Raw genomic sequence first — 144,179 nt, 5'->3', positions numbered from 1 at the left:
AAATGAACAAAGGGGAAAAAAAAGAGAGAGAGGAAAACCAAGAAACAGACTTTTAACCAAAAACAACAAACTGATGGTGGCCAGAAGGGAGGTGGGTGGGGATGTGTTAAACATATGATGTAGATTAAGGAGTACATGTGTTGTGACAAGCACTAAGTGTTGTATGCAAGTGTTGAATCATACCTGAAACTAATACTATACTCTATGTTAACTAACTGGAATTTGAATAAAACTTAAAAAAAAAAGGGAATTACCATATAATACACTGATTCCACCAATGGGTATTTACTTGAAGATTATGAAAACACTAATTCAAAAAGTTATACGTACACCTCTATCTATTGTAGCATTACTTACAATAGCCAAAATATGGAAACAAGCCAAGTATGCATCAGTAGAAGAATGAATAAAGAAAAGGTGGCATGTACACATACATATGCAATGGAATATTACTTAGACATAAAGATAAAATCTTGCCATTTGCAACAATATAGATGGATCTAGACAATATAATGCTAAGTGAAATAAGTCAGAAAAAGGCAAATACCATTTGATTTTACTCATGTGTGAATTTAAGAAACAAAACAAATGAACAAAGGAAAAAGTGAGACAACCCAGAAAACAGACTCAAATATAGAGAATTGATGGTTACTAGAGGAGAAATAGGTGGGGGTAGAAGTGAAACAGGTCATAAGATTAAGAGTATACTTATCATGATGAGCAGTGAATAATGTATAGAAATGCAAAAATCACTACATTATACACCTGAAAACTAATACAATACTCTGTTAACTATACTAGAAATAAAAAATATATTTTTAAAAACTCTTCAATTGCCCATTTTGATTATGTCAGTGAACAATTTTTATATTATGTTAGGTTTGAACAATTAGAAAAAAAGAATAAAGAATGATGAAAGATGCAAAATATGAGGAAAATGTAAAGATATGGATATAAAATGCATCAAATATGTGTCTTATCAATGTTATAGAAGGAGATCACAGAATGCCTAGGAAAAACCATAGCAGAAGAGATCTTAGCTGAGAATTTTTCAGAACTGATCAAAGATCTCCACCCACCCATCCAGAATCAAAAAAATTGCTATGGTCTCAATGTTTGTGTTCCTCAAAATTCATATGTTGAAACCTAACCCCCAAGGTGATAGTATTGAGAGGTTGGAGTCACAGGGAGGCGATTAAGTCGTGAACGTGGAGCCCTCTGAATGGAATTAGTGAGTTATAATTGAGGCATGAGAAAGTTCCCTTGTCCCTTCCACCTTGTGAAATTTCACAGAAAAGTACTCTGAGAAATAAGTGTTGCTTATAAGTCATCTAGTTTATGGTACTTCTGATAGAGGTGCCCAAATAGACTAAGACAACAGGAAGCTCAAGCATGATAGATGCAAGGAAATTTATATCCAGACACTTCACCGTACAACTTCAAACCATAAAAGACAAAATGATCATCTTAGAAGTAGACAGACTATCTTCAAAACAACGTTCAGATTGAGAAGCACTTCCCAAGAGTGACAGCTCGAAGTGGAAGACAGAGAAATGCTTTTTCCTTCTGTGCTGAAATAAGTTAATTACCACTCAATAAATTAATTCCTGGAGAAGATGTGTTTCAAGAGTATGGCCAAGATAAAACTATTTTCAGAAAACAAAATATAAACATAGCTAGAGGATTTCTGAAGGCTGCATTTCCACCCCAGCTCGAAGATTGAAGGGACAGCAAGAATAGGTACCAAGTAAGTAGGAAAATGGTAAGATATATAATTAAATATTGACTACTTAAAAACATAATAATATAGGAGTCCAATTTCTAAAAGTAGAATTAACAAGTATTCCAACAACATAAGTCACAAGGGACTGAAGGTGATACAATTAAATTTTCATATTGTAATTTCTTGGGTAAGAAGTAAAAATTAGAAACAAGTTGTACTAATAGTACAGAAGGGGCATCTGGGTGACTCAGTGGTTGAGCATCTACCTTCAGCTCAGGTCCTGATCCCGGGGTCCTGGGATCGAGTCCCACATTGGGCTCCCCATAGGGAGCCTACTTCTCCCTCTGCCTGTGTCTCTGTCTCTCTCTGTAAATAGTACAGAAGAAGAAAACATGGCTAAGTTAAAAGAAACTCTTATCCAATAAATATAAGAAATCAATGGGGGGGGGACATCAGTCAGATGTGACATAAAGAAAACAGGAATCATGTGATGTGGAATTCATGTAGGATAATTTCTACAGGACAAAACAATAATATCAGAACTTTAGGGGCTACGACTATTAAAAAATAAACTTTCTGAGAGAAACCTGTATAAAAGTGTAGAAAATATGAAAAAAATAATGGTAGAAGGAAGTATTCCTTGTGGAAACATAGTAATCATTGTGGAAGATGTTTCTTCCTCCACTCAGACAATGCAACTGCCAGAAAATAATGAAATGAAATGGAGCTAGAGGTAGTCTGTGTTCTGGGAGGTAAGCTACCTGACATAGAGCGCTGTAGATGAAGTTAGAACAGAGTGCTTCTAGTATGACATTTGGGTGATAGGAACTTACCAGCAAACCAACAGGGAAGGACTAGAGGAGGGAACATAGGAAACTTGTCCCTCAGGGTCACACTCCATCAGGCTGCTATACACAATACCGTGAATAGTAGCTTATAAATAACAGAAATTTATTTCCCACAGTACCAGAGGCTAGAAGTCCAAGGTCAAGATGCTGGCATGGTTGGGGGAGGCCTAGCATCCTAAGTGGCAGACTTCTTATATCTTCACGTAGCAGAAGGCAGGAGCTTCCTCTCTGGAGCCTCTTTTACAAAGGCACTAATCTCATACATAAGGGTTCTCATGACCTAATCACATCCCAAAAGTCTCAAAACCTTGGGGCATTAGGTTTTCAATATATTAATTTGGAAGGGAGTGGGTCACATGCCCATACATTCAAACCATAGCACTCTGTTAACTAGAATTACTGCAATGGTTTCAAATAGGATAAATGGGCAGGAAATATATGGTCATGGGTTTTGATTTAATATAAAGAATTTTAATATTGCCCAAATCTGACTATGGGGCAGAACTCTTTGCGAATACATTAGGCCACCCTAATGAATGGTTTTGTTTTCCATACTTTCCATTTTTCACAGTTAATAGCAGTTTCAAAGCAGTTGATCCTCCTTCTGACCTTCATCAAAAAGTCAGTAGCACTATGTCCTAGGGCCTTCATCAGTCACCTCATTTCATTTCATCACGGAGGCACTGTGTTATCTGATATCAACATAAGAAGGGCGAGTGCAGTACATTAAGATATTTTAAGTGGTGCCTGTGTGGCACAGTCAGTTGAGCTTAGGTCTGATCTCAGGGTCCTGAGATGGAGCCCTCCATCAGGCTCCACACTCAGTGCATTGTCTTCTTGTGTTTCTCTCTGCTTCTTCCTCCAGCCCTCATGCTCTCTCACTCTCTCTCTAAAATAAGTAAACTAAGATTTAGTAAACTAAGTCTTAAAAAAAAAAAAAGATATTTTGAGAGTAAGGTAAGTGGAGACCACATTCACACAATTTTTACTGTGGTATACTCTTATGACTGTTCTACTTTATTATTAGTTACTGTTGTTAATCTCTTACTGTGCCTAATTTGTAAATTAAACTTTATTCTAAGTATGCATGTTTAGAAAAAAAACACAGTATACATAGTTTGGTGCTATACAGGTTTCAGGCATCCACAGGGAACTAGAGGTCTTGGAACATATTCCCTGCAGATAAGAAGGGACTATTGTAATGAGTTCCTCTTTATAATAGGAGTCTTATTTAGGGTAAAAATTTGGAAGAAGACTCAAAGATGATTTTATATAGTGGCAACTATGTGCACAATCAAGCTGAGGTTTGTGTACTCAGCTGGCTAACAAGTTAGCAAACCAGTGAAATAGAACTGATGGCAGACCCCACTGATGGCAGACCCCACAGTAAGCACACACCTGGATTTTAATTTTTTTTAAAGTTACACGTGTGCATGCACACACAGAGACATTTTGTATACAGAGAAGGAGAGGAAATGGGGGAGAAGGTGAGGGAGGGAGAGAGAGAACAAATACAATATGGGTTCAATGAGAAAAAGATTCAGAGGAAGATAACTTTGGGGGCAAAATTATAAATTGCATGCTCATGAAGAGTGTTTTTAAAATTTATTTGCTTTTTCGGTTAGCTTGAAAAAAGTTGAAGAACTTCCCGGCATTATTTTACTTTTGTGTAGTATATTACACATATGAGACAATGACATTCATAAATATCACTGGAGATAATTTCCATATTACCCATACAAAATAGGACTTCTTGGTTTTCTGGAGAACCATAATGGATGTGTGTATTTTTCTGCTTTCCTATCTATACATCTTCCTATCTCTCCATCTGTCTACATTATTCACTACACATGGCTACTATTCCTTCATCCTAATGCAGGGCACCTCCTGTATTTTATACAATCAATATAGCATCAATACTGATAAAAGAGTCCTATAGCACTTGAGTGTAAATTTTCCTTTGAATAAGGGAAACATCAAGAGAGTATGATTCAAATGTTTCTCAGAATTTCAATCCCTAAATTTCTAAGGATGGGAAAATGCATGATGAGATCTGTATTAGTAATTGCAGATCCAATTACACTGTGGCACTAGGATAATGAATAAGCAAATTGGAAATGTGCAAACCTGTGCGCTCCTCAACAGTGTCTAGAAGAGAAAATTATGTATTATTGGCTAAGTGCAAAAGAAAATTTAGAACTGGGCCTAAATTGCAGAATCCACAGAAATCACTATTGAAGCAAGGTTATGGTAATTTTATAATTATATTTCACATAATATCAGGTTTATCACGTTAGACTAATACATTTGTAAAAGATTTTTAAATTAGTATGTATGTATGTATGTATTTATTTGAGAGGGGACAGGGTTGGGGGAGAAGGACAAGCAGATTCTGCACAGAGCCTGATACAGGGCTCGATCCCACGATCCCTGAGATCATGACCTGAGTCGAAATCAAGAGTAGGATGGGTAATCGACAGAACCACCCAGGTGCTCCAGATTAATACATTTTAACCTCAGTAAAGAAGTATTCAAAAAAATCTACAATTTTAGGAAGTATCTAGCAACCTTGTAGGATTTTATTTTCACTATCTAAGAAATAAATTTGGAGAGGGTAAACAACAGAACTCTGAGGGATGAGTTAGCCTGCTTGTTTGACCTCCTGTTTTTTAATAGAAAAAATCTTTTAAAGAGAGACAGTTCCTACCACTTGTTCAGATTAGATATTCTTTTTAAAAGGCAAACAAACCCCAAAATAACCATAGCATATTCCCAGGAAAGAAGTTGTTTCAAGTTGAGGACAGTCTCCAATCTATAAATTTCTTAGTTTCTAAATTTCTCCACAAACATCAGCCGTCATTATAATTTCATTCTCTAATATCCTCTAATAGCTAAGTAATAACCAACAATCTTGGTTGTCCTCTCCAAAGCATCATCTCCTCATTATATATCCAGTAAGGACTAACAAGGAAAATATTTTCTCAGAAGGAGCACCATGGACTGAGGGTACTGAGATCAACAGCACTGGCTTTCAAATGGTGCTTCTACTTCAAAGGGAAGGGGAAATGAAAAATGCACTATTCTTCCAAAGAACAATTGTGCTCACTTTCCCCCATCTTTGTCTTACAGCTCACATCACCCCATCTCAGGTCAAACATGGAGAATGTGGGAGCCACAGTATCAATGAAAACAACTCCCTTCTAGGACCTAGAACTCTCAGAGCTGCCTTATTAATTCTTGAGTTCTGACTTTCAGTTGCATTAAACTCAGTCCTTAAGGACAGTATATATATATATATATATTTTAAGATTTTATGTATTTATTCATGAGAGACACACAGAGAGAGGCAGAGACATAGACAGAGGGAAACACAGGATCCCTGTGGGAAGCCTGATGTGGGACTTGATTCCAGGACACTGGGATCATGCCCTGAGCGGAAGGCAGACACTCAACCACTGAGCCACCCAGGTGCCCCTGGACAGTATATTTTTTATCTCAGAGTTTCTAGCACCTGAAAAATGATGTCCAGAGCCATGGATGGAAACATCACTGATTTGAGGTTGCAAATCCTTTAAAAAATACAGAATAAAAGATAGATGAACAACTAAGCAATCTGTTTATGTAGCACTGGTTTTTAATGTATTACCCTAGTGTGTTTTGCAAACTCTCAGTTTGGTGCATTTGAAGGACTATGCATGCATGGAGAAACAATCTGCTCAACAATCTTATACCCAACAATCTGTCTCATAGACATTTGGCAGATCCATTTGCCTTCCAAATAGAAAAAAGAAACACCAGAAATCCTAGTTTTGTATTCGGTGTTCTCATGTTTTAATGTGGATGACATCTGAAAAATGCTTTCACTTGGCTTCTGCAGTACATCAAGAAATCAGATGCAAGAAGTGAAAAGGCATAAGATGATAAGCTTCCTAAGGGTTCAACTGAGGCTCCAAGTAATTTCAAATTATCCCATCTGCACATCAACATTGGAGACATGCTGGCATGCTGGAGAAGATCACAACGTTATAGTCCTTCTCATGGGATAGTCATTGCCTGGATATAAGCAATGCTTATGGCTATTACCAATTTTATTATATCAATGAAGTCTATCTGGATCAGGTAGTTGTCTATTCTTTCTGTAGTGTGCTAAGGCAAAAAAAGAATAGTTTATATGATGAGAGTTCAAACTGCTGAGGGAGGGACATTAAAGTGTATAATTCATCATATGTGAAAAAAATATCTTTTTTTTTTTTTTTTTGAGCCACCTGAGTGGCTCAGCCAGTTAATGTCTGCCTTCAGTTCAGGTCATGATTCTCAGGGTCCTGGGATCAAACCCTTGCTCATCAGGGAGTCTGCTTCTCGGTCACCCTCTGCCTCTGTCCTTGCTCATGCTTGGGGTCTCTCTTGTATTCACACACTCTCTCTCAAATAAATAAATAAATAAAATCTTCAAAATATATATCTTCATAGGGATAATTTTCCAGGATAATATTTCCTGACTAAATACCTCCTATGTAATTCCTTTATTTGCCTTCTAGTATTGCAGACGGGAATGAGAAAAGTATTTAGGTGAGGTAATAATATTTAAATAATTACAGGTAGAATAAAAAAGTGATAATAAGGAATATTGAAAAATATATCATTGCAAAAGTTAAAAGCATACCTTTTAACAGGATTGACCTTTTACACTAAGGTAGGATATCACCCAAATTAAAGCAACACAAAAGATTGCAAGACCACTGACAACCAAATAAAACTGACCCTGTACTAGATTGCTCTGAAACATAAAATTCCAGTGTTGGTATTCCTTTCCTTTCTTATACTGTCTTCCTCACAGCTTTTATTGCAAATTTTATACAGGACAGATAACTCATAAAACCCTCATTTAATTTTTGTGATGACACTCATAAAGTAACAGACACAAGGATCCACAAAATAGGTGGCAGAAGAAAAACTAATTCATTGCAACCAAATTCGCTTACTTGAAATTTTATCTAGAGTTTTTAGATCAGAATAGTCAGGAGAAAGTTAGCCTGTCACAGACAACTCCAACACTTTTGAACAAATATTTTTACATTAAATTTTCATTCTTTACCCTCACCTATAGGCATGGATGTGTTGCCAAAGGAAAAATGGAAAGGTCAAGAAGAGACTAGTCTTGTAACTAACTGATATGTTCATAATGGCAGGTAGGCGGACAAGGTTGGAAAATGTCAAGGTTGGGTTTCCAGGAAAGGTGACTTGATAGGTTGATTGCCTTTGAGAAAGTTTACTGGGGAGTATTTTGGAATCAACATCAAAGGAAGGGAGAAAAAAGATACAGGATTCTGCAGAGAATGAAGCTGGACAGCAACCCAGTCCCAGCCAAGCCTTAGTTAGCCCTGCAGTGACGACCCATCTCAGTTGGCAGTTTCTGTGTTTGGGACCTGGGTCTTTAGGCTGCCATATCAAAAAGTTATTAAATATAGGCCATCTCTGAAGAAGATTCTGACCATGGGGTAGGATCTCTTTAGCTGAGTTAGCTTTCTATAGAGGTTCAAAACTGAGAACTGTTAATCAAAAACCATTTCCATCTTTGGAGAGATACATTTCCCAGTTCTAAGAGCTGATCTGGGTAGCCTACAAAAAGATCAACAACAAAGATGTACTACTTTCTGCAAATTTTGCCAAGTCACCCACTATGGCCCTTTGATAGAAATGTTAATTATCTTTTTTTACATTTTTCAACAAAATCTATACTTAAAGATTTACTCTTTTTTAAATTGTTTCCTTTTTAGGAACTCATCTTCTGACATCCTTAATGTGTTTATTCAATGTCATGTTGAGAGCTAAATACTTAAGTAAACCACTTAAATATATACACAGGGAAGATGAAATTATTCTACTTTAAAACACCCACACTGTGATGCCTGGGTGGCTCAGTGGTTCAGCGTCTGCCTTTGGCCCAGGGCAAGATCCTGGAGTCCCGGGTTTGAGTCCCATTTCAGGGTCCCTGCATGGAGCCTGCTTCTCTCTCTGCCTATGTCTCTGCCTCTCTCTCTGTGTCTCTCATGAATAAATAAATAAAATTTAAAAATATTAAAAAACACCCACACTACCCAAAACCATCCACATATTCAGTACAATTCCCATCAAAATACCAGTGTCATTTTATAGAGAATAAGAACAAAGAATTCTAAAATTGGTTCATACCAATTTAGACCATGAATATCAAAATCAAACTTGAAAGGTATCACATTCCCTGATTTCAAACTATGCTATAAAGCTGTAGTAATCAAAATAGTCTGGTACTGACATAAAAACAGATACAAAGATCAGTAGACTAAAATGGAGAGCCCAGAAATAAAACTATAAATGTGTGGTCAATTAATCTATGACAAAGAGGACAAGAATATACAATGGGGAAAAGATGGTCTTTTCCAAAAGGGATGCTGGGAAAACAGGACAGCTATGCACAACTCAATGAAACTAGACCACTTCCTTACATCATATACAAAGATAAACTCAAAATGGACTGAAGACCTAAATGTGAGATGTGAAACCATAAAACTCATAGAAGAAAACATAGGCAGTGATCTTTTTGAAACTGACCCTACCAGCAATTTTCTAGATATTCCTTTGAGCAAGGGGAGAAAGCAAAAATCAACGAGTGACTACACCAAAATAAAAAGATTTTCCATAGAGAGGAACAACATCAACAAAATGAAAAGGCAACTTACTGAATGGGACAAGATATTCACAATTAATATATCTAATAAGGAGTTAATGTGCAAAATATATGAAGAACTTATACCACTCAACACAAAACCCACAAATAATCCAATTAGGAAATGCACAGAGGACTAGAATAGACATTTTTCCAAAGAAAACATAGAGATGGCCAAGAGACGCATGAAAGGATGTCCACATCACTCACCATCAGGGAAACACAAACCAAAACCACAATGAGATATCCGCTTACAGCAGTCAGAATGGCTAGTAGGAAATGATAAAAAAATAACAAGTATTGGCAAGGATGTGGACAAAAAGGAAGCCTTCCTCACTATTAGCTGGAATTATCAATTGGTGCAGCCACTGTGGAAAATAGTATGAAGGATCCTCATATAATTAAAAACAGAAATAACATGCAATGTAGTAATTCCATCTTTGGGTGCCTACCCGAGGAAAACAAAAACACTAAAGTGAAATATGCATCCCTATATATATTGCAGAATTATTTATAATAGCCAAGACATGGAAGTAACCTAAGTATCCAGTGATAAAAATGTGATGGATAAAGAGGATGTATTATATATACACAATGTAATATTATTCAGCTATTAAACAAAAGGAACAAGAGCTTGTCATTTCCAAGAACATAGATGGACTTAGAAGATGTAAATGAAAAGCATCAAATGGAAAAAGACAAATACTATATTATTTCACTTGTATGTAGAATCTAAGAAAGCAGAACAAATAAAGCAGAAAGAGACTCATAAATACAGACAAGAAATAGGTTGTCTGTGGGGGAAATGGAGGAGGAGGAGATGGGAGAAATGGGTGAAGGGGAGTGGGAAGTATAGACTTCCAGTTATGGATGAAGAGTCACAGGAATAAAAGGTAGACCATCAGGAATATAATCAATGATCGTCTAATAGTGCTGTGTGGTGGTGATAGATGGTAGCTACAGTTGTAGTGAGCACAACATAAAGCACAGAGTTGTTGAATCTGTATCCTGTACATGTAAAATTAATGTAATACTGTATGTCAACTCAACTTCAATAAAAAAGGCGGGTATGTGTCTGGTACATGTTTTCTATTTTTTTGTGGTTTCCACAATGTGCTTTTTTGTGTATTCTATTATGTAATGAGTCACTGCCTCCCTTGTATTCACTTGACTGTTTATTTTCATTTACATGCAGAAAAATATGCCATAATTCTGCCACAATATAGTAGATGAATTGTAAGTTTTAAAGTAGCTACTCTTTATGGGAGAACAGGGACAGTTTATTTTGTTATGTGGTCTTAGCCATAAATATGCACTGTCTACTCATTAGCCAACAATAAACAAGGCAAGCGAGCTTTCTTTCCCCAAACTCATACCTTGGATTGTCAGAAAAAATGTAGTATGTAGAGTATAATCTAACAACTATTTACTTAACATATGATTTATTTACTGATCCTCTAAAAATGATATTTTCATGGTGGAAAGTTATAAAGCATAAGTCTGTAAAAACATCATCTAATATCTCATTTTATGTATTGTGTACAAGGTTTCTAGAAATGTGTGATTAAACAGAGTCAATTCTAATCCTTCTCATAGATTCCATGGTTGGCTATGGCTATCTATAATACACTTATTAGAAACTAAATGTATTTCAAATACCATCACATGATGAATTTTGCCTGGTGGAACACTGATTTTGACAAGTTCTTGATTTATATTCCCAAATCCCTGTTTACCAACTTCCCTTGGCATCATCATTTTTATAAGAATGACTCAACCTTGTTATTCAGAACTTATTCTTACTTGACTTCATCAGTCTCAGATGTAAACTATGTCATCACTCTATTATATTACAATTTAGACCCTACATATCCTTCATATCAAATATGTCAGGTGAATATTAAGCATACGAGGCATTTATTGGCATAACCGTTTGTTGTCTGTTTTGTTCAATGAGCTGTAAACTACACCAGAAACTCTACATGTTGCTCAGCACTGTATCCTCAGAGCCTACGACAGGGACGGGTAAATAGGAGGCAATTTCTAACTAGCTACAGAATAAACCCATGACCATCAGTGAAGTCCTTAATGTATGGTTGATCAAATCCATTTTCACTGAAATTTTGAAAATAGACTATAGCTCCTGTTTTTATCAACAAAAAGGTGGTAATAATATTCATATAATACCTGTACTTTCTTTAATCAACTGATTTTCCCTTCATTCATTTATTTAACAACTGCTTATTGGACCTTATTATTTACCAAACTCTAGGTAGTCAATAGTAAGTAAAACATACTTTATCCTTGATCTCAAGACTACTGCCCATATGGAAAACCCTAATCCAGAGTATTATGAGTACTACACAAACACACCAATAAAAATTATATGAAGCTATGAGTCTGTAAATGATATGAGGGAGGGGAATTTAGGAAGACTCCTGAAAAAGAAGTATGTAACTGAGATCTGAAGAGTGAAAGGAATTAACAAGATGAGAGGTTAATCTTCCCATGCACCATTTTGCATGAAAGTCTTGGGGCAATGACCTGGTAATGAAGGAAGAAGTCAGAAGGATCAAGTGAAGCATGGTCACCCAGTAGCTCTGAAACTTACAGAATGACACAATGGGGTACAGAGTGGCATATGGACTGGGAGGACCTTGCTCCTTCTCTGTGCTTCCATGTTACAGAGTTAGCATCAGAGTGGTTTATGACTGGAAGAAAAATAAACTACTTGAGTGCCAAACAGCTGGGCTTATGTACAAGTGTAGAAGGGCTGGAAATGCTGTGTGCTCATCACCTTGGGGCCCCAGTCCTGCAGAACACTGAATTTAGATGAAGTCACTCCAGAAAGAATTGCTTTCTTTCCAACATAGCTTGTCTCCAGGAAACACCATAAATCACTAAGGTCAATCGGTAAACAATTCTGCTTTTCTCACAAAGAGGCAGATAGGTAACAAGGGCCATAAACTAGGAAAAAGAACAGACACCTGAGGACATGAAGAAAATCTGGTATAGCTGGAGCAGAGATCATGGGAGATTTATCCTTAATTATGGTTTATGCATAAGGCCAGGTTCATTTTAATCACAGTCTATTCACATATTCATGGTTTTATTATAAAGATTCTGTAGGCACCTCAAGATTTGGCTCAGCATGAAGTGGACATTTGAAATAAGATAGTTTTTTGTTTCTTTTTGGTTTAAGCATCTGGCAATAAAAAAGCACACTGTCACAGGGGATTTTTATTAAAGTTCAGTATTTGATGCAATGATTAATTTTGTTCATCCTCTTACTTCTGTTCTTCCAAAAACAGTGATACTGTTTAACATGACTTAAACATGACTTGCTGGTTCTCATGAGAGCTTACTGTCACCACCTCTGCTACCTGGCTGGATCTATTCCTTGTGGAACAGTTACCATATTCTCGTATGCAGGTTTTGAAGTAGACTAACGTAGCCTATGTATTTTTTTTAAAAGGTTCTAAGAATACAACAAACAAAAACAAAACCCAGAGTTCTTATATAAGGTATAGATAAGATTAATAGGTGTTATCTGAGCCAGAGGCAATGCATGATACAAACACCCATCCTGCAAGGCACATATTAATTAATAGTACACTGATGACAAATGTCTTTTAATATATACCAGTCTACAGATAAAGCTTCCTGTTAGAGCTGCAGGACATATTCTGAGCCAAGCTTGTACCTGCAGAGAGCTAAACCAGGCATTCCTGGATCACTTTTACACCATGAGCTATTTTCTTAAATGCATTCTTGATTGAGAGTTGATGTGATGTATTATAAATACTGACCAATACATAAGGGAAAATAGTGCCAGATATCCCTAACTTAAGTGTTTCTATTTCTTTTGACTCAGTTACAGTTTTCACTGTGCCTTGCCCCTGACTCAGACCTCACCCATTCCTAGACACATCCTGAACCTTTTCCCCAGTATTTTAATTCTATCTCTAATGCTCAGTCTACACTGACAATCATACTGCTCCTGGTAGACAGTACTGTATAACTAAGAATAACAAACACAATTCATTCTGAATGCTAAACGGCATAGATCAACAGGGCTTCTTGAAATATTAAAGCACCATTTATTGGTGTTGTAAGCTACAGTGGGATTGATCGGTAGCAGAACGTGCTGGACATTCATCATGAAGTCAGCCATACACATCAGACATGGTAGGGAAGGAATGACAATTTGTACTGGGTAATTTCCATCTCGCGTAGAAAAGGGTTAACACAGACTTTGGCGTTTGACAGACATAAAATTCTGCTTCAGGAGAAGGTATATGGAGAAATGTATATAAAACTTAGGCTGTAGAAACCTAAAAAAATATTTTATTACGTATAAATATTTCTAAAAGCATCCTGTCTGCAAAGACAACAATGAGGAATGATGCTAAGAATTAGCTGCTTCCAAAGAGGCAGTGTGAGGTTCAGCATCTCTGGGGACAACATCTCAGAGAGACACCATTTCAAGCCCCTGTCCTGCCTAGACTGGTACGAATTTAGATTTTACCCAGTATCAAGTTTTAATGAATAAAGGAAGATAGGCCTGGAGTAGAGCCTGATGTAGTCGAGATCACTGAGAGAACCTCCTAGGTCCTTCCTTTCCTTATCATATGTCCTTTGTCTAAGTCAGGTTAATTAATATCTGAGGTCTTCAGGTCATGTATGTGATCACAACATTTGCACAGAAGGGAGATGTCTTAGTAGCCACTGTATGTCATTGTTTTATACTCTGACAGTATAAATAACAAAGTGTTTTTCATGGCCCACAGCTATATAGACTTCATATTCTTCATATTTATTTGCCATAAATAATCGAGACAGACCAATTACACACTGCTATAGCACACTAGAGATAAGGACCGTCTGTACCATAGAAATACCATTAGTGTAGTCACCAGGTCTGCCATTCGTGTTCTTTCAAGATTTGTCCAAGTCACTTAGCTTCTTTCATTCTTGAGGGCAACCCCTTGGGAAAAGTAATAACTAGATTTAAAGACAGCTGCTGACCATTTCCTTCACATATTCTTATATTTCTCAAAGGCTGTGACATAACTAGAAAGTTTTCTTTCCTCCAAGATAATAAAATATTTTCTGATTTCTTTTTTGACGCATAAGACATGTACTCCATCTGAAAGTTTTTATATAAGAAGTGAAGATCTACTCATAATAGTGAAAGGGAATATAAGGGAAGGGGGAAGAAATGTGTGGGAAATATCAGAAAGGGAGACAGAACGTAAAGACTGCTAACTCTGGGAAACGAACTAGGGGTGTTGGAAGGGGAGGAGGGCAGGGGGTGGGAGTGAATGGGTGACGGGCACTGAGGGTTATTCTGTATGTTAGTAAATTGAACACCAATAAAAAAAAAAAAAAAAAAGAAGTGAAGATCTAAATCCATCATGCTTGTATGCTACTTAATTATCCTAATATTAGTTGCATACCAATTTTCAATTAAGCTTTATCATCTACTTTATGAAAATACATAACAGGTAGTATATATCCAGGATCATATTATTCTTCTACTTATATAAAAACTTCAATATCTGAATTTATTAAACACTTAATTTACATTAGTAAATAATATCCTTTTATTTTGATGATATATCGTGGTTTTGTGGTTTTTACAATTTAATAAGATATTATATTTTCTTAATAAAGTATGCTTGCTAGGATTTTTAATATTGTTCCAAACAATAATCCTTCTAATAGAGTAATTGTAATAATGCAAGCCATTATATCTTCTTTTCCAGTGTGCAGTTGTTATATTAATTTTTCCCTTTTAGCTAGCTTCAAATCTGTATTTTATTTGATTTTACCTCTGGGTTATGTTGTATATTTTTTCCCTCTTTGATACAATTGACTTTTCCCTAAGGCTCTTACCCTGTCTCAATTATATTTAATCTATTTTGCACAAACAGAAGACCTTATGAGATCAAATAGCCAGGGTAGGGGTGATAATCAGAGATCTTCATCTTATCCCATGCATTTTGAACTCATGAGTTTAATGGTTTTGCTTGACACAGTATGGGTGAACTAAATGGCAATTTGAGAGGACTTGATTAAGTCATTAAGTTGACTTTATATTTAATTCAATTTAGTGAAAATCTCCATACCTATACACACTACAAAGTATTTTCTTAATGATCAAAACACATTAATTATACTGGTTATAATCTAATTTCTTATACTGATATTATTCATTCAATTCCTCTCTATCCTCTAAGAGAATAAAATCATAGAGAAAGGAGAAAGGGATTAGGAAAAAGAAAGAAGTTCATAGAGGCACCTGAGTGGCTCAGGGGTTGAGTGTCTACCTGTGGCTCAGGTCATGATCCTAGGGTCCTGAGATAAAGTCCCCACAAGGAGTCTGCTTCTTTCTCTGCCTGTGTGTGGGGGTGTGTGTGTGTGTGTGTGTGCCTCTCATGAATAAATAAATAAAATCTTTTAAAAAATAAAGAAAGAGGTTCATATTTGCTGCAAAAACGGTAGGGTTGTCAAAAAAAAGTAAAAAGTTTTAAAAAGTATTTATTTGAGGGATGTGCACCTGGGTGGTTCAGTCAGTTAAGCATCTGACTCTTGATTTCAGCTTAGGTCATCCTCTCAGAGTCATGAAATCCAGCCCCTTGAGGGGCTCCATGCTCAGCAGGGAGCCTACATGAGATTCTCTTCCTTTCCCTCTGCATCCCTGTCTGCTCCAAGCATTCCCTCTCTCTAAAATAAAGAAAATACATCTTTAAGAAATAAATGTTTTTTTTTTTTTTAATATTGGAGTATCTTTAAGGAAACATACAGGTACTGGTTTTATAGATTCGATAAAAATTTCAAACTTTAACAATTCTCAGCTATTTAAATATTCATTTTCCAAGATAGCTGCTGATCCCTCGCCTCTGAAAATATGACAAAAAGTTAAATATCCTTGTATCTATGATAACATATTTTTACTTTTCAGTTATTAAAGACATGTCCTTCTCTCTCTTTTTTGTTAAGGTTTTATTTATTTATTCATGAGAGACACAGAGAGAGAGAAAGAGACAGAGACACAAGCAGAGGGAGAAGCAGGTTCCATGCAGGGACCCAGATGTGGGACTCAATCCCAGGATTCCTGGATCACACCCTGGGCCGAAGGCAGGCGCCAAACCACTGAGCCACCCAGGGATCCCCCTGTCTTTGTCTTCAAACAATCATAAAAGCCAGTTTAAATTTAATTTTTTTTCCTTAAAGTAGTCATCGACATGTCTGAGTTCTAATAACTGTCTCTGTGAAGGAGTTCAGGTTCCTCCCATCCAGAGTTCCCATGGAAGGGTGAAGAAAGATATAAGAAGCAGTAAGAACTCCAACGAATCTTTTTGCTTGTTTTTCCTTTCAATTACAGAAATGTTTTAAATAAATACCACATGCAGAATAAAATGAAAAGTTAAATACATATTACCTTTAAGAATCAAAAACTTATTTGCTTCAACTCTATTTTTAAAAAGTATTTTAAAATGCATTGTAGGCATCATTGCATTTCAACAATGAATACTTTTCTGTGAATCTCTTAAAAATAAGATCTCCTTTGCATAACCAAGACATGGTTATCAGACCTAACATAAGTGGCAATTATTCTCTAATTTTATCTAATATCCAATCCATATTCATATGTTCTCAATTTTCCCCGATATCACAACTGCTTGAATAGATAATTATCCATTAACCTAATCCTTAGGTTGCCTTTTTAACCTGGAGGTATCTTCCCCTTGACATGGCAATGCTTTGTTTTGTAGATGTTTCCCAGTTTCTGCATTGATCTGATTGTTCCCCATGGTGAAATTCAAGAATCCAACCTTCTCTTACTACTGGCGGAATAGATGTTTTATCTAAAAATTCAAACGTATTCAGGTTAAAATGATTTCGGTGTGATTACTTTAAGAGATGATATGTATAATTTAGACTGCTTCACAACAGGAGGCCTGCCATGTTCTGTTCTCCCACCATTAGCGATGATGAGATGAAGCTCCGACCTAAAAAATCGTGATAATTATTGCTCTTCATTCAAACTGAGGTTTGCTCTTTATACAACAAGTCATCTGAGGAATGAGAATTTGGACAACCGAAGTTTGCCATTAACATTTTACCTCATGGATTTAGTGTACACTGATAATCCTTCCCAAATGAGTATTTTAGAAATAAAAAAAATATATTGGGAAGTTATATATATATATATAGTTTATATATATGTTTATATATCTATATATGTTGTTATCATTGTTCTTCAGCAAAGAAGCAATTTTTCTCAGCTGCTATTGCATAATTTTTACCATGAAAATGTTTTCCACAGGAAAGTCAGGATTAATTTTCAGAGGGCAAGGGAGTGGGTCATTTCTAATGGTAACAAATAAGTATTTGTTGTCATTGTCTGTTTGCTGTTCACTTTCTATTTTTGAACATAATTACAGACATGTATTTTTCATAAATTTAGTGTGTTTCAAGCAAGTACTTCTTTGATGTTTTAATAGTTGACCAATAGGGAGGAGCTCAAGCTGGCTCTTACGGGTTTTTTAGCAGTACATTTTTATTTGCTTGTCTTTTGCTTTTCTCAGAGAATGTTATAGGCCCTTCTTACTATTCCCTGTCAAAATTTGAAGTCTGTCAGTGCTCCAAGAAGTGCTAGTTCTTCTTAGTAAGGAGGAGAATTTATTGGTAGAGACTGGAGTTTCTTGTCAATCAGTATCACTGTTTTTAAACATTTTTGTTAGTCAGATTAGGAACTTACTTCCAGCTCAAATTTAGCATTTCAGGGTTTTAACTATTGTTTTTATTGTCTTTCAGGTGGAAATTTGATTCTGAAAAACATAAATACTTGTTCATGCAACATACATGAGAGAGTTTCAAAATGACCATACAAATTTTAAAAGCAAGACTGAGATAAACATAACCTATTTTAGCATTTCTGTGCCTTTAAGCATCACATTTACTTTTATTATTGTCTGTTGAGCATGACATAAGATATAGAGAAGTTGAACCACTATTTTGTACACCTAAAACTAATGCAACACTGTGTATCAGCTATTCTCAAAAAATTAGAAAGTGACCTGAACAGAGAAAAACAAGCTGGAGATTAAGGCAGATATTACTAAAGCATATATATCCAAAAATGTTCTTGTATAAAACAGCAATTAAAAGTTAAATAATTTAATTAAGCTATTTCTAAAATGTATCATATTTATAGCTCTACTCTGAATCACTTTTTAACTCAGGGTCATCAAACTTTGTGTTGCTTCATCCTACACTGTTCTTTTGCAACACGTATTGTCCTACTATCAAAAGCAACATTTCTTTACATGGGGGCACATTACTATCTTTGGGTTTTAAATCCAAGGCGCTGGAATTCACTTGTGTATATTGCTGTTTAACAAAACTTACAACTTCCACTCAAGTTTACCAGAAACTTTTTATAGGTTGATGCACACTATCTCAGAGATGATTCTGAATAATGTGTGAATCAGTCACACTAGTCTATTATTGCTTTAAAGTTCTCAATTATAATGATAAATTTGGCAATTTCTTTTGCCTTCAGTTGCGTTGCTTGGTGTACAACTCCAACCATGTACACTATTAACTCTGCACATAACTAGATTTAGATGATGAAAAATAACTATTAAAATGTCAATATGCCACAATAGCAACTTCTTTCGAGATATGCCTTCTGAGCCAAGGGATACAAAAGCAAAAATAAAGCATTGAGACTACATCAAAATAAAAAGCTCCTTCACTGGGGAAAGTAAACAATCAACAAAGTAAAAGGCAACCTATAGAATAAGAAAAGATATTTTCAAATGACATATTTGGTAAAGGGGCATATCCAAAAAAATATAAAGAACTTCTAAAACTCAACACCAGAAAACCAAATAACCAAATAATTTAAAAAATGGGCAGAAGACATGAATACGCATTTTTCCAAAAAGACAGACAGATGGCTAGACACATGGAAAGAGTTCAACATCATCAGGGAAATGCAAATGAAAAATACAATGAGCTATCAACTCACACCTGTCAGACTAGGTAAAATCAAAAACCATGAAACAAGTGTTGGCAAAAATGTGGATATACACTGTTGGTAGGAATGGAAACTCATGCAGCCTCCGTGGAAAAAAGTATAGAGGTTCCTCAAAAAGTTAAAAATAGAGTCACTCTCTGACCTAGCAATTGTACTACTAGATGTTTACCCAAAGAATGAAAAAATACTAATGCAAAGGATACATGGCACCTGATGTTTAAAGCAGCCTTATTATCTATAATAGCCAAATACAGAAACAGCTTGTGTCCATGAATGAGTAAAGAAGTGATATATGTATACAATGGGGTATTGCTTAACCATAAATAAGAACAAAATTTTGCCATTTGCAACAATATAGAGCTAGAGTATTATGTAAGTGAAATAAGTCAATCAGATAAAGACAAAGAACATATGACTTTACTGGTATGTGGTATTTAAGAAATAAAACAAATAAGCAAAGGAAAAAAAAAGAGAGTGAGAAAGAGACAAATCAAGAAACAGTCTCTCAACTATGGCGAATAAACTGAAGGTTACCAGAGAGGAGGTAAGGGAGGGGGAGGGGCGAAATAAGTGATGGGGGTAAGGAGAGCACTTTTGATAAACACTGGGTGTTGTATGGAAATGCTGAATTACTATATTGTACACTTGAAACTAATATTACACTCTATGTTAACTGGAATTAAAATAAAACTTAAAGTCACTATATAGTATGATACATGGTCATCAATTACACTAATGATAATGAAGACGTGACCAACCTTCTACCCAACAGAAAGATGTTATCACATGCAAAATACAATCTGATGTTAGAGTTGTAAAAGAAAATGCTTGCTTTGAAGTGTTAGATATTGTTAAATATCATCCATATAGTGATAAATAAAATGAACTCTTTTTGCCTAATATTTTGGTGTCAAAGTGTCTGATTTTCACCACCTTCAGAGATGAGAAAACAATGATTTGAAACACCGTCCATATTGCATACCAAATTTCCTATGTACTGGGCTCTTTCTCTAGATTCTAGATTCTTTGATACTAATCTGTCCATATACCTATGCCATCTGCAGTGATTATATTTTTGAGGATTCATCTTAGCTTTTAATATCTTAGGTTTTTTAGTAGGTGTTACTTGGTCATTCCAGCATTGCTGAGGTCCACTACTGTTTTTTAGGATCTACTTTTCACTTGCTTCCTGTAAGTTTAATATGTTTCTTACTACTGTATTTCATATTTTTATACTGAAAATGGGATCTTATCTTTTCACTAGTCATCTAGTTGATAGTATTTTTATAATTAAAGAGCGGTAGATTTAAATTTATACTCTGCTCTGCTTTATTGAATTCATTCTTTGAATGAATTTTCTCATGGTTATAGTAGCTCTTCCATTGATTTTTTGTTTTCCAGATAATTAAAAAAGTTACCTCTTAAAAGAGTTACATTCACTTTTTTCTTCATATTTGTTATACATCAAACTTTCTCCTAATTTCTTTGTTTTAGAATCTTTAGTGCATGTTTATTTTTTTATATTTGAAATATTGCATAGACATAGGAGTCTATATTAAACAAACATACAGAACAGGTTATCATGAAACATCCTTCTATGTGACCTAGTTGATGTGAATATTCCACACTAGCCTTCCATGGAGTAGTGTTTGCATGATCTCTTCTATCACATGTATTTGTTGTTATTGTGACCTAGTAAAAATTTCCTTTTCAATATTGTCTACTTCAGGTCCAGGGTTTCCACTGGATTCTTTTTCTTGGATCATCTATTTGTCTCTTCATTATGTTTAATTCCTTTTGAAACCTGAGAGTATAAAATGTATGTACAATAATCGATTTAAAATTCATGTCCACAAATGCCAATGTCTCTGTGATTATCGCTTCTGCTCCTTATTGAGTGATTTTCTTGAAAGTTCTAATAGATAAATGCTGTTGTTGGTGACAGTTGTTTCTACTGTATTTTTTAAAGACTTTATTTAATCAAGAGAAAGAGAGAGAGAGAACACAAGCAAGTGGAGGGCCAGGAGGAGAGGGAGCGCTAAGCAGAATTCCTGCTAAGGACAGAGCCCAACTTGGGGGATTTCCCAGAACGCTGAGATCATGACCTGAGCTGAAGGCACACACATAACTAACTGAGCCATCTGGGAGTCCCTCTACTGTATTATTTTTCTTTAGGATTTTTTTTTTTTTTTTTTTATTCTTGAAAGACAAAAAGAGAGGCTGAGACATAGGCAGAGGGAGAAGCAGACTCCCTGCAGGGAGCCCAATGTGGCACTCAATTCCAGGATCCTGGAATCATGACCTGAGCTGAAGGCAGATGCTCAACTGCTGAGCCTCCCAGGAGGCCCTGTATTTTAAGTTCTTAGCCTTAGCTGTTTTATTCCATTTCTTTAATATCTGCTGCTTCTCCCAAGAAAAGCCACTGGGTCACAGATTTTCCTTTTAATTTGCCCACTGTGATGACTCTGGACTGTGCCTTGTCAGAGATGGGCACAAGAGTTCTGATGCTGAACAGAAACAAACCTTTGCTGAAGTTTTCTGGCTGCTTCTACCAATAAGGCCTCACTGTTCCCATTATTCCGTGCATCTACCATCAAACTCACAGCCCCTTTGGAGGGAGTAACTCTGATTCTGTTGATCCCAGGTTTTCATTTTTTTTTTTCCATTTATAAGCTGAGGTTTATAGTTTATCATCTACTCCATAGAGATAGGTTATCTATATTTTCTATCCATGTTGCACAGTATCATTTTTGGAAAAGGTGCAGGGATAATTTCTTCTAGGCATATGTCTTTATCCTAGAGCAAGTCAGAAGATCCACCCCATAGAATCTAATGTGGTCACAAAAACTTGGCCTAAAATAGATACAAAAGACTCAACAGAGCATGTAGATATGACCCCTCCTTCAATTTGCCTGGATGGTTGAGATAAAGAAGAAAAGTGGTTAGGGAAGACCAACAGACTTCCCTGTGGAAATGCAGTGGTAGAGAATATAGGATAGCTACATTATAACCTTGGGTCATACAAGTCCTTATAGTTGGTACTTAACAGGAATATGGTGTTAGATACAAGGTGGAAGCTATAGAAAGTAATTGCACTAGGTTCCTTGGAAGTATAGGCCCTGATGACTAATGGAGAAGTTTAGTTCTATTAAATAAATCATGATAGAAAACTGAAAATATGGAAAGGTTATTTAATGTCTTACACATGCTTGGTACTATACCAAAAGAAGGGTGGGATAGGGCATAATTTTAGAGTATTCTTTGACACCCTTGATAATGCTTTTGCTTAACAAAGCATCTTAATCTGAGAACATTTAACAGTAAGACTAAAGATTATCATATTATGGATCTCCTATTTATGCCTCTGAAATTTAGGCATTCCTGGTCTGCCAAAGCAAAATACTAGTACAGCTATTAATGTAAAGCAATTAATTACTAAATATTTACATTTCTATGTCTATGAAGTTGTAATCATATTAATATTACCTTTATTCACACATGAATAAAATAAGTTTCACAAAATTCATTTACTCAGTATCAAACCACTGGTAAAAATTCCAATGTGTGCAACTTCAAAGCTAATATCCTTAATTTCTGCATTTCAATGCCACTGGGCAGAAATTGTATTGTAGTTCTAAGAGCTAATAGTATGAAATTATCAAGGTAAAATAAATCCTCTAAGAGTGATGAGGCATATTCTTTAAAAAATAAAATAAAAAGAAAATTTTTTTCGTAAGTGGTTAGGGACCATAATGTCCACCGTAGAGAATAGTTGAAGCCTGTGGGAAAATAAGCTAGCCCAGGAAAAGAGCTTGGGAAAGATATGATTACCAAGAAAGTAGAAATCTAAATTGGATAGTTGAACTATGAATTGTTCTTTCTTTAAAGTAGAAGTAAATGCAACAGAAATATTTTCCAATTTTGTGTATCAATTGTCCTTACAACTTCTAGTTTTACAAACAAATAGTCTGTATTTCAACATTTGTTTCAATATACTAAAGGATCAACTATGCCTCTTTCACTTCCAACCATTTCTGGAGTTCGAAATCTGGCACCATGTAGGTTCATAGGTAGTGCCCTCACTGAAGCACACATGTTTTCCTAAGGCGTTGCTGTTAAGTAATCCTAATTTTTTGGGAGGCATGCATTGATGTTTAATATGGTCCTCTTTAATAGGATCCACATTCTTTAATTCCAGTTCAACTAAGCTAAGGAAAAGTTGGAGCAGTGACCACATTAAATTTAAGTGTGAAGAAAGGTAAAATTATAGATCCAACTATACATATGGCTAGCAATGTAAAGCTACTAATTTTTGAGTGTTTACATCTATAATTTCTTTATATAATACATGCTTAGAAATCTATAACAAAATTAAATACAACTTGCGACTAACATGTTTTATAAAAATTAAAGAAACCTATGTTAAATTTTAAAAAATAAGTACATGTAAATAAGGCAATTTTATCTTTTCCAAAGTGATCATCTCAAACATCTACTGTGGGACATAATAGACTCCTTTAGTTAATAGCAGTATAATGAAGGTTTAATGGATGTCATTTCTCAGACATTTGGATTTTTAATTGCTTTTCTTTCAGCTTCATTAGCACAATGGCAACTGTTCAGTCACTCCAATTTTAAGGAGAAAACATCCCTGTAACATCCCCAATTTTTTTTTTTTTTTGGTTTCAAGGAAAAGTGCTTTTAAGTAAAAATGTCACATAAACTCAAGCTTTCAGATGTAGTACCGAATACCAGAGTTGCTAAGATGTCTAATGTTCAGTTTTTCCAGCATATATTCCGTTATATTCTAGTAACATGTTAATATTAACATGGTATTCCCCTCCCCTCCCTACCTCTACTAAAGGTATTGTGAGGGTTGTGAGTTGAAGAAAAAAATTTAAAAAGTCCACCCTCTTAACCCATGAACTTTAAGGACCATTTATATTTAAACTCGCTGGTGACTATTTTCTTTAACCATGTGTAAGAAGTTCTCTCTACACAGTTGAAGGCTGAGAGGGATTTTTCGAAATTGGGCTATGAGCAAATTTTTGGTACTTTATATCTGCCACACTTTAAGCCAAGTTAAATTCTCTCCTTCCCAGGTTATGAGAGTCATTATAGCCCCGATTTTGCTTTTACTAAGTAGCTCAAGTTAGTTTTCAGAATAGGAACTCAAAAGACTGCTCACGGACCCAGTGAATTCAGTAAAGTATGTCAGCTCAAGAAATCATAGTACACAGTAATGGTATCACCACAAGCCGTTTTCGATGTTAAAAAAAAAAGCTCTGTTGACCAAGGGAAATCGCTTTACAAGCTGCTTCTGTAGCTTTCAACTGGGAAAGTTACTGTCATAAAAAGGCAAATGTGACTTTCCAGAAGAGCTACGTTATTACACAGAGTAAGCATCAATCAATCAGCTCTGGTCTATGTGTGAAGACCACAGAGAAAAAGAAAGAATGCAACTTAAAGTTAGGAGGTGTAGATTCACTCAATCTTACAGAAGATAGAAAATCATTTAACAACTAACGTTAACCCATTGTATATTATCACCAACAACTGAAATCTTCCTGAGGTGGTCCTAATAAAGTGTAAGAAGAGAAGCAATTGTTCAAAAATGAGCTATTGATCAGTAACCCAGTATGAAACTTAATCATTTAAAATTGTTTCCTAACATTTACAATCCTGTATGTGATACAGTTTACTTCCTTAATAGTGAATTTAATTATTTATATATATTTCTAAATGGAAATAGAAACATGAGAAAGTTTTAAGAATAGGTTAGAATTTATCTTTGGAAGAATAAACAGAGGTTATCCTTTATGTTTATGTTCTGTTGGGTGTTCCTCTGTGGTGCCTCCCCAGTGAGAGAGCACTGACCAGGGGAATCTCCACTGAATGTGCGGATAACAACCATGGAGAGAATAAAGAGATTTTGCCTTGTATTTGACTTTGTGACAAATAGTCACAAAGAAAAGAAACTTTGTAAATCTGTCAGGTTATTTTTAAGCAGAAACTTTACAGGCCAGAAGGAAGTAGCAGAGCCATCTAAATGCTGAAAGGGACAGACTTAAAATGAAGAATACTCTATCCAAGAAGGTTATCATTTAGAATGAAGGAGAGAGGGAGTTTCCCAGACTAGCAAAGATTAAGGTGTTCACCACCCCTAACCTGGCCTTCTAAGAAATATTAAAGCTTCTTTTTCAAGTGGAAAAAAAAGGCCTTTAACTATATCTAAGAAAATATATGAAAGAAAAAAAATTTCCCCAGTAAGGTCACATATATAGCAAAGGCAAAGGAGAAGCCATTTAGAAAACTAATATGAAGGTTTAAAGACAAAAATGTTCTATCAAATACAAGTAGGTAAGGGATACACAAAATGAAAAGGATATAAAACATGATGTCAAAACGTAAAACATGAGGTGTAGTAAAAAGGGAGTGTTTTTAGGATGCCTTTGAGGTTAAGTGACTACCGGCTTAAAATAAACTGCTGTATGTATAGGTCAATAAGTATGAACCCAAACCCTGCAAAAGATACTAAAAAATAAAGAGAAAGGAACCCTAACATAGCACTAAGGAAAACCATTAAACTATAAAGTGAAGAGACCAAGAGAAGAAAAAAGGAACAGAGAAAATTAACAAAATGGCCATAAGTATATACCTACCAATAATTCCTTTATATGTAAATGAAGTAAATGTTCCAATCAAAATACAGGGTGGCTGAATGAACAGGAGACTCACATTAGATCTAAAGACATACACAGACTGAGAGTAAAGGAATGAAAAAAAATATTCCATGCAAACAGAAATAGAAAGAAAGCTGGAGTAGCATTTTTTTCTGACACACATATCAGAAAAAAATACTTTAATGAAAGACAAAGAAGGGTATGACATAGTGATAAAGGAGTCAAAGGAAGGATATAATGTGTAAATCTGTACATAATAAATATATAATAAACACCTAAATATATAAAAACTTAGGAACAGATGTAAAGGAAGAAATTAATAGCAATACAGTAATAGTAGAGGTCTTTAAAACACTACTGACAGCAATGGATGGAACATCCAGAAAGAAAATCAGTAAGTAAATATTTACTTTAACATGTTAGACCAGGGGGGAGGAGCAAGATGGCGGAAGAGTAGGGTCCCCAAATCACCTGTCTCCACCAAATTACCTAGAAAACCTTCAAATTATCCTGAAAATCTATGAATTCGGCCTGAGATTTAAAGAGAGAACACCTGGAATGCTAAAGTGAGAAGAGTTCGCGCTTCTATCAAGGTAGGAAGACGGGGAAAAAGAAGTAAAGAAACAAAGGCCTCCAAGGGAGAGGGGCCCGCGAGGAGCCGGGCTGGGGCCGGGGCGAGTGTCCCCAGGACAGGAGAGCCCCGTCCCGGAGGAGCAGGAGCTGCACCGACCTTCCCGGGCGGAAAGGGGCTCGCGGGGAGTTGGAGCAGGACCCAGGAGGGCGGGGATGCCCTCGGGCTCCCGGGGACACTGACAGACACCTGCGCCCCGGGAGAGTGTGCCGAGCTCCCTAAGGGCTGCAGCGCGCACGGCGGGACCCGGAGCAGCTGGAGGGGCTCGGGGGCGGCTCCGCGGAGGGGGCTGCGCTGCCCCAGGAGCAGCTGGGGGTGGGGCTCGGGCAGAGGAAGAGGCTCCGTGCGGAGGGGCCTGCGCGGTTCCTGGAGCAGCTCGGGTGCTCGGGTGGCGGCTCCGCGGAGGGGGCTGCGGGGCCCGGGAGCGCGAATCCAACAGCGCAGGCTCCGGAGCACAGGGCGCCGGGACACAGCCCAGGATCCGGCCTCCCCCCGGGACAGGCAGAGGCCGGGAGGGCCCAGGACAGCAAGGACGCTCCTGCCCCAGCTGAGCAGATCAGCGGCCCCGCCCGGAGCCTCCAGGCCCTGCAGAAGGAGAGCTCCGGAGTTCCTGCGGGGACTGAATCCAGGTTTCCAGACCTGGCCCCGCCACTAGGGCTGTTGCTCCTGGGGCCTCACGGGGTAAACAACCCCCACTGAGCCTGGCACCAGGCAGGGGCACAGCAGCTCCCCCAACTGCTAACACCTGAAAATCAGCACAACAGGTGCCACCCCCAGAAGACCAGCTAGACTGACAACTTCCAAGAGAAGCCAAGGGACTTAAAGTACACAGAATCAGAAGATACTCCCCCGTGGTTCTTTTTTTTGTTTTGTTTTGTTTTGCTTTTTGATTTATTTCCTTCCCCCACCCCCTTTTTTTCTCCTTTCTTTTTCTTTCTCTTTTTCTTCTTTTTTTTTTTTTTCGTTTTTTTTTCTTCCCTTTTTTCTCTTTCTCTTTTCTTTCCTTCTTTCTCTCCTCTCTTTTTCTCCTTATCCCAATACAACTTGCTTTTGGCCACTCTGCACTGAGCAAAATGACTAGAAGGAAAACCTCACCTCAAAAGAAAGAATCAGAAACAGTCCTCTCTCCACAGAGTTACAAAATCTGGATTACAATTCAATGTCAGAAAGCCAATTCAGAAGCACTATTATACAGCTACTGGTGGCTCTAGAAAAAAGTATAAAGGACTCAGGAGACTTCATGACTGCAGAATTTAGAGCTAATCAGGCAGAAATTAAAAATCAATTGAATGAGATTCAATCCAAACTAGAAGTCCTAACGACGAGGGTTAACGAGGTGGAAGAACGAGTGAGTGGCATAGAAGACAAGTTGATAGCAAAGAGGGAAACTGAGGAAAAAAGAGACAAACAATTAAAAGACCATGAAGATAGATTAAGGGAAATAAACGACAGCCTGAGAAAGAAAAACCTACGTTTAATTGGGGTTCCCGAGGGCGCCGAAAGGGCCAGAGGGCCAGAATATGTATTTGAACAAATTCTAGCTGAAAACTTTCCTAATCTGGGAAGGGAAACAGGCATTCAGATCCAGGAAATAGAAAGATCCCCCCCTAAAATCAATAAAAACCGCTCAACACCTCGACATTTAATAGTGAAGCTTGCAAATTCCAAAGATAAAGAGAAGATCCTTAAAGCAGCAAGAGACAAGAAATCCCTGACTTTTATGGGGAGGAGTATTAGGGTAACAGCAGACCTCTCCACAGAGACCTGGCAGGCCAGAAAGGGCTGGCAGGATATATTCAGGGTCCTAAATGAGAAGAACATGCAACCAAGAATACTTTATCCAGCAAGGCTCTCATTCAAAATGGAAGGAGAGATAAAGAGCTTCCAAGACAGGCAGCAACTAAAAGAATATGTGACCTCCAAACCAGCTCTGCAAGAAATTTTAAGGGGGACTCTTAAAATTCCCCTTTAAGAAGAAGTTCAGTGGAACAGTCCACAAAAACAAGGACTGAATAGATATCATATCTGTCAATAGTAACTCTGAACGTAAACGGGCTTAATAACCCCATCAAAAGGCGCAGGGTTTCAGACTGGATAAAAAAGCAGGACCCATCTATTTGCTGTCTACAAGAGACTCATTTTAGACAGAAGGACACCTACAGCCTGAAAATAAAAGGTTGGAGAACCATTTACCATTCGAATGGTCCTCAAAAGAAAGCAGGGGTAGCCATCCTTATATCAGATAAACTAAAATTTACCCCGAAGACTGTAGTGAGAGATGAAGAGGGACACTATATCATACTTAAAGGATCTATTCAACAAGAGGACTTAACAATCCTCAATATATATGCCCCGAATGTGGGAGCTGCCAAATATATAAATCAATTATTAACCAAAGTGAAGAAATACTTAGATAATAATACACTTATACTTGGTGACTTCAATCTAGCTCTTTCTATACTCAATAGGTCTTCCAAGCACAACATCTCCAAAGAAACAAGAGCTTTAAATGATACACTGGACCAGATGGATTTCACAGATATCTACAGAACTTTACATCCAAACTCAACTGAATACACATTCTTCTCAAGCGCACATGGAACTTTCTCCAGAATAGACCACATACTGGGTCACAAATCGGGTCTGAACCGATACCAAAAGATTGGGATTGTCCCCTGCATATTCTCAGACCATAATGCCTTGAAATTAGAACTAAATCACAACAAGAAGTTTGGAAGGACCTCAAACACGTGGAGGTTAAGGACCATCCTGCTAAAAGAGGAAAGGGTCAACCAGGAAATTAAGGAAAAATTAAAAAGATTCATGGAAACTAATGAGAATGAAGATACAACCGTTCAAAATCTTTGGGATGCAGCAAAAGCAGTCCTAAGGGGGAAATACATCACAATACAAGCATCCATTCAAAAACTGGAAAGAACTCAAATACAAAAGCTAACTTTACACATAAAGGAGCTAGAGAAAAAACAGCAAATAGATCCTACACCCAAGAGAAGAAGGGAGTTAATAAAGATTCGAGCAGAACTCAACGAAATCGAGACCAGAACAACTGTGGAACAGAACAACAGAACCAGGAGTTGGTTCTTTGAAAGAATTAATAAGATAGATAAACCATTAGCCAGCCTTATTAAAAAGAAGAGAGAGAAGACTCAAATTAATTAAATCATGAATGAGAAAGGAGAGATCACTACCAACACCAAGGAAATACAAACGATTTTAAAAACATATTATGAACAGCTATACGCCAATAAATTAGGCAATCTAGAAGAAATGGACGCATTCCTGGAAAGCCACAAACTACCAAAACTGGAACAGGAAGAAATAGAAAACCTTAACAGGCCAATAACCAGGGAGGAAATTGAAGCAGTCATCAAAAACCTCCCAAGACACAAGCGTCCAGGGCCAGATGGCTTCCCAGGGGAATTTTATCAAACGTTTAAAGAAGAACCATACCTATTCTCCTAAAGCTGTTTGGAAAGATAGAAAGAGATGGAGTACTTTCAAATTCGTTCTATGAGGCCAGCATCACCTTAATTCCAAAACCAGACAAAGACCCCACCAAAAAGGAGAATTACAGACCAATATCCCTGATGAACATGGATGCAAAAATTCTCAACAAGATACTAGCCAATAGGATCCAACAGTACATTAAGAAAATTATTCACCATGACCAAGTAGGATTTATCCCTGGGACACAAGGCTGGTTTAACACCCGTAAAACAATCAATGTGATTCATCATATCAGCAAGAGAAAAACCAAGAACCATATGATCCTCTCATTAGATGCAGAGAAAGCATTTGACAAAATACAGCATCCATTCCTGATCAAAACTCTTCAGAGTGTAGGGATAGAGGGAACATTCCTCGACATCTTAAAAGCCATCTACGAAAAGCCCACAGCAAATATCATTCTCAATGGGGAAGCACTGGGAGCCTTTACCCTAAGATCAGGAACAAGACAGGGATATCCACTCTCACCACTGCTATTCAACATAGTACTGGAAGTCCTAGCCTCAGCAATCAGACAACAAAAAGACATTAAAGGCATTCAAATTGGCAAAGAAGAAGTCAAACTCTCCCTCTTCGCCGATGACATGATACTCTACATAGAAAACCCAAAAGTCTCCACCCCAAGATTGCTAGAACTCATACAGCAATTCGGTAGCGTGGCAGGATACAAAATCAATGCCCAGAAATCAGTGGCATTTCTATACACTAACAATGAGACTGAAGAAAGAGAAATTAAGGAGTCAATCCCATTTACAATTGCACCCAAAAGCATAAGATACCTAGGAATAAACCTAACCAAAGATGTAAAGGATCTATACCCTCAAAACTATAGAACACTTCTGAAAGAAATTGAGGAAGACACAAAGAGATGGAAAAATATTCCATGCTCATGGATTGGCAGAATTAATATTGTGAAAATGTCAATGTTACCCAGGGCAATATACATGTTTAATGCAATCCCTATCAAAATACCATGGACTTTCTTCAGAGAGTTAGAACAAATTATTTTAAGATTTGTGTGGAATCAGAAAAGACCCCGAATAGCCAGGGGAATTTTAAAAAAGAAAACCATATCTGGGGGCATCACAATGCCAGATTTCAGGTTGTACTACAAAGCTGTGGTCATCAAGACAGTGTGGTACTGGCACAAAAACAGACACATAGATCAGTGGAACAGAATAGAAAATCCAGAAGTGGACCCTGAACTTTATGGTCAACTAATATTCGATAAAGGAGGAAAGACTATCCATTGGAAGAAAGACAGTCTCTTCAATAAATGGTGCTGGGAAAATTGGACATCCACATGCAGAAGAATGAAACTAGACCACTCTCTTGCACCATACACAAAGATAAACTCAAAATGGATGAAAGATCTAAATGTGAGACAAGATTCCATCAAAATCCTAGAGAAGAACACAGGCAACACCCTTTTTGAACTCGGCCATAGTAACTTCTTGCAAGATTCATCCACGAAGGCAAAAGAAACAAAAGCAAAAATGAACTATTGGGACTTCATCAAGATAAGAAGCTTTTGCACAGCAAAGGATACAGTCAACAATACTCAAAGACAACCTACAGAATGGGAGAAGATATTTGCAAATAACATATCAGATAAAGGGCTAGTTTCCAAGATTTATAAAGAACTTATTAAACTCAACACCAAAGAAACAAACAATCCAATCATAAAATGGGCAAAAGACATGAAGAGAAATCTCACAGAGGAAGACATAGACATGGCCAACATGCATATGAGAAAATGCTCTGCATCACTTGCCATCAGGGAAATACAAATCAAAACCACAATGAGATACCACCTCACACCGGTGAGAATGGGGCAAATTAACAAGGCAGGAAACAACAAATGTTGGAGGGGATGCAGAGAAAAGGGAACCCTCTTACACTGTTGGTGGGAATGTGAACTGGTGCAGCCACTCTGGAAAACTGTGTGGAGGTTCCTCAAAGAGTTAAAAATAGACCTGCCCTACGACCCAGCAATTGCACTATTGGGGATTTACCCCAAAGATACAAATGCAATGAAACGCCGGGACACCTGCACCCCGATGTTTCTAGCAGCAATGGCCACGATAGCCAAACTGTGGAAGGAGCCTCGGTGTCCAACGAAAGATGAATGGATAAAGAAGATGTGGTTTATGTATACAATGGAATATTACTCAGCTATTAGAAATGACAAATACCCACCATTTGCTTCAACGTGGATGGAACTGGAGGGTATTATGCTGAGTGAAGTAAGTCAGTCGGAGAAGGACAAACATTATATGTTCTCATTCATTTGGGGAATATAAATAATAGTGAAAGGGAATATAAGGGAAGGGAGAAGAAATGTGTGGGAAATATCAGAAAGGGAGACAGAACGTAAAGACTGCTAACTCTGGGAAACGAACTAGGGGTGGTAGAAGGGGAGGAGGGCGGGGGGTGGGAGTGAATGGGTGATGGGCACTGGGGGTTATTCTGTATGTTAGTAAATTGAACACCAATAAAAAATAAATTAAAAAAACAAAAACAAAAAACATGTTAGACCAGATAGATTTACTCAATATATACAGAACATCTCATCCCCAAACTGCAGGATATACATATTTTTAAGTGTACAGGAAACATTCTCCAGGATATATTGAATTATGGTCCACAAAACAAATCTTAATAAATTTCAAAAGACTGAAGTCATACTAAGCATCTATTCAAACAAGGGCAGGAAATGAAAAATCAGTTACAAGAAGAAAAAATGGAAAAAACACAAACACATGGAGGCTAAGCAACATGCTACTAAACAACCAATGGGTCAATGAAGAAATCAAAAAATTTTTGACACAAATATGAAAATACAACTTTCCAAAACTTACAGGATGTAACAAAAGCAGTTTCAAGAACAAAGTTGTAGTGATAAAGAAACAAGAAACAAGAAAAAACTTCAATCTAACCTTACATCTAAAAGGACTAGAGAAAGACCAACAAACAAAATCATGAATTAGAAGAAAACAAATAATAAATACCAGAGTAGAATATTAATAGAGACTAAAACCCACAAGACAGAAGATCAATGAAACTAAAAGGTGGTTTTTTAAAAAGATACATTGATAAATCTCTAGGGAGAGTCATCAAGAAAAAAAGAGGCCCAAATAAATAAAATGAGAAATGAAAGAAGCAACAACTGACACTAGGGAAATACAAAGGATCATGAGACCACTATAAAAAAATTACAAAGCAACAAATTATAAAACCTAGAAGAAATTGGGATCCCTGGGTGGCGCAGCGGTTTAGCGCCTGCCTTTGGCCCAGGGCGTGATCCTGGAGATCCGGGATCGAATCCCACGTCAGGCTCCCGGTGCATGGAGCCTGCTTCTCCCTCTGCCTATGTCTCTGCCTCTCTCTCTCTCTCACTGTGTGCCTATCATAAATAAATAAAAATTAAAAAAAAAAAAAAAACCTAGAAGAAATAGATTAATTCCTCGAAACATGCAACCTCCAAGACTGAGACAGGAAGGAATATAAAATCTGAATAGACTGAATAGACAAGTAATGAAAATTGAATTAGCAATTTTAAAACCCTCCAAAAACCAAAATTCAGGACCCATAGGCTTCTTCATAGGTAAATTCTACCAAAGATCTAAAGAAGAGTTTCTACTTACACTTATTTTTTAAAAAAACTGAAGAGGAAAGAATGATTCCAAAATCCTTTTAGAAGGTCAGCCTTACCCTGATACCAAAGCCAGACAGACCCCAAAAAGAAAAAAATTATAGGCTAATATCCCTGATGAACAGAGATTTAAAAATTCTCAACAGAATACTCCCAAAAAGAATTAACAAAAGACTTGTAAGGAGCACCAGATAATGTGCAGAATGAGGAATCACTAAGCTGTACACCTGAAACTAATATTACACTACATGTTAACTAAGTGGATTTTAAAAAAATTTAAAATACAAGGAGCACCTGGGTGGCTCAGTGGTTGAGCGTCTGCCTTTGGCTCAGGTCTTGATCCCAGGGTCTTAGAATCGAGTCCCGCATCGGGCTCCCCATGGGGAGCCTGCTTCTCCCTCTGCCTGTGTCTCTGCCTCTCTCTTTCATTCTGTGTCTCTCATGAATAAATAAATAAAATATTTTTAAAAATAAAATAAGATAAAAAACAAATAATAAATAATAAAAATACATCGAAAGTATCATACAATCAGTGGGAATTGCTCCTGAAATAGGGTGGTCAATATCAGCAAATCCATCAATAAGATACACTACATTAACAAAACAAAGGATAAAAATCTTATCAAAGCAAAACAAAAAAGCAACCTACTCAATGCAAGAAGTTGTTTGGGAATAATATATTTGATAAGGAGTTAATATTCAAATACATAAAGAAGTTACACAACTTAGTATTTTTTAAAAAGGATTAAAAATGGGCAGAAGTCTTGAATACACTTTTCTAAAGAAGACACAAAGACAGCCAACAAGTACATGAAAAACAGCTCAAAATCACTAGTCATTAGGGAAATGCAAATCCAAACCACAATGAGATATCACCCCACAGCAGTCAGACTATGATGAAAAAGTCAAAAAATAAACAAAACAAAACAAACCATGGTAAGAATATACAATAAAGGGAGCCCTTATATACTGTTCATGGGAATATAAATAACCACTATGTAAAACACTGGTTCCTCAAAAAACTAAAAATAGAAATACCATACAGGAATTCCACTTCTGGGCATTTATCTGAAGAAAATGAAAACATATTCAAAGAAACATATGCACCCCCATATTTATTGTAATATTACCTATAATAGTCAAGATATGTGAGAAACCTAAGCGTCCAATGATAGATGGATAAAGAATGTCACACACACACACATACATAAATATTACTCAGATATAAAAAAATTACAAAAGAATGAAACCTTGTCACATGTAGCAAAATAGATGGACCTAGAAAGTATTATACTAAATGAAATTAAGTCAGGGAGAGAAAGACAAATACCATATGCTTTTACCTATAGGTAGAATCTAAAATCAAAACAAGTGAACAAAGAGAAGCAGACTTATAGGTGTAGAAAACAAACTGGTGATTGGCAGAAGGCAGAGGGGAAGGGGAAAGGGTACAGATGAGGGGGATTAAGATTTATAAATTTAGAGTTATAAAATAAGTCATGGGGATAAAATGCACAGGATAGGGAATACAGTGAATAATATTGTAATAGCTGTATGATGAGGGATGGTAACTCCTCATTTCCTAATGTATAAAAATACTGACTATAATGTATACCTGAAACTAACAGAATATTGCATGTCGATTATATTTCCGCAAACAGAACCCCAATAATGTTTTTAAAATGACAGTGCCTCTAGAAAAATGAATAGTTAGCTATTAACAAACTTGATGAACTTTAATTGAGAAAATACTTGTAATTCATTGTTAAATGACAAAGCTGAATCTACATGAGCCTGGGTAGCTCAGCCTGTTGAGCATGCCACTCTTGGTTTTGGCTCAGGGCATGATCTCATGCATAGTGAGATCAGCCCTATATGGCTCAGGGCAGAATCTGCTTGAGGATTCCCCCCACTTCTGGGTGTGTGTTCTCTCAAAAATCAATAAATAAATCTTAAGGGGAAAAAAAGACAGAATCTAAAAGAATATCTGAATAATCTTTAACCTAAATTTTTTATAAATCAATAGAAAAATGTGGAAAAACAACATAAACTATGGTATTAAAACTATGTATGTCATTTGTACTACTTTCTTACTTGGCAATACTTTTCTAATTTTTTATACATTGTTTTGGATTTTTTTTTTTATTTTTTTTTATTTTTATTTATTCATGATAGGCACACAGTGAGAGAGAGAGAGGCAGAGACACAGGCAGAGGGAGAAGCAGGCTCCATGCACCGGGAGCCTGACGTGGGATTTGATCCCGGATCTCCAGGATCACGCCCTGGGCCAAAGGCAGGCGCCAAACCGCTGCGCCACCCAGGGATCCCTGTTTTGGATTTTTTTTTTGTGATACTCACAAGTACCATACAAATTAACAGAAAATGTCTTATAAAATAATCGTCTTTATTGCACATTAGACTATTTTAATCCAGGAGAATTAAAAGATCAACACTTAGAACATATGATTTAAGATAGAAAGAAGGGTGTAAGTGAAGTTGCACACACATTATAAAGCTCACATAAAAGGCAGTGAGAGTGTAGCAGGAGATCTCTTCTATAAGGAATAGAAACTCTGAGAAGGAGAGTCATCACTGGTAAAGTACAAATGATGTTCATTCTGGTTGTATTTATAAAGTCATTTTTCCTAGTGTCACTTTTTAATTAATAATTTGCCTGCTAGTTAGATAGTAATACAAATGTGTTTTTTTTTTTTTTTAAAGATCGTAAGTAATCTCTACACACAATGTGGGGCCTGAACTCATGACCTTGAGATCAAGAGTCATAGGCTCCTACTAACTCAGCCAGTCAAGCGCTATGCATCTGGTTTCTATTTAAACTATAAATAATAATAAAGGTATATAATCAAGTATTAGTTTCTGTGTTCATTGTCCTCATTTTTGACAGGGAGATGCACTTAGATGTAAACACTTTTTTTTTTTCTGTAATTACATTAAGTTTATGCATAGGTTTATTGATTAAATTTAGTTTGAATAAATTAGTTCCTGAAACATGAAAACTTAATCCTTTGAAAGGCATACCCATATCCATATTCTGACTTATTTTTAGGTATTTTAGGAAGCTTCAGTTGGATTGTTTCTCTTTCAGGCTGAAATCTTTATTTTCATGTTCATAAACATGCATCCTGTTAGGACAGATACACATAAAAATAAGACTTAATTCTATTCTAAAGGGAATTTTTCCCATTTCCTTTTACTTAGAATGTTTTGGAAAACATAGTTTCAAGTACTTTCCTTTTTGACTGTATAAAATTAAATAGGCCTTTTGTCAGTTCTAAAATGCAGAAATGTTTTTCTCAGAGACCAGGACACCATCTCTGAAATGCAAACATCAAGGGACAATAAACCTATTGTCCAGTTTCTGTGAGTGAATACGAGCCTAGAGCCTAATCGTCACTCCTAATTCCAAAACTTCTTTCCATCATCAAGATATGTGAAGTTTCTCTCTGGAGAAACCCAGTAAGCCAAAATAGGTGATCATTCCAAGTACTAGGTAAACTCAGAATAATTTATGTGTGACAAATGGGACTGTCAAATCCCCTTATGTGAGAACCAGAAGTCCATTTTGAAAAGATGTATTTAATGGTTTATCTCTGCTTGGCTGTATGAGGATGTGGGATTAATTTTTACCTTTGCAGTTACTTGAATGCCTGTCATATGTCTTACATTGTTGTTTAATGTTTATATAAAAATACAAATGTTTTCTTTTAAAGATTTCTTTGAGGGACCCCTGCGTATCTCAGCAGTTAAATGTCTGCCTTCAGCTCAGGGTGTGATACTGGAATCTTGGGATGGAGTCCCACATTGGGCTCCCTGCATGGAGCTTGCTTCTCCCTCTGCCTATGTCTCTACTTCTGTGTATGTGTGTATGTCTTATGAATAAATAAAAAAATCTTAAAAAAAAAAAAGATTTGAGAGAGAGAGAGAATGAGCCTTAGTGAGAAGGAGGGAGAGGAAGAAGCAGACACCCTCCTGAGCACAGAGCTGGACTCAGGGCTGGATTCCAGGACCCTGAGATCATGACCTGAGCCAAAGTCAGCCACTTAACCAATGAAGCCACCCAGGACCCCTAAAATACAAATGTTTTCTATCTCTACTATCTTTGTGGAGGATTTTTGGGTGGGAGAAGAGCTTTTCTATTTTTCCCAGTAACGTACATGTGTGCATGCAGACACATACACACATGCATACTTTCTATTTAATGTGCTTTAAAATTTGCCTTACATATCTCATTATTCATACCCTTAATATGGGCAAGTCCATTCTTTTTTTTTTTTTTAAGAGAGAGAGGTGAGAAGGAGAGACAGAGAGAGTGGGTGAGAAAGGAAGGAGAGGCAGAGGGAGAGGGAGACAGAGAGGTATTAGCAGGCTCCACATCTAGTGCAATGCTTGATACAGGACTTGACTTTCCAACCTTGAGATCATCACCTGAGCCCAAATTAAGAGTCAGAAACTTATTTGACTAAGCCATCAAGATGTCCCAACTCCATTCATCTCTATATGTTCTGCTATAAATGGGGGAAATTCCCTTTGATATTTTCCTAGCTAAGGCAATTATCACATATCCATCCAGACTATAGGAACTGGGTATAACACTACCTTTCAAGAGTACATAGCATATGTCTTATCATACAAGTGCAAATTACACAGTGGCCCCATATGCAGGCTTTACTTCCTCTCAGAATCTTCTCCCCCAAACTAACTCCTGTACTTCTTTTCCAATGTACGATAGAATCATCTGTTACAACCTTTCTCAGTTGTTCACTTTTTTATGATTGTGTACTTTTTAAAAAATGGTATTGTGTTGCCACTTGTAAATTATTCATTTACTTTTAGTATTTTTAAACATTTTGATGAGGTGATAAGAGATAGATTTTAGTGATACTACCTCATTTTCTTGTCATTATTCACATCTCAGTGTAATTCTCATGTATTCTTTTTTCTTTTTTTCTGTATGAACATCAAGGAAAACACAATATTTGATTGTTTGTTTTGTTTTGTTTTGTTTTTTCCTGGATGGCACTAACCTTTTCCTTACTGCATTTTTTTTAATTTATTTTTTATTGGTGTTCAATTTACCAACATACAGAATAACCCCCAGTGCCCGTCACCCATTCACTACCACCCCCCGCCCTCCTCCCCTTCTACCACCCCTAGTTCGTTTCCCAGAGTTAGCAGTCTTTACGTTCTGTCTCCCTTTCTGATATTTCCCACACATTTCTTCTCCCTTCCCTTATATTCCCTTTCACTATTATTTAAATTCCCCAAATGAATGAGAACATAAAAGGTTTGTCCTTCTCCGATTGACTGACTTCACTCAGCATAATACCCTCCAGTTCCATCCACGTTGAAGCAAATGGTGGGTATTTGTCATTTCTAATAGCTGAGTAATATTCCATTGTATACATAAACCACATCTTCTTTACCCATTCATCTTTCGATGGACACCGAGGCTCCTTCCACAGCTTGGCTATTGTGGCCATTGCTGCTATAAACATCGGGGTGCAGGTGTCCCGGCATTTCATTGCATCTGTATCTTTGGGGTAAATCCCCAACAGTGCAATTGCTGGGTCGTAGGGCAGGTATATTTTTAACTCTTTGAGGAACCTCCACACAGTTTTCCAGAGTGGCTGTACCAGTTCACATTCCCACCAACAGTGTAAGAGGGTTCCCTTTTCTCCGCATCCCCTCCAACATTTGTTGTTTCCTGCCTTGTTAATTTTCCCCATTCTCACTGGTGTGAGGTGGTGTGAATTTACTCTGACATGCTTTGTTTTTGTCTTGCTGTGGTAGCTGACATACTCACTCTCCCTGCGTCTGGAAGAAGATGTCCACTCCCCCAATCCCTAGAGCCTCTGAATATGTTATTTTAAGTGTAAAAAGAGCCTTCACAGAAGGGAGTAAGTTAAGGATTTTGAGAGAGAAATATTCTGGATTGCCTGTGTGGGGCTGATATAATAAAAAGAATCCTTAGCAGAGGGGAGTAAGAGAAAAATTGAATAGCGATGTGCGATGGAAACGGTTGTTGAAGTGATGTGTTTGAAGATGAAGGAAGGGAACAAGAGCCAAGGAATGCAGGCAGCCTCGAAAGCCTGGAAAAGAAAAGAGAACAGATTCTCCCCAGGAGCCTCTGGGTGGAACCAGTCCCACTAACACTTGATTTCAGGCTGTGAGATCCCTATCAGACTTCTGACCTCTGGAACTGTATGTGAGATAAATTTTTATTTTAAGTCACTAATTTCTTCTATTTTACTGTAGCAGACATAGGGAATTAACACTGTAAAGGGTGTTTAGAACAATTCTTCCTTAAATCTGGACATAATCTGAGCCATTTTACTTTTGGGTAGAATTCTTTCTCTTTTTTTTTTTTTTCTTTCAAAAAGTATTCACTCTTAATTTCATGAATCTCCTTAGTCACTAGTCTGGTCAAGGAAATATTTGTGGTTATTTCATTGATTATGTTTTGTTTTGTTTTTGTTTTTGTTTTTGTTTTTGTTATCTCTGATTGCCAGTTCCTTCCTGGTGCTCTGCTCTGTAGGCATGTATTTTAAGGGGCTTGACTTCTATCCCTGGCAATGAATTCTGTCATATGTCCCTACCACACTTTGCTTACCCATTCCTCTGAAGTTGGAAACTAAACTAACATGACAGCCCCCTGCTAGTATAAATAATGGTATTAGTATCAGCCTTGCAATGGTCGCTTTAAAGAATGAGATTATAGGATCATGGCTTATATGCTTATTTAATTTTATAATATGTTGACTAATTGTTCTTCAGCATGGCTGCAGAAGACATTTTAGATCATGAAGATTTGTTTTTTTTAAATCCATATCCTTATAATCATGTGTATAGTTTGACCTAACTTTTACCAATGTGATACATGTAATATAGTATCTAATTTTTGTTTTTACTTTTTCTGATCAGTAAAAAGGCTAAGCATTCTTGATGAATGTGCCTGCCATTCAGTGACTCTAAGAGGCTGAGCCCCTATTAAGTGATGGGAATGTACAGAGGCAGCACCCACTGGGGCCAGAGAAGACTGAAGGAGGCTCGAGACCATGGCCTGGTTCTAGTGTAACTGATAAATAAAGGTAAATACAGATTGTCCCTGAGGGAGGAGGGTGTATGCAGTGGTGGATGGGGGGTGGGATGGAGCTAACCACAGAGTTTGGACTCTGTACAGAGCCCAGCTGTTTCCAGAGGACATAGACTGGGGCCTGGAACAGATGCCTGGAGAATGAGACTTCTAGGCTTGACCAGAATAGGATTCATTATGAGGGCCAGGGAATGTAAATCTAGGGGTTTTCTCTTTCTCCAAACCTCTTGGGAAATAATTAGGAAAAGAATAGCAAAAGAGACAGTGGCTTGTTGTAAAAATACACGAGCCTATTCCCAGTGGTGGGGGAAAATTCAAAATATTTTAGCGTTGTATAGAATTATGAAATGCCCTCAAATCCACACCTATACACTCACATATACCAAAGCTATAACTGTTTCACATAAGTTAAATAATATTACTAATAAGATCTAATGTGAATTGTTTTCTATCATTCAGGCATGGTTAAACCCTAGTTGTCTCAGGTATTGCCTTCTCTTTGGGGAGATTCAATGATGTGGTTACTGTAGACACAAGAAAGAATGTTCTTTAGTTAATCCAAGTCCTCTTTTCTCTTGTTTTGATGTCAAGTGCAAGATACACAAATTCAAGTTGATGATAGTTCCCAGTGGATGAAAGCAATGGCTCTAGTCTGAGTTGTGGCAGTCCTTGAATCCTGTGAGTATCAGCAGGGTTCCTGGTGTGTGCTGATGTAATCCCTAGGTCACAGAACACTGATGCTGGCTTGCATCATAATAGCCCTGTTGGTATGTTGAGCACTGGTCAGGACAGTGATTTAGTGAGGAAGTAGTTTCTCTACTGATTTGTTGTTCGTGAGTGTACAAGTGAACTAGTTTGATTCTTTGTTATACTGATTGGAGTCACTCTCTGAAGAGGTGAACCATGAAGCAGAAACGAAAAAGGAAGCATCTAGAAAGGACAAGTTCCCCCCAAACTGTCAAGAGGTCAAAAGGTATGTGTTAAGCATCTTCTCTGAGCACAGGGTGACAAGGAACTGCCTCTAAAGAAAGGAGGAGAGAAGAAGGGAAGCGGGGGAGGGATGTGTATATATGCTAGTCTTTCTGAGGGCTCAGATAGTCTCTGAGAGTCAAGAGAAAATTCAAGTGACCAAAACCTTGTCTCTGCAGCTTAAGACCTGTGCCATCTCTATGTCACTCTGGGTTACTGCACTACAGACTTAGTGAGTGGCTGATTAGTACTCTTTCTGTGGAAATTGTATTTTCCTATATTTTATTTCTGCCTAAGGGCATTGATGTAGTATAGGATGTTATTATAAGTTTTCCAGTAGTACTTTCTCCTGTTAATGAAGAAGAAAATGTGGCTCATAGAAGTAAGGAGAAATTTTTAAAAGAGCACTTGAAACTGGTTGTACAGGGATGAGAGTATAAAGTCAGAATTTACTTACTCAGAAGCAAAAAAGAATTTTGTTTCAGACTATGAGAATGTAAATGCGAGGTTCCTATCTGAAATGCAAGAAAAGGGCAGAATATGTACATATACCACTGTTTAATGATAATGGTTAAATTGAGGAGATTGTTTCTGAAGAAATGGAAAACTGAAGTAGTTCTGGTTGCTATGGAAATTAAAAGTAAACAAGTAACATCTAGGAGGAGAAACCATTGTTCAGTGCTGGGGAGTTGGGGGAGGGCAGATTAAGGCTAACCCTGAAGTTACAAGTGTTGACTCCTACTTGGGAAGAGGACTTGATATTTCCAACAATGTTTGTGCTTTCTGGGGAGAGAAGACAATACTCTAGTCCCTGAGGCAAAAGGTGAATCCTCTGAATCAGAATACTTCTCCTGCTATTCCTCCTTGAGTCATCTGTCTTCTGCAGGTAAGGGGCAAGGAAAGGCATGCAAAGTCTGGGCAGATTAGGGCAGTGGGAGCCTGAACAGACTGGTAGACACCCAGCTCAGCATCTCTCAGCTAGTGGGAGAAAGGTACACATCAGACCCAGTTATAATCTTATCCTCATTTCAATTTGGGAATCCGAGTCTCTTGTTCTTATATCCTCACTAGGAACTGAATATGAACAGTTTTCATGGGGCAGCCCCAGTGCCGCAACCATTTAGGGCCACCTGCAGCACAGGGCGTGATCCTGGAGACCCTGGGTGGAGTCCCATGTCAGGCTCTCTGCATGGAGCCTGCTTCTCCCTCTGTCTGTGTCTCTGCTTTTCTTTCTCTCTGCATCTCTAGAAATAAATAAATAAATAAATAAATAAATAAATAAATAAATAAATAAATAAATAAATAAATAAATAAATAAATCAGGAGTACTGATCAGAACAAAGTAAGTATTTCCATAAAGTCAATGGGAAGAATAGGTTAGGTAGAAGAGTATAGGAGGGGGAACAGAATGGAACCAGCTGTTTTTCTGACTCATATTGAATTTTTAGGAATCTCAAAATCAAGCAAATTTGATCCACCACCTGGCCCCTCTGTGGAAGACAATACTCGGGTCCCTGAGGCAAAGGGTGAATATTCTGAATCAGAATACTTTTCCTGCTATTCCTCCTTGAGTCATCTGTCTTCTGCAGGTAAGGGGCAAGGAAAGGCATGCAAAGTCTGGGCAGATTAGGGCAGTGGGAGCTTGAACAGACTGGTAGACAACCTGCTAAGCATCTCTCAGCTAGTGGGAGAAAGGTACACATCAGACGCAGTTATAATCTTATCCTCATCTGTTACTTGGGAATCCGAGTGTCTTGTTCTTGTATCCTCACTAGGAACTGAATACAAACAGTTTTCATGGGGCATCCCCAAAGCGGCAGTGGTTTAGGGTGTCTGCAGCCCAGGGCGTAATCCAGGAGACCCTGGATCAAGTCCCATGTCAGGCTCTCTGCATGGAGCCTGCTTCTCCCTCTGCCTGTGTCTCTGCCTCTTTCTCAATGCATCTCTAGGAATAAATAATGAATAAATCTTAAAAAAAAATGACTATTCAGAACAAAGTAAGTATTTCCATAGAAGTCAATGGGAAGAATAGGTTAGGGAGAAGAGTATAGGAGGGGAACAGAATGGAACCAGCTGTTTTTCTGACTTATATTGAATTTTTAGGAATCTCAAAATCAAGCAAATTTGATCCACCACCTGGCCCCTCTGTGGAAGACAATACTCTGATATGTGAGGCTAAAGGTGAATCCTTTGAATCAAAATACTTCAGCTATTCCTTCTTGAGTCGTCTGTTTTCTGCAGGTAAGGGGCAAGGAAAGGCATGCAAAGTCTTGACAGTTCAGGGCAGTGGGAGCCTGAACAGACTGGTAGACAACCAGCTCAGCATCTCTCAGCTAGTGGGAGAAAGGTACACATCAGACCCAGTTATAATCTTATCTTCATCTCTTACTTGGGAATCAGACTCTCTTGTTCTTGTATCCTCACTAAGAACTGAATACAAACAGTTTTCATGGGGCATCCCCAAAGCCTCAGCGGTTTAGGGCCACCTGTAGCCCAGGGCGTAATCCAGGAGACGCTGGATCAAGTCCCATGTCAGGCTCTCTGCATGGAGCCTGCTTCTCCCTCTGTCTGTGTCTCTGCTTTTCTTTCTCTCTGCATCTCTAGGAATAAATAATAAATAAATAAATAAATAAATAAATAAATAAATAAATAAATAAATAAATAAATAAATAAATAAATCTTTAAAAAAAAAAAAAGATTACTGTTCAGAACAAAGTAAGTATTCCCATAGAAGTGAATGGGAAGAATACGTTAGGGAGAATAGTATAGGAGGGGGAACAGAATGGAACCAGCTGTTTTTCTGACTTATATTGAATTTTTTAGGAATCTCAAAATCAAGCAAATTTGATCCACCACCTGGCCCCTCTTTGGAAGACAATACTCTGGTCCCTGAGGCAAAAGGTGAATCCTCTGAATCAGAATACTTCTCCTGCTATTCCTCCTTGAGTTATCTGTCTTCTGCAGGTAAGGAGAAAGGAAAGGCATGCAAAGTCAAGAAGATTAGGGCAGTGGGAGCCTGAACAGACTGGTAGACACCCAGCTCAGCATCTCTCAGCTAGTGGGAGAAAGGTACACATCAGACCCGGTTATTATCTTATCCTCATCTCTTATTTGGGAATCCGAGTCTCTTGTTCTTGTATCCTCACTAGGAACTGAATATGAACAGTTTTCATGGGGCAGCCCCAGTGCCACAGTGGTTTATGGCCCTCTGCAGCCCAGGGCGTGATCCTGGAGACCCTGTGTCGAGTCCCATGTCAGGCTCTCTGCATGGAACCTGCTTGTCCCTCTGCCTGTGTCTCTGCCTCTCTTTCTCTCTGCATCTCTAGGAATAAATAAATAAATAAATAAATCTTTTTAAAAAAAATAATTTCTGTTCAGAACAAAGTAAGTATTTCCATAGAAGTCAATGGGAAGAATAGGATAGGCAGAAGAGTATAGGAGGGGGAACAGAATGGAACCAGCTGTTTTTCTGACTTATATTGAATTTTTTAGGAATCTCAAAATCAAGCAAATTTGACCCACCACCTGGCCACTCTTTGGAAGACAATACTCTGGTCCCTGTGGCAAAAGGTGAATCCTCTGAATCAGAATACTTCTCCTGCTATTCCTCCTTGAGTCATCTGTCTTCTGCAGGTAAGGGACAAGGAAAGGCATGCAAAGTCAAGAAGATTAGGGCAGTGGGAGCCTGAACAGACTGGTAGACACCCAGCTCAGCATCTCTCAGCTAGTGGGAGAAAGGTACACATTAGACCCAGTTATAATCTTATTCTCATCTCAATTTGGGAATCTGAGTCTCTTGTTTTTGTATCCTCACTAGGAACTGAATACAAACAATTTTCATGGGGGAGCCTGGATGGCTCAGATGTTTAGCGCCACCTTCAGCCCGGGGCCTGATCCTCCAGACCTGGGATCCAGTGCCTTGGTGGGCTCCCTGCATGGAGCCTGCTTCTCTCTCTGCCTGTCTCTCTCTCTCTCTCTCTCTCTCTCCCTCTGTCTCTCATGAATAAATAAGTAAATAATCTAAAAAAACAAAAACAAAAAACAAAAGGAACACAAACAGTTTTCACTATCAGACGTTAGAGAGAAAGTCCGTGCATTCATTTTGGGAAAATATCATTTATTGAGGGATGTATCCAGAATTGCTGTATGTCAGTTAAACCTACAAGCAAAGAATTAATGTAAAATTAAACCAAAGATTTCAGTACTCTAGTAATTTCTCACTGAAGAAATGTAAAAGAGCTCTGAATCGTTAGTCATCCATGTAAAAGAGTCTTATAGGTAATGACTTACGGAACATGAGCTCCCCATGCAAAACTACAAAACACATAATCTAAAGTAGATTCTGCAAACACAATGAACACTAAGATTTAGCTTCAAAGAAAATCATTTACTTGAACAATAGGAATGGTAAATAAGAATGTTTACAGTTATTAAACATGTAAAAACATAAAACACTATCAATAAAAAGATTTAAAAAACCAAGTTTTAGAAATGAGAAATAATGTTCTAGAAATCATAAGAAATGTGGATGAGTTAAACATCACATTTGTCAGAGGAAAAGAACATTTGTGACCTGAAGGCTAGAGCCATGCTAGAGCCGGGAATTACTTACAAATATAAATCAGAGTGATCAATACATTGGCAATACAAAAAAAAGGATTAAGATAAATGAGGATAAAATGTGAAAGTATGACATATCAAACTAATGATTGTTTAGAATAAAACAGAGAACGTAAGACAGATAAAGAAGTAATTGCCAAGATTTTTTTTTTTCAGAACTCTGGAAGATACAAACCCTTAGAATCAGGAAACATTATTAGGAAGCTCGTTACAGAAATGGCAAAAATAAATCCCCACTAAACTAAGGACACTAAAGCCAATATTCAGAACCTCAATAACAAAGATGTTAAAGCAACTGGGGAGAAGCACACCGTCTTTCAAAAGAATGGTGATCTGTCAGGCAGTGACCATATCCACAGCAATTATCTAATAACAATATAACATAATGTGCTGGATGAAAAGAACAGTCATATCATAAAGAAAAGAAGGGTGAAAAAAAGACAGGTTTCAGATAAAAAAGTAGAAAACATAAAAGATAAAAAATTTGAAAACACAGAACGTATTTGGAAAGATGAAATGGAACCCAGGAACGGAAGGTGAGCTGAGAAGTCTGTGATTGAATGCCAGTAGGTTTTGATGATTTCCACCCCCAAACCAGGAATCACTGATTCACAGATAATCCACCAAACAGATGTAACTGAAGTACTGGATGACAGTCACATACAACTTGACTGGGAGCTCAAGTATTCTAAGCTCCTCATTTTGCACAAAGAATGGGTGGCACCATTGACTCAAATAAACAACTCTACACTCAGAAAAGAAAGGAAATCAGGTAAATAGAGCCTGCCCGTTTGTAAATCCCCTAGTCAGTCCAGAGTATGTGGAGCATTTATTATCATCTACCGAAGGCTTTAACAATTTACCGCAAACAGTGGATTAAGGACAACAAAAATGTATTCTCTTATGGTTCCAGAGGTCAGAAGTCTAAAATACGGCATATGGACCCGTCATCTAATCCCAAATAATTCCCATCTCAGGGTCCTTAATCTAATAATATCTGCAAAGTCCCTTGGGCCTTAAAGGTAACATTATGGACTCTGCAGATAGGATATGGGCATCTTCTGATGAAATGCGTGAGACACAGTCACGTATGTATAGTCAGGGAAACAAATACTAAAATATATGGACTGTACACTGTGATGACACAATTTCAAGACACACCGCAGCGACCTCAATAAAGACAATGTACATATATTATATCCAGCTAGCCATGAGCACTTGGGAAAAAGTAAAAATGGTTGAATACTTCTATTTTGGAGCTTTGGCCAGAAAAGAGACTATACTATCCATGAGTGTCTGACACAGAGTAAGCAATCCAAGTGCACTGAATATATGAAACACTAGATATATCTTTTAATTCTAATTCAATTTACAGAAATCTTAAAGAAGCAAAAGGATACTCCACAGCCTGGTGAGAGTACCTCACAGGAAGAACACAGTGCCGTTGTCTCAAGTGACCTCCCCTGTGCCTCTGACAATAAGAATACTGGTAAGTAGAGATGTCTGAACTGGAGGTGGGTAGTGGCAAAGGGAGATGTAAGCATGGCTGAGGCTCCAGCTGAGCATTTCTATTTACAGACTCATAGATGAGAGTTAAAAAGTGATCCAAGCCATGTCCAGATGAGAGGGATAACACAAGGTCTTTTTTCTCTCCAGGAGATGTTCATTGCATCTATATAAAACAAAGCCTGGAGATTCAAGGGGAATCTCAGAGAGGACAAATATCCATAAGCAGGGCCATGTTTGCAAAGGTGGAGTCTAAAGAAATGTCAGATCTCTCTGAGAAATGGAAATATAAACTCAGTCTGAACCTGAGAAGATGAATTCTGTTGGTCATAATGTTGGCAAATCTCTGACAGCTGGTGTGAAATGGGCCAGGAAAGAACAGATAGGGCATCCAAGAAGGAACCAGTAGATTTTGCTTTTTCGCTAAGAGAGGACTGAACTCCTTAGCATATGTCCTTTCATGGGGGAAGAAGGGGCAGAGATTTGAAAGAGACCCTTCGATTCTTCTCCAACAACCTCCTAACCCTCATGAGCACACAGGAATATTTATTCCATCACATACTCTACTAGGCTTAGCACAAAGTCCTCTCACAGTTACCCCTATTGACACTTGTCTCTTCATTTCCCATTCTCTGGTCCCATTTCTTTCTTTTCTTTTTCTTTTTCTTTTTATTTTTTTACGGATCTTAATCATTTATTCACAAGAAACACATATAGAGAGAGGCAGAGACATAAGCAGAGGGAGGAGCAGGCTCCCTCAGGGAGCCCAACGTGGGACTCAATCCCAGGAAGCCAGGCTCATGCCCCGAGCCAAAGGCAGGTGCTCAACCACTGAGCCACCCAGGCATCCCTCTGCTCCCATTTCCTTATACTCTCAGACAGACTCATAAATTCAGATCCTCATATCTTGAACCTTCACAACTCATTTTGCAGCATATGTATTCCTCAAGTTTGCCTTCTCTAATGTCATTCCTTAGATACTATCATCTCAAACTCACACAAATAATCTCACTCTTGTAGAACTTCATATTTCACATTAACAGTGAACAAAGCCACACAATCATATAACATCGTGTAAAACTCCTCTCTCCCAGGTCGCTTAGGCCCCTCAGGTAATTCCACAATCTAGGACCTCGCGTGAGGTCTTGCCTCTATCCTTGCCTCTATCCTAGCACTTTCACAATCTCAACAGATCTCACAAAATTACCCAGGTCCATATCTCTCTCATAAATCAAATAGACAGTATGTCACAACTTGAACCTCAGTAGTACATGACACCCAGATCACTCATACCACCTTTACATATACGGGATTATGCAGTACCATCCGCTAATATATGATGCTCATGCTACCTTTACGTAGAATGGCCATGGCACCCGTACGCCTCCTAATAAAATTGTTGAAGAAATATGACAGACACGTACACAATCAGACAGTACTCACTGAACACGGTACACATACTACGTCTCTAAAAAATAATCCACCCCCCACTGACTTGTCTCATGCCTATAACATGACCTACCAGATACTCTCCAGTGACCTAGGAGACAAAGTAGGTGCATTTTGTGAAGTTAAATTTGGGTACAAGCTTCAAAAAACTTTTTAAACATAGGAAGAGACTTAATATGTTTGAGTTATTTTATCAGGAACAGAAATTTACCTATTTACTGAGTGTTGAGTTTGGAAATGTAGATTAAGAGGAAGAAAAACTAACTGGCGATTTTCGGGATGTGTTGAAGTTCATGATAGAGGTAAAACCCGATCCCAGAAATATACATATTTTACTAGGAAAACAATCAACAACTTAGAATTTAGCTGTTAATTGGGAAAGTTTAGTGGTAGGCTTATGAGTATGGTAAGTATAGAGGCAAAAACTGATCAGAACAATGTGTGTGGAACATGACGAAGATGACACCACTAACTAGGCCAAGTGACAGCTGAGACATTTGGCCAGTCCGTAGCTCCTGACAGGGGAGCTGTGCCCGTTGCTGGGAAGTGCCGTCTGGAGTCAGCTTTGGGGATCCTCCTGGAGTCTCCAGTCCTGCAGAGCTGTGCAGCAGAGCCCTCAGGTGAGGTCCCTGGAGCACAGGAGCAGATATGTGGAAGAGGAGGCCAACTGATCGCAGTCTGTCATTCCTCCCTGTAAATCCTAACCCTCCCCGGAGGCAGCAGGACCTCGGTATCATAAACCACAGGTGGCAGACTGAAGACCTGTACTGACATACCTGCTCTGCATTTATTCTTGTGGTAAATGGAGTAGTAATAACAAATAATATGGGCAATTACCATGTGCCAGGCAAGAATTTGAGCCTCTGATCAACTGCAGAAAACAACCTAGGGCTCTCATGCTCTTATAGGTAACCAGACATTTCATTCCAGCAAATATTTTTAGGTACCTAGATTGTAGACCTTTGGATAGAAGCCAGACTATAATCTTCCTGGGAACAAGTGCTGTGTGTGTTATTATACATGGTATTTCTCGAATGTTTAATGGAGGCAAAGATATCATCTCTCTGATTGTCCTTCTCTTTCCCAGAAGTCTTAAACACAGATGAAGACATTCTACTTTCTGGACCCTCTGGGTTGGCCCAAGGCCACAGCCAGAGGGCAGAAGTTTCAGACTCAGAATATATTTCCCGTATCTCTCCTGCAGACAAGCTCTTTGACAGAGGTAATATGGTGGGAGTGGGAGGGGCTGGGGGGAAATCAGGCAGGGAGGTGAGGCAGCATGTTAGCCAAAAATTAGAATTACGAGCCTATGCCCCGCAATGCCATAAATGACCCCTTCTCACGAGGACTGTCCAAGGTCTGTATTCCTAATTAATAAGCAGAAATGTACCAGGGAGGCTTCCCTGTCTTCTTTGGAAGAAGCTCTTAAAAGATCTGAATGAGAAGATAAAATATCTAAGAGAAATGTGGAAATATATTTTCGGAAAGGAAGTTTGGGCCATGACCGTGAAGTCTTAATTTGAACATTTCCAGCACCAGGGTTCCCCAGGAACCTTGAAAATTCATTTTACCTGCATTTGTACATTATATATCTATCTTTTTTAAAGATTATATTTATTGTTTTATGAGAGGCACAGAGAGAGAGAGAGAGACAGGCAGAGGGAGAAGCAGGCTCCATTCAGAGAGCCTGTAGTCGGACTAGATCCTGGGTCTCCAGGATCACACCCCCAGCTGAAGGTGGCCCTAAACCACTGAGCCACTGGGGCTGCCCTCTATCTATCTATCTATCTATCTATCTATCTATCTATCTATCTATCTATCTATCCATCTATCCATCCATACCTCCTCCGTGTGTTTTTAAGGGTTAATAGATAGATATCAGTACATACGTAGAGAGATACACATGCAGAATTCTTCATAAAATTGCACCCCATGCCCCCTCATTGCACAGTGTCCTATAAGGAAAACCAAGCTGAGAATATCCTACTTTAGTGACTGCATACTGTTTTACAGGCATGGTTCTAAGTGTCCAATACTCTCTACACATGTCCAGAAATCTCACGAGATAATATCATGGTCATTCACTATAAACACAGTTTTACTAATTATTATTTAGTTATATTTAGGAGTAAGTGAAGTTTTAAAAGATAAAGTCACCTGAAAATCGTAGCATTTCAATGAAGAAAGTCACCTTAGTTTCTATGAGAGTTAAGTCTCATGTGTGGTAATGATGTCTAACTAATAATATCCATTCAGTGTAGCTCTTTGAGTTGACACAGATTCCAGAAGATGCCATATCTCAGAGTTTTGTTTTGTTTTTAATCCTTTCCCCAGAATTCTGGAAGAACCAAGAGAATGTGCCTCAGCCTGAGTCATATGTGGTCTCTCTTGGCAGTGAGATTGCAGGAGAAAAGTCGTCTTCCTCAGAATACGTCTGCATCTCCCCTTCTGGTAAGTTTATCCTCGCTAAAGAGGACGGTAAGGGAAATACACAGGTCGCCTCTGAGCAGAGATAGCAGGTACAACTGAGCTGCTCAGCCCAAGCCTGACTTATCTTATTCTCCCCTTGAGAGCAGAAGAGGGCTTCAGGGCAGAGGGACTAGGACTGAAGCCCCTGCAGAGGAACAGAAAGGGAGTGTACCTTCAGGGGGAGGACCCAGTCACCGTTGTAGCTTCAGGTCAAGTAGAGCCCCGCAGTGGTGTGGACATTTCATCACACCCTTCCCCCTCAGAGGTGCATGAACTCAACCTCACCCACACTCCTGCATCTGTATTCCTTCCTACCAGTTCTGGTCCCATTTCTCCTTCCTTTTCTCCTTGCCTTCCTTCCTCATTCACTTTCCCAGTCTCTGGCATGGCATAGCTACACCCTTGTCCCTTCATTCCCTCACACAGTCAGACTCATCCACTCACACACTAATACCATAAGTCCTTTACAACCCCTTGTACAGATCACCTGTTTTAACTCCCTCACACTAAGCCAAACTGCAGAAAATGGATATACCCTGAGGAGGATGGACTTTCATGTACAGCCTTTCTCATCCACATGCCACTTCACTCATGAAGACTCGGGCACTTCACAGAGCGGCATATTTCAGTAGCTCGGATCACTTCTGCTGGCATTCTAAGCTACAGTGTCAACAGGAAACAGCATTATTCCCGCGCTTGTTCACATGCTCTGTCACACTATGTAACACACATGCACACACTCATTCACTGTCACCTCTGAGTAACATCAGAAACAGTCACCAGGGGTGCCTGCGTGGCTCAGTCATTTGAGCATCCGACTCTTGGTTTCAGCTCGGGTCATGATCTCAAAGTAGTGAGATCCAGCCCCATGTCACACTCCACGCTCAGCAAGGAGTCTGCTTGTCCCTTTCCCTCTACTTCTGCTCTCTCTGTCTCTGTCTCTCTCTCGCAAATAAATAAATAAATACATTCTTAAAGGAAGCGTTCAACCAGATGTGTCCCAAAACACACATGCAAGTCCACAAGACACACTACACCCACATTCCCGCATAATTATAGCAGGTACACACCTCAAATAAAACACACCACTCATAGAATACCGAAATACCACATGTGTACAGACTTCTGCTCCACACATCTGCATGGGAATATTCTCATGGCCACCTTGACACCTCCGGACGTCACATACAGACTCTATTTGTCTTACGTTTGAAATTCTCTTTCGTAGGAAGCCATCAAAAACACCAAGATGTTTCTCATCCTGGACAATCTGAGCAACATGAGACTTCTTCGCCCTTTCCATATGTCTCATTTCCATTCCATCTGGTCAGTAGTACTCAGCCCTCTGAGCCCTCAGTACAACCACAGAAGGAAAGGCTCATGAAAATTTACTACATGCATGTCCAAATGAAAAGGGGGGTGGCTGTCTTAAGTGATTCAGAGGAAGAGCAGGAGCCTCCCTCAAAGAAGGCAAGACTAGAAGAAATGGCCTTTCCTGAAAAGGTCCATACAGAAGTCACCCCGTCTCATGTGTGTACGAAGGAACTCCTAACTGGCAGTGAGTCCAGCTGGAACAGTGAAGCTCAAGAGGCAAAGGAGGAGGCTGACAGCCCAGCAGAGACTCCAGCTGTGGAGGAATGTTCCAGGGCCAAGACCCCTGAATGGCTTGTGGCCCTGGATAGTGGCTTCAGGTGCATGGGCTGCTGCCGGGTCTTCCCCAGCTTAGAGGCCCTACGGGAGCACGTCCAGCATGGGGTCACTGAGGGCTTTAGCTGCCATACTTTCCATCTGGCCTTAGCTTGGCTGAAGAGCAAGAAGAACAGGGCAAAGAAGAGAAGGGGGGAGAATACCGGGAAGAGAACACACCGAGGCCAGAAAGAACATCATTCTGGCATGAACATGTCTTCATGCTAATAAACAGACTCTCTTCAGCCCCTGAGAGAGAGAAAGTAGAGTAAACCAGACTCTACCAAGGGGCTTTCTTTATCTTCTCTAAACAACCCTAGAACCCACCTCTCTTTATACACATCTACCACCCCGCCACTACCAGTGCACCAGCAGCAACAGGAGCAGAGGACCCCTTTCCATTCTATCCACTGCTCTCCCAAGAAGGAGGAGAAGAAGTTGAACAGCAAGACACCACATGCAGAACAGCAAGAGACTCACATGCAGTCTAAAGAGCATCGTACACCAGCGTATCCTCTCTACCACTACAGTGAAAAAAGGAGACTCCCTGGAAGCAGGGACTGCTGGAGGCCACATGGTCAAAGAGGTGAGGGCCCTAGGGCTAGGAGAATACCTCGAGGATGCCTGGGACTCAGGGTTCTGAGAAAAGGTTCATCCACCAGCAATGTCTCCGTGGGTTCTAATAATAACTATGATGCATAATTTTCTTCAGAGGAATATATACTTGGCGTAGAATACTTGATTGATGATGAATTAATGAGATTGCTTCCTTCCTATGCCTTTGAGGAGACGGGTAAGGACAAGACTAGTCAAGTAGGGCAGAGAAGCCTGGGCCCATTATTCCTTAGATAAACCAGGTGTCACAGGAGTCTTAGCCCTGGGCCTACCTCCCTTTCAAGGGCAGAGCAGAGATGGACAAGGGTTAGTATGAAGGCTAGTCACAGTCCCACCTTTTTCCTGGGTGAGGGTGAGATCTCAGATGTCATGTTGTGAGTTTCATACCTGGAAGAACCTGCTAGGGAGTTACAACCACTTGAGAGAAACAACCAGAGGACTCCTATTTAATATATCCTAGGAGCCAGTAGTTCTGGCTGCTTCCTTTAAAGTGTCAGATGCAACTGGAGAAGAGAGAAAAAGAAGCTACTCTTCTGCTATGGACCATTTCTGGCATTTCTGGCTTGCTTTTTTTTTTTTTTTAGAGCAACCGGGGTTGTTGGGGATGGAGGGGGTGGAGGTGAAGGGAGAGAGAAAATCTTAAGCAGGATCCCCCAGCAAGGAACCTGACACGTGGCTTAGACTCACAACCCTGAAATCATGACCTGAGCCAAAATCAAGTCGGATGCTTAATTGAGCCACCCAGGCACCCTGATTTCTGGCAACTTTTAATGTGTTGCTTCCTGGAAGATCCCCGTATTCTTTTATGAAGTTTCACAATTCCCATATCTTGTTCTTTATTCTCCCTACAGCTGCGAGTGCCTTATTCTAAGAGGTCACTAGAGGGGTTAAACGTAGACGAAGCTGCAAAGACGTTGCAAAATGAATGAGAGAGAGTATGGCTTTTTAGTCAATGGGATATAGGAAAGGCTCATCTTCTGGGGTCCAAAAGTCAGTTAGATTGGAGCCTGGGAATTGCCCTGAATCTTTTGAATCATGTAGAGCGAATGAACATTTATCATAAAAATAAGAAAAGCTGCCTTCCTCACTGAATGATCCTCTTCTCTGCTTTGGTTTTCTCACAGCAACACAGACCCATCACCCCAAAGATTTCAAACAACAGTATCCAGCACATTCCTGCAGTCTGATGGGAGTACAGACGTTTTCATGAGTCCCATAGCATCAAGGGAGGACCGGCTAAAGATGGATGTACCTGATCCTCTGCAGCTGCTCCCAGTTACCTGGAGAAATGTGGTGCCCAGCTCTGCAGAAAATATCCACAGAGAGGCGTGAGAAGCCCAAGGAATGCGGGGAATACCAGGCCCTCAGGAGCCCTGAGAGGAAAGAGTCTCTGCTCCTGCTGACTCTCCCCCACCCTGCCAGAGTCAGGCACTGCTGAAAATCCCTGCAATATTGCCTTGTGGGGAAGAGGGCGGTATTGCTAGAGATGTTAGTACTGTGGAAAACACATTTCTCCTACCTAGAGCTTTCACCAGTGGAGCAGAAGATTGATGACAGCTTGGCAGGATTCGGGGGAGGAGACTGCTAACTTGACAAAGAATCTAGTTTGAGTTCTGCTTGTGGCTTCTCAAATCCCTTGCATTTACTGCAGGTGTGAACACCTGGCTCATAGTCTTACTCTCCAGCCCGGATATATATTTTTCACCCCATCTAACTTATTTCCCTCCTCGACATCTTATATCCATGAATATGTGCCTGAAGACTCTGACTATGTGGTAGATTGTAATCCATACCCTTCCTCCCCTGTACTCGCACCCACAAGTTTCCCGCCAGTGTAGTCTTTGTTAACAGTTTTACTTATTTTTCTATATCCTTTCCTTTATATGCACATATATCTTTCTCTGTGTCGTTGTCTAATACGTTCACCTGCCTGGTTATTTGACTGGGGGACAGACATTCTTATTACTGAGAGAGGAAAAGCTACTGCACAAATGAAACAAAAGCAAAGAAAATACCCTGCTTGGCTTTTCTGGGCACATGTATGTTTACAAACAGTTGATATACAGTCATAGGAGAGAGGATGGAACACCCTCATCAGGGATGATCAAATGTGTATCCACAAGGGTGCCCCAAAGTCATAATCCAGTTTTAAGCTTACTAATTTTAGAAACATAAAAAATAAAACAAGTTTTTAAAAGTAAAATTTGCATGTTGAATTATTTGCCTATAACTTACACTTTAATTGTGTATTTTTAAAGATTAATTTTAATTTTTCTTTGTCACTTTGCTTGTCTTCAACTGGAGGGACAAAAACAAAAAAATTAAAATGTTCTTTATAGTTCACAAAACTATATAAGAGAAAGGAAATTAAAATAGTTCAACTTTCAAATGGTGGTCTATCATTTTTAGCTTTGCACTTCTGAAGTCATTAAAGCTTGAAACTGCTGGCTGACTTTTGGGATATATATACGTATATATGTATACATACAAGTGTGTATATATATATATATTTTAATGAACCCCTTGGTTTCTATGATATTTAAAATAATTTTTAGAAAGTTTCAAGTTATTGATGATTTTCTTGAAGCTTTTATTTATTCATGAGACATACAGAGAGGCAGAGACATAGGTAGAGGGAGAAGCAGGCTCTCTGCGTGGAGCCCAATGTGGGACTCAATCACCCGACCTGGGATCATGCCCTGAGTGGAAGGCAGATGCTCAACCACTGAGCCACCCAGGCGTCCCAATAAATAAAATCTTAAGAAAAGATGTGCCTTTGTATAACCCCCTTCCTCGTCACTTGCTTCTTGCCAATACAACATGGTAAAGGTGATGAGACAGTCACTCTCTTAATTAGTTATGTTGCATGGCAATGGTAATGCATCGCCTCTATCAGAATTATGTCACATTAAACAGGACTCTGTGTCTGCCGAGTGCAGGGGAAGCTGCTCACGCTGGCTTTGAAGTAAGTTGCCCTGTTGTAAGGGGCACTGTGAGCGAGCCCCACAACCAGCAGCTGCAGGACCGGCTACTTGTTCAGACTAGACCCTGGCTGACCAACCACAAGCAAGGGAGACCGCAGACCTCTGTCTCCAAGAAACTGAATTTTGAAACTAACCCTTGAGCTTGAAAAGGGACCCTGAGCCCAGGGAGGAGAGTAGCCCAGCCAATGCTAGACAGGAGTCCTAGGAGACGCAGGAAAGTGGACCCAGTTTAGCTTGGTCCAAAATGAGATAATAAATGTGTGTTAAGTTGCTAAATTCATGGTAATTTATAATCAGCAATAAACAATTAATACAGGGGGATTCCTGGGTGGCTCAGCAGTTTAGTGCCTGCCTTTGGCCCAGGGTGTGATCCTGGAGTCCGGGGATCGAGTCCCACATTGGGCTCCTGCATGGAGCCTGCTTCTCTCTCAGCCTGTCTCTGCCTCTCTCTCTGTGTCTCTCATGAAAAAAAAAATCTTTAAAAAAATTAATACAGTATATATAAGCTTTCTGCTCTGTTCCATAAACAATACTTCAAGTTCTTCCCTATGTCATTATGTTTTTAAATAAGCTTCTAATTAGTCATAAGACATTCAAACATACAGAAGTATAATACAAACAAGGTGAACTCAGAGAGGGAGACAAACCATGTGAGACTCTTAACCATAGGAAACAAACTGAGGGTCGCTGGAGGGGAGTTGGTGGGGGCATGGGGTAACTGGGTGATGGGCATTAAGGAGGGCGTGCGATGTGATGAGCAGTGGGTATTATGTAATACTAATGCATCACTGAACTCTACCTCTGAATCTAATAATACACTGCATATTAATTGAAATTAAAAAGTTTTTAAAGAAATATCATACATTATCCTACCATGTTATTATTGTTGAACATACAGGTTGTTTTACATTTTGCTTTTGTAAACAATGCCCCAGTGAGTATCCTCAAGTATAAATTGTTTTCTATGCTGTGTTAGTTTTGTAAGAGATTTGAAAGAGTAGAAATGCTCTATGGGCAGGAACACATCAAGGATGTTGATAGTCTCAAAGTGCCGTCCAAAAAAGTTGTACCAATTTATATGCCTTGTAATAGTATAAGGAAGCTTACAATGTACAACCTCACCAATAATCCAAATATATATATAAATGTATATGTATCATATATATGTACATAATTTTATTACTATCATTTTAATTGCACAGAAATGTACATGAGCTTAACACTAAATTGTGTTTCTTTGATCACTATTGGTCTTGAACAAGTATTTAATATGTTGTCTGGATGATACTTATTTTATCTTCTAAAGGGAACAGTTTAGTAAAATAAGAGCTAAGTACAAAGATCTCCATAAATTCCATCCTCACACATGCATACTCACCTCTATCATGCATGATATGTATGTACATGCATACATACCACTATCACCATCCCCACCATAGTAGGAGGGGCACTCATTACTATCTATTAACCTACACGAGCCAATCACAGCCATCCTAAGGCTATCCTTTGCTTTAGGGCTTACTCGTGTGTTGGGTTACTAGGGTCTCTATATATTTAGGACATTGCATATTGGGGGTGGTTGTTTTATTTTCGTTTTCATTCCTTTTCTTAATTAACAGCTCTTTGACTTTATTTTTATTTTTATTTTTTTTTGGTGCCAATTTTAAATACAGTTTTATTTAAGACATTGCATTTTCCACTTAACAATACAGTGCTTATAAAGTGCAATGTTTATTTCCTTTCCCTCTGCACATATTCCATATTCAAGTATCAAGAATGCCCAGTATATTTACTATATAGCAGCTTCGACTTTAAAACTGCCATGGAATTTGCTACAAATTTGGGTCCTTCAAATGTGTGGAACAATGCTAGACCTGTCATCAGGTTGGCTTAATCAACCTCTTCAATGGTAGGCCCAGAGGAGGCACCACCAGAGGGAGGAGCTCCACCACCAGGAAAGCCTCCAGGCATTCCTCCTGGCATGCCTCCTGCACTCTGGTATAGCTTCATAATGATGGGATTGCAGACTTTCTCCAGCTCTTTCTGCTGATGTTCAAATTCTTCCTTCTCTGCAGTCTGGTTCTTATCGAGCCAGTTGATGATTTCATTGCACTTGTCAAGAATTTTCTGTTTGTCTTCATCATTGATTTTGCCCTGAAGTTTTTCATCTTCAACAGTTGCTTTCATGTTGAAAGCATAAGACTCAAGTGAATTCTTGGAAGACACCTTGTCTCTCTGCTTCTCATCTTCGGCTTTGTACTTCTCAGCTTCCTGGACCATGCACTCAATGTCCTCCTTGCTCAAGCGGCCCTTGTCATTAGTGATGGTAATCTTATTCTCTTTTCCTGTGCTCTTATCCACAGCAGACACATTGAGGATACCATTTGCATCAATATCAAAAGTGACTTCAATCTGAGGAACGCCACGAGGAGCAGGAGGTATGCCTGTGAGTTCAAACTTGCCAAGTAGGTTGTTATCCTTGGTCATAGCATGCTCACCTTCATAGACCTGAATAAGCACACCAGGCTGGTTGTCAGAGTAGGTAGTAAAGGTTTGTGTCTGTTTTGTAGGAATGGTAGTATTGCGCTTGATGAGCACAGTCATGACTCCTCCAGCAGTTTCAATACCAAGTGAAAGTGGGGTGACATCCAATAGCAGCAAATCTTGAACATTTTCAGATTTGTCACCAGAAAGAATGGCTGCCTGGACAGCTGCACCATAAGCAATGGCCTCATCAGGGTTGATGCTCTTATTCAGTTCCTTTCCATTGAAGAAATCTTGCAGAAGTTTCTGAATCTTGAGGATACGGGTAAAACCACCCACCAGGACAATGTCATGGATCTGAGACTTGTCCAGCTTGGCATCTCGAAGAGCTTTCTCTACAGGGTCCAGGGTGCCACGGAAGAGGTCAGCATTTAATTCTTCAAACTGGGCACGAGTAATAGAGGTATAGAAGTCGATTCCTTCATACAGAGAATCAATCTCAATACTGGCCTGGGTGCTGGAAGAAAGTGTACGCTTAGCCCGTTCACATGCAGCACGGAGACGGCGGACAGCCCTCTTGTTTTCGCTGATGTCCTTCTTGTGTTTGCGCTTGAATTCTGCAATAAAATGGTTGACCATTCTGTTGTCAAAGTCTTCTCCACCTAAGTGGGTGTCTCCAGCTGTGGACTTGACCTCAAAGATCCCATCTTCAATAGTAAGGATGGACACATCAAAAGTGCCACCTCCTAAATCAAAGATCAACACGTTCCTTTCAGCTCCAACCTTCTTGTCTAAGCCATAAGCAATAGCAGCAGCAGTTGGCTCATTGATAATTCGAAGTACATTAAGACCGGCAATAGTTCCAGCATCTTTGGTAGCCTGACGCTGAGAGTCATTGAAGTATGCAGGTACCGTGACAACTGCATTGGTAACAGTCTTCCCAAGGTAGGCCTCTGCAATTTCCTTCATCTTCGTCAGGACCATAGAGGACACCTCCTCTGGATAGAAACTTTTGGTCTCCCCCTTGTACTCTACTTGAACTTTAGGCCTGCCAGCATCATTCACCACCATGAAAGGCCAATGCTTCATATCAGATTGGACGACAGCATCATCAAATCTACGTCCAATCAGCCGCTTGGCATCGAAAACCGTGTTGGTGGGGTTCATCGCAACTTGATTCTTCGCAGCATCACCGATCAATCGTTCGGTGTCCGTGAAGGCGACATAACTTGGGGTGGTTCGGTTTCCCTGATCATTGGCAATTATTTCCACTTTCCGGTGCTGGAAGACACCCACGCAGGAGTAGGTGGTGCCAAGATCGATCCCGACTGCAGGTCCCTTAGACATAATTGCTTCTGTGTGGGCCGGGCTCGGCTCGCGGAGACAACAGCCGTCTGCAGATCTGGCGCCACGTTCAATGAGACCCGCTCTTTGACTTTAATGTGTAGTATTTTAATCATTTCTTCATAATTTCATACTTCTGTCTTAACAAGGTCACTATTCAACTTGAAAGTAATTGTTCACAGATATATTTGATAAATTAATGAGAACTTTAATAAGCATTAGGCTTGAATGCTCTCAACTTTTTTTTTATTTAGTGCTCTGGACTGTTTTGGAATGTGGTAGACATTTTTAGCGTTTGAGTTTTTAAAACATGATTTTTTTCTCCCCACAGATAACTAATTTTGAATTTTTCCCCATTGGTTTTGTATATATGTATTCATGTATTTTATACATATGTATATATATATATTCATACATGTAATTATATAAAATTATGTCCATATAATTTATATATATGAATTTTAATAATCCATTAAAAATTCATATATCAGGGCTACACTCCCTGTATTATATATTTTTTTAATTTTTTTATTTATTTATGATAGTCACAGAGAGAGAGAGAGGCAGAGACACAGGCAGAGGGAGAAGCAGGCTCCATGCACCGGGAGCCCGACGTGGGATTCGATCCCGGGTCTCCAGGATCGCGCCCTGGGCCAAAGGCAGGCGCCAAACCGCTGCGCCACCCAGGGATCCCCTATATTTTTATTATATGCTCTACAATCTAACTGACAAGTCCCTTTTTCCTCTTTTTTTCATGTTGTTAGCTGCTTGCTGTTTTATCCTTTCAGAAAAACTTCAGAATTATTTCATTAAAATCAAATGAAAATGGACTTGAGATTTTGGCTGAGATTACATTATTTTGGCAACATGCATGATAATTATTCGTTGTTTAAAATAGAGGTCTTTTACTAAATTGAACAATCTCCTTCAATTTCAAGTTTTCTAAGATGTTGAATGCCATTTTTAGCATCTTCTGAGATTATTTGCAGAATAGATCTACAGGTGTGATGTAGTTTATTAAATAAACCAAAGTGATTTATTCTTCTCTATCACAGGATATTTCAAACTGGGTTTGGCATGCTAGAGAGAAAAGTCAGGAGTGGGAGTATTCAACTGGTGTTAGTTCTAGAAGCCTGCTTAAGGCAGAATGTTTCTTTTAGTTGCCCAGGTGGCCTAGCTGGCTATGTGTCTGACTCTTGGTTTTGGCTCAGGTCATGATCTCAGGGATGTAAGATTGAGCCCAGGACAAGTTCCATGCTCACCAAAGAGTCTTCTTGAGACTCTTTCTTCCCATCCCTCTGCCCCTCCCGCTGTGCTTTCTCTCTCTAGAATAAATAGGTAAATTTTTGAAAGAGAAAATACCAGAATGTTTCTTTCATCTGTTTTAGGTATCTATTTTAGGGGTTTTCTTATTTGAAAATCTGTGTTTCATGCTTTGTTTGTCTCAAGAAGTAGACTAAAATGATTAGTTTGGTTATTTGAGTGTTGCCAACTTCTTAAAATAAACTTTGTAACTTTTAAAGTTATTGCCAGTATTGAAACAATCTACCTAATATGAGAATTCCTGCTGCTTTAAAGTTGGAAGAGACTAGTAGATATTTCAGCAGCATTTCAGAAAAATCCTCTGCCTTTGAAATACTCAAGGTATAATTTAAATGTAAATCTGTCAATGTATTTCAATGATTTCATTATATATTTTGTGTTCCTCAAATGACCCATTGACATTTAAGAAATATGAATACAAAATCAGATATTCAATTCTCCTATCTGCTTGTTAAAACCACCCTTTCAGTTCTAATTATAGTAATTTTTATTCTCTTCTACAGAGCAAACAATCAAGAGAGCAAAAACGCAACATCTGGAATAAAATAAAATATCTACAAACCATCTATCTGATAAGACATTCATCTTCAGAATACAGAAGGAAATCCTACAATCATACAATCAGTAACAAACAAAGATGGTAACCTAATTAAAAAATCGGCCAAAGACATCATAGTCATCTTTCCAAAAAAAGACAAATGGTCGACACATCTATTATGAAAAAATGTTCAGCATCACTAATCAAAACCAGTCTGAAATATCACTTGTCCAGCAGGGAGGCTATTATTAATAAAAAATGTGGCAAGTATGTGGAGAAATTAGAATTGTTGTGCCCTGTTAGTAGAAACACAAAGGGGTACAACATCTATGGAAAACAGTGTGCAAGTTCCTCAAAAAATTTAAATTAGAACTACCATATGACATAGGAATCCCATTTCTGGATACATACCCAAAACAAGTGAGTAAGGATCTCATAAAGACTTTAGGGCTCCCATGTTCATTGCAGTACTATTCACATAGCCAAGATGTGGAAAAATCTCAATGTCTACTGGCACCTGAATGGATAAATAAAATGAGATATGGATTCTGGTATAAGATGGTTACACAAAGATTCTGCAATCATCTCTTCCCAAAGATATACTCAAGCTATAGCTATATATGAAACAATTTTATTAGGGAAAGTGGGATGGAAACCCAAACATCAAAACTAGATGAGTGACTCCTGCACATTAGGCCAACAAGAAAAAAAAATGTATATCAAAGGAGGTAGGAGAGGCAGAAATATAACCTTGCCACCAATTCCACTCTTGGCATAGCAATCTACAATGACGATCGAACTCAGTCTGGAACTTCTCCCTGAGATGAAAGGTTTGATTTCCAAACCCAGCATCCCAACTTTTAAGACTTACGCTGAGAAACAAGTGTCCAAGACATCTAGCTTTGAAAACTAATGGGGCTCACATCATGAGATCCACCAGCTATAGCGAAGTGAGATATAGCTCTACAAGTACCTCACACTCACAATGACACACCCTAGATCCAAAGTAAGCAGCAGCTAATGACAAGGCAACCAAATGTTTAATTTTACATTAAATAGGCTCATTTGCTTATCTTAAAGCAACAGAGAGGCAGGCATCTAATGTAACACACATATAGGGGCATCCTGGCACACTTTCCAGGGCACAGCAAGAGGTAATAGATCCAGGAGCTCAGTTTTTCTATGAAAGAGGCCTGTTAACTTATCTTCATAGCTGGGACCTGAGGTGCAGGCTTCTAATTAAACACATAACTAAAGGCTAACCATAATCCTTTCCAGAGATCTCAGTGGGTAGGGGCTTCTTTACACTCTCCTTGTGCCATGCTTTAGTACAACAGGGTCTCCTGGGAGGGAGCATTGGTATGCATCTGGCTCCTCCTTTTGTGTATCTGGTGTGCAATTGTAACAGCTTACTCCTAGGGGATACTTCTTAATCACCTGAGTCTGGTGGTCAGGGAGCTTATGCTTGTGGTCCCTGTATTTATCTGCATATTATTAAAGCTGCTCCTGAGGTTCTGGCTTCAGATAAGCTTGAATCAAGGTGCTGAATGAAATCCCCTCATTTGTGACAAGGACAGGTCTTGGCAAGCCATCAACTACTGGGAGCCATGAAAAACCAAATAAAGCTGGTCTGACAAATGCAAAGGTGTGAAAGTCAACCAAGTTAAAGGGCATGGCTGAATGATTAGTTCGTCTTCTGCAGGAGGCCACTCCGCCACATCAGGGAGAGGAGAGACAGAACCAACATAGTGAGGCAATGAAAATGAAGAAACAGAGGAATATGGTGCAAGTGAAAGAAGAAGGTGAAACAGAAAAAATCTTTAACAAAACAGATATAAGTGATTTACTTGAAAAAAAGTCCAAAATAATGTTCATAAACACGCTTGTTGTAGTCAGGTAAAGAATACGCTAACACAGAACATCAACAGCAAGAGAAAATACAAGATAGTACCAAATATATATGAACGGTAGTAGATAATAACTTTTGAAATTAGTATTTAAGTTAAAAAGATTAGTAAAAATAACTACAACTACAATCATTACTTAATGGATATAAAGATAAAGATATCAAATACAACATGAAAAACATAAAATATGATGGGAGTAAGAGTAAAAATGTAGAGTTTTGAAGGCATCCAAAGCATCAGTTTAAAATAGGTTATTATATATTTAAGTAATTCTAGGTAAGTCTTAAGGCAAACCCAAAGCAAAAACTTTACATGTATTTATAACATTATAGTCACACTGCACATCTGATGTCCATTAAAGTATCATGATGGTTCCATATTCAAAATCCATCCACTGTTTGCACAGCCACCATTCTGTTTCCAGCAGCTTATGACCTCTCCTGAATTTTAACACTAGCCTCCTACCCACTCATCTTGATTTTACCTTCTTGCAGCTGCCAAAATAATTCTTTTAAATCAGAAGTCAGATCAAGTCACTTCCTTGTTTAAAATTACCAATAATTCTCTTTTCCATCAGAGTCAATGTCAAAGACCTTCTAGTGATATCTAAGGTCTCACATGATGAAGCTGTGTAATTCTGATTCATCATATTCATGTCACTTACTACATTCTAGCCACACTGACTTCCTTGATATACCTTGAATAAAATAGGCAAGTCCCTGTTTAAGTCCTTATACTGAAAGCTTCTGGTGGCCTAGAATACTCTTCTCCCAGGAAGCTAATTCCTTCACCTCCTCTATCCTGGGCCCTGATCATTAGAAATACCACTGCTAGGGGAAGGGGAAGTAGAGAGAAAGCCTTACCTATGGGACTCAGGCTCCCTACTCTCATAAATTCCTCCCACTAGGCTGGTAAGTGCTAAGTAAAATTCAAGATCATCTAATGTGCAGATGCATGGGCATAGCCTCAAGCTAGGGGTAGAGCAGGAACAGAGAACCCTGGCTGGTTTTCTGCCAAAGCAACATCCATCATTATCTACAAGAAAACTCCAGAGGAACCCTCTCAAACAGAGACTTCTTTTTCCTCTTCCTTGCTTCTTTATGTCTTTACTTGCTGCTCTCAGCAAGATAAGGTGTCTTAAAAATTTCATCCATAGGGGAGAAGGATCCATGCAAGGCTTCAGCATCTGCACTACTGGGAGCTGGCCCCCTTTTCCAGGCTTGCCCACACTGGGAAGCTTTCTCCAGGGTCCAGCACAGCCCTCAGCATTTTTCCTCAATACTTACTATGGTTCATAGCCTTGTAATTGGATGCCATTCCCCTTTTACCTTCTGTAGGAATGCATTCTACAATTTCCTGCTAGACCACATTCAGTCTTTAACAATTTATTAAAAATTTTAGCTGATATTGTCCCCCTCATGTATTGTGCAGCCATGTCTTCCTCTCTTCTCTACTGTAGGTAAGTCTCTTTGAAGTTGCCTATCTTTCAATTTTAGATTAATTGTTTGCCCCGCCACATGACCTCATTGACAGGGTCAAGGAAAATTTTGACCTTGTATATTATCTGGCCTTTTTTTTTGTTTTGTTTTGGTTGGGGTGAAACCAATGCTCTTTTCAGCTCTCTATAAGCTGGACTGACAGGATCTCATTTGGCCTTTTATTTTATCTAACAATTTGTTATGCTCCACGGTACAATTCTTCAAGCTTCTCTGTAGGACGAAATACAACATTCCTGTATTGCAAAGTGGGTCTGACTTTCTTCATTTCTATGCAAATTTATGAAAAAGATAACACATAGTCAGCTTAATGAGTCAAGTTTTCAATATTAATCAAAGTCACTTTCTTTTGGGGTATGAGATAATGAGCTTCTGTATAGATTTTCCAGTTTTTTTTTTTTTTTTCCAATTTCCTGGATTTTCAGTAATGTCAATTGTGAGCTTATCTATTTTAGGTCAGCCATATCCTATTTTTTATTCTCTTCTATTGGTTTTCCACTTTTTCCAGCACAAAAGCATTTTTATTCCCTAGCTTTATATCCCCAAGCAGTCTTGAGTTCTCTTCAAACTAAAATAGAGGCTTACTAGGAGGCATCTTAAAATTATTCCTGAGACTAACTAAAGCTGAAGTTCCTATCTTGACTCACCTGCAAAGGGAAAAAGCTACTTTATGACCTCTCAATTGTTTTAGTCTTTATCAGTCATGTTATTCTACAATAAATCATCCCAAGTATCCGGCACCTTATATAATATAGAAAAGTCCTCATTCGTTACAACTTCTTAAAACTATATAAAAAAAGAGAAAGACTGTAATTTAAATAAAAATCCCTCATTAAAATCAAATTACAGATTGAAAATAGACTGTCTGGAGCAGTCAGGTTTTCTTTTCAGTATATTGATTTTTCTTACACACAGATCATGTTGTGCAGCTTGAATAGTACTTACAGTCTCAAAAGTTTAAGATTCACTTTCATAGTACTATCCTCGGCATCATGTAAGCACCACCCCAGTAAATTAGGGATCACTACAGAGGATTATCAATATATATTTACTTATGTTTACTATGCAGGGCTTGAAAATGCAATTTCTGCACATTTAGATTAGAGAATTCAAATCAAATCAGTAAGATTGATTCTCTGGCCTAAATTGTATATATATTAATTTCACATACATTTCTAAGGCAAATCAATGAATATACACTAAAGGATGATGTGGGGAGAAGGGGCTTCCAGCTCCTTATTACAGAAGAAAAGCATGTCTGTACCATTCTAGCTTTGTCTGTGTAGTTCTAGGTCATTTAATCAAACAGATTTAGATAATCCCATACATCAAAGGTCCCCACATCTAAGCCCTCTGAATGAGCCCCTAAAATAGATCTTGATTACTTAATTCTTGCAAATGGATTAACAGAAGATTGCATCTAAAATTTGGTCAATTTACAGAAGATTATGACTTACAAAATACATGTATCTGGCAAAAGAATCCATACCTATCACCCAAAGATCTGTAAACCTCTTTAAAAAATAAACATGTGGATGTGGCCTATTTCAGCATGATATGGCTATGTATATAGAAGATTTTTTCCATTTTTGAAACATAAAATAAAATACAGTTGTAGGGGCTTGTTTCCCTGGAAAATGTATCCTTGCACTCTTGGAATTCTGTTCAACCTCTTTTAGTGTTTATTCCACTCAAGAATCAAGTAGGAACATATTACAAGGGAGAGCTATAGTGTATTTTGATACTGAATTCTATGCTCTTGCTTTCTAAACAGACATCAATGATAAAATCGCTCTGTACTCCATTGCATCCTATTGCCTCATCTTTTTTGTCTTTATATAATGTTCACAGTAAAGAGGGAAAAAAAAAGGTGGAATCTGTCCTATTTTCAAGTATGAGTTAGAGGGCACAAATATTGTCCTGTCTTTCCCATTTTAATTTTTTTTTCTAACAGCAACAGTCTCTAGTGACACATTCCACATGAAAGATGCCAAGAAGATAATTCTGTTCAAAAACAATTAAAAAAGCACACAGTTTTCAATAAAAGAGTTGTGCTTACATGATGAGACAGTTAACTGAATGCACATTATGGTGAAAATATGAGTACAGTTTTCAGCTTCTGAAGGCTGTCTTTAGCTATGATGTTCCAAGATTATTAATGTACTAATGTCCAAGGCAAACATTATGTATGAGAATTTAAACTCTTGCATCATGTTCAAAAGACTAGTATGCCAGTTTAAGCTTGCTTAGAGTCAGCCATAACTGCAGAGGGGCCATAAAGAGAAAAGGGACACAGGTACTCTGCTGCCAAGATGCCCCAGTAGGATGCCGAAGGTTCTACCCCAGGGGACAGCACTGTGGTCAAATAAACTCACATGACAATAACTAATCATCAGCCCAAGTCATCCTCAACTTCTTCCCATGTGTTCACCCTTAGACTTTACAATATCACCTCTGAAACCTACATAGCCAGATTTTTTACTCTATTTCTTTCCTCACTATCAGTAGATGGGATTATTGACCCATCAATTGGGTCAATAATATTATTGACCTTGATACATCCCCACCTATCTTAATTATATTAACTGTTTTGTATCATAATTAGAAGAAACCAGGGGGGCACCTGGGTGGCTCAGTGGTTGAGCATCTGCCTTCATTTTTTTTTTTTTTGGTATATTTTTTTATTGGAGTTCTATTTGCCAACATATAGTATAACACCCAGTGCTCATCCCGTCAAGTGCCCCCCTTAGGGCCTGTCACCCAGTCACCTGATCCCCCCGAGCGCCTCCCCTTCCATTACCCCTTGTTCATTTCCCGGAGTTAGGAGTTTCTCATGTTCTGTCACCCTCACTGATATTTCCCACTCATTTTCTCTCCTTTCCCCTATAATCCCTTTCACTATTTTTTATATTCCCCGAATGAATGAAACCATCTAATGTTTGTCCTTCTCTGATTGACTTACTTCACTCAGCATAATACCCTCCAATTCCATCCACAATGAAGCCAATGGTGGGTATTTGTCGTTTCTAATGGCTGAGGAATATTCCATTGTATACATAGACCACATCTTCTTTATCCATTCATCTGTCGATGGACACCGAGGCTCCTTCCACAGTGTGGCTATTGTGGACATTGCTGCTATAAACATTGGGGTGCAGGTGTCTCGGCTTTTCACTGCATCTGTATCTTTGGGGTAAATCTCCAGCAGTGCAATTGCTGGGTCATAGGGCAGATCTATTTTAACTCTTTGAGGAACCTCAACACAGTTTTCCAGAGTGGCTGTAGCAGTTCACATTCCCACCAGCAGTGCAAGAGGGTTCTCCTTTCTCCACATCCTCTCCAATATTTGTTGTTTCCTGTCTTGTTAATTTTCCCCATTCTCACTGGTGTGAGGGGATATCTCATTGTGGTTTTGATTTGTATTTCCCTGATGGGAAGGGATGCAGAGCATTTTCTCATGTGCATGTTGGCCATGTCTATGTCTTCTTTGGTGAACTTTCTGTTCATGTCTTTTGCCCATTTCATGATTGGATTGTTTGTTTCTTTGGTGTTGAGTTTAATAAGTTCTTTATAGATCTTGGATACTAGTCCTTTATCTGATATGTCATTTGCAAATATCTTCTCCCATTCTGTAGGTTGTCTTTTAGTTTTGTTGACTGTTTCTTTTGCTTCTGTGCAGAAATTTTTATCTTGATTAAGCCCTAAGAGTCCATTTTTTGCTTTTGTTTCCCTTGCCTTCATAGATGCATCTTGCAAGAAGTTGCTGTTGACAAGTTCAGAAAGGGTGTTGCCTGTGGTCTCCTCTAGGATTTTGATGGATTCTTGTCTCACATTTAGATCTTTCATCCATTTTCAGTTTATCTTTGTGCATGGTGTAAGAGAATGGTCTAGTTTCATTCTTCTGCATGTGGCTAATTTTCCCAGTACCATTTATTGAAGAGACTGTCTTTTTTCCAGTGGATAGTCTTTCCTGCTTTGTCAAAAACTAGTTGACCACAGAGTTGAGGGCCCATTTCTGGGTTCTCTATTCTGTTCCATTGATCTATGTGTCTGTCTTTGTGCCAGTACCACACTGTCGTGGTGATCACAGCTTTGTAGTACAACTTGAAATCCGGCATTGTGATGCCCCCAGATTTGGTTTTCTTTATCAGTATTTCCTTGGCTATTTGGGGGTCTTTTCTGATTCCACACAAATCTTAAGATTATTTGTTCCAACTCTCTGAAGAAAGTTCATGGTATTTTGATAGGGATTGCATTGAACGTGTAACTTGCCCTGGGTAATTGACAGTTTCACAATATTAATTCTTCCAATCCATAAGCATGGAATATTGTTTCCATCTCTTTGTGTCTTCCTCAATTTCTTTCAGAAGTGTTCTGTAGTTTTCAGGGTATAGATCCTTTACCCCTTTTGTTAGGTTTATTTCTAGGTATCTTATGCTTTTGGGTGCAACTGTAAATGGAATTGATTCTTAATTTCTCTTTCTTCAATCTCATTGTTAGTGTATAGAAATGCCACTGATTTCTGGGCACTGATTTTGTATCTGAGCATCTGCTTTCAGATAAGGTCGTGATTCCAGGGTCTTGGGATCAAGTTCTGCATTGGGCTCCCCGCAGGGACCCTGCTTCTCCCTCTGCCTATGTTTCTGCCTCTCTCTTTGTGTCTCTCATGAAGAAATAAAATTTAAAAATAAAGAAACAAATAAGAGCCTAATAAGAGCCTTGAAATAAATTATTTTTCTTTCAAGTTCAATAATATGTGTGTATATATCATTTAGGCACAAATATACACGTATAGGTTTACTACAATAAATGAATAGCATATATATTATGTACAGAATATACATAGTACATGTCTTGTATAATGAAACATAATATATAGTTATTATTATTGTGTATTAATATATACTATGTATATTATATAACAAATTTAACACTGTACATGCACTATATAGTTCTACTAAACTACATATTTAAGATATTGTTAAACCAATTCTGCAAACCATCGTAGATTCATTCTTTCTAAATAAAGATAACATTCTAAATAAAACATAACATTTCTAAATAAAAATAACATTATTTTTTTCCATGGTATTTTTCTGCACATGGTACTCATTATGGTAACTTCTATCACCTTTCCAAAGATGGTTATTCAAAACCAGGGATCCCTGGGTGGCTCAGCAGTTTAGTGCCTGCCTTCAGCCCAGGCATGACTCTGGAGTCCCAGGACCGAGTCCTGCATGGGGTTTCCTGCATGGAGCCTGCTTTTCCCTCTGCCTGTGTCTCTGCCTCTGTCTCCCTCTCTGTCTCTCATGAATAAATAAAATCTTTAAAAAACAGAATAAATGACAAAAAATCTTACATTGCAAATATATATATATAAGTATATATATTAATTGATATATGAGATAACAGAGGATCTAACAGAAATAATCATTTACTTACAAGAGAACAGCCATCGTTTTCCTATCACCACACTGTTGGGAGTATAGGCCCTTATATTACATCTAAAGTGTAAGAACCATATATTGAGGTATATGAAAAATAAATGCACCATTTAATTTTACAGAGAAACATATCAATATTTTGAAGAGAAAAATATCAATTTCCTTTAAAAGCATAAAGTATACCTGTGGACTTATTTATAGTTTTCAAAGCCTACATTTAAGTTCTACGATTCACTGGTCAATGTGTTAAGTTTCAGGTAGGCAATGATTAATGTTTTGTCCCTGTCCTCAAAGAGCACTTACTCTGGTGGGAAAAAACTGACATTACAACATAATTACAATTCAGTCTCAAGAGTGATACAGAAAAGGGTCAGAGAGAATGAGTTTAACAACTCTGAAGGAGTCAAGGAAGATTTACAAAAGGGATAAAACTTGTGCTTAAAGGTGGAAGGGGATTTTGAAATCCCCAGTTAGAAAAAGCAGAAAAGATATAGCAAATAAAAGATGGAGGTTTGACAGAGCAAGGCTACAATAGTTAAGAACCTGTTAGTTTCCACAACTGAAGAGAACAGATGGAAAAAGTTGCAAAAACTTATTAAAGCCTCTAAAAAAATCATGGTAAAATTACAGTAGTGGCGTTGTATTAATTTTCAAGTTTATATGTGCAAAATGTTCAGGTTTATTTTTGTTTCATATAATATGATGTGGCTTTCAGTTAGATGGCCTATACCAAATAAGGAAGTATCTCTTTATTCTTAAATTGCTAATATTTTCATTTAGAAATGTTACTAAATTCTTAAGCATCTATCAAGATGATCATATGAAGTTTCTCATCCTTTCCCTTCCGTGATACACTATATTAATAGATATCTAAAGATTGAGATAATCCTTATTATATTCCCCTGATAAAATATATTAATTTATAATTATCATTTCAAAGGTACATACTTATATATGTAAGTATTTATTTAGGATTTTTGTCTAAGTTCATAGTTTATTTAAACTTTTTATTTTTCTATCTAGTTTTGTCGGATCCTGGTAAGAATGAGAGAAGGCACCTTGGAAGCAGATCCTCTATCCGAGCTCATGCAACAAGCAACTTGTGAATCAGAAAGGAATCAAAACCACAATGAGATACCTCTCACCAGTGAGAATGGGGAAAATTAACAAGGCAGGAAACCACAAATGTTGGAGAGGAAGGAAACCACAAATGTTGGAGAGGATGTGGAGAAAGGGGAACCCTCCTGTACTGTTGGTGGGAATGTGAACTGGTGCAGCCACTCTGGAAAACTGTGTGGAGGTTCCTCAAAGAGTTAAAAATAGACCTGCCCTATGACCCAGCAATTGCACTGCTGGAGATTTACCCCAAAGATACAGATGCAGTGAAAAGCCGAGACACCTGCACCCCAATGTTTATAGCAGCAATGTCCACAATAGCCAAACTGTGGAAGGAGCCTTGGTGTCCATCGACAGATGAATGGATAAAGAAGATGTGGTCTATGTATACAATGGAATATTACTCAGCCATTAGAAACGACAAATACCCATCATTTGCTTTGATGTGGATGGAACTGGAGGGTATTATGCTGAGTGAAATAGGTCAATTGGAGAAGGACAAACATTATATGGTCTCATTCATTTGGGGAATATAAAAAATAGTGAAAGGGAATAAAGGGGAAAGGAGAAAAAATAAGTGGGAAATATCAGAAAGGGAGACAGAACATGAGAGACTCCTAACTCTGGGAAACAAATTAGGGGTGGTGGAAGGGGAGGGGGGTGAGGGATGGGAGTGACTGGGTGACGGGCACTAAGGGGGGCCCTTGATGGGATGAGCACTGGGTGTTATTGTATATGTTGGCAAATTGAACACCAATAAAAATTAAATTTATAAAAAAATAAAATAAATAAAATTAAATTAAAATTAAATAAAATAAATAAAATAAAATAAAATAAAATAAAATAAAATAAATAAATAAAGGAAGCTACCAGACAAGTGCTCTCCAAATTCCTGACTTACCAAAGCATAGGTGAAAACAAATAGTGACTTAAAAGCATTAAGTCCTAGGGTAGTTTGTTATATAACAAAAGACAGCAAAACACCAATTCACCTCTATACACTTTATGTTCTTGACAGATAAATAAATCAAGGGCTCCCATCAAGTCTATGGTTCCTTAGCACCAATTCATAATCCATCCTGCAATGCTGTCACTGTATAAAATCATCTGGCTCTGCTGTTGTACAAAAGCAAGGATTTAGTTTACCTTGATTACCTTGTAAATGTTTCTATGTTGTTGGTATGTCCTTTTTCCAACTCTATTCTGAGTTAGTATTACTGAAGTATAAGCTCATCATTTTCTATTGTCTTTTCAAATTAATACATAGAAAATATCATATTGAAAAAAGTATTAAGTACTTACAACACTTTTGCTCCCTTCCTTAATGTTCAACCTGAAATAAGGAATCTTCTTTGTTTTTAAGGCTGAGCCACAAGACTTGTCTTCTTTCTATTGAATGAAGTAAGGAGGACAAATATCAACCTAAGAATGTCAAGAAGTGAAGAGATGACTTTATGTTAAAAAATTACTGATTTTTATCTGCTATTTCTCAGTCTCTCTCCCACCTCTATCTCTATAGATTTGTTACCTTTATCATAAACATCTATATATACTACAGAACTCCAGGGAGTTGGTAAAGAAATAAAAAAGTTTAAATGCATATTTTGCTATATATATGCACATAAGGGATCATCATTAAATATAATAGGAGTAATATTCACCCCTGACAGCATGGATGGATCTGGAGACTATAATGTTAAATGAAATAAGTCAGAAAAAGACAAATACCATATGATTTTACTCATATGTGGAATATAAGGATGAAAATAAGTGAACAAAGGGAAAAAAAGAGGCAATCCAAAAAGCAGACTCTAAACTATAGAGAACCAACAAAAGGAAGTGGGGTGGGTGGATGAAACAGTTAAAGGGGATTAAAAGTATATTTTGTGATGAGCACTGAGTAATATACAGGAATGTTGAACCACTATATTGTACACCTGAAACTAATTTAATACTGTATGCCAATTACATTGGAATAAATTTTTTAGAAATGAAAGTCAAAACAGACCAAAGTAGAGGAAGACACTGAGTGGTAGACTTTAACACATCTTTCCAAAAAATGGGTATTACACAGCTCATGATGTTAATGATGCCTCTACTGAAAACCCCTGACATCCACCTACATCTTTTTTGTTAATCTACATCCATGCTTCTATATTTGATATTCACAGGTTCCTCTAGGGCATCTCCTCACACCCTCATTCTCAGTGGTTAAAGTTAATGGAAGTCTATAGAAACCCAATAGAAGAAGGATCATGAAGAGCTCAGATCCCTCAGGAAAAGGGGTTAGGTAAGCTAAGCCAGAAAGCCTATTTGATTGGTTGAAATGGTGGCTGAAAGCAAGGCAATTATTCAGAGTGTATTGTGGAAAGAACACATTATCACCTTGCCACTGTGGCAGAGAAAAAAAAGGATAATAAGACTTATGGGTATGTTCTACTTCCTTATGTCTTCTACATATTTATATTAATATATCTTCCCTTTTGTCTCTTGTTTTCAGTTTACAGAGCTGTAATTAGCATATAACATTATGGTAGTTCAAGCTGTCCGACACAACATGAAATATGTATAGACTGCAAAATCATTACAAAAGGAAGTTAGTTAACATCCCTATCACACATGTGGTTAATTTCTTGTGATAATTCTTAAGATCTACTCTTAGCAACTTTCCAATATATAGTACAGTACTTTGTTAAGTGTCATCACCATGATGCATACTCCATCCCCAGAAGTCATTCATCTTAAAACTGGATGTTTTCACCCTTTGACCATTTTCACCCATTCCCTTCATTTCCATTGTTTAATGCTGTTTTACATTGGGAATCTTGCTGGTGGTTAACTTCCTAATTTAGTTGATACATCTTACATGATAAAGATCTGAAGTCTGCACAACAAGGAGTATGTAAACATCTATAATTTAAAGCAGAAGACGCTTTAGGCTCCCATTTTGAGGGAAGCTTGACAGGTGGGTTAAAGTTCATATTTCCCACCATGTTTTACAGAATAGCTATGGCTGGATGATTAATTTCTCACAAAGTCAAAGGCAGTCAAAGTGTCCCAAGGGGCACACAAGGAGTGTTCTGAAATAGCAAAAAAAAAAAAAAAAAAAAAAAAAAATATGGTCTTTAGTTCACTTTTTTTTAGCGACTTTGAAGATGAACATGTCGTCTGGAACTCAAAAAACCTTTGAACCATGAAAGAGTCTTGTGCTAAAGATGTCTTAACATAGTTATTGGAAAACTTTCTCTCTAGAGGGGTACAGAATAAAATTTTTAAATTTTGTAGTCCACATAGTCTCTGTTGAATATATGTTCTGGTTGTGATGGGAGATCAATCACAGATAATATTTAAGCCAATGGATGTGGCTATGTTCCAATAAAAGTATTTAGAAAAGCAGTTGGAAATCTGGATTTGACCCCAACACCATGGTTCACCAAGATCTAGCCCAGCACCCAGAAGAAAGGATCTGGATATTGAGACACTATGGGGAACCTCATTATCCTAAGCTACTTGCCCTGATCTTATGTATAAATGTGGATCTTAAGACATCTTTTTGGGGGGATGGAAGTAATTTCCTGTTTCCTAGGCAGTTAGAGAGATAAACAAAAGAAGACCTTTTTAAGCAAGAGGTGCTTGTGCCCTTATAAGCAAGGTTTTGCTTGCCTGAAGGAGAAGAAGAAGAGGAAAAGAACAAGTGGTACCTCCTACCTCTTTGTTCCTGCTTGAACTCCTTTTTTTTTCCTTTTAATTCCAGTGTAGTTAACATATAGCATTATTTTAGTATCAGGTGTACAATACAATCATTCAACACTTCCATATATTACTCTGTGTTCATGAAGAAGTATTTGAGAACTATGTGTATGTGGCATTTCATAGAACAGTATATTGAATTTAAGGAATAATGTATCCAGGCTTTAAGCATATTTGATAAATCCATTCATCTTGTTCCTTACTCCACTAGGACATAGATCACAGTATAAAAGAACAACCTCTAAATTAATATTAGCTATATATTAAGTGAATACTTGAGAGGCACATTTCATGTTACAGAAGAGTTTTATTTTCTTGTACTGTAAATTATTTTATTACTTCAACCATTTGTTTCCAGATTACAAAATATCTTGTATATTAAGACTGTGGTGGATACCTCGTATTTGGGCAGACCCCAAAACTACCCACTTTAATAAATAAATTTCAAACTGAATCCAAAATAGAGCAGTCTCTCTTTGGAGGTAAACTTAAAAGATTCAGGAACATCTGGAAAACAAACTATAGAGTCGTCACATGCTACCACTTGCCCTGCCTTATTTTTCATTGCCACTGTAAAGCATTATTATTATTAAGTACAATATCTATATTGAGCCAATATACCGAAAAAGAAAAAAAGGTTAAGACCCACAGGCTTCTATAGGTTGAATGCTTATTAATTGTTATTATATATTATGTATTAACTTAGCCCAAAATGAAGAAGAATTAACTAGCTGCTACCACCCAAACACTCAACATATCAAGTGTGGGACTCCTGTAGAAATTGCAAAGCTGTCAAGACTCCTTTCTCTGTGTCTCACAGCTTACATCCACCTGTTCTTATTTCCTTTTACTGTAGATGCTTTTTTCCCCTTGTGGCAGAGAACAGCTGTACTGGGAGCTGTGTATTTGCATTTTTAGAGCGCCATTACCACTGAGGAAAAAGAAGTCCACACATTCCCCCTAGAGTCAGCTGTGACACAGGAACAGTGGAGTGGCCCAGTTTCAATCAGGGTGACAAGGCATCCCCACTGATAAAGTATGCATCATGCTCAATGCAACTTAGGAAGGTTTGTGCTCCTGGTCTGAAACACACAGCTTATACAGCTGGAGGGCCCAAGTCATGTCCATTAAAGAAAGAAAGAAAAAAAAAAAAAAAACACAGGGTCATTGTTACAGGCTAAGCAGTATCCTCACCTGATCACATACAGTGAAGTTCTAACATCCAGTCCCTCAGAATGTATCTTTATTTGGATAAAAAATAAATAAATAAAAAAATTAGGATCTTTAAAGCAATAATTGAGTTGAAATGAAGTTTTTGAAGTGGGCCCTAACACACCATGACCAGTGTCTTCACAAGAAGAGTAAATTAAGACATAGACATGTCCCTGTGCAAAAAGAAGGGCATGTAAAGACTGGGAAAAGTTTGCCAGGAAAGAGGCCTCCCAAGGAACCCATCTCCCAATAGCCTGATTTTGGGCTTCTAGCTTCTAGAACTGTGAGGAAATCAATGTGTATTGTGTAAGCCACCCAGTCTGCCCCAGAAAACTAATACCATCTTTCAAAGAAGGGAATGTGCTCCCACTAGGACCAATACACCTTTCATGCTAAGAAATCAATTCTTTCCCCAATAGATTCCTGTTCAGAGACTATTCAAGTAATCTATTAACAGAGACAATAATCAGACTTTTTAACTATTCTCACCTTAAGGAATTAGAGCTTTGGACCAACTTAACATCACACAATAGAGCTGTCTTTCTCCAGTATTCCCATATTTACAGGTTATATATTTTCTATTACTTTTCTTCATAAGGATATTCATGTTTAGTAGAACAACTTGGTACCTAGTACTTTAGCACACAAATTCAGTGTTTTAGTCATCTTAACTCCAGGATGAATAACTGTAGTGACTCAGTCTGGACCTAAGAAATTTTTCTAGCAATTTCTCTGCATATTCCACCTTTCTACTTTGACTATGACAGCATATTGTTTTCATGAGAAATGTCAATTTCTATTCATTCTAATGAAAAAGAAAAGACATCTATAGGAATTACAGAAATAGAGAGCACATATGAGTGGATGTTTTCAAGAATAGCTTTTCTTTAACCAGGGCCAAAGTACCATGTGATTAACATAAAGGATTTAAATTACATTAGAGTAAAAAAAATGCAAACACTTTATCTTGCTAGGTGTTTCAAAAAATATATACCACTCAATAAAAACTTATTTCACAGGTATAGGAGTATAATTTTTTTCTTTTGCTATTATAATGAATCCATTCAGATGATTATTTGAAATCCTCCAAGCAAAAAGTCTACAACATCTTTTTTTTTTATCTGATGAAAATAAAGATGAGCTGCAAACTAGTATCTCTGTGAGAAAAAAAAAAAAACTAACTCTAAATGTAAAGAGGGAATTGTTCTTCCTCTCTTAATATACCAAATCCCAGGAATATATTGCAACTGTGAAAAAACAATTTCAAATGGTAGAGAAGCGAATGCTTCTCTGAGAACCTATTTAACCTATTTAATAGAACCTCTGTTACAAATAATTTACATTCAACACATTCTTACTCATGATCAACTTATTTATACTGTATAATGTTTAACTTGTTCTTTCACAAGATACCATAATTTCAGAAAAATTTACTATAAAAACCATCTTTTATTTCCTAAGGATTCTTCTCTTAAATTTTTTCACCTGTATCAACCGATATGCATATAATCGGTGTCATCTTTGTATTCTAATAGACTCTCAGGAGCAATTATTAGTACTTAAGATCATGTTTTTCTGATTTAAGGCACATATCAACATGTATAGAGTTTCTCGTCATCCATCTGTTATAACCCTACAGATTTTAAACTTTATTTTTTTTTAATTTATTTATGATAGTCACACAGAGAGAGAGAGAGGCAGAGACACAGGCAGAGGGAGAAGCAGGCTCCATGCACCAGGGAGCCCGACGTGGGATTCGATCCCGGGTCTCCAGGATCGCGCCCTGGGCCAAAGGCAGGCGCCAAACCGCTGCGCCACCCAGGGATCCCACCCTACAGATTTTAATTCATAAAGATCAAACCCCATTTTTCATCATTTCTCTTTTTAAAATGTCAATAAAAATGTAGTGAATATAAGATGATCTTCCCAACTTGTGTATTATATTCAAACTGCTGTAATTTTAAATAATGAAAATACTTTCCCAGATGTTTCCAGATGGGCTGAAAGAATATTCAGGGGAAAAAATACTTGTTATTCCTGATAAACTAAGTGTCAGGGGAAACAAGTAGCATTCTATCTAAAATTTTTCCTTTTTCTATTTTCTTTTAACTTAGGCATAAACATGGCACAAAGCCTAGTTTTGAAAGGCAAAGAGCACCTAAAGGGAAATTATTGATCATACCGTGGAGATCAAGTAAAAAAAAGTTTTGTTTTCTTTTTTATGGTACTGAATATTAGAATCCACATCAGCCTGCCTCGAGACAGGCAAGGCAGGTCAAATTAAATCAAAATTTTAAGCTCCAATTTGATCTCGTCTGTTTGTGTAGATAAAACCTCAAAGTTCCATCATGCCAAATATGCCATCCTAACCAATTTGTTTCCTTATCTTTCTTTAGACATTTTATCATGTGAAAGACCAAGAAACAACACTGATTTCCCCTGGAGAATTTAATTCACATCTGATATCTTTTAGAAAGCTTTCCTGACAGGAATAACAATCGTAATATGAAATCACTCACATTTAATAACATCTTTAAATATCACATGATTTACATGTCACACAAATTAAAGTTCTGGAAAGAGTAAATCAAAGGGGCTTCAATACTGACAGTTGAATTCCTTCCAAAGGCTCGAAGAGAACTTCTGTGACCTGAGACCCTGTGAACTTTGTTTACAGCACATGGGCAGACAGCTGAATGCCCCTGGGAAAATGTATCTAGTCCAACAGTTATGGGGACTTCTCACAAAGGACACTTTATTATTTTAATTTTTTAAAAAAGATTTTATTCACTTATTCATGAGACACACACACACACACACACACACACACACACACACAGAGGCAGAGACACAGACAGAGGGAGAAGCAGGCTCCATGCAGGGAACCTGATCTGGGACTCGATACTGGGACTCCAGGATCATGCCCTGAGCTGCAGGCAGATGCTCAACTATTGAGCCACCCAGGTGTCCCACAAAGGACAACTTAAACAACTGGGACTTACTGAAAGGACTTCCCATGGGGAAGGTTAGGAAGATTAGACCCAGTGAGGCTCAATTAGCAGACTGCATGTACTCCACCTCTTCCTCTGTAACCTATCTTCAAGGTAGTAGAAAATGTAATCCTTTTATTTCATTTTTGTGTTAGTGGAAAATGTTTCAAGCTTATTTGGGAAATAGCAGGATCCAGCCTCTCTGTTCATCTGTTGCCTCAAATCCATGAAATCCATTTGTGGCATTCTTGAGAACTCCTTCACCCAAACCCTACTCTGCTCTCATGACACCTAGAGGTGAATACTGCACATAGGAACCTCAGCCAGCTATTTCCCAAAGGATAAGAATCTAGACACATAAGGGCTTACAGGAAATCTATTGGAGCCTATTTTACTTAGCTTGGATTGGGGTGTAAATCTCAATATCCTCCCTCATTTGAGAGAAATACAGATCAACATTCACCGTGTGGCTGACAATTCACGGCATCCTTTTCTTTAGGAACTGGCATTCTCTCAGGTAGTAACTAGGTTTTGGTGAATTTATTGCTAATAGAAATTCAGAATAGAGTATGCTAAAAAATTACATAAAGATAACAGATACTTTCTTTCCTTTATCTTTTTTCTTTCTCCCTTTATCTCTTTCTTTCTTTCTTTCTTTCTTTCTTTCTTTCTTTCTTTCTTTCTTTCTTTCTTTCTTTCTTTCTTTCTTTCCTTTTCTTTCTTATAATGGAGGATAGAATAGAGGCTTAATTTTCAGTTATGAATCCTCCAGTCTGAGACCTTTAAGTCAGATTTCTTAACCTTTCTATACCTCCCTTTATTCTGTAAAAAATACTTAAGAATTTGATAGGAGGTGAAGCTGGGCGGAAGAGTAGGGTCTCCAAATCACCTGTCTCCACCAAACTACCTAGAAAACCTTCAAATTATCCTGAAAATCTATGAATTCGGCCTGAGATTTAAAGAGAGACCAGCTGGAATGCTACAGTGAGAAGAGTTCGCACTTCTATCAAGGTAGGAAGTCGGGGGAAAAAGAAATAAAGGAACAAAGGCTTCCAAGGGGGAGGGGCCCCGCGAGGAGCCGGGCTGAGGCCGGGGCGAGTGTCCCCAGGACAGGAGAGCCCCGTCCCGGAGGAGCAGGAGCTGCACCGACCTTCCCGGGGGAAAGGGGCTCGCGGGGAGTTGGAGCAGGACCCGGGAGGGCGAGGATGCCCTCGGGCTCCCGGGGACAGTAACAGCAACTCCGCGCCCAGGAGAGTGCGCCGAGCTCCCTAAGGGCTGCAGCGCGCACGGCGGGACCGGGCGGGACCCGGAGCAGCTGGAGGGGCTCGGGCGGCGGCTCCGCGGAGGGGGCTGCGCGGCCCCGGGAGCAGCTCGGAGGGGCTCGGGCAGAGGAAGAGGCTCCGTGCAGAGGGGGCTGCGCGGTTCCAGGAGCAGCTCGGAGGGGCTTGGGCGGCGGCTCCGCGAAGGGGGCTGCGCGGCCCGGGACCGCGAATCCACCAGCGCAGGCTCCGGAGCACAGGGCGCCCGGACACAGCCCAGGATCCGGCCTCCCCCGGGACAGGCAGAGGCCGGGAGGGCCCAGGACAGCGAGGACGCTCCTGCCCCAGCTGAGCAGATCAGCGGCCCCGCCCCGGAGCCTCCAGGCCCTGCAGACGGAGTTCCTGCCGGAGCTGAATCCAGGTTTCCAGAGCTGCCCCGCCACTGGGGCTGTTCCTCCTGCGGCCTCACGGGGTAAACAACCCCCACTGAGCCCTGCACCAGGCGGGGGCACAGCAGCTCCCCCAACTGCTAACACCTGAAAATCAGCACAACAGGCCCCTCCCCCAGAACACCAGCTGGACTGACTGACAACTTCCAGGAGAAGCCAAGGGACTTAAAGTACACAGAATCAGAAGATACTCCCCGGTGGTTCTTTTTTTGTTTGTTTGTTTTTGTTTTCGTTTTTGTTTTTGTTTTGTTTTGCTTTTTGATTTGTTTCCTTCCCCCACCCCCTTTTTTTCTCCTTTCTTTTTCTTTCTCTTTTTCTTCTTTTTTTTTTTTTTCGTTTTTTTTTTCTTTTTCTTCCCTTTTTTTTTCTCTTTCTCTTTTCTTTCCTTCTTTCTCTCCTCTCTTTTTCTCTTTTTCCCAATACAACTTGCTTTTGGCCACTCTGCACTGAGCGAAATGACTAGAAGGAAAACCTCACCTCAAAAGAAAGAATCAGAAACAGTCCTCTCTCCCACAGAGTTACAAAATCTGGATTACAATTCAATGTCAGAAAGCCAATTCAGAAGCACTATTATACAGCTACTGGTGGCTCTAGAAAAAAGTATAAAGGACTCAAGAGACTTCATGACTGCAGAATTTAGAGCTAATCAGGCAGAAATTAAAAACCAATTGAATGAGATGCAATCCAAACTAGAAGTCCTAACGACGAGGGTTAACGAGGTGGAAGAACGAGTGAGTGACCTAGAAGACAAGTTGACAGCAAAGAGGGAAACTGAGGAAAAAAGAGACAAACAATTAAAAGACCATGAAGACAGATTAAGGGAAATAACCGACAGCCTGAGGAAGAAAAACCTACGTTTAATTGGGGTTCCCAAGGGCGCCGAAAGGGACAGAGGGCCAGAATATGTATTTGAACAAATTCTAGCTGAAAACTTTCCTAATCTGGGAAGGGAAACAGGCATTCAGATCCAGGAAATAGAGAGATCCCCCACTAAAATCAATAAAAACCGTTCAACACCTCGACATTTAATTGTGAAGCTTGCAAATTCCAAAGATAGAAGATCCTTAAAGCAGCAAGAGACAAGAAATCCCTGACTTTTATGGGGAGGAGTATTAGGGTAACAGCAGACCTCTCCACAGAGACCTGGCAGGCCAGAAAGGGCTGGCAGGATATATTCAGGGTCCTAAATGAAAAGAACATGCAACCAAGAATACTTTATCCAGCAAGGCTCTCATTCAAAATGGAAGGAGAGATAAAGAGCTTCCAAGACAGGCAGCAACTAAAAGAATATGTGACCTCCAAACCAGCTCTGCAAGAAATTTTAAGGGGGACTCTTAAAATTCCCCTTTAAGAAGAAGTTCAGTGGAACAGTCCACAAAAACAAAGACTGAATAGATATCATGATGACACTAAACTCATATCTCTCAATAGTAACTCTGAATGTGAACGGGCTTAATGACCCCATCAAAAGGCGCAGGGTTTCAGACTGGATAAAAAAGCAGGACCCATCTATTTGCTGTCTACAAGAGACTCATTTTAGACAGAAGGACACCTACAGCCTGAAAATAAAAGGTTGGAGAACCATTTACCATTCGAATGGTCCTCAAAAGAAAGCAGGGGTAGCCATCCTTATATCAGATAAACTAAAATTTACCCCAAAGACTGTAGTGAGAGATGAAGAGGGACACTATATCATACTTAAAGGATCTATTCAACAAGAGGACTTAACAATCCTCAATATATATGCTCCAAATGTGGGAGCTGCCAAATATATCAATCAATTATTAACCAAAGTGAAGAAATACTTAGATAATAATACACTTATACTTGGTGACTTCAATCTAGCTCTTTCTATACTCGATAGGTCTTCTAAGCAAAACATCTCCAAAGAAACGAGAGCTTTAAATGATACACTGGACCAGATGGAGTTCACAGATATCTACAGAACTTTACATCCAAACTCAACTGAATACACATTCTTCTCAAGCGCACATGGAACTTTCTCCAGAATAGACCACATATTGGGTCACAAATCGGGTCTGAACCGATACCAAAAGATTGGGATTGTCCCCTGCATATTCTCGGACCATAATGCCTTGAAATTAGAACTAAATCACAACAAGAAGTTTGGAAGGACCTCAAACACGTGGAGGTTAAGGACCATCCTGCTAAAAGATAAAAGGGTCAACCAGGAAATTAAGGAAGAATTAAAAAGATTCATGGAAACTAATGAGAATGAAGATACAACCGTTCAAAATCTTTGGGATGCAGCAAAAGCAGTCCTAAGGGGGAAATACATCGCAATACAAGCATCCATTCAAAAACTGGAAAGATCTCAAATACAAAAGCTAACCTTACACATAAAGGAGCTAGAGAAAAAACAACAAATACATCCTACACCCAAGAGAAGAAGGGAGCTAATAAAGATTCGAGCAGAACTCAACGAAATCGAGACCAGAACAACTGTGGAACAGATCAACAGAACCAGGAGTTGGTTCTTTGAAAGAATTAATAAGATAGATAAACCATTAGCCAGCCTTATTAAAAAGAAGAGAGAGAAGACTCAAATTAATAAAATCATGAATGAGAAAGGAGAGATCACTACCAACACCAAGGAAATACAAACGATTTTAAAAACATATTATGAACAGCTATACGCCAATAAATTAGGCAATCTAGAAGAAATGGACGCATTCCTGGAAAGCCACAAACTACCAAAACTGGAACAGGAAGAAATAGAAAACCTGAACAGGCCAATAACCAGGGAGGAAATTGAAGCAGTCATCAAAAACCTCCCAAGACACAAGAGTCCAGGGCCAGATGGCTTCCCAGGAGAATTTTATCAAACGTTTAAAGAAGAAATCATACCTATTCTCCTAAAGCTGTTTGGAAAGATAGAAAGAGATGGAGTACTTCCAAATTCGTTCTATGAAGCCAGCATCACCTTAATTCCAAAGCCAGACAAAGACCCCGCCAAAAAGGAGAATTACAGACCAATATCCCTGATGAACATGGATGCAAAAATTCTCAACAATATACTGGCCAATAGGATCCAACAGTACATTAAAAAAATTATTCACCATGACCAAGTAGGATTTATCTCTGGGACACAAGGCTGGTTCAACACCCATAAAACAATCAATGTGATTCATCATATCAGCAAGAGAAAAACCAAGAACCATATGATCCTCTCATTGGATGCAGAGAAAGCGTTTGACAAAATACAGCATCCATTCCTGATCAAAACTCTTCAGAGTGTAGGGATAGAGGGAACATTCCTCGACATCTTAAAAGCCATCTATGAAAAGCCCACAGCAAATATCATTCTCAATGGGGAAGCACTGGGAGCCTTTCCCCTAAGATCAGGAACAAGACAGGGATGTCCACTCTCACCACTGCTGTTCAACATAGTACTGGAAGTCCTAGCCTCAGCAATCAGACAACAAAAAGACATTAAAGGCATTCAAATTGGCAAAGAAGAAGTCAAACTCTCCCTCTTCGCTGATGACATGATACTCTACATAAAAAACCCAAAAGTCTCCACCCCAAGATTGCTAGAACTCATACAGCAATTCGGTAGCGTGGCAGGATACAAAATCAATGCCCAGAAGTCAGTGGCATTTCTATACACTAACAATGAGACTGAAGAAAGAGAAATTAAGGAGTCAATCCCATTTACAATTGCACCCAAAAGCATAAGATACCTAGGAATAAACCTCACCAAAGATGTAAAGGATCTATACCCTAAACACTATAGAACACTTCTGAAAGAAATTGAGGAAGACACAAAGAGATGGAAAAATATTCCATGCTCATGGATTGGCAGAATTAATATTGTGAAGATGTCAATGTTACCCAGGGCAATATACACGTTTAATGCAATCCCTATCAAAATACCATGGACTTTCTTCAGAGAGTTAGAACAAATTATTTTAAGATTTGTGTGGAATCAGAAAAGACCCCGAATAGCCAGGGGAATTTTAAAAAAGAAAACCATAGCTGGGGGCATCACAATGCCAGATTTCAGGTTGTACTACAAAGCTGTGGTCATCAAGACAGTGTGGTACTGGCACAAAAACAGACACATAGATCAGTGGAACAGAATAGAGAATCCAGAAGTGGACCCTGAACTTTATGGGCAACTAATATTCGATAAAGGAGGAAAGACTATCCATTGGAAGAAAGACAGTCTCTTCAATAAATGGTGCTGGGAAAATTGGACATCCACATGCAGAAGAATGAAACTAGACCACTCTCTTTCACCATACACAAAGATAAACTCAAAATGGATGAAAGATCTAAATGTGAGACAAGATTCCATCAAAATCCTAGAGGAGAACACAGGCAACACCCTTTTTGAACTCGGCCATAGTAACTTCTTGCAAGATACATCCACGAAGGCAAAAGAAACAAAAGCAAAAATGAACTATTGGGACTTCATCAAGATAAGAAGCTTTTGCACAGCAAAGGATACAGTCAACAAAACTCAAAGACAACCTACAGAATGGGAGAAGATATTTGCAAATGACATATCAGATAAAGGGCTAGTTTCCAAGATCTATAAAGAACTTATTAAACTCAACACCAAAGAAACAAACAATCCAATCATGAAATGGGCAAAAGACATGAACAGAAATCTCACAGAGGAAGACATAGACATGGCCAACATGCATATGAGAAAATGCTCTGCATCACTTGCCATCAGGGAAATACAAATCAAAACCACAATGAGATACCACCTCACACCAGTGAGAATGGGGAAAATTAACAAGGCAGGAAACAACAAATGTTGGAGAGGATGCGGAGAAAAGGGAACCCTCTTACACTGTTGGTGGGAATGTGAACTGGTGCAGCCACTCTGGAAAACTGTGTGGAGGTTCCTCAAACAGTTAAAAATAGACCTGCCCTACGACCCAGCAATTGCACTGTTGGGGATTTACCCCAAAGATACAAATGCAATGAAACGCCGGGACACCTGCACCCCGATGTTTCTAGCAGCAATGGCCACGATAGCCAAACTGTGGAAGGAGCCTCGGTGTCCAACGAAAGATGAATGGATAAAGAAGATGTGGTTTATGTATACAATGGAATATTACTCAGCTATTAGAAATGACAAATACCCACCATTTGCTTCAACGTGGATGGAACTGGAGGGTATTATGCTGAGTGAAGTAAGTCAGTCGGAGAAGGACAAACATTATATGTTCTCATTCATTTGGGGAATATAAATAATAGTGAAAGGGAAAATAAGGGAAGGGAGAAGAAATGTGTGGGAAATATCAGAAAGGGAGACAGAACGTAAAGACTGCTAACTCTGGGAAACGAACTAGGGGTGGTAGAAGGGGAGGAGGGCGGGGGGTGGGAGTGAATGGGTGACGGGCACTGGGTGTTATTCTGTATGTTAGTAAATTGAACACCAATAAAAAAAAAAAAAGTAAAAAAAAAAAAAAAATAAAATAAAATCTATTGACAATAAAAAAAATACTTAAGAATTTTATCTACCTCATAGACTTATTTTGGAGTGTGATTTGACAATTAACACATTTAGTTTAGTCTCTAGCACATACTAAAAATCCAAATTATTATTAGTTATTAAGATGTGCAGAGATACTGTTAATATTAATTTGCATGCTATCATCTATACTTGGGGATTTTGAAATATTTTGAGCATTCTGGCATCTGGCTTTCTTGTTTTATTGTGTAACAATGTGAGGCCACCACCACTGAACATTGTGGGGAAGACAAAAATCATTGCTGGCCTTGTGACATAATAAAGGCACCATCAATAGAAAATACTTCCTCTATAATTACAGCGTGTGTCAGGGTGCTTTAGGTAAGGATCATTTGCCCATGCTGTATAATAACTGAATGCAGTGACCTTATCTGAAAAGCAAAGTGACATGTTAATTAAGGGGAATATTAATTTCTTAGTTCCTCAGAATGGATGTATAATTTGCATTCCTCCCAGATTGTTTATCTTCTAGGGTCTATGTGTATTTTAACCTGACCATATCACAAACTTAAAAATAACAAATTAAATTTTATGTCAAGTAAGAGACCGAGGGAGCCTTATTTGCAGCCACCCTGTTTCCCATTATATGTGGATGGTCAAGGAGTCCTCAGGTTCGGTGTCATACCAAATATGTTAACCAGGGAAGACAAGTGACAATGGACTGTATTTTGGGGAGGAAATCCTCTAAGGGACTTAAGGTTAGGATTTCAGCCTGTGAATTTTAGGGGGACATATTCAGTCCATACTGTTTTTAATCTAGAAATTCAGTGTGTTTAATAGATACAACAACTATTCAATTTATTTTCTTCTTGAGTTTGTATCTTTCAATAATTTTACCATTACATCTAATTTGTGTTGGTCCAAACTATATTATTTTATTATTGTTTTTAAGTTGGTAAGATGTCTATTGTCATCTCTTCTTTCATTCCTACTGCTATGGATTTCTCGTCTCATTCTTTTGTTGATCATTTTAGCTAAGAATTTATTAAATTTATTGATCTTGTGAATAAACCATCTTTGGTCTTTGTTAATTTGTCCTAGTGTTTGCCTGTTTTTCTCTTTTATGGTCTCCTACTCATCGTTAATATTTTGATTTTGTGGACATACTTAAGCTTTGTGTTACTGCAATATTTCTAGCTTCTTGAGGGAGTGATTTTAAATCCTCTTTTCTATTACAAGCATTTAATGCTATCAAGATCCATCTGAATAACACTTGAGCTATAACTAATTCATATTGATACAGTTTATTTTCCTTGTTATTCAACTGGAAATTTTTTTCTGATTTTCTTTCATTCCTTAACCAACATGCTACATGAAGCATTTCCTTATCCCTTGTAATTTCAGCTTTATGAACACCCAGGGTAAAGTACTCTGTTTTCGGTTCATATGATATCATGGACAAATTTTCTCATTTGATTTAACTGTGTATCTCACTCTTTAGCCACACAATTATATCAATGGAGTTATGGAGGAATTCTAAATCATTTCAGGATAAAGTTTTATTTATTTCTATTTAAAATGTGTCATCCATCCCACACATGGATTCATTTTTGATATGTAACTTTTTCACTGAAGTCTCAGTACAATACTATAATGTTGCTAATAGTTTTAAATTACTAAAATCCTTCCACTGCGCCTGAAAACATAGTCTAATTTACTTTAAAACTGCCATCTCAAATTTTATATAAAGCTTTCCTTAAATGTATTCCCTACCACGGAATGACTTCCTCCATTTGGCATGGTAGGAGGAAGTTTTTGAACATAAAGAGGGAAAATACAATTATGTCCTTGCACGACTCAATGTGGTTAAGAGTTTGCCGCATTCACCAACAGTTAATTCCCGTTTGGTTTGGCTGTTCCAATTATCCTTGTTCTTGGGTTTTGTGGAGCTGCCATGTCACTCCATGCCTCACTTAGGCACACATTGCTCCAAAGCAGTTCACATGGACATTATGTTTCTTCCCAAGTATAGGCACTATTTTGGACTGTTCTCTATTTCTATAGTTACCCAATATTCTGTTGATGCACATTGTTCTTTGCATCTCATTACAAGTCCACTCCCTAAATATTGTTGTCTCAAACTTGAGACAGGAATTCATGTGTTTCTTGGAATCCTCATTTTTAATCTGTAGGAAATAGATACTTTTTCGCATATTCCTACAGCAGTCACTGACTAGTCTACAAAAGACCAAAACTCCCATCTTCTACGGGGTCCCTGGCTTTAAAAGTGATTTCTTTGGGAACCTGACTGCCTCACCTGTATTGTTCAGTAAACAACCATAGCATTATTTTTCAAACGGCACACCTAGCACTTGTATCAAGTAAGTGTAAATGAGCATTGGTACAAATGGCTTTCACATTGCTTATTATGCCTGTACAGAGGAATTTGGCCACAAGAGCTGGCAGGTATCCGAAGTTAAGGTTGTTAGTATTTTTTTGTGATATGACAAAAGCATACCACCTACACATACACACAGAGTTGGGTCTTTCGACAGCTCTGCCTTATTTCCTAATACCTCACCAGCTACAATTGACAATGCAGCAAAAATTATTTCAGATTACTAGAACTTCCAGCCAAGAATCTGATTATATTATCTGAGAACATAAGACACATACAAACATAAGGAAAAAATTCATGTAGCACAGTTAATAGATGAACCATTAGATATGTTAAGTCCAGCACTGACACTTCAACATTTTCTCTGTAATCTCCTGTTTACACACAAATAGAACTTATTTGTAAGAAATAGTTTGTATTTTACTGGGCTCTGGAGAGGATTTTGATCATAATCCTTACAGCTAGTAGAATGTGCTGCTCTAACAAATACTGTTTCCCAAACCAATTATTGAGAAGGTTTTCCAAAAGCTCTTTGTGAAGAGGAATTTAAAAAAATCTAGTTGAAGCCAAACTTAATATGATATTTCTGGTACTTTTATTTTTAGCTATGCGTGGCACATATTTATCCAAGCCTTCCGGGGATGTTTTTCACTATGCACCAAATCTCTCTGTACTTCAAGCACATCTTAAAGGAAAAAAAAAAGAGATAATTTTGAACTATTGTAATTAAATTCTTGTGATCCTTTATCCTAAATCTCATCTTCCTCCACATTTAACAAAGTTCAATGTGTTTTTATTATTTCAAAAAAACCTTAAAAATTGGGGATAGGGATGCCTGGGTGGCTTAGTGGTTGAGCGCCTGCCTTTGGCTCAGGCTGTGATCCTGGAATCCGGGATCGAGTCCTGCATTGGGCTCCCTTCGAGGAGCCTGCTTCTCCCTCTGCCTGTGTCTCTGCCTCTCTCTCTCTCTCTCTGTGTGTGTGTGTGTGTGTGTGTGTGTGTGTGTCTCATAAATAAGTAAATAAACCTTTAAAATAAATTGGGGATAGAAGGGACATATCTCAACAGAATTAAGAATATTTATGACAAGTACACAGCTAACAACACACTTGACTGTAAAGTGTTAAAAGCTTTTCCTCTAAGATCAACAATAAAATAAAGGTTCATATTCTGTCTATCCCTGTTCAACACAGTGCCTGAAGTCCTAGCCAGAGCAATCAGGCAAGAAAAAAAAAAAGCACCCAAATTGTATGATGTCATCTTATATATAGAAATTCCCAAACTCTACTAAAAAAGCTAGTAGAATTAGCAAATTCAGCAAAAGGACAAGATACAAAATTGATAAAACCATCAGTTCCATTTCTATATACTAACAATGGAAAAATCTAAGAAATAAAACATCCACACTCATAACAGCATCAAAACAGCAAACTACTTAGGATAAATTATATCAAAGAGCTTCAAGTTCTATACAATGAAAACTGCAAGAATTTGTTGAAGGATACATAAACAAAAGCAAAAACAACCCGTGTTCATAGTTTATACTTATTAATACTGTAAATGCTCATATGACCCAAAGTCATCTGTAGATTCAGTCCTTTAAAGGAAAATTTTTCTTTTTCAGATCAAGAACAAGAACTCGTCACTTTTGTTCATTATAATGTTGGCAGTCCTGGCCAGAGCAATTGAGCACAAAACAAATCAAAAACCAAACCAAAACAAAAACACCGAGAAAGTAACTAAATTGGAAGATTGTAAATCTACATATACAAACTATATGTAGATTGTATATTATATATAGAAAATCCCTTTCTTCAGTCTCATTGTTAGTGTATAGAAATGCCACTGACTTCTGGGCATTGATTTTGTATCCTGCCACGCTACCGAATTGCTGTATGAGTTCTAGCAATCTTGGGGTGGAGACTTTTGGGTTTTTTATGTAGAGTATCATGTCATCGGCGAAGAGGGAGAGTTTGACTTCTTCTTTGCCAATTTGAATGCCTTTAATGTCTTTTTGTTGTCTGATTGCTGAGGCTAGGACTTCCAGTACTATGTTGAACAGCAGTGGTGAGAGTGGACATCCCTGTCTTGTTCCTGATCTTAGGGGAAAGGCTCCCAGTGCTTCCCCATTGAGAATGATATTTGCTGTGGGCTTTTCATAGATGGCTTTTAAGATGTCGAGGAATGTTCCCTCTATCCCTACACTCTGAAGAGTTTTGATCAGGAATGGATGCTGTATTTTGTCAAATGCTTTCTCTGCATCCAATGAGAGGATCATATGGTTCTTGGTTTTTCTCTTGCTGATATGATGCACCCAAAAGCATAAGATACCTAGGAATAAACCTAACCAAAGATGTAAAGGATCTATACCCTCAAAACTATAGAACATTTCTGAAAGAAATTGAGGAAGACACAAAGAGATGGAAAAATATTCCATGCTCATGGATTGGCAGAATTAATATTGTGAAAATATCAATGTTACCCAGGGCAATATACACGTTTAATGCAATCCCTATCAAAATACCATGGACTTTCTTCAGAGAGTTAGAACAAATTATTTTAAGATTTGTGTGGAATCAGAAAAGACCCCGAATAGCCAGGGGAATTTTAAAAAAGAAAACCATATCTGGGTGCATCATAATGCCAGATTTCAGGTTGTACTACAAAGCTGTGGTCATCAAGACAGTGTGGTACTGGCACAAAAACAGACACATAGATCAGTGGAACAGAATAGAGAATCCAGAAGTGGACCCTGAACTTTATGGTCAACTAATATTCGATAAAGGAGGAAAGACTATCCATTGGAAGAAAGACAGTCTCTTCAATAAATGGTGCTGGGAAAATTGGACATCCACATGCAGAAGAATGAATCTAGACCACTCTCTTGCACCATACACAAAGATAAACTCAAAATGGATGAAAGATTTAAATGTGAGACAAGATTCCATCAAAATCCTAGAGAAGAACACAGGCAACACCCTTTTTGAACTCGGCCATAGTAACTTCTTGCAAGATACATCCACGAAGGCAAAAGAAACAAAAGCAAAAATGAACTATTGGGACTTCATCAAGATAAGAAGCTTTTGCACAGCAAAGGATACAGTCAACAAAATTAAAAGACAACCTACAGAATGGGAGAAGATATTTGCAAATGACATATCAGATAAAGGGCTAGTTTCCAAGATCTATAAAGAACTTATCAAACTCAACACCAAAGAAACAAACAATCCAATCATGAAATGGGCAAAAGACATGAACAGAAATCTCACAGAGGAAGACATAGACATGGCCAACATGCACATGAGAAAATGCTCTGCATCACTGGCCATCAGGGAAATACAAATCAAAACCACAATGAGATACCACCTCACACCGGTGAGAATGGGGAAAATTAACAAGGCAGGAAACAACAAATGTTGGAGAGGATGCGGAGAAAAGGGAACCCTCTTACACTGTTGGTGGGAATGTGAACTGGTGCAGCCACTCTGGAAAACTGTGTGGAGGTTCCTCAAACAGTTAAAATATACCTGCCCTACGACCCAGCAATTGCACTATTGGGGATTTACCCCAAAGATACAAATGCAATGAAACGCCGGGACACCTGCACCCCGATGTTTCTAGCAGCAATGGCCACGATAGCCAAACTGTGGAAGGAGCCTCGGTGTCCAACGAAAGATGAATGGATAAAGAAGATGTGGTTTATGTATACAATGGAATATTACTCAGCTATTAGAAATGACAAATACCCACCATTTGCTTCAACGTGGATGGAACTGGAGGGTATTATGCTGAGTGAAGTAAGCCAGTCGGAGAAGGACAAACATTATATGTTCTCATTCATTTGGGGAATATAAATAATAGTGAAAAGGAATATAAGGGAAGGGGGAAGAAATGTGTGGGAAATATCAGAAAGGGAGACAGAACGTAAAGACTGCTAACTCTGGGAAACGAACTAGGGGTGGTAGAAGGGGAGGAGGGCGGGGGGTGGGAGTGAATGGGTGATGGGCACTGGGGGTTATTCTGTATGTTAGTAAATTGAACACCAATAAAAAATAAATTTAAAAAAAAAAAAGGAAAGGAACAGAAAAATCTCAAAAAAAAAAAAAAGAAAGAAAATCCCAACAAAACTCCACAAAAACTAAAAACAGAAACTACAACTGTTATAATAAAACATTTCAGTAAAATTGAAAACAAAATCAATATAATCTGTTCAATTTCTATACGCAAAAAAAAAAAAAAGAACTACTAGAAATAAATTCAAAACAATTCCATTTGTAATTGCATCTGGAGAATATAATTCCTGGGAATAAATTTATCTGAGGAAGTGAAATACCTCTACCCTGATAAGTCTGGACATGGGTCAAAGAAGCTGAAAAAGGCAGAAATAAGTAGCAAGATATTATATGCTCATAGAATGAAAGAGTATTGTTAAGAGGTCCACTATACCTAAAAGAATCAACAGAGTGCGGATCCCTACCTAAATTTCTCAGAAATGCAACAATTCTCAAATTTATGTGAAATCTTCCAAACTTCCCAAAACTAAAATATTTCTGAAAAAGCACGAAGCTAGAGACATTATGCAACTTGACTTTAAACTTTCTTACAAAGATATGGTATTCAAAAAGTATGGTATCGTCATAAAAACAGACACTTAAATTAATGGAACAGAATAAGGAGCCTAGAAATAAATCTGAACATATACAGTCTATCAGTTTACAATGAAGAAATCCCAAATATGTAAGGGAGAAGGGCCAGTTTCTTCAATAAATGGTAATAGTAAACCCAGACAATCATCATCAAAAGAACAAACCCGAACCTCTACCTCACACACAAAAATTAGCTCAAGTGGATTAATGACTTGAAAATGAAACTGAAATCATCCTCCTAGAAGAAAACAGGTGGAAAGCTCATTGCCATTTGTCTTGGATAGGCTTTTTAAAATTTACCCCAAAAGCAAAGGCAACAAAAGCCTAGCAAAGAACTGAAATTATAGCAAGCTAAAACAGCTTCTTGCACAATAAAGAGAATCATTAACATAATTCAAAGGCAACCTACAGAATTGGAGGAATATTTTCAAATCATAACTAGCAAGAAACCAAATCCAAAATACACAAAGAATTGAAAAAATAAACCTATTAAAAGGTGTCCAGAGTATCTGAATACACATTTTTCCAAAGACAACATATAGATGGTCAGCAGATACATGATAGGTTCTCAACACCACTCATAATCAGGGAAACGCAAATCAAAACTGTAATGAGATGTCACTTCACACCTGTTAGAAATGCCATTATTGGAGCACCAGGCAGGCTCCTTTGGAAGAGCACACAACTCCTGATCTTGGGTTTGTGAGTTCAAATCCTACGTTGGGTGTAGAGATTAATTAAATAAAACTTTAAAATGAAACACCGTAGTCAAAGAGACAAAAAAGTTAGTAGTGTTCATGAGGATATGTTCAAATTAAAACCCTTGGACACCATTGCTGTGAAAGTCAACTGGTACAGCCAACACAGAAAATGTTACAGAGGTGTTTCAGAAATGAAAAATTCTCATACTATTCAGCAACTCCAGTTCTGGGCATTTATCCAAAGAAAATGAAAACACCAACTCAAAAAGATATATGCGCCCCCATGTTCATTTTACCATCATTTACAATAAGCAAATATGCAAACTAACTCTTTAAGAAGGGATGGATGGATCAAGACAATGTGCTATCTCTTTATATATAATATACACATACATAAAAAGGCACAATAGATTGTTATTCAGACATGAGCAAAAAATTTCAACATATGGATAGACCTTGAGTACATTAAGTGAAGTAAGAGAAGCCAATACCTTATGACCTCACTTATATATGTAATCCAAAAAACGAACTAAAACAAAACAACAAACTGAGCTTGAAGCTATAGAGAAGCAATTGATGGCCAGAGACAGGTGGTAGGAAATAGACAAAAGGAATGAAAAGTACAAACTTTCAGTGATAAATAAGTTACATGGATATAATGTTTAACACACTGACTACAATTAATATTGCACTGCCTGTTTGAGAGTTAGTGGAGTTGATAAATTTATTTCTTGTGATGAGAACTTCTCAGTGATAGATGCCGATGTGACTTATTGTGGTCATCATTTTGCAATACAGACAAATGTCGAATCATCATGTTGTACACCTGAAACTTAAATGTTCTGTGTCAGTTGTATCTTAATGAAAAACAGTACAAGAGACATGGTATAAATAATCATGGATTATAATTTCTGTTATTCCAAATATTAGCTAATTACCAAGAACCAGTTATGTAAACTCTTCAAACCACAAATTGATTTTTTGATAAATACTATTGCATACACATTTTTCTAATTGATTACAAAAAGAAATGCTTAAATGGCAGCTGTTATTTTAATAAATCTCTAATCAATAGCTAGCTGTTAGTTATTTAAATGCTTTCACAAACAAGAGCCATAAATGAGAGCGTTTTAACTATCAGTAATTTTCTTAGAATAGTTCATCAGTTTTAAGATCTCAGAGTTGGGAAAAACAGAATGATCCTCATTTTATCTGTAATAGTCTAAAAGCCAAAGAATTTAAATAAGTTGATCGCAAAACTATGCATCCTGCTGCATTAGAGGTCATTCTTTCTTTACGGTTTACATTTTTAAATTGTGCAATGTAACCTCTCAAAAATTTTATAACTACAAATAAAATTTGCAATTTTAGTATATACATCCAACAATAAATTCAGATCATGAAAAGACTTTTTGATTGGTTTTCAAGTGACTCATTTCAGAAGTATATATGAATCTAAGAACTTACCACACTTTAGGAAAGCAATTCACCCTAGCAAAAACATGTACCAAAAACTGATTCTTTTTTACTCTTCAATTCTAACTCAAATATGACAACATTAATTTGGGAAAAAAAACCCTCAATTTATTAATGGTCTATTTTATGAAATTTCCAGTGCATGAAGGTCAATATTTGGCTAAGACTAATACTAATAATGAAACTATATGCATATTTCATAAGTAAAATATTAGCAACAGACAAATTAGCCAAAAGGAGTCCTGTTTTTATCCACATTTGAAAAGAAACAGTCCAGTTTTCTTTGAATGTCATTCTTTATTCAATAGTTACCTCTCCTTTGATATAATTAGAAAAGCATTATGCATAATGATATCCCTAAGCTCCAATTATGTTCTTTTTTTTTTTTTTCCAATTATGTTCTGCAAATTAGAATTAGGTCAGATGTTATGTCAGTTACCAACAGTCTAACAAATGTGCCCAGAAATCTTAAAAATGAGGAAAAATTTCTTTAATTGCAAAAACGTGTTTTAAGGAAGAAATCCTCTTCTTGTGGAGCTACATATGCCCAGAAGAAATATAATTCCACAAGAGGTAGAATGTTAAATTTAATTGATAACTAATGCAATATACTAAAAAGTTATAAAGGAGTAGCATTTGAGAGCACATTTTAATTTGAAGTATGGGTTCTTTGAAGTTACTTCTTACTAAATTGCTTTAATTTTGCTCATTTTCCTCATTCCTTGACACAATACATTGGCCTGTCATCATCTCAAAGCCCATCTGCTTGAGCCTGTTATTTTAACTGAGAGCATAATAAAATTGATCAATTAAAGAAAGTAAAGTTGGTCACTTTATTTGTTTGTAATTTGCGCCTAAGAGAAAAGGGAATTTATTTTACTTTGTGGAAGAGACAATCCAGCATTGGTTTAAAAGATGGGCAAATGTGAAGATGTCACAAACTATTTTTGTTTATGTGACCAGATGACTATCTATTGTAATTTAAACAATTACCCGAAACACTCAAATATTTAGTCAAAGCAAGGTCACCTAATGGGGAAAGGGAGGTTGTCAAGTCTAAAAGTTCAAAATTTGTAGTTACATGTATCTATTATAGTTCACTATGGTATTGCTTTACAATTCTACCTTGTTTCAACTCAGAAGTAAAACAATGTATTCATTCTTTAAGTGAGCAACTAGAGTTGGTCTCAAGCTAGACTCACTCATACACTTTTAGTCAGAAAACTCAAGAGATGACAAGTGTCTTAATGCTCAGGTTCACATGAACACACTATCACTTATACCACATTCTATGTATAAAAAATGAAATCTCAAAGATAGCACAGATTTAAGGGGTTAAAAAAATAGTCTCTACCCCTTGATTATATACATTACTTTCATGGAAAAAGTCAACACAAGGGAAAGAATAATCAAGGTCATTTGGGCAAACACTATACCACGAATAGTTTTTACAAAATGAATGAACACATACCCCCCCCCCCAAGTTTTTCACACAGTACAGAATATTTTAAAAAATCCTCAACTTTCCTTGATCTCACAATCTAACCCTGCAGTTTCTTAATCAGCATTCTAAAAATTTCAATGAACATAAATACATTTGTATCCATTCTTGTTCTGGGTAATACTGAATAAGCACACTCCATCTGGTCTCTGCCACTGAATGCAATTATAAAACCTGAAAAGACCGCAAAGCACAGCTGTTTGAAGACTGAAAAGAAATAGTAGCAGGCAGATTAAGAATACAAAAAGTCAAGTATCATTGAACTGGTAACAGTACCATTGACCCTCAATAGTCCCTAGCCTGAACTCAATGTCAGAAACCACAACCAATACTGTGGCACACACAGAGCTCTCTGAGATACTGTCTTGAAGAGAGGAAAGAAACTCAATGCTCAGTTGAGTATGGAAATAGGTCTTTTGTTTTGTTGTGTTTCCCTTTCTCTGTTATCTTATTGACCTATCCATCAGTCCATCTCCATGGAGGCAGCAGAAGCTAATGGAAACTACATGAGGCTAAGCACTGGGGAATGTAAACTTACTTCCCTCTTCATCCAGAGGACCTGCAGTTCAAAGAGGGTGGGTCTATTCCATATTGTTCTATTTTCCCTCACTTCTCCTTTTACTCCATGCCAGGCACAGATGTAATCAGAGAAGTGTACAGCAGAGCATGTTCCTCAGTGCTCTAAGTTTTTGGCTGAAAGCCAAGGGTGCTCTCACGGAACAGGACATTGCAGAGAAGACTGTAAGGTGAACGGAATTTAGAAAATAAACACTTTATAGCGTTTTCTTTTCTTTTTTTTAAAATAAACTCCTGGGCTCATCCCATGGATTTATTCTTAGTAAGCTTATCAAAAATCTAGAAAACTGAACCAATGGATAGGCAGTCATCCAGGTTCCACAATGATCACTTGGGTGGCACACATATGGCAATTCAAAGAGCAATGCAAAGGTTTGGAAAAATAAACAATGAAACCAGTGCCAATAAAACTATGTTAGAACTTGTGGTCTGAACTTAACTATGTTGAGTGCTTATAACACAAAGATATACACATTATCAGTAGGAACTGGGCAAGACCCAGAGTTTCTTAAAATACTAAAAAATAACTAGGTTACAATTTATACAAAGAAACACACAAAAAATTAAACTCACACCAATATTACACAGATAACCTATTAAGTTATAAAGACTTTGAAGTGACTATTTTGAAAATGTTCCAATAGGTGATTTTTTCCTTTTAAAAATAGAAAAATAGAAAGGGTCAACAGAAAAGATTAAAAAACAAACAAATTTTAGAACTGAAATATTTAATAACTGAAGTAAAAATCTCACTGGATGCTTTCTCAATAGCAGAATGGATTGAACAGAGGAAAGAGTCAATGAATTATTGAATATAATTTTTTACTGATCTATCTAAATACCATAGAAAAAAAGATGAAAGAAAACTGAATAGAACTTCAGAGGCTGTTAGACATTCCTAAGAACTTGTTCAAGTTCATATGTCTCCCAAAAGGCACGAGGAACATGGTGCTGCCAGGTATTTTCAGAAATACTATATGAAAACTCCTCACATTTAAAGATATAAATGTACAAATTCAAGGATTCAATGAACCCCAAATGGAAAAAGCCCATAGAGCTTTCTTTATAGCCATCGTAATCAAACTGCTCAAAACAAACAAAAATATTGCAAGCAGCCAGATAAAGAAAACAATGCCATATTAACAATAATGAATAATTCAAATGACTGAATATTTCTCAGCAAAACTATGGGAGCCAGAGAAAAGGGTACTTTTCACTTTTACTGAATTATTTTTAAATAAAAATTATATATATTTAACGTATACAACATGGTGACTTTATGTAATATCTATTATATATTATATATATTTGTGTGTGTATATATGTGTGTGTGTGTGATTACTACCATCAAGCTAACATGTTTCTTCAGTTATTTTGTGTAAGAGACACTTGTACCTGAAATCTATGCTCTTGGGATATATCTAGTGCTGAGTACATTACTATTAAATATAGGTATCATTCTTGTATATCAGATCTCTAGACATATCCCACACAACTCCAACTTTGTACCTTTTTCTCATCATCTCCCCATTTCTACCCCGTATACCCACCAGCCCCTGGGAGCCATTGTTCTACTCTGTTTCTTTGGGTTTTACTTTTTTTCTTTATTTTAGATTCTACATGTAAGTGTGATTGTGTAGTATTTGTCTTTTACTATCTGGCTTATTTCACTTAGTATAATGTCCTTCACTTTCACTCATGTTGCAAACAAATGGTCAGACTTCCTTCTACCTCATTGCTGAGTAATATTTCATAATCTTATATATAAATATATTTATACACACACATACTTCATATCTTCTCATGCAAGGACTTAAGTGGCATATTTTCAAAGTATTAAATTTTTAAAAAATCTGTCACCTTAGAATTCTTAATCTAGTGACAATATCCATAAGTAAGTTACAATGACATTTTATGATTAAAGAAAATGAATAAAATCATAGCCAGCAGACTTGATCTGAAAGCAGTGCTAAAGAAAAAAAATTTTTTTAAGTAGGCTCCACACCCAGCATAGAGCCAATGTGGGGCCTGAACTCACAACTGTCAGAATCAAGACTTGAGCAGAGATCAAGAGCCAGCCATGTGATCAACTGAGGCAACCAGGTGGCCCACGAAAATTCTTACTATAGAGGGAAATGGTTTCAGAAGCAAACTTGGAAAATAAGAATGAGGGCAGCCCAGGTGGCTCAATGATTTAGCACTGCCTTCAACCGGGTGTGATCCTGGAGACCTGGGATCTAGTCCCACCCACATCAGGCTCCCTGCACAGAGCCTGCTTCTCCCTTTGCTTGTGTCTCTGTCTCTGTCTCTCTCTGTGTCTCTCATGGATAAATAAAATCTTAAAAAAAAAAAAAGAATGAAAGAAAAGCTAAAGAAATTGTAAAATATTTTTCTCTGAATTCTTCAAAATACATTTGACATTTAAACAATTAGAACATTGTCTAATGGGATATTACTTTGCAAAACATTCCATGCTTATGGATGAAAAAAACACATATTGTTCAAATGTCTATACTACCCAAAGCAAGCTACACATCTAATGAAACTCCTAACGAAATACCACCGGCGTTTTTCACAGAGCTAGAATAAACAATCCTAAAATTTGTATGGAACTGCAAAAGATCCCAAATAGCCAAAGCAATCTTAAAAAAAGAAGAGCAAAGCTGAGGCATCACAACAATTCCGGACATCAAGTTATATTACAAAGCTGTAGTCATCAAGATAGTGTGGTACAAGCCCAAAAACAGATACACAGATCAATGGAACAGGATGGAAAAGCCAGAAATGAACCTACAGCTATATTAATGGTGGTCATTAATCTTTGACAAAGCAGGAAAGAATAGCCAGTGGGAAAAATATGGTCTTCTCAACATATAAGGTTGGGAAAACTGGACAGCCATGCGAAGAATGAAACTGGGCCACTTTTGTACAGCATACACAAAAATAAACTCAAAATGGATGAAAGACCTAAATGTGAGAAAGGAAACCACCAAAATCTTAGAGGAGAACACAGGCAGCAACCTCTTTGACCTTGGCTGTAGCAACTCCTTCCTAGATAGGTCTAAGGCAAGGGAAACAAAAGCAAATAACAAACTACAGGGAGCTTATCAAGATAAAATGTTTCTACACGGCAAAAGAAATACTCCACAAAATTTAAAGGTATTTTAAATAGATGGAAATGTAGCACTTACAACTACAGCATTAAAACAAAAAGATGAAGAAATTCCCATAATGGTAACGTTTCTACATTCCAACTTAAAAAAAAAAAATTCTATTCTGAACAGAGTTCTTTATGAATTTTTTATTTTTTATTTTTTTAAAGATTTACTTATTTATTTATTTGTTAGAGAGAGAGAGAGAGAGAGAGAGAGGCAGAAACACAGGCAGAGGGAGAAGTAGGCTCCATGCAGGGAATCCAAAGCGGGACTCAATCCTGGGTCTCCAGGATCACGCCCTGGGCTGAAGGTGGCGTTAAACCGCTAAGCCACCGGGGCTGCCCATCTTTATGAATTTTTTAAATCCAAGAGTAACAAATGAAAAATATGGGATATATTAAAAGTCACAATCTATAAGTTATGAAAAACTAAAAATAAATCTTTCTTAAATCTCCGAGAAAGCACCAGAAAATAAAATGTAAAATGGCAAATTTAAAGCCACACTACTATATCAAAATGACCTAAAATATCAATTAAAAGAGAATTTATCATAATGGGTTAAAATAACATAACTATATATAATCAACAAAAAACTTGTTAAAATGATAATGGCTAAAACTGAAAGGACGGGGGAAATATCTATAATAACAACACTATTTAAGTTTAAGCAGAGGGGCACCTGGGTGGCTCACTTGTTAAGCTTCAGACTCTTGATTTTGGCTCAAGTCATGATCTCTGGGTTCTGGGATTTAGCCTCACCTGGGCTCTGTGATCAGCAGGAAGTCTGCTTTGGGATTCTCCCTCTCTCTCCCTGTCTGCCCCACCCCCCCCAAAATAAATAAATCTTTACAAAAATAAGCAGAAGTGTCTGTAATAATATAAGATAAAGTAAACTTTGTAGCAAAGAAAATTACCAAGAAAAAGGACATTTTTTTTTTTGTTTCTTAGTCTATTATAAGTAACTTTAACATTAGGACTGTTATTTAGTTTATATTTTACTAAATATTATATTATCGTGTTTTTCTCATAGATCTTTATCAATCAGTTATGGTTAAGATCTCCTGACAATTAAGTTACTAAATGGTTATCCCAGATTTATGTCTCAGCTTTCATCATAGAGGATTGCAAAGGAGTTCAATTAGTCTATCACAGAATAACACAATGTTAAGACCAATTCTATTATCATGAAAATGATTAAGACTGTGCATTAACAGGAAATCAAATAAGCCATCAATAGAAAATGTAAGAACCTTGAAAATACAGATATTAACATGTAGGTAACAAAATTATGTTTTTCTTGGATCACAATGAAATGGTGCAAATGCACTGAAACCACCTTAATTTGTTGGAGCTTATATCAGGCATGATTCTAGATCTGGAATTGAACTATGGTAGAACATAGGACGCTACTCATAAACATCACTTTTATACATGAAACATAGACTTTGCCTATTCATGTTCTCACGTAATTAAATACCCAAGGATACCTAATACATGAAGCATTAACCCCACATTGCATTTAAAGTGGAAAAGAGCCTATTTTAAGTTTCATTGTATGCCTAATAATGTAATTTTGAAACGTTTTGTCAGTAAAATGAATCCAAAGAATAGACTTCATTTTCAACAAGACTCACTAACAAACTAATTTAATATGCAAAAGAGATCACTTTGGTCAAAGCCGGTCTCATCTTATAATTCACATACCATGCCAGTGCCTTCAACTGGTATCCTTTTGCATAAATAAACTACAGCTCAGAACTCATTGCTATTTCAATTAGGGAGACAAATTATTTTAAGTTATTCTTTGAGTAATATGAACAGATGGCATATATGTGAAAGATCAAACTTTGGTAGAAAAGGATATCTAATTAGTCTCTTACTCAGGAAGAACTATTCTTGTGTCAGGCATCTAATGATTAAGATTAATGTAATGTATACAACTATGCAAAAACTGTCATATAAAATGAAGCTGTTTAAAATATAGGGTCGCCTGGATGGTTCAGCGGTTTAGCATCTGCCTTTGGCTCAGGGCGTGATCCCAGAGTTCTGGGATCAAGTTCTACATAGGGGTCCCCGCAGGTAGCCTGCTTCTCCCTCTGCCTGTGTCTCTGCCTCTCTCTGTGTCTCTCATGAATAAATAAATAAAACCTTAAAAAAATAAAATAAATACACTCCATCAACTTTAAACCATAGTAAATGTTTAGAGCTTTAGATCCAAATCTACATCAATTAGATGAGTTACATAATTCTCAGTTTTTAGGAAGAAAATTGGGATTAGGTGACAGATGAAGAAGCAACAAAGGTACAGAGTTAGATGGATACTGGACATGTTCGAATGGCAATAGGATTATGACCATGTTTGTGGAGGAAGGTTGATGGAAAATAGGTGGGGAATAATTTGGGCAAGATCAAAAGGGGTGGTCAGGCCAAGATAAAGGACAAGGATTTATGACACAGATAATGGATCATGCCCTGAGTGGAAGGCAGATGCTCAACCACTGAGCCACCCAGGTGTCCCAAGTTGTTGGTGCTTTCAAAGCTTCAGTGGCAATAGTGCCAAGGTTTTATGTGGACATTAGTTTCCTTCCTCCTAGTGTAAATGTCTGTCTGGTCCTATATGTATGAGTATAATGTATTATCAGTATAGACATAAGTATCAGGTCATGATCTTGAGGTCCTGGGATGAAGTCCCCATCTGCCTTCCTGGCAGCAGGAAGTCTGCTTCTCCCTCTGCCTCTGCCCCTTCCCTCACTTGTCCATGTGACCACGCAGGCATGCTCACTCTCAAAATCTTTTTTTTTTTTTAAAGGGCTATTCTTCCACTGAATTGCTTTTGTAACTTTGATCAAAATCAGCTAATCACATTTGTATGGGTCTATTTCCAGGTTCCCTATTTCAAGTTCCATTGGTCTATGTGTCTGGATATGGACTTGCTATTGTATTGATTGCTGTAGGTATCGATAAGCCTTAAAAATGGATAGTATCTTTCTTCCAATTCGATGTATCTTTTCTAATTTTTTTAACCATTTTAAGTCCTTTGTGTTTCCACATACATTTTAACTTGTAAACATATACATAAAAATCTTCTTGGGATTTTAATAGGGCTTACATGGAATCTTTAGATCAAAGAACTGACATCTTTAACACGCTGGGCATTCCAAACCATGAATACTATGTATGTTTCTCCATTTATACTTATCACATTTAGGTCTTATTTTCTATCAGTACTTGTACTTTTCATTAGACAGATCCTATGCGTGTTTTATAAGATGCACAAACTTCTTGAATCTGTAAAATTGTCTTTCACAAAATTTGAAAAATCTTTGGGCATTATTTCTTAAGATATATATCGCGCTAATCTCGTCTCTCCTTCTGGGATGTCATTGGCATGAGTGTTAGAGCTATTGATCTTATGCCACAATTGTTAGAGGCTCTGTTCGTTCTTTTAACATTTTTTTCTTTTTTCAGGTTGAATTTATATTTTTCTACCTTCAAAATTGGTTTTCTGACATAGAATTGTAATCCATATTCTGTAACTCTGTGGCAGAGAGTACTGTTTCTGATTCTTTCTTTTGTGGTGAGTTCTTCTTTCTAGTCATTTTGCTCAGCGCAGAGTGGCTAAAAACGAGTTGTACTGGGAAAAGGAAGAAAAAAAGCAAAACAAACTACAAGCAGGGGTATCCTCTGGTTCTATATCCTGCAAATCCCTCAACTGCCCATGAAGCTTTCCAGAGCTGCTCCGCCAAGAACTTACTCTTCCTCAGTCTTTCCAGCTGGTCTTCTGGGGGAGGAGCCTACTGCACTGATTCTCAGGTGTGTGCACCTGCTGGAGACACTCGGCCTCCTGCCAGGTGCAGGGCTCAGTGGCAGATATTTATCCTGTGAGGCCTTTGTTCCCTGGCGGCCCTGCCCTGTCCCAGGCATAGGGTAACAGCAGGAGGGACAACACTGACCACTGCCAGCTGTCCAGCTCTGGAGTCAGCTCCCCCAGTAACTACCGCAGGCTCCCAGTCCGCACTGGCCTGGATGCTCCGGGGGTGGGGGGCGCTGAGCTGCTCAGCTCGGGGGTGCCCGGTGGCAGGAGCGTCCTCGCTGTCCTGTGCCCTCCCGCCTCTGCCTGTCCCGGGCTGTGTCCAGAGCCCTGGGATCTGGGGCCTGCGCCACTGGAACCGCGCCCCGGGGCCCCTCCGCCTAGAGCCACCACCCGAGCTGCTCCCGAGGCCCCGCTGGGCGCGCCCCAGCCCTTTACCAAGACCGGCCCCCAGCCTGCGGGTGCTCTCCCCGGGGCCCCCTCCTCTGTTAGTGACCCGGGAACCTGGAGGCTCCCTGCCCCAGCTGCGGCTCTGCCCAACTTTCTTGCCGAGGTCCTTTCCCTGCGGGAAGACTCCGATGCAGATTGTTCCAGTTCCTGCTTCTCCAGGGCTGGGCTTCCCTGGCCGAGGCTTTCGCTGCCCGCTGAGCCCAGCTCTGCCTGCCCCATCCCCCACTGGATTCTTCTATTTTATGTTTTCCACCTTCCTACCTTGTTAGAAGCGCAAACTCTTCTCTCTGTAGGTTCCAGCTGTTCTCTCTTTAAATCTCAGGTCGAATTCGTAGGTTTTCAGGACGATTTGAAAGTTATCTAGGTACATTGGGCTAGCTTGCCCTGCCCCCTAAGATGGGAAATTTTATATGACATGTATTTTATTGAATTTTTTTTTCAATTGAGGAGCGCTGAAAATAAAGAAACACATATAGTGAAACTCATGAATGGTATAGCTGGATTTAAGAATGATCTTTGGAGTCAAATAGGGTTGAGTTTAAAGCTGTTTTACTACTTGCTATGCCCTTGGCCTCTCTGGCCTACAATGGGAAGGGAATTCATTCATTCATTCATTCATTCATTCATTCATTCATTCACTACTGGGTTATTCTGACATACACATGAGAACACATTCAATGATTTCTCTTGCAGGGTAAATGTGTACAAAGTAAACTGACTGTAATGTGACCTACTCAGCGATGATGCAGTCTGTTCTTGCTTTGGTTCATTTCAGATCAATCATTTTCAGCCAAAATGAATAATTGTGGCTGTAACATAGATGCTGTACTTAAGTGGTTTGCACCTTATTTACCCTAGCAATGGACTATTTACCTATTTCTATCTAGATAGATGCCTATATCTTTGAATTCAGTAAGAAACCTGTGTTTATGTCCTAAGGACAAAAAGAGAGAGTCTTATTATTCTTGAGCTAAAGGTAGATGAAATCAATGCCAGATTTGCTCAGGGACATGTAGGTTTTATACCTATACATATATAACTATAAAAAAAAACCCTTTGTTATTGAAATCTGTGCAAGAGGGAGAAATTAAGCCTTTATTATTGTGAGCCATGAACTCTAGGACCTTCTTAAGAATTCTTTTCATAGAAAAAAAATAAATTATGACATCTTATAAATATAATAAGTAAATATATGAGATTATCAGATGGACAATATCTAACCAGGGGCTCACCCAGCAGAAAGTTCAATAAATGCTTTTTCCCTTCTGCCCCTTCTCTTCAGTGTATACAGTATATTAAAGGAAGAAGAATAAGACTTAAGAGAAGGAAATAAGAATATGAAATTGAAGAGGCGTTTGAATAAAGACAGGGAATACAGAGCATCATAGAAAGCCTGGCTAGAGCTCTGTGATTACATGTGTAAGATGAGGAGATTCCGCCTATGGTGAGATCTTTCTGAAGAAACCATTGATTATTGGCTAACCTATGTCACATAGCCAGGGGAATATTATCTGAACTATACATTATATCTATATCTGCTTAATTCTCACAATCTGAATGTTTTAATTGCAAAATATTCTGACTAAAGTATTATTAATACTCTACGGTATCACTGTCACGTTTCTTCTCTGAAGTAAAACTGCCTTGTAGAGAGAAACTGCCAGTCACTCTCTCCATACACTGTCAGAGAAGAGATCAGCAGAAATGAGAGGGCCGAGAAGATGGTGAGAGAAAGAGACTCCCAGGCCACAAAATCCAAAGAACTGCTTCATTTGGGAATCTTGGCAAGTCCAATTCTCCTTGACTTGTGTGTCTGAGGTGCCTCATACTAGTTCTGGCCGTGAAAGAGGTGTGGAGATAAATGCTTGTCCTTTCGAGGTGACACCAAAATGAGGAACCAACAGAAGAAAATATAACACTATCTACTTCAGTTGAGCGTTTTAACATTAATGGGCCACGTGCCAAATACCTACACTCTCATTCAATTGTAAATTAAGACAGTTTCCAGGAAATTCAATTGACCTGAGATTTTGCTCTTAGCCATTTTAACCTATCTAGCCCAATAAGTTAAAGAAATTAAAACTAATAAAGACATATGATGTGATGAGCACTGTTATATGCAACTGGTAAATTATTGAACACTATATCTGAAACTAGTATGTATTATCATATGTTGGCTAATTGAATTTAAACTAAAAAGATTTAAAAAATTTAAAAATTTAAGAAAGGCGTCACTGGAAACACAAACATGTGTGTGTGTGTGGGTTTGTGTGTGTATGATTTTATTTGCTTATTTATGAGAGGCCCAGAGAGAGGCTGAGACATAGGCAGAGGGAGAAGCAGGCTCCCTGCAAGGAGCCAATGTGGGACTCGATCCTGGATCCCGGGATCATGCCCTCAGCTGAAGGCAGACGCTCAACTGCTGAACCACCCAGGCGTCCCTGATTTAGATATATTTCTGTTCAATAAATCTCAAATGTCTACTACTATCACTGATAGTAGAGTTACAGCAGTTAACAAGGTAGCTCATAGATCCAACTCTTCTAGGGTTTACATTTTGATGGACGTTTATTTCTTGAGGATTTTTTTTCCTTTTAAACAGTTAGTATGAGGCAATTTATTATCGACTCACCTAGTTCTATGTATAACTGTAGTTGTCCATTTAGAAGAATTTGCAAATTACTATTAAATGTTAGAGGGCCTACGTAAAAATTAATAAGTAAATAAATAGTGTTGACCTGTGAGAACGACTTCGGGACAGAGTGCCTCAGGAGGCAGTTAGTTACATAATTATATTCATATGCATTTCACTATCATTGGATCATGTATCAGATTAATGAGATTAGTAATGTTATTGAAGGTGTTGCTCTGCTTTCATTGATTATTTTTAGTTGATATCTCACATACTAGTATTTAATCCATTATCACATAAATTCCATCTTTGTTTATAAGAGGACAGTCACATAAAAATGTTTATCAAGGCTGTTATACTCCTTTAAAACTTGGAAACTTTGAAGAATGTGACTACATATTATTAAGCAGAAGTACTTTAAAAAGAGGAAGTACTCAGAGAAAGGAATCATAAACTAATTATCCCAAGTTTGCAAACTATTTCCCCCAGATTTACATTATTTTGACTTTTAGGATGAATTCAGTGTTTTTGCATGAGTACTGCATGTTAAAATGGGAATTCAAAAGTTCTTAAAAATTACTCCAAATTACTAAAATGTAATCATTTTCAACGTCTGTTGAATGTCAAGCTAGTTGAGTACCTTCAGTTATGCCTGTATACACCTGGATGGATAAATGGATGGATAGATACATAAATAAATGGTGGATGGAAAGAGGAACAAATTGAATTACGCTACAATTAAGTAAATATTAAATGTAACTATACTTGAACTCATCAAAAAATGAAATAGGAATTAAGCTGACAGTGTTGAACTTTAAATGTTTCATAAAAACACATTTATTAATACATAAAATACTCCTGTGATTAAGAATAAAGGTTAAAACATATTGAGATAGCTAAAATTTTAAATTTTATTCTTAGATAGTATCAATTTAATCCTGCCATTTAAGATGAAAGTAAAGCATTTGTACTCACCTCTTCTCTTTCAGATTTTGTACCTTTTTCTATTTTGTAAACATGCATTCTCTTCTGTAACCATAATCTATTTTATTTTATTTTTTTTTGTATTTAGATGGATTCACTGCTCTTCCCCATTCATTTTACAATATTCATAGTATTTAAGGAGTTTTTAAAAAGTCATCTCTGAGTTGGCTGGATTTCATTGTCATATTATTTTTTTTGCATGCTTTTTATTTTCTTTTAAAGATTTTTATGTTTATTTGAGAGAGTAGAGAATACAAGTGGGGAGGAAGGGCAGAGGAAGAGGAAGAAGCTGACTCCCCGCTGAGCAGAGAGCCAAGGTACAGGTGGGTGGTTCAACTCCAGGACCCAACCCAGGATGAGTGAGAATCATGACCTGAGCCCAAGGCAGACTTAACCAACTGAGCCACCCAGGTGCCCCTTTTGTATGCCTTCTCAATTAAGGCTCATGGATGATGTATTTCTGAGAATTCTGTTTGCTTTTAAAATTTTCTGATTATCTATGGTTTTCTTGTCTTGTTTTTTACTTCTGAGAGGATACCCGGAACACTCACTACCCTGTAAGACAGAGATGTATGTACACACTGAAATTCCTGCCCTGGAAAACTTGAAAGTTGACCAGCCAACCATCTATTGTACTAAATACAATGACAGTTAAGCCCCAGATTTTGTATGAGTTCTCAGAAGAGGAAGAGTTTGGGCAAAAGCACAGAGATAGGAAACAATCATGCAGAGGTACTATCAGAGTTTTGACATTGTGGGAGCACATGGTAAGATAAAACAGGATCACAGAAAGTCAGAGAAAGAGACATGGCCTGGCCCTTGAAGGCCCTGAAACCCAAACTTTGCTTGTAGGAACACTATAATAAAACGATGTCAGTCAATTCCTACTCCACTCCTACCATCACACTCTGCTGTGTGCTTCAAAATCCCACTGTCTTGGGATGCCTGGGTGGCTGGGCAGTTTAGTGTCTCCCTTTGGCTCAGGGCTTCTCCCCCTGCCTATGTCTCTGCCTCTCTCTCTCTCTCTCTCTCTCTCTCTCTCTCTCATGAATAAATGAATAAATCTTAAAAAAAGAAATCCCACTGTCTTTTGGCACGGAGTATCACACTTGTCTTTTCTTCACAGCATTTCTGAGTTGGCTTTATCACAAAGTTGACTTTCTCAGCAATGACTCTTTTAGAACACACGTGTTCCCAGAAAAAACATTTGACACACATTTGACAATGTCTGCCAGGTGCTTTTGAACTTGAAAACAACTTGGCTACAAAGAATATCTCAGTTTCACACCTTCTTTCTTTCAATACCTGCAGATACTACTATACTATTTTCAAGCAATAGATTTTGCTTTATGGATTGGTGAAGCCAGCTTAATGTTAAGCCCTTACAGGGACTTGCTTCTTCTCCTAGGGCACCTGAAGAATTTTGTTTGTTTCTTTTAAGATATATATAAAACTGGGATTTATAAATTTCTGTAAGTTGTAATCTCATTTTTTTTTCTGAAAAAATATATACCCTTTTCATTTGTGGCTTCAGTTCTTCCTGTATTCTATGGATATTATATCTTGATTAATTGATTTATTTGTTAACCTCTTTGTTATGTATCAGCATGTGGCTTTTCTTTTTTATTCATTGTCTCCTAATTAATTATATATCTCTTTCCTTTACATTTACCTCAAATCAATATGCCAGTTTTTCACTTTGAAATCTTTCTTCTTTCAGGTTCTAACTTGTATATTGGTCCCATTTTGACCTTATTTAGTGTCTTTATTTTTCCCTCCGCTCTGAATTATCCATTTTCATAACTTTGCATTGACTTGTCATCTTGTCCTAGAGCTCTTGTTTTGGGGAATATAGTTGCTTAAAACCTATGGCATGAAGAACTCTCATGCCATTGTTCTTCTGTTCCTTGGGTTATGTTTAATTTCAAACTGGGGATTTTTCCTTTCTTTTGTCCTGTTTTGTTTTACTCAGTGTGTTAATATAGTTAATGGGCCTTGCCCCCACCCCCCACCTCCCACCCCATTACTCTTGTTTAATTTGGAATTTGTATTCTTACCTCACCATATTTTATTCTGGGAGTGAATTTACTCTGACATGCTTTGTTTTTGTCTTGCTGTGGTAGCTGACATATTCACTCTCCCTGCCTCTGGAAGAAGATGTCCACTCCCCCAATCCCTAGAGCCTCTGAATATGTTACTTTAAGTGTTAAAAGAGCCTTCACAGAAGGGAGTAAGTTAAGGATTTTGAGAGAGAAATACTCTGGATTGCTTGTGTGGGGCTGATATAATAAAAAGAATCCTTAGCAGAGGGGAGTAAGAGAAAAATAGAATAGCGATGTGCGATGGAAACGGTTGTTGAAGCGATGTGTTTGAAGATGAAGGAAGGGAACAAGAGCCAAGGAATGCAGGCAGCCTTGAAAGCCTGGAAAAGAAAAGAGAACAGATTCTCCCCTGGAGCCTCTGGGTTGAACCAGTGCCACTAACACCTTGATTTCAGGCTGTGAGATCCCTATCAGACTTCTGGCCTCTGGAACTGTATGTGAGATAATAAATTTTTATTTTAAGTCACTAATTTCTTCTATTTTACTGTAGCAGACATAGGGAATTAACACAGTAAAGGATGTTTAGAACAATTCTTCCTTAGATCTGGACATAATCTGAGCCATTTTACTTTTGGGTGGAATTCTTTTTTTTTTTTTTTTTCTTCCAAAATGTATTCACTCTTAATTTCATGAATCTCCTTAGTCACTAGTCTGGTCAAGGAAATATTTGTGGTTATTTCATTGATTATATTTTGTTTGTTTTTGTTTTTGTTTTTGTTTTAATCTCTGATTGCCAGTTCCTTCCTGGTGCTCTGCTCTGTAGGCATGTATTTTAAGGGGCTTGACTTCTATCCCTGGCAATGAATTCTGTCACATGTCCCTACCACACTTTGCTTACCCATTCCTCTGAAGTTGGAAACTAAACTAACATGACAGCTCCCTGCTAATATAAATAATGGTATTAGTATCAGCCTTGCAATGGTCCCTTTAAAGAATGAGATTATAGGATCATGGCTTATATGCTTATTTAATTTTATAATATGTTGACTAATTGTTCTTCAGCATGGCTGCAGAAGACATTTTAGATCATGAAGATTTGTTTTTTTTAAACCCATATCCTTATAATCATGTGTATAGTTTGACCTAACTTTTACCAATGTGATACATGTAAAATAGTATCTAATTTTTGTTTTTACTTTCTCTGATCGGTAAGAAGGCTAAGCATTCTTGATGAATGTGCCTGCCATTCAGTGACTCTAAGAGGCTGAGCCTCTAGTAAGTGAAGGGAATGTACAGAGGCAGCACCCACTGGGGCCAGAGAAGACTGAAGGAGGCTCGAGACCATGGCCTGGTTCTAGTGTAACTGATAAATAAAGGTAAATACAGATTGTCTCTGAGGGAGGGGGGTGTATGCAGTGGTGGATGGGAGGTGGGATGGAGCTAACCACAGAGTTTGGACTCTGTACAGAGCCCAGCTGTTTCCAGAGGACATAGACTGGGGTCTGGAACAGATGCCTGGAGAATGAGACTTCTAGGCTTGACCAGAGTAGGATTCATTATGAGGGCCAGGGAATGTAAATCTAGGGGTTTTCTCTTTCTCCAAACCTCTTGGGAAATAATTAGGAAAAGAATAGCAAAAGAGACAGTGGCTTGTTGTAAAAATACACGAGACTATTCCCAGTGGTGGGGGAAAATTCAAAATATTTTAGCGTTGTATAGAATTATGAAATGCCCTCAAATCCACACCTATACACTCACATATACCAAAGCTATAACTGTTTCACATAAGTTAAATAATATTACTAATAAGATCTAATGTGAATTGTTTTCTATCATTCAGGCATGGTTAAACCCTAGTTGTCTCAGGTATTGCCTTCTCTGTGGGGAGATTCAATGATGTGGTTACTGTAGACACAAGAAAGAATGTTCTTTAGTTAATCCAAGTCCTCTTTTCTCTTGTTTTGATGTCAAGTGCAAGATACACAAATTCAAGTTGATGATAGTTCCCAGTGGATGAAAGCAATGGCTCTAGTCTGAGTTGTGGCAGTCCTTGAATCCTGTGAGTAGCAGCAGGGTTCCTGGTGTGTGCTGATGTAATCCCTAGGTCACAGAACACTGATGCTGGCTTGCATCATAATAGCCCTGTTGGTATGTTGAGCACTGGTCAGGACAGTGATTTAGTGAGGAAGTAGTTTCTCTACTGATTTGTTGTTCGTGAGTGTACAAGTGAACTAGTTTGATTCTTCGTTATTGTTAGCCGACTCTCTGAGCTGAGTTTCAGGGAGAAAGGTACTGATTGGAGTCACTCTCTGAAGAGGTGAACCATGAAGCAGAAACGAAAAAGGAAGCATCTAGAAAGGACAAGTTCCCCCCAAACTGTCAAGAGGTCAAAAGGTATGTGTTAAGCATCTTCTCTGAGCACAGGGTGACAAGGAACTGCCTCTAAAGAAAGGAGAGAAGAAGGGAAGCGGGGGAGGGATGTGTATATATGCTAGTCTTTCTGAGGGCTCAGATAGTCTCTGAGAGTCAAGAGAAAATTCAAGTGACCAAAACCTTGTCTCTGCAGCTTAAGACCTGTGCCATCTCTATGTCACTCTGGGTTACTGCGCTACAGACTTAGTGAGTGGCTGATTAGTACTCTTTCTGTGGAAATTGTATTTTCCTATATTTTATTTCTGCCTAAGGGCATTGATGTAGTATAGGATGTTATTATAAGTTTTCCAGTAGTACTTTCTCCTGTTAATGAAGAAGAAAATGTGGCTCATAGAAGTAAGGAGAAATTTTTAAAAGAGCACTTGAAACTGGTTGTACAGGGGTGAGAGTATAAAGTCAGAATTTACTTACTCAGAAGCAAAAAAGAATTTTGTCTCAGACTATGAGAATGTAAATGCGGGGTTCCTATCTAAAATGCAAGAAAAGGGCAGAATATGTACATATACCACTGTTTAATGATAATGGTTAAATTGAGGAGATTGTTTCTGAAGAAATGGAAAACTGAAGTAGTTCTGGTTGCTATGGAAATTAAAAGTAAACAAGTAACATCTAGGAGGAGAAACCATTGTTCAGTGCTGGGGAGTTGGGGGAGGGCAGATTAAGGCTAACCCTGAAGTTACAAGTGTTGACTCCTACTTGGGAAGAGGACTTGATATTTCCAACAATGTATGTGCTTTCTGGGGAGAGAAGCCTGGAAAGTGAGGTTATCTGTATTTTACCTGCAATAAAATTAGTCCGTGTTGAGAGTTGTTATTGAGTGTAAAGTATGAGACATGGAAAACATGTACTCATAACTGTGTTTCCCATATACACACATATAGAATATAAGTATGCCAGGAAAAGGTAATTAATATCAAATATAATTGTCCACTTACTCTGTACCAGATCCAATTATTTGCCTCTCAAAAACACATTACGTCCTTACGTCATTAGTGAGAGTAGATTTGGCCCTTGTAACTAGTACACAAATGAATCGGTTTCTTGCTTATATAACAATTCAGAGTATATAAAAATGGAATATGGCAAGTCTCCAGGGCTGATAGAATCTTTGCTATCATCAACCTGAGCTTTAAAATAGACCCTGGATTATCAACATCCCAACTAGCTGGAAAAGTGAAGAGCGTGGAGGGACCCAGAAGAGGTATTTTTGGTTCTGTTTGGAAGGGTCACATGTCATTTCCACTCATTTTCCATTTTCAAAAACTTAATCCCATTGTCAGAACAGCCGCAAGAGATGCTGATAAATACAATCTAGTAGTATGTCCAGGTAGAAAGGAGATAGCTTGCACTTTCTGCTCCAGTTACAAGGAACATCGTACAAACCCAACTCCTCCTGATAGAAACACAATAAATGAACCATATTATGCTCTCCATGAAAATGGAGGCTATGTGTGTTCACTAAACGTGTCTTGTTTATACTCTTCTTGTTTGTTTAATGGATGGATAAATTCGCAAACACCAATCATGGGCCACATCTTTATTATTTTTGTGTGATTTCTCAGCAAGTACTAACGTAGAAGAAGTTCTACAGCATGAACAAAGCGCAGTGGCCTCAACTTCAGGCCAGACAGAAAAGGACTCTTCTTCCTCTTCAGAATGCTTCAGCACCTCCTCCCAAGAAAAGCTCACTGGTGCTGGTAAGGAGAGTTTATTGAATAAAATGGAATCTAGGTAGAAGCCAGAGATGAACTGAGTGATTCTGATCATCAGTTGATGAAAGGCTGACCAAAACAGAAAGAAACTCCAACTGTATCTCTGTCTTCTTCTCTGACCAGTGGTAGAAATCATCAGTTGCAAGGGAAAAATACTTAAAAGGAGTGGAGTAATCCCAAAAAGATCAGCAGAGAGCAGTGTTTTATTTGAGGAAATGGTGGGAGAGGGTCTGGGTATGAGAATTTTACCAGAGAAACATGGAAGAGTAGGTCAGTATCAACCAGCAAAAGCACATATGTTATCCCGGTGCAGACTCTCTCTGCACTCCTTATTCTCATCATTCATTTCCTTATAATTTCAATATGCACCTCAATTCTCTATGCCATGTTTTTGTTCCTGCTACACAAACACAGATAATTTTTCTGACTTCTAAAACCCAAGCTTAGTTATCCCTGTTTTTAAATGTCATAGAAGCATACAATGTATAGTTTTTGTCTGGTTTCTTTCACTCACCATTACATCTGTGAAATTTATCTAATATAACTAATTTAAATATAAATATAGATTATATCTATGCATATGTATTAATATAAATATAGTCTCGAAGTTCATTTATTCTTTCTCTTAAAACCTTTGATTTTTACATCCTCTAATGTTATTTCATTCTTCCCTTATATTTCACAAATATGTCAAGTCTAGTCTCGAAGAGAATATTAAGTCCTATAACAAAATATAAACACTGAAATCCGTAGACATAGGACGCAGAATCTGTACACATGGATATGTGCTAAACTGAAACCCAGAAAGCGTACATACCATTATCACTTACACAAAATTCATCTCATATTCAGATTCACAAGCACCAAATCAATTACACTTTAAGCCCTAGCTCTGTTTAAACCAACATGTTAGGAACATATAGACACAAAGCACATTGCACCCATCACACCGTTTTGCCACAGTAGGTATGTAATGCACATATCAGACATATCCATAAGAGGTGATGATGATTTTCAGCAATTAACTAATGAGCAACGAGCTTGGTTAGCATGGAAAGAGAGACATTGACATAAAAATAAAGAATGTGTTCTTCAAAAGTTAAGATTTTGTCTCCTTTGAGGCAGTAAATCTCTAGGAGGTAGAATGCAGAGGATAAAAATGTAACAAATATAAAGGAAGGCAAATGGTACTGAAAATTCTAACCAAGATGAATGAATATGAGGACCCATAGTAGAGGATCCAAATAGAAGAATAGGATGCTGAAAGATACCAATTCTCTGCCCAAACTAAAGATTACTGTTCAGAACAAAGTATTTCCATAGAATCAATGGGAAGAATAGGTTAGGGCGAAGAGTATAGGAGGGGGAACAGAATGGAACCAGCTGTTTTTCTGACTTATATTCAATTTTTTAGGAATCTTAAAATCAAGCAAATGTGATCCACCACCTGGCCACTCTTTGGAAGACAATACTGCGGTCCCTGAGGCAAAAGGTGAATCCTCTGAATCAGAATACTTCTGTTATTCCTCCTTGAGTCATCTGTCTTCTACTGGTAAGGGGAAAAGAAAGGCAAGCAAAGTCTGGGAAGATTAGGGCAATGGGAGCCTGAACAGACTGGTAGACACCCAGCTCAGCATCTCTCAGTTAGTGGGAGAAAGAAACACATCAGACCCAGTTATAATCTTATTCTCATCTCTTATTTGGGAATCTGAGTCTCTTGTTCTTGTATCCTCACTAGGAACTGAATACAAACAGTTTTCATGGGGCAGAACGGTTTGCTCAGTGGTTTAGCGCCGCCTTCAACCAGGGGCCTGATCCTGGAGACACAGGATCCAGTGCCATGTCGGGCTCCCTGCGTGGAGCCTGCTTCTCTCTCTGCCAGTCTCTCTCTCTCTCTCTCTGTCTCTCATGATTAAACGTAAGTAATCTAAAAAAACAAAAACAAAAAGAAAAAAAAACAGTTTTCACTATCAGATGGTAGAGAGAAACTCTGTGCATTCATTTTGGGGAAAATATCATTTATTGAGGGATGTATCCAGAATTGCTGTGATGTCAGTTAAACCTACAAGCGAAGAGTTAATGTAAAATTAAACCAAAGATTGCAGTACTCTAGTAATTTCTCACTGAGGAAATGTGAAAGAGCTCTGAATCGTTAGTCATCCATGTAAAAGAGTCTTATAGGTAATGACTTACTGAACATGAGCTCTCCATGTAAAACTACAAAATACATTATCTAAAGCAGATTCTGCAAACACAATGAACACTAAGATTTAGCTTCAAAGAAAATCATTTAATTAAACAATAGGAATGGTAAATAAGAATGTTTACAGTTATTAAACGAGTAAAAACATAAAGCACTATCAATAAAAAGATTTAAAAAACCAAGTTTTTGAAATGAGAAATAATGTTCTAGAAATCATAAAAAATGTGGATGAGTTAAACATCACATTTGTCAGAGGAAAAGAACATTTGTGACCTGAAGGCTAGAGCCAGGGAATTACTTACAAATATAAATCAGAGTGATCAATACATTGGAAATATGAAAAAAGGATTAAGATAAATGAGGAGAAAATGTGACAGTATGACATATCAAACTAATGCTTGTTTAGAATAAAACAGAGAACGTAAGACAGATAAAGAAGTAATTGCCAAGATTTTTTTTTCAGAACTCTGGAAGATACAAACCCTTAGAATCAGGAAACATTATTAGGGAGCTCATTACAGAAATGGCAAAAATAAATCCCCACTAAACTAAGGACACTAAAGCCAATATTCAGAACCTCAATAACAAACATGTTAAAGCAACTGGGGAGAAGCACACCGTCTTTCAAAAGAATGGCGATCTGTCAGGCAGTGACCATATCCACAGCAATTATCTAATAACAATATAAGATAATGTGCTGGATGAAAAGAACAGTCACATCATAAAGAAAAGAAGGGTGAAAAAAAGACAGGTTTCAGATAAAAAAGTAGAAAACATAAAAGATAAAAAATTTGAAAACACAGAACGTATTTGGAAAGATGAAATGGAAGCCAGGAACGGAAGGTGAGCTGAGAAGTCTGTGATTGAATGCCAGTAGGTTTTGATGATTTCCACACCCAAACCAGGAATCACTGATTCGCAGATAATCCACCAAACAGATGTAACTGAAGTACTGGATGACAGTCACATACAACATGACTGGGAGCTCAAGTATTCTAAGCTCCTCATTTTGCACAAAGAATGGGTGGCACCATGGACTCAAATAAACAACTCTACGCTCAGAAAAGAAAGGAAATCAGGTAAATAGAGCCTGCCCATTTGTAAATCCCCTAGTCAGTCCAGAGTATGTGGAGCATTTATTATCATCTACCGAAGGCTTTAACAATTTACCGCAAACAGTGGATTAAGGACAACAAAAAAGTATTATTCACTTATGGTTGTAGAGGTCAGAAGTCTAAACTACGGCATATGGACCCCTCATCTAATCCCAAATATGTTCCCATCTCAGGGTCCTTAATCTAATAATGTCTGCAAAGTCCCTTGGGCCTTAAAGGTAACATTATGGACTCTGCAGATAGGATATGGGCATCTTCTGATGAAATGCGTGAGACACAGTGACGTATGTATAGTCAGGTAAACGAATACTAAAATATATGGACTGTACACTGTGATGACACAATTTCAAGACACACCGCAGCGACCTCAATAAAGACAATGTACATATATTATATCCAGCTAGCCATGAGCACTTGGGAAAAAGTAAAAATGGTCGAATGCTTCTATTTTGGAGCTTTGGCCAGAAAAGAGACTATACTATCCCTGAGTGTCTGACACAGAGTAAGCAATCCAAGTGCACTGAATATATGAAACACTAGATATATCTTTTAATTCTAATTCAATTTACAGAAATCTTAAAGAAGCAAAAGGATACTCCACAGCCTGGTGAGAGTACCTCACAGGAAGAACACAGTGCCGTTGTCTCAAGTGACCTCCCCTGTGCCTCTGACAATAAGAATACGGGTAAGTCGAGATGTCTGAACTGGAGGTGGGTAGTGGCAAAGGGAGATATAAGCATGGCTGAGGGTCCAGCTGAGCATTTCTATTTACAGACTCATAGATGAGAGTTAAAAAGTGATCCAAGCCATGTCCAGATGAGAGAGATAACACAAGGTCTTTTTTCTCTCCAGGAGATGTTCATTGCATCTATATAAAACAAAGCCTGGAGATTCAAGGGGAATCTCAGAGAGGACAAATATCCATAAGTGCAGGGCCATGTTTGCAAAGGTGGAGTCTAAAGAAATGTCAGATCTCTCTGAGAAATGGAAATATAAACTCAGTCTGAACCTGAGAAGATGAATTCTGTTGGTCATAATGTGGGCAAATCTCTGACAGCTGGTGTGAAATGGGCCAGCAAAGAACAGATAGGGCATCCAAGAAGGAACCAGTAGATTTTGCTTTTTCGCTAAGAGAGGACTGAACTCCTTAGCATATGTCCTTTCATGGGGGAAGAAGGGGCAGAGATTTGAAAGAGACCCTTCGATTCTTCTCCAACAACCTCCTAACCCTCATGAGCACACAGGAATATTTATTCCATCACACACTCTACTAGACTCAGCACAAAGTCCTCTCACAGTTACCCCTATTGACACTTGTCTCTTCATTTCCCATTCTCTGGTCCCATTTCTTTCTTTTTTCTTTTCTTTTTTTTTTGTTAAGGATCTTAATCATTTATTCACAAGAAACACATATAGAGAGAGGCAGAGACATAGGCAGAGGGAGGAGCAGGCTCCCTCAGGGTGCCCAACGTGGGACTCAATCCCGGGAAGCCAGGCTCATGCCCCGAGCCAAAGGCAGGTGCTCAACCACTGAGCCACCCAGGCATCCCTCTGCTCCCATTTCCTTATACTCTCCGACAGACTCATAAATTCAGATCCTCATATCCTGAACCTTCAGAACTCGTTTTGCAGCATATGTATTCCTCAAGTTTGCTTTCTCTAATGTCATTCCTTAGATACTATCATCTCAAACTCACACAAATAATCTCACTCTTGTAGAACTTCATATTTCACATTAACAGTGAACAAAGCCACACAATCATATAAGATCGTGTAAAACGCCTCTGTCCCAACTCGCTTCGGCCCCTCATGTAATTCCACAATCTAGGACCTCGTGTGAGGTCTTGCCTCTATCCTTGCCTCTATCCTAGCACTTTCACAATCTCAACAGATCTCACAAAATTACACACGTCCATATCCCTCTCATAAATCAAATAGACAGTATGTCACAACTTGAACCTCAGTAGTACATGACACCCAGATCACTCATACCACCTTTACATATACGGGATTATGCAGTACCATCCGCTAATATATGAAGCTCATGCTACCTTTACGTAGAATGGCCATGGCACCCGTACGCCTCCTACATAAAATTGTTGAAGAAACATGACAGACACGTACACAATCAGACAGTACTCACCGAACACGGTACACATACCGTGTGTACCTTAAATAATCCACCCCCCACTGACTTGTCTCATGCCTACAACATGACCTACCAGATACTCTTCAGTGACCTAAGAGACAAAGTAGGTGCATTTTGTGAAGTTAAATTTGGGTACAAGCTTCAAAAAACTTTTTAAACATAGGAAGAGACTTAATATGTTTGAGTTATTTTATCAGGAACAGAAATTTACCTATTTACTGAGCGTTGAGTTTGGAAATGTAGATTAAGAGGAAGAAAAACTAACTGGCGATTTTCGGGATGTGTTGAAGTTCATGATAGAGGTAAAACCCGATCCCAAAAATATACATATTTTACTAGGAAAACAATCAACAACTTAGAATTTAGCTGTTTAGTGGGAAAGTTTAGTGGTAGGCTTATGAGTATGGTAAGTAGAGCGGCAAAAACTGATCATATCCAGAATTGCTGTGATGTCAGTTAAACCTACAAGAGAAGAGTTAATGTAAAATTAAACCAAAGATTGCACTATTCTAGTAATTTCCCACTGAAGGAATGTAAAAGAGCTCTGAATCGTTAGTCATCCATGTAAAAGAGTCTTATAGGTAATGACTTACTGAACATGAGCTCCCCATGTAAAACTACAAAACACATTATCTAAAGTAGATTCTGCAAACACAATGAACACTAAATTTAGCTTCAAAGAAAATCATTTAATTAAACAATAGGAATGGTAAATAAGAATGTTTACAGTTATTAAACGAGTAAAAACATAAAACACTATCAATAAAAAGTATTAGAAAAACAAGTTTTAGAAATGAGAAATAATGTTCTAGAAATCATAAAAAATGTGGATGAGTTAAACATCACATTTGTCAGAGGAAAAGAACATTTGTGACCTGAAGGCTAGAGCCAGGGAATTACTTACAAATATAAATCAGAGTGATCAATACATTGGAAATATGAAAAAAGGATTAAGATAAATGAGGAGAAAATGTGACAGTATGACATATCAAACTAATGCTTGTTTAGAATAAAACAGAGAACGTAAGACAGATAAAGAAGTAATTGCCAAGATTTTTTTTTCAGAACTCTGGAAGATACAAACCCTTAGAATCAGGAAACATTATTAGGAAGCTCGTTACAGAAATGGCAAAAATAATCCCCACTAAACTAAGGACACTAAAGCCAATATTCAGAACCTCAATAACAAAGATGTTAAAGCAACTGGGGAGAAGCACACAGTCTTTCAAAAGAATGGTGATCTGTCAGGCAGTGACCATATCCACAGCAATTATCTAATAACAATATAAGATAATGTGCTGGATGAAAAGAACAGTCACATCATAAAGAAAAGAAGGGTGAAAAAAAGACAGGTTTCAGATAAAAAAGTAGAAAACATAAAAGATAAAAAATTTGAAAACACAGAACGTATTTGGAAAGATGAAATGGAAGCCAGGAACGGAAGGTGAGCTGAGAAGTCTGTGATTGAATGCCAGTAGGTTTTGATGATTTCCACACCCAAACCAGGAATCACTGATTCGCAGATAATCCACCAAACAGATGTAACTGAAGTACTGGATGACAGTCACATACAACATGACTGGGAGCTCAAGTATTCTAAGCTCCTCATTTTGCACAAAGAATGGGTGGCACCATGGACTCAAATAAACAACTCTACGCTCAGAAAAGAAAGGAAATCAGGTAAATAGAGCCTGCCCATTTGTAAATCCCCTAGTCAGTCCAGAGTATGTGGAGCATTTATTATCATCTACCGAAGGCTTTAACAATTTACCGCAAACAGTGGATTAAGGACAACACAAATGTATTATTCTCTTATGGTTCTAGAGGTCAGAAGTCTAAACTACGGCATATGGACCGCTCATCTAATCCCAAATATGTTCCCATCTCAGGGTCCTTAATCTAAAATTATCTGCAAAGTCCCTTGGGCCTTAAAGGTAACATTATGGACTCTGCAGATAGGATATGGGCATCTTCTGATGAATGCGTGAGACACAGTGATGTATGTATAGTCAGGGAAACAAATACTAAAATATATGGACTGTACACTGTGATGACACAATTTCAAGACACACCGCAGCGACCTCAATAAAGACAATGTACATATATTATATCCAGCTAGCCATGAGCACTTGGGAAAAAGTAAAAATGGTCGAATGCTTCTATTTTGGAGCTTTGGCCAGGAAAGAGACTATACTATCCATGAGTGTCTGACACAGAGTAAGCAATCCAAGTGCACTGAATATATGAAACACTAGATATATCTTTTTAATTCTAATTCAAATTACAGAAATCTTAAAGAAGCAAAAGGATACACCACAGCCTGGTGAGAGTACCTCACAGGAAGAACACAGTGCCGTTGTCTCAAGTGACCTCCCCTGTGCCTCTGACAATAAGAATACTGGTAAGTAGAGATGTATGAACTGGAGGTGGGTAGTGGCAAAGGGAGATGTAAGCATGGCTGAGGGTCCAGCTGAGCATTAAAAAGTGATCCAAGCCCATGTCCAGATGAGAGGGATAACACAAGGTCTTTTTTCTCTCCAGGAGATGTTCATTGCATCTATATAAAACAAAGCCTGGAGATTCAAGGGGAATCTCAGAGAGGACAAATATCCATAAGTGCAGGGCCATGTTTGCAAAGGTGGAGTCTAAAGAAATGTCAGATCTCTCGGAGAAATCTCTGACAGCTGGTGTGAAATGGGCCAGCAAAGAACAGATAGGGCATCCAAGAAGGAACCTGTAGATTTTGCTTTTTTCTCTAAGAGAGGACTGAACTCCTTAGCATATGTCCTTTCATGGAGGAAGAAGGGGCAGTGATTTGAAAGAGACCCTTCGATTCTTCTCCAACAACCTCCTAACCCTCATGAGCACACAGGAATATTTATTCCATCACACACTCTACTAGTCTTAGCACAAAGTCCTCTCACAGTTACCCCCATTGACACTTGTCTCTTCATTTCCCATTCTCTGGTCCCATTTCTTTCTTTTCTTTTTCTTTTCTTTTCTTTTCTTTTTTTTTTTTTGTTAAGGATCTTAATCATTTATTCACAAGAAACACATATAGAGAGAGGCAGAGACATAGGCAGAGGGAGGAGCAGGCTCCCTCAGGGAACCCAACGTGGGACTCAATCCCGGGAAGCCAGGCTCATGCCCCGAGCCAAAGGCAGGTGCTCAACCACTGAGCCACCCAGGCATCCCTCTGCTCCCATTTCCTTATACTCTCAGACAGACTCATAAATTCAGATCCTCATATCTTGAACCTTCACAACTCATTTTGCAGCATATGTATTCCTCAAGTTTGCCTTCTCTAATGACATTCCTTAGATACTATCATCTCAAACTCACACAAATAATCTCACTCTTGTAGAACTTCATATTTCACATTAACAGTGAACAAAGCCACACAATCATATAACATCGTGTAAAACTCCTCTGTCCCAAGTTGCTTAGGCCCCTCATGTAATTCCATAATCTAGGACCTCGCGTGAGGTCTTGCCTCTAACCTTGCCTCTATCCTAGCACTTTCACAATCTCAACAGATCTCACAAAATTACGCAGGTCCATATCTCTCTCATAAATCAAATAGACAGTACGTCACAACTTGAACCTCAGTAGTACATGACACCCAGATCACTCATACCACCTTTACATATACGGGATTATGCAGTACCATCCGCTAATATATGATGCTCATGCTACCTGTACGTAGAATGGCCATGGCACCCGTACGCCTCCTACGTAAAATTGTTGAAGAAACATGACAGACACGTGCACAATCAGACAGTACTCACCGAACACGGTACACATACTACGTCTCTAAAAAATAATCCACCCCCCACTGACTTATCTCATGCCTATAACATGACCTACCAGATACTCTTCAGTGACCTAAGAGACAAAGTAGGTGCATTTTGTGAAATTAAATTTGGGTACAAGCTTCAAAAAACTTTTTAAACATAGGAAGAGACTTAATATGTTTGAGTTATTTTATCAGGAACAGAAATTTACCTATTTACTGAGTGTTGAGTTTGGAAATGTAGATTAAGAGGAAGAAAAACTAACTGGCGATTTTCGGGATGTGTTGAAGTTCATGATAGAGGTAAAACCCGATCCCAGAAATATACATATTTTACTAGGAAAACAATCAACAACTTAGAATTTAGCTGTTAATTGGGAAAGTTTAGTGGTAGGCTTATGAGTATGGTAAGTATAGAGGCAAAAGCTGATCAGAACAATGTGTGTGGAACATGAGGAAGATGACACCACTAACTAGGCCAAGTGACAGCTGAACCACTTGGCCAGTCCGTAGCTCCTGACAGTTGAGCTGTGCCCATGCTTGGAAGTGCCGTCTGGAGTCAGCTTTGGGGATCCCCCTGGAGTCTCCAGTCCTGCAGAGCTGTGCAGCCCTCAGGTGAGGTCCCTGGAGCACAGGAGCAGATATGTGGAAGAGGAGGCCAACAGATCCCAGTCTGTCATTCCTCCCTGTAAATCCTAACCCTCCCCGGAGGCAGCAGGACCTCGGTATCATAAACCACAGGTGGCAGACTGAAGACCTGTACTGACATACCTGCTCTGCATTTATTCTTGTGGTAAATGGAGTAGTAATAACAAATAATATGGGCACCTTACCATGTGCCAGGCAAGAATTTGAGCCTCTGATCAACTGCAGGAAACAACCTAGGGCTCTCATGCTCTCTTAGGTAACCAGACATTTCATTCCAGCAAATATTTTTAGGTACCTAGATTTTAGACCTTTGGATAGAAGCCAGACTATAATCTTCCTGGGAACAAGTGCTGTGTGTGTTATTATACATGGTATTTCTCGAATGTTTAATGGAGGCAAAGATATCATCTATCTGATTGTCCTTCTCTTTCCCAGAAGTCTTAAACACAGATGAAGACATTCTACTTTCTGGACCCTCTGGGTTGGCCCAAGGCCACAGCCAGAGGGCAGAAGTTTCAGACTCAGAATATATTTCCCGTATCTCTCCTGCAGACAAGCTCTTTGACAGAGGTAATATGGTGGGAGTGGGAGGGGCTGGGGGGAAATCAGGCAGGGAGGTGAGGCGGCATGTTAGCCAAAAATTAGAATTACGAGCCTATGCCCCGCAATGCCATAAAGGACCCCTTCTCACGAGGACTGTCCAAGGTCTGTATTCCTAATTAATAAGCAGAAATGTACCAGGGAGGCATCCCTGTCTTCTTTGGAAGAAGTTCTTAAAAGATCTGAATGAGAAGATAAAATATCTAAGAGAAATGTGGAAATATATTTTCGGAAAGGAAGTTTGGGCCATGACCGTGAAGTCTTAATTTGAACATTTCCAGCACCAGGGTTCCCCGGGAACCTTGAAAATTTATTTTACCTGCATTTGTACATTATATATCTATCTTTTGTAAATATTATATTTATTTTTTTATGAGAGGCACAGAACGAGAGAGAGAGAGACAGGCAGAGGGAGAAGCAGGCTCCATTCAGGGAGCCTGTAGTCGGACTGGATCCTGGGTCTCCAGGATCACACCCCCAGCTGAAGGTGGCGCTAAACCACTGAGCCACTGGGGCTGCCCTCTATCTATCTATCTATCTATCTATCTATCTATCTATCTATCTATCTATCCATCCATCCATCTATCCATCCATCCCTCCTCCGTGTGTTTTTAAGGTTAATAGATAGATACCAGATATCAGTACATACGTAGAGAGATACACATGCAGAATTCTTCATAAAATTGCACCCCATGCCCCCTCATTGCACAGTGTCCTATAAGGAAAACCAAGCTGAGAATATCCTACTTTAGTGACTGCATACTGTTTTACAGGCGTGGTTCTAAGTGTCCAATACTCTCTACACATGTCCAGAAATCTCACGAGATAATATCATGGTCATTCACTATAAATACAGTTTTACTAATTATTATTTAGTTATATTTAGGAGTAAGTGAAGTTTTAAAAGATAAAATCACCTGAAAATCGTAGCATTTCAATGAAGAAAGTCACCTTAGTTTCTATGAGAGTTAAGTCTCATGTGTGGTAATGATGTCTAACTAATAATATCCATTCAGTGTAGCTCTTTGAGTTGACACAGACTCCAGAAGATGCCATATCTCAGAGTTTTGTTTTGTTTTTAATCCTTTCCCCAGAATTCTGGAAGAACCAAGAGAATGTGCCTCAGCCTGAGTCATATGTGGTCTCTCCTGGCAGTGAGATTGCAGGAGAAAAGTCTTCTTCCTCAGAATACGTCTGCATCTCCCCTTCTGGTAAGTTTATCCTCGCTAAAGAGGACGGTAAGGGAAATACACAGGTCGCCTCTGAGCAGAGATAGCAGGTACAACTGAGCTGCTCAGCCCAAGCCTGACTTATCTTATTCTCCCCTTGAGAGCAGAAGAGGGCTTCAGGGCAGAGGGACTAGGACTGAAGCCCCTGCAGAGGAACAGAAAGGGAGTGTAGCTTCAGGGGGAGGACCCAGTCACCGTTGTAGCTTCAGGTCAAGTAGAGCACCTCAGTGGTGTGGACATTTCATCACACCCTTCCCCCTCAGAGGTGCATGAACTCAACCTCACCCACACTCCTGCATCTGTGTTCCTTCCTACCAGTTCTGGTCCCATTTCTCCTTCCTTTTCTCCTTGCCTTCCTTCCTCATTCACTTTCCCAGTCTCTGGCATGGCATAGGTACACCCTTGTCCCTTCATTCCCTCACACAGTCAGACTCATCCACTCACACACTAATACCATAAGTCCTTTACAACCCCTTGTACAGATCACCTGTTTTAACTCCCTCACACTAAGCCAAACTGCAGAAAATGGATATACCCTGAGGAGGATGGACTTTCATGTACAGCCTTTCTCATCCACATACCACTTCACTCATGAAGACTCGGGCACTTCACAGAGCGGCATATTTCAGGAGCTCAGGTCACTTCTGCTGGCATTCTAAGCTACAGTGTCAACAGGAAACAGCATTATTCCCGCACTTGTTCACATGCTCTGTCACACTATGTAACACACATGCACACACTCATTCAGTGTCACCTCTGAGTAACATCAGAAACAGTCACCAGGGGTGCCTGCGTGGCTCAGTCATTTGAGCATCCGACTCTTGGTTTCAGCTCGGGTCATGATCTCAAAGTAGTGAGATCCAGCCCCATGTCACACTCCACGCTCAGCAAGGAGTCTGCTTGTCCCTTTCCCTCTACTTCTGCTCTCTCTGTCTCTGTCTCTCTCTTGCAAATAAATAAATAAATACATTCTTAAAGGAAGCGTTCAACCAGATGTGTCCCAAAACACACATGCAAGTCCACAAGACACACTACACCCACATCCCCGCATAGTTATAGCAGGTACACACCTCAAATAAAACACACCACTCATAGAATGCCGAAATACCACATGTGTACAGACTTCTGCTCCACACATTTGCATGGGAATATTCTCATGGCCACCTTGACACCTCCGGACGTCACATACAGACTCTATTTGTCTTACGTTTGAAATTCTCTTTCGTAGGAAGCCATCAAAAACACCAAGATGTTTCTCATCCTGGACAATCTGAGCAACATGAGACTTCTTCGCCCTTTCCATATGTCTCATTTCCATTCCATCTGGTCAGTAGTACTCAGCCCTCTGAGCCCTCAGTACAACCACAGAAGGAAAGGCTCATGAAAATTTACTACATGCATGTCCAAATGAAAAGGGGGGTGGCTGTCTTAAGTGATTCAGAGGAAGAGCAGGAGCCTCCCTCAAAGAAGGCAAGACTAGAAGAAATGGCCTTTCCTGAAAAGGTCCATACAGAAGTCACCCCGTCTCATGTGTGTACGAAGGAACTCCTAACTGGCAGTGAGTCCAGCTGGAACAGTGAAGCTCAAGAGGAAAAGGAGGAGGCTGACAGCCCAGCAGAGACTCCAGCTGTGGAGGAATGTTCCAGGGCCAAGACCCCCGAATGGCTTGTGGCCCTGGATAGTGGCTTCAGGTGCATGGGCTGCTGCCGGGTCTTCCCCAGCTTAGAGGCCCTACAGGAACACGTCCAGCATGGGGTCACTGAGGGCTTTAGCTGCCATACTTTCCATCTGGCCTTAGCTTGGCTGAAGAGCAAGAAGAACAGGGCAAAGAAGAGAAGGGGGGAGAATACTGGGAAGAGAACACACCGAGGCCAGAAAGAACATCATTCTGGCATGAACATGTCTTCATGCTAATAAACAGTCTCTCTTCAGCCCCTGAGAGAGAGAAAGTAGAGTAAACTAGACTCTACCAAGGGGCTTTCTTTATCTTCTCTAAACAACCCTCGTACCCACCTCTATTTATACACATCTACCACCCCGCCACTACCAGTGCACCAGCAGCAACAGGAGCAGAGGACCCCTTTCCATTCTATCCACTGCTCTCCCAAGAAGGAGGAGAAGAAGGTGGTTCTCACCATGCGGAACAGCAAGACACTCACATGCAGTCTAAAGAGCATCGTACACCAGCGTATCCTCTCTACCACTACACTGAAAAAAGGAGACTCCCTGGAAGCAGGGACTGCTGGAGGCCACATGGTCAAAGAGGTGAGGGCCCTAGGGCTAGGAGAACACCTCGAGGATGCCTGGGACTCAGGGTTCTGAGAAAAGGTTCATCCACCAGCAATGTCTCCCTGGGTTCTATAATAACTATGATGCATAATTTTCTTCAGAGGAATATATACTTGGGGTGGAATACTTGATGGATGATGAATTAATGAGATTGCTTCCTTCCTATGCCTTTGAGGAGTCGGGTAAGGACAAGACTAGTCAAGTAGGGCAGAGAAGCTTGGGCCCATTATTCCTTAGATAAACCAGGTGTCACAGGAGTCTTAGCCCTGGGCCTACCTCCCTTTCAAGGGCAGAGCAGAGATGGACAAGGGTTAGTATGAAGGCTAGTCACAGTCCCACCTTTTTCCTGGGTGAGGGTGAGATCTCAGATGTCATGTTGTGAGTTTCATACCTGGAAGAACCTGCTCGGGAGTTACAACCACTTGAAAGAAACAACCAGAGGACTCCTATTTAATATATCCTAGGAGCCAGTAGTTCTGGCTGCTTCCTTTAAAGTGTCAGATGCAACTGGAGAAGGGAGACAAAGAAGCTACTCTTCTGCTGTGGACCATTTCTGGCATTTCTGGCTTGCCTTTTTTTTTTTTTTTTTCTTTTAGAGCAACCGGGGTTGTTGGGGATGGAGGGGGTGGAGGTGAAGGGAGAGAGAAAATCTTAAGCAGGATCCCCCAGCAAGGAACCTGACACGTGGCTTAGACTCACAACCCTGAAATCATGACCTGAGCCAAAATCAAGTCGGATGCTTAATTGAGCCACCCAGGCACCCTGATTTCTGGCAAATTTTAATGTGTTGCTTCCTGGAAGATCCCCATATTCTTTTATGAAGTTTCACAATTCCCATATCTCGTTCTTTATTCTCCCTACAGCTGCGAGTGCCTTATTCTAAGAGGTCACTAGAGGGGTTAAACGTAGACGAAGTTGCAAAGACGTTGCAAAATGAATGAGAGAGAGTATGGCTTTTTAGTCAATGGGATATAGGAAAGGCTCATCTTCTGGGGTCCAAAAGTCAGTTAGATTGGAGCCTGGGAATTGCCCTGAATCTTTTGAATCATGTAGAGTGAATGAACATTTATCATAAAAATAAGAAAAGCTGCCTTCCTCACTGAATGACCCTCTTCTCTGCTTTGGTTTTCTCACAGCAACACAGACCCATCACCCCAAAGATTTCAAACAACAGTATCCAGCACATTCCTGCAGGTCTGATGGGAGTACAGACGTTTTCATGAGTCCCATAGCATCAAGGGAGGACCGGCTAAAGATGGATGTACCTGATCCTCTGCAGCTGCTCCCAGTTACCTGGAGAAATGTGGTGCCCAGCTCTGGAGAAAATATCCACAGAGAGGCGTGAGAAGCCCAAGGAATGCGGGGAATACCAGGCCCTCAGGAGCCCTGAGAGGAAAGAGTCTCTGCTCCTGCTGACTCTCCCCCACCCTGCCAGAGTCAGGCACCGCTGAAAATCCCTGCAATATTGCCTTGTGGGGAAGAGGGCGGTATTGCTAGAGATGTTAGTACTGTGGAAACACATTTCTCCTACCTAGAGCTTTCACCAGTGGAGCAGAAGATTGATGACAGCTTGGCAGGATTCGGGGGAGGAGACTGCTAACTTGACAAAGAATCTAGTTTGAGTTCTGCTTGCGGCTTCTCAAATCCCTTGCATTTACTGCAGGTGTGAACACCTGGCTCATAGTCTTACTCTCCAGCCTGGCTATAGATTTTTCACCCCATCTAACTTATTTCCCTCCTCGACATCTTATATCCATGAATATGTGCCTGAAGACTCTGACTATGTGGTAGATTGTAATCCATACCCTTCCTCCCCTGTACTCGCACCCACAAGTTTCCGCCAGTGTAGTCTTTGTTAACAGTTTTACTTATTTTTCTATATCCTTTCCTTTATATGCACATATATCTTTCTCTGTATCGTTGTCTAATACGTTCACCTGCCTGGTTATTTGACTGGGGGACAGACATTCTTATTACTGAGAGAGGAAAAGCTACTGCACAAATGAAACAAAAGCAAAGAAAATACCCTGCTTGGCTTTTCTGGGCACATGTATGTTTACAAACACTTGATATACAGTCATAGGAGAGAGGATGGAACACCCTCATCAGGGACGATCAAATGTGTGTCCACAAGGGTGCCCAAAGTCATAATCCAGTTTTAAGCTTACTAATTTTAGAAACATAAAAAATAAAACAAGTTTTTAAAAGTAAAATTTGCATGTTGAATTATTTGCCTATAACTTACACTTTAATTGTGTATTTTCAAAGATTAATTTTAATTTTTCTTTGTCACTTTGCTTGTCTTCAACTGGAGGGACAGAAACAAAAAAATTAAAATGTTCTTTATAGTTCACAAAACTATATAAGAGAAAGGAAATTAAAATAGTTCAACTTTCAAAAACAAAAAAATTAAAATGTTCTTTATAGTTCACAAAACTATATAAGAGAAAGGAAATTAAAATAGTTCAACTTTCAAATGGTGGTCTATCATTTTTAGCTTAGCACTTCTGAAGTCATTAAAGCTTGAAACTGCTGGCTGACTTTTGGGACATATATATGTATATATGTATACATACAAGTGTGTATATATGTATTTTAATGAACGCCTTGGTTTCTATGTCTAATATTTAAAATAATTTTTAGAAAGTTTCAAGTTATTGATGATTTTCTTGAAGCTTTTATTTATTCATGATAGATACAGAGAGGCAGAGACATAGGTAGAGGGAGAAGCAGGTTCTCTGTGGGGAGCCCAATGTGGGACTCATTCCCCTGACATAATCCTATCAATGGGTCCCTTCATCTGCCAGAAACAGGAAGAATGACAGAAGATATCCAACTGCTTCTGTCTACTCAATTGGTTTATTTTAACCTGATCTGTTTGCTGAAGTTTATACAAGTTAAAAAAAACAGAAAATACATATTTGTTTCTGGCCACAACTGAATTTCAAAGAGATACTAGTAATTTTGTAACTTAGGAAGCCTGTCTTTGATGAGAACAGAGAACTTTTTAGAAGTTCAATAATTTTATTTCATTTAAAAAAGAAAAGGGAGTGTCTGGCTGGCTGTCAGTAGAATGTGCAACTCTTGAGCTTGGGCTCCTGAGTTCGAGACCCATGTTGGGTTAGTGATTGCTTAAAACAACAACAAAACAACAAAAGCCTTAAAACAAATATACAATGCCATTTTTTTCTTCTAAGCATTTTATATTGTTCTCATGAGATTTAAGCATTAGATATATTTTTCCTTCATATTCAAATAAGTCAATACAGAGTATGGAGTTTTTAGGTTTCTAATCCACCAAACTTAAGTACTTTCATAAGAAAATATAAAAACTATGTCTATTTGACCACCTAATTATATAGAAATTATTTAACAATGGCAAGATTACTTATCAATTGATCTTTAAACTTAAAATTTTTATTTAAATGCGATTAACAGGGATCCCTAGGTGGCGCAGCGGTTTGGCGCCTGCCTTTGGCCTAGGGCGCGATCCTGGAGACCCAGGAACGAGTCCCACATCGGGCTCCCGGTGCATGGAGCCTGCTTCTCCCTCTGCCTGTGTCTGCCTCTCTCTCTCTCTCTCTGTGACTATCATAAATAAATAAAAATAAAAAAAAAATAAATGCGATTAACATACAGGGTATTTAAGTTTCAGAGGTAGAATTCAGTTATTCATCAATTGCATACAACCCCCAGTGCTCCTCACATCACATGCCCTCCTTAATGCCCATCATCCAATTACCCATCCCCTCCTGCTCACCGACCCTCCAGCAACCCTCAGTTTGTTTCCTATTAAGTGTCTTATGGCTTGTCTCCCTTTCTGATTTTGTCTTATTTTTCCCTCCCTTCTCCTATAATCCTCGGTTCATTGACCTTGTTTCTTGTTATCAAATACTTTTAAATCAAGTGAAATAAATAGATGTGTGTATTTCAGACTTTAAGAAATAACATATTGCAAATAAGCTGAAGTTTCATTGCTCATTTCATTGCCTCTCATCTCTTCCTCAAACCAAATCACCTTTTTTTTTTTTTATTGGAGCTCGATTTGCTGACATATAGCATAACAACCAGTGCTCATCCCGTCAAGTGTCCCCCCTCAGTGCCCGTCACCCAGTCACCCCAACCCCCCACTCACCTCCCCTTCCACTACCTCTTGTTCGTTTCCCAGAATTAGGTGTCTCTCATGTCCTGTCACCCTCTCTGATATTTCCCACTCATTTTCTCTCCTTTCCCCTTTATTTCCTTTCACTATTTTTTTTATATTCCCCAAATGAATGAGACCATATAATGTTTGTCCTTCTCCAATTGACTTACTTCACTCAGCATAATACCCTCCAGTTCCATCCACAACCAAGCAAATGGTGGGTATTTGTCATTTCTTTTTTTTCTTTTTTTTTATTTGTCGTTTCTAATGACTAATATTCCATTGTATACATAAACCACATCTTCTTTATCCATTCATCTTTCGACGGACACCGAGGCTCCTTCCACAGGACATTGCTGCTATACTCATTGGGGTGCAGGTGTCCCGGCATTTCACTACATCTGTATCTTTGGGGTACATCAAAAGTGCAATTGCTGGGTCCTAGGGCAGTTCTCTTATTAACTCTTTGTGGAACATCCACACAGTTTTCCAGAGTGGCTGTACCAGTTCACATTCCCACCAACAGTGGAAGAAGGTTCCCCTTTCTCCACATCCTCTCCAACATTTGTTGTTTCCTGTCTTGTTACTTTTTTACCATTCTCACTGGTGTGAGGGGATATCTCATTGTGGTTTTGAATTGTACTTCCCTGATGACAAGTGACGTGGAGCATTTTGTTATGTGCAAAGCATCTCTTCTAAAGAAGTTTACAGCCTTATGTGCATCCGTAGATGACACTACACAGTCTTCTTTTTTTTCACAATCCTAATTGTATTCTATTCAAACCCTTCTAAGTTCTTTTTTTTTTCTCCCCTCAGCTTACGGATACGTACTGCTGTCATCAATGGTCTCTACTATCAGATGCAGGCCTGATTTATCCATTTTGAGTATAGTATGGTAATAAAATGTGGCTAAAATGCTGGGTTCTATTCATGCATTTCTCCATAGTTGGATATTTTATTTCCAATTTTTGCCTATTAAAAATATACAAGAGATAAACCTGCCCATGTATGTTATGAACAAATGCACAATTATGCTTTGAGGGTATACAGCTTAAACTGCTGTTCAATGGAATATATTCATCTCTATCATTGCAAAATGCTGCCAATTTTTTTTTACTTCTTCTAAGAAATGTAACTAATTTTTGTGTCTGCCAGAGTTGTTAGGATTTCTCTCTTTCATAGCCTTAAAAATTGGTAGCATCGGACTTTCTATTTTGTGAAAAATTGAAGTATCTGAAATAGCTCAGTGTTTGAGAAAAAACCAACCTTAATATATTAATGTATTAGTTTAGCCTTTTGTGATATTTGTGTATTTGGATTACATATAAGAAATACATAACTTATCCCTTTATTGTGTTTGCTCAAAGTCTTATGCTGTAGAACTAGAAATCTCTTCTATAATCTCAATAGAAAAAGGTTGCCCTTCAGTTATGATTTTCAGGTGAATATAGCCTTTATTTGATGAAATAAGGCATCTTTAATCAAAGGAGCCCTACTTTTCAGAATCTCACATAGCTTTACTCAGCAAAATAAGTAGTCTTACCCACAGAAAAATAAGTTTTGTCCTATTATTACATTAAAGATGAAGAATATTTAGTCTGATTCTAAATACTTAGGAATAATTTGTCACAATGTCAACCTTTCTCATTCATGTCCTACCCGTAGCCACTATACCTCTTTTCCTCAAGAGAATGATCGTACATTACAGCATATTCCCCTGCTTTCCTACATCTCTTCTCCAATCTTTCTATTTAAAAGTAGAGCCTGAAAAATCAGAGGATCCATGGGAGGCAAAAACTGATTGAACAATCATGACAAAGGTTTCAGAATGAGTACCTCCCCTGCCAGAGAATAGTTTTCCTATTTTTGCTCTGCAATACCATTTAATATTCAAAGACGTGACCTTGCAATTGCTATAGCAATTATGGCATTTAAAATACAAAAGTAAGGGGTGCCTGGGCGGCTCAGTCAGTTAAACATCCAACTCGTGATTTCAGCTCAGGTTGTGATCTTAGGGTCATGAGATCAAGCCCTGTGTCGGGCTCCTTGCTCAGCATCCACTTGAGATTCTCTTGTTCTCTCCTTGCCCCTCCCCCTTCTTACTCTCTCTCTAAATAAATAAAATCGTCAAAAAAATAAAATACAAAGATAAGATTTTAAAGATGAAGTGTGAATTACAGTGGAATGATTACTTAAGACAGGCTTAAAATCCAATTCCTGTTGCTATCACAAGCTGCTGCATTCACTTTGTGTACATATTTCTCAAGATTCTCCACACAAATAGAGTAAGAGATGTACATAGATATAGATACAGGTTAGAGATACTTACCTTTATTGTGTGCCAAAGAAAAACTGCACTGAATAGATGGTGTTGTTTTTCTGCCTCTTTGAGAGATAAATCTCCTAGACTTTTGCCAGTTTTTCAATCCAGAAACAGCTTTCTCAGGGACTGGGAGCCATCCCTTTGAAATGTAATCAAGAAAGATAGTGTCTGTGTCTCTTAGTCTGTGTGGGAGGGTAGAAGACTAAGTTCATATTAGTGTCACTTAGCAAACATGAATGGTCTAATCACCCGGACCAATTGCCACTTTGACTACCTATAGCACTTTTCTACTAGCTCACCCCATTGCTTAAAAATTCTCCTGTATTTGTTTCATTGGAGTTGAATTTAATTTCTGTCCAGATGGAATAGTTTGGAATAAAGTCTTGCCTCTCTCAAAGAGGCAGAAAAACAACTTACAATTCCAAGTGTTCTAAAGTAAATGCTTTAAGAAAAGACAAGTCAGGGCCAAGAGTCAGGGAGAAGCCTGTCTAGAGTTTGTTCAAACTGCCAGGTATGGACAGGCTGTCTTGGTGTCAGAAAGGTATAGGACAGTGTCAGGACACTAAGGTTGGCAGTTGATGATACAAGCATTTGCTGAACTTGAGGATGCTATTGTTTTAAAAGTCATATATAGTACACATTCTCCAGCCATATACTCAAAAGAACTGCTGGCAGATACCACTATGTAAAATAGGGACAATCAATTTAAGATTTCTCTGGAATTAACATTTTCCTTCTCTTAATCTCAGTATGTAGATTCATAAGACGATTGATGGTACCTCAGATCTAAACCCCAGAGGTAAAGATCACTTGTAAGGAAACAAGTTTACTTAAACAAAATACAAAAAGATCAAAGGTTTCCTGGGTGGCTCAGTTGGTTAAGTAGCAAACAGATTTGCTAATAGACTTAAAATAATGCTTACTTTCACGTTGAACTTTTTCATTATCGGGGCATCATTTTATTGCACTAATGGCTTACAAAAATAAAATTAATCCACATGTATCTAAATAAGAATGCACTTGCTAGTTTCTGGAAATTTACTTATAGAATTTGTTTTAAGAAAAGATAAACAAGCTGATGTTTATAGAAAGTTTATGGCTTAATTAAATAAAATTTGTAGTAACTAGAAATTAGGTGACATTTATCTTCATTTTGAGTATCAGTTTCATGGAACATTAAATAGATACTGGAAATCAATTATAAATGTGAAGTCTAGATGTATATTTGGCAAAGTATATATTACAATCGTGTGGGAGGAAAACAGTAGACCATTTGCATGATGAATGAACTATTTAAAAGTTACAAGATTCGTTCAGGTTGAGAATGTATGTAATAGTTTGGGGAGACTTTCAAATATTTTTAAGAACCTTTATTAAAATCATCAGACATTAGTATCATGCCCGAGTATTTTTGCATCAACCCCAAGTTTGTTTCAACTCTTCAGGTAAGAAAAAATTTGAAACAGTCCCTTGCCATTTCCTTGTATGGGTGAGATAGTCAATTATCAGGATGAGAGCGGGAGTCAAGAAGCTCTTAAAGGACTTTATTTTCTAGGTGTACGAGAACTACAAAGAAATCTTTAATAAAATTTTCCTTGGATTTCTTATGGACCTACCACTTGGAGCATAGCACCTTGCTGGACATTTACCCATGTGGAAGAGAGAAAAAAAATAAAAGACACTGCCACACGACCTAAGTAAATAATGTTTAGATTATGCCAAAGCTACAGTTTTTGCAGTGCAATGTTCTTGTTTACAGCAGCAGCATATGAATCTTTTAAATGTAGTTTCAAAATAAATATTAAATCATATATTTTCCGTAATTAATGCAGGAAAGATGAGGTATAAACCTATCACTTTCTACTAGGAGGTAGAAATAGCAAGGGCAATAAAACCTAGATTTCTTTTTTTATTTTTAAATTTTTTTATTGGAGTTCTATTTGCCACCGTATAGCATAATATCCAGTGCTCATCCCGTCAAGTGCCCCCCTCAGGGCCGGTCACCCAGTCACCCCAATCCCCACCCACCTCCCCTTCCACTACCCCTTGTTCGTTTCCCAGAGTTAGGGGTCTCTCATGCTCAGTCGCCCTCACTGATATTTCCCACTCATTTTCTCTCCTTTACCCTTTATTCCCTTTCACTATTTTTTCTATTCCCCAAATGAATGAGACCATATGTTTGTCCTTCTCCGATTGACTTACTTCACTCAGCATAATACCCTCCAGTTCCGTCCATGTGGAAGCAAGTGGTGGGTATTTGTCGTTTCTAATGGCTGAGGAATATTCCATTGTATACATAGACCACATCTTCTTTATCCATTCATCTGTCGATGGACACCGAGGCTCCTTCCACAGTGTGGCTATTGTGGACATTGCTGCTAGAAACATTGCGGTGCAGGTGTCTCGGCTTTTCACTGCATTTGTATCTTTGGGGTAAATCCCAGTAGTTCAATTGCTGGGTCATAGGGCAGATCTATTTTTAACTCTTTGAGGAACCTCCACACAGTTTACCAGAGTGGCTATAGCAGTTCACATTCCTACCAACAGTGCAAGAGGGTTCCCCTTTCTCCACATCCTCTCCAACATTTGTTGTTAATTTTCCCCATTCTCACTGGTGTGAGGTGGGATCTCATTGTGGTTTTGATTTGTATTTCCCTGATGGCAAGTAATGCAGAGCATTTTCTCATGTGCTTATTGGCCATGTGTATGTCTTCTTTGGTGAACTTTCTGTTCATGTCTTTTGCCCATTTCATGATTGGATTGTTTGTTTCTTTGGTGTTGAGTTTAAGAAGTGCTTTATAGATCTTGGATACTAGCCTTTCATCTGATATGTCATTTGCAAGTATCTTCTCCCATTCGGTAGGTTGTCTTTTAGTTTTGTTGACTGTTTCTTTTGCTTCTGTGCAGAACTTTTTATCTTGATTAAGCCCCAATAATTCATTTTTGCTTTTGTTTCCCTTGCCTTCATAGATGTATCTTGCAAGAAGTTGCTGTGGACAAGTTCAAAAAGGGTGTTGCCTGTGTTCTCCTCTAGGATTTTGATGGATTCTTGTCTCACATTTAGATCTTTCATCCATTTTGAGTTTATCTTTGTGTCTGGTATAAGAGAATGGTCCAGTCATTCTTTTACATGTGGCTGTCCAGTTTTCCCAGCACCATTTATTGAGGAGACGGTCCTTTTTCCAGTGGGTAGTTTTCCTGCTTTGTTGAATATTAGTTGACCATAGAGTTGAGGGCCCATTTCTGGGTTCTCTATTCTGTTCCATTGATCTATGTGTCTGTTTAAAACCTAGATTTCTGTAACAGATTCAATCCCTAAGAAAAAAATCATTAATAATATATGGGGCCAAAGCAAGACAAAAGTTTTTAAGCAAATTGATCATATTAATCTAAAGCAAAGGAGTAGAAGTACCATGGATGGTGGCTTATAATATATGACTATTACTAAAAGCACATATAGGATTCAATGAAATATCTACTAATTAAAAGGATTTACTAGGGGATCCTTGGGTGGCTCAGCAGTTTGGCACCTGCCTTTGGCCCAGGGCACGATCCTGGAGTCCCGGGATCGAGTCCCACATTGGGCTGCTGGCATGGAGCCTGCTTCTCCCTCCTCCTGTGTCTCTGTTTCTCTCTCTCTTTATCTATCATAAATAAATAAATAAATAAATAAATAAATAAATAAATAAATAAATTTAAAAAACATAAAAAAGGATTTACTAGACTCAGAAAATCATCTGAAATTATTTTTCTTTCAATGAAAAGGATAAAAAAAAGAGAAACCAAACATCTTCCAAAACTAATGGTCAGCAAATCTGAGTTTCTTTGTAAAACAAAGTCAGAACAACAGATACTCTCATTTTTTTTACAACTCACTATTCCAAGGCTCTTCATCAAAACTTGGGCAAATGTGATTTCTATATTCTTTCACTCACAAGGTCCTCCAAATTTGGATAAAAAAAATATTTTTCAAAAAAATATTTCTCAAAAATTCAATGACCTCTTCTGGGGAAAATGTAACTCAGACACTTGAGACAGTATTACTACACTGTAATTAAAGTTAGCTTTAAGTCTTAATTAATATAGTAGATTGTCATTTTGTTAAAGATATCAAGTAGTGCAATATTCTGTTAATCTCTAACATTTTTTTTACAAATAAACATTTGAGACAAATCTAATGAATTCAGAAACAGAAACTAAATGAATTTAATTTAAAAATGAATGAAAATTGAATTCAGAATTAAACAGAAAAAATTTTAACAAATCCAAGAGTATATAATTCTCGTTTCCCCCATCTCTATTTTCTTAATCTGAATATTCAGAGTTGCATAAGTTTTTGGGTGAGTTTATTTTACATCAGCTGGAAAAATTAAGACCATCAGACTAATGAGCTGGCAATCAGGCCAATAAACTACTGGTTTTTGGTTTTCATCTGCTTCTTTGTTTTTAAAGACAAGGTGTCTGGTCTGCACCAGCACACAGGTGCTCTGTCCACAACACTCTCCAACCCTGCAGCAAACACTGGTCAGTTTTTATAATCAATTTCCAAACCTAACACATAGTAGGGCAGACGAGAGAAAGCCCTTTCATATTATCTTTGCTGAAGCCTCGTTATGGGTGGACAAAACTTCCACATTACTGGCTTTGGGGTTTATATCACATGATTTTCTTTGCCCAATGGACGACAAAGGAGCAGGACAGGTCAGTACCAATCCAAAACTCGAAAAGACTGTGGTGACATGGTTTTTGCTCTGTCATGTCAGGAGAACAATGTGCTCCAGCTAGCCCACGGATTCCAGAGGATGAGAAGTACCTGAAGCTTGGGTGCTCAATCACAGATCTTCAATGAAAAGGAGATCCACACCACTTGCTGCACCTGCCAGCACAGTTGTCCAGCTGAGCAAAGCCTACACCTCTGGGCTCTTAGAGGAGGAGAATAAAATATTATAACTGATGCCACTAACTTCTGGGTGGCTTGTCACTTAACATTTTTATAAGATTAGCTAGCTGCAACATAGAGCGAAGCAGAATATGTTTTAAGAAAGGATCATCCATCTTCGAAGAAGACACAAAGTGGCAGGTGAAATTTGCAGCTTACTGGTGGTTTTCGTTCAGGCAGATGATTAAACTCTGAAACAGTCTCCATGTCTCAATGGGAAGGGTAATACTGATAACACTAATTTGTAAGGTCCTTCTAGTATCTAGGACCTTTTTTCTGAGAACTTGGACTTTAGGGATTGCTTAGTTCTCTCCAAATCGCTGGAGACGGAAGCTCAAGCTGAAATTAGTTCTCCCATTGCTTACATAGTCACGGCGTATTTCCTGTCATTTTAATCCCTTCTTGAAGAGGACTGACATTTGTGCTTGCCACCAATGACTGTCAGTGATTGACATCACGCCTTTAAGCTCAGGATCCTGAGTCATCTGATTGCTTCCGCCTGTTGCTGCGTCGTTCCCAAATTAGAATTTTACTACAGCAGGTGCGACTAATTGGGAGTTCTAATTTCTTGTCATGATGCCAATGAACGCTTTGAGCTACTTTCTCTTTTTAAGAAAAGTCTATCACGATGTGTAGAAAGACCACAGCGTTCTATAAAATACATGATGACTATAATAGACAAGGAAAATAAAGAAAGGAAATAAAGAATGGGGAGTCTATCAGATTGAGATTGCAAGTTAATGGACTCCATGATTTTTATAGCAAAGCCATCTCCCCTACATTTGGAGCTGTCTGGGCTCCACCAGGAATACTGCATTTAATGCTAATTGCCACAATTCCAGTGAAACATTAAAAATGGGACTCATTGAGGGTAAAATAATAACAGCAGTAAGGGAAGCCCCCCCCCAAAAAAAAGGCTCTATAGTAAATTACAGGGAGTGTAAGATAGTCATTCTCAAGTATTTAAAGGAATTATGATTCAAAGAGTAGACCCTGAAAGGTAACTCTAGACTATATAGTTTTGAGGAGGTAATTTGAGGCTGTTTCAGGGAGTAACTCTCTAAACATTATCACTGGTTCAAAGATGGCTTATTTTGCCTTAAGGGGAAGAGATCTTTATCAAAAAACCTACGAGTGCCCCAACAGATATTTCGAGAGGCTGCTTGGAGTATCCGAAAAGTATTTTACAAGGTAATCTAAGAAGACACTTGTATACTAAGATCCACTATAAGTAGCTTAAAACTCTTTTCTCCAGTCCAGTCAAGTAAAGCATTTTTGTTAACTGAATGCCTTTTGCAGACATATTAGTTGGATGTGAGCAAGGAAAAAAGAATTTGCAAAAATATATAACAATGTACAATGATTACAACATTATTTTTGTAACTAATCCTGACCCATTGGACACACACATACACACACACATATTTGCCATTTATTTTAAAGTTATATCAGTCTTCTCATTTAGATTGGTACATTTCATTCTTGTTAGAAAAATATTTATTCAATTTTAAGGTATGACTTCTACTCAAGAACTAATTTTATTGCCATACATGGATGTCTCCATAATTTTCCTGCTCCAAACTGAATCTGGGACATAAGGAACTGCCAGGGGAAACCCCAGCTGAGTGTCTCCTTTGCCATTCCTCTGATTTCTCACTGGGCCTTCAAGGATATGGAATTTTATTACAGACTAGATGTGTTCCTGCATTTCCCTTCTCAAGTCCAGAGCTAACAGAATCCATGTGCAATCCCTCAGCACAGTAGGAGTCAAGCACACTTCTTTATATCACTGACTTAGCTTCACCTCAACTATAGCTCACCCTGCAGAGCCTCTGCGTCTCATTCACACCCTCCCTGTGGCCTGTGGGTTAGTTATCAATCCTGGACCTGTCACAACATTACCTCATCACTTACACCTTGCTACTGTTCCCCCCTTCCAAAGTTACTGGCTATTAACTTTCATTTACTCTTCCAACTGAGACAAAGAGAATGTTCTGAATTTTTAGGAAGCATAATGGAGACATTTCTAGCTCTTTCTATAAGTACTTTGCTGTGTCTATTGCTATGATGTGAGACTTTCTAAAAAAGTAAGAGTAGGGCCCTTCATCTTCAACATCAGCTGTGCTGTGTCTCATGTAAAGTATCTCATCTGCTGCTGATCTATGGAATAAAACCTCAGACGAGCCCGGTGGGGAGGGGGGCGGGCAGGAAGTGGGGGGGGGAGAG

General features: G+C 38.3%; 2 protein-coding genes across 3 annotated transcripts; one reads left to right on the top strand and one right to left on the bottom strand.

Moving 5' to 3' along the window:
* The first annotated feature begins 41,721 nt into the window (after positions 1–41,721).
* LOC102151636 lies at positions 41,722–132,760 on the top strand. 2 transcript variants are annotated; one of them, XM_038551912.1, is made up of 13 exons: positions 41,722–41,915; positions 42,708–42,797; positions 43,360–43,500; positions 44,015–44,152; positions 44,735–44,875; positions 45,404–45,544; positions 47,907–48,020; positions 120,411–120,524; positions 124,276–124,389; positions 126,865–126,999; positions 128,124–128,240; positions 129,487–130,523; positions 131,684–132,760. In XM_038551912.1, the coding sequence occupies exons 1-12, from the start codon at positions 41,846–41,848 to the stop codon at positions 130,170–130,172; spliced, it is 2,001 nt and encodes a 666-aa protein (XP_038407840.1). In that variant the 5' UTR covers positions 41,722–41,845; the 3' UTR covers positions 130,173–130,523; positions 131,684–132,760. The 2 variants fall into 2 exon arrangements, with proteins under 2 accessions (XP_038407840.1, XP_038407841.1); XM_038551913.1 differs by lacking the exons at positions 120,411–120,524; positions 124,276–124,389; positions 126,865–126,999; ... (1 more) ...; positions 129,487–130,523; positions 131,684–132,760 and adding exons at positions 50,574–50,708; positions 51,821–51,937; positions 53,184–54,227; positions 55,381–56,024.
* On the bottom strand, positions 58,885–61,152 carry LOC119873859 (heat shock cognate 71 kDa protein-like). The gene has a single exon (XM_038551914.1). The coding sequence runs from the start codon at positions 61,069–61,071 to the stop codon at positions 59,131–59,133; it is 1,941 nt and encodes a 646-aa protein (XP_038407842.1). The 5' UTR covers positions 61,072–61,152; the 3' UTR covers positions 58,885–59,130.
* Positions 132,761–144,179: the final 11,419 nt, after the last annotated feature.

The sequence above is a fragment of the Canis lupus genome, chromosome 11, assembly GCF_011100685.1.
Source record: "Canis lupus familiaris isolate Mischka breed German Shepherd chromosome 11, alternate assembly UU_Cfam_GSD_1.0, whole genome shotgun sequence".
Lineage (NCBI taxonomy): Eukaryota > Metazoa > Chordata > Mammalia > Carnivora > Canidae > Canis > Canis lupus.
The sequence above is the reverse complement of the archived record's forward strand: the minus strand, read 5'-3'. Positions and strand labels throughout refer to the sequence as shown.

Excerpts from the sequence above, each read along its gene's own strand:
- LOC102151636 (XM_038551912.1), top strand. The coding sequence starts at position 41,846 with ATGAAGCAGAAACGAAAAAGGAAGCATCTAGAAAGGACAAGTTCCCCC. Across the intron at positions 42,798-43,359 it reads GAGTCATCTGTCTTCTGCAG|GAATCTCAAAATCAAGCAAA; the intron begins GTAAGGGGCAAG and ends TTGAATTTTTAG. Across the intron at positions 48,021-120,410 it reads CTCTGACAATAAGAATACTG|AAATCTTAAAGAAGCAAAAG; the intron begins GTAAGTAGAGAT and ends TTCAATTTACAG.
- LOC119873859 (XM_038551914.1), bottom strand. The coding sequence starts at position 61,071 with ATGTCTAAGGGACCTGCAGTCGGGATCGATCTTGGCACCACCTACTCC.